This window comes from Eptesicus fuscus, chromosome 1 (assembly GCF_027574615.1).
Source record: "Eptesicus fuscus isolate TK198812 chromosome 1, DD_ASM_mEF_20220401, whole genome shotgun sequence".
Taxonomy (NCBI): domain Eukaryota; kingdom Metazoa; phylum Chordata; class Mammalia; order Chiroptera; family Vespertilionidae; genus Eptesicus; species Eptesicus fuscus.
This window is the reverse complement of record NC_072473.1, coordinates 76,919,819-77,028,965: the sequence shown is the minus strand read 5'-3', so window position 1 is coordinate 77,028,965 and position 109,147 is coordinate 76,919,819. Positions and strand designations below refer to the sequence as shown.

Here is a 109,147-nt window from a genome sequence, read left to right as displayed (position 1 = left end):
AGGGGGTTAACTTGAAATGCAGGCAGATAGGCCAGGGGTCCAGTGGAAAACAAAGGCAGGTGAAACATAGGGAGGGACAGCCATGGCAGTTTGAGCCAGCCTAACCGCAGGAACCAACCAAGCAGAAATAATAAAATGTTTCTGGACTCAAAGTGGGAGGCATAGGAAACCAAGGGAGGGCCTTCGGTAAACAAGATGTACGAACATATAGAAACAAAAAGTTCAGCATAGGAACAGGGAAAGAACACATAGAAACAGGGAAAGTTTAGGTCTGTTGCTGGGCAAAAATAATTGAGCGAGTCAATCAGATGACGACACAGGTAGACACAGAAGCAGGCTTGTAGCAAATATATACCCCTGGACTACAAGGCTTTACGGGGAAGCCCATTATTGGGCGCCCCTCCCTGTGTGGAGAGTCTGAATCTGCTTGTAATAAATTTCCCACACTTTTGCTTAAATCTTCTGGTCCACGGAGCTCATTCTTCAGCATTGCAGGACACGACCCTGGGAAAAAAACCTGGGCTCACCGTTCTGGTCATCACTTTTTTGACTTGTTCTCATTGTTCATATCCTCGCCTTCACTTTTTCAGCCAACAGGAGTTCAGTGCCAAAGTGATGGAAGGTAGTTGTCTCACTTTTGTAAGCATAACAGAGGGTTTTCAAAGGCCACCACAAAGCTCATCACATGTGTGAAGACTGCCGATGTACTGTAGCCCACGCCCAGCTCACCAGTTCTTAGAGGTCATCAATTCCATTGGGCTCTTGACTCCAAAACTTATGTTCTCTATCTTCAGCCATCATGCAAACTCATTGAGGGTAGAGACCATGCATCTCCCATAGCCCCTAGGATAGACCCAGCCTTGGAGTGAATTCATTTTATGCCCCCCCCTCCCCTGCCCCTCTGGAGTGGATTCATTATAAACACTTAAGGATTTGAAGTGGAATCTGGATTAACACTGAATATAAATTAGGAGGTGACTCTTAATGGCTTTTGGGAAGGATTAAATGTAGGATTCCTATGAAAGAGCAAAGGACACATATGCAAGTCATGGTTTATTAACATAACTGTATCTTATGATGAGTTCTGTTCCAGAAGATTTATTTCAGAAAGCAAAGTTTGCTTGTTTTACCTTAGGATTTGGCTAGACCCTTTGTTTTTGTTTTTTTAAAAATATATTTTATTGATTTTTTACAGAGAGGAAGGGAGAGGGATAGAGAGTTAGAAACATCAATCAGCTGCCTCCTGATTGGGGGTGTGCTCGCAACCAAGGTACATGCCCTTGACTGGAATCGAACCTGGGACCCTTCGGTCCGCAGGCCCACACTCTATCCACTGAGCCAAATAGGTCAGGGCTGGCTAGACCCTTTGGATACATTTCATACTCTTATGGTTCCCATGAGTTGGTTTCCTGTGAAGGTAGGCTTTATTGTACAAGGTCAGCATCCCAGAGGTCTAGAATCATCCAGGGATTTAAGAGATGGGAGATTTCAACCCCCAGCCCCCACCCCAGACAGAAGAGGATTAGATGAAAATGGCAGGACTAAGTGGACTTTGTGGTTTGTTCTGGTGTTTACTTTTATGAGCTGGCAAGTTCTCCCAGTTTAATTACAAACTGAAGAATGTTTGGGTGATGCTAGAAGTACTGGTCTCCGTTTAGAAAACCCTTAAATGAAAGAATGTAGAGAAAATGTGCATTTTTCTTAAAGCTAATAGGGCCAGCCCTGGCCAGTGTGGCTCATTTGGTTGGAGCATTATCCCGTACACCAAAAGGTGGAGGGTTGGATTCCCATTCAGGGCACATACCCATGTTTCGGGTTGGATCTCTGGTTGAGGTGAGAGTGCAGGAGGCAACCAATCCATGTTTCTCTTGCACATCAATGTTTCTCCACTCCTCTCCTCTCCTCTCCTCTCCTCTCCTCTCCTCTCCTCTCCTCTCCTCTCCTCTCCTCTCCTCTCTCTCTTTCTCTCTCTCTCTCTATCTCTCCCTTCCTCCCTCCCTCAAAGAACAAATAAATAAATAAATAAATAAATAAATAAATAAATAAAGCTACTAGGCCCTGTAGTTCAACTCACTCATTTTACATAGCAAGAAACTGATACTCAGAGAGGGGAAGTGAGTGCCCAAGGTCACGCAGCTAGTTATTGGAAGAGCTGCAAGTAGAACCAAAGTCTTCTGGCTCCTAGTGTAGGGCACCTGCTTGCAGCTTTGTTACAGAGCCAAACTAGCATGGGCTCAGGGCTACAGAAACTGCAAGTGAAATCAAAATCTCTTTCATTGTTCAGCAGGGGGAAAATTGGTCTGTTTTCTACTTGGTTCTTTGAATTTTTTTTCAGGTCCCTAGAGGCATTGTACCTGATTAGGAAAGGCAGGAATGCTTGTTCTGGTTCTCACTTTCCTATCAATTCCTCAGTCCTTGGTGGCCAAGAGTTCTGCCATTATCATATATCTTTTTTTTTCTATAAATCATACTAAGAAGCAGGAATTGTAGTTACTTCCAAGAAACTGCAAATAGCTTGTCCATGTTGTAAATTTATCCTGATATTTATATGAGGTAGGAAGGGCAGGCTGAGGGATTGAGTAATTAGGGTTCTAGAGAAGGCGAAGAGAACAGATTACCTCAGTGGCTTGGACACTCCCTACCTTCATAATCCCATAATTGAGAGAATGGATTTCCAATTGCCACGTTACCAAGGTCACACAGCATGCATATCAATTAAAATATCAGATTCATTGCATTCTGTATTGGATATGACTATATATAACTGCAGGGAACTGTTAAGCACAGCACAAATTGCTTTATTTATTAATCAGATGACTCAAAACCTAACATATGCCCATATTATGTCAGGCTTTTAAATTTTTTTATTTAGTAATTTAATATTTTTAAGAGAGTGGGGAGAGAGAGAGAGAGAGAGAGAGAAGAGAGAGAGAGAGAGAGAGAGACATTAATGTGAGAAACATCAATTGGTTGCCTCCTGACCAGGGATCGAATACGAAACCTAGGTATGTGCCCTGACCAGAAATCAAACCCGAAACCCTTCAGTGTACAGGACTACGATGCTCCAACCAACTGAGCCACACTGGCCAGGGCTTATTTATTAATTTGAGAGAGAGAGGGACAACAATTTGTTGTTCCACTTATTTATGCATTCATTGGTTTCTTATATGTTCCCTGACTGGAGAACAAACCCAAAACCTTGGTGTATCAGGGCGACGCTCTAACCAACTGAGCTACCTGGCTAGGGCTATCAGTCAGTTTTTGCTTAAAACGAGGAGGAGGAGGAGGGGGTCATTTTGAAGGGAGGGCAGGCCTAAAGGGTTATCACCATGTCGGGCATTGAGAAGCCAGAGGAATATATGAAGATCCAGGATGTCCTGGTGAGAAAGGGGTAGGAAAGGTAACCAGGGGTTGGGAACCAAAGCCAACTTTGCTTTTTAGACCATTCTGCCATGATCCTGGGAGCTGAATTGCCCTTTCCCCTGAGGGTCTTTTGAAATCATTTCTCAAAAAAAAATCATTTCTCCTGCTACCCTGGGCATACTGCCATAATTTGGCAAACTGCTAGGATAGGAGTGGGATGCAAGGGAACTATTGCTGGGCACAGTAAATAGAACTCTGTCACCAGCTGTCACAGGGTCGCTGGTAAGGAGTTGAAAGTCCTTTCCTAAGAGCTAAATCTAAATTTTGAAGAAATAGAAGTTCAAGCTTCCTTCAATTATAGCTGCTTCTAGAAAGAAGGATGAGATGAAGTGAGGAGAGGAGGATGTCAGAGAAACAAGTCAGGGTATTGGCTTAAGGCCAAGAGCCTTGGGCCCGTCTGACTATTGGTGGGGGTTCTTCATTGAGGTTGTGGGCAGGCTGCCCAATTTCAACAGATAGGCTCAAGGGAGAGGGGATCTTGCAGATCCCTTTTGAAGGGAACTGACCAGAAGATGGTTTTGACCAAGAATATATTTAAAGAAAACCAGCCCCCTATTTCTAGTTCCAGACTCTTAGTACAAGCTTAATTAGTTTCTGTGGATCAGCTGCAGCTGAGGCAGTTTGATTTGTACTTGTTAAGCTTGTACAGCTAGGACTCAGAATTTTTATAGCTGCTTTTCCAGCACCACCTCATTAATCCTCAGAGCGGCAGAGGGAGACTGGAGGCTCAGTCATCTTCATTTTAGAGAAGAGGCCCAAAGAGGTGAAATGACTTGTACCCCATCATAAGGCAAGTCAGCCACTGGGATGAAAATAGAACCAACCCTGATTCTGGGGGGAATTGCTCATCTGAGCCCACATGGCCTCCCTTCTTTGCTTGCTCATTGCAGATGCAGAAATCTCCAGCTTGCAAGGAATCTGGCTCCCTCAGTCTGTGCCCAGGACTGACCCTGTGCCAAAGGGTCACCTGGTATGAGATTGGGGAGGAGCATAACTGTCCCATTTCCTCGTGGTATCCCATCACGTCATGTCTCTTATTCCTGAAGAAGTTCCTGACTCCCACCTGTGCTCAGAGCCATGGAAATAGGCCAGTCCTAGATGCCCTCCCCTTGGGGCCCATGCCACCAGTTAGCTCATTCGATAGACCCTTAGTGTGCCTCACATTTCCACCAAAGCATGTCTGGGGGAAGAGGACAGTGAACCTGGATTCCGGGTAGGTGCGTATCAAGTGCAGATGTATCAGATAGGAGTCTCAAGTATCTTTAAAGTGATATGTATTCTTTACAAGGAAGGCGACTTCTGTATTTCTCTTTATATTTTTACATACAAATTTTTAATGTAGCATCTGCATAATATTTTCCTCACAAATCTTGGAGAAAATGCAAATGCATCAGGAATATGGGCCACATCATAACCATGGCTTTTTGTGTCTGCTGGTACACTACCACATTCCCTGGGAGACGTAGACCCCAGTTTTAGGAGGATGGGGTGGCAGGGCATAATCTTGATGGTGGCTTTTAGGATGCAACTCCTCTATCCACAAATTTCCATGTACATATACTACTCCACCCCTAGGTATGAAATATGTGTGGCAGTAGGGCAGTCCAGCGAAGAGAGGTATGTGGGTGGGTTCAGGTGGGCTTGCAGTATCCCACACCTCACACCCCAACATTACCAAAGACCTGTTACTACCCACATGCTGCCTGGACCCCAAGCATCATTATAGACCATCTTTTCATGAGTGTGGCTGCATCCATGCCTGTTTCCAGGAGGAAGTGCTTCAAAGGTGAGGTTGGGCTGAGTACTGTAGGGTAGCAGTTGAAAGTCTGGGCTGGGTTTGAAAACTGACTGGCTTACCACTTACCAGCTGTGAGACCTTCAGCTAGTGACTTAATCTCTCTAGGCTTCAGTTTTCCTCTCTGAGAAGTAGATATGATCATAGTATCTCTCTCAAAGGACTGTTAGGAAGATTAAATGAGATAATGCTTGTAAAGATCTTAACACAGTACCTGACATATGGCAAGTGCTCACGCACAGTTGGTTTTGCATATTTCAGGGCAGGGATCAACTTTTCTGTGTTGCAGAACACTCCTAACATAGTATGAATGCATATTCCTTTTAGCCAAAGCTGTGAAAATATCAATGAGGAATCAACATCCAGAGGGAAACATAGACAGCATAGATAGGAGGGCAGAAAAGCTAAAACTGAGTTCATTCCTAAGTGGTATGTCCAGAACCTGCAGCTGAAAATGTCAGTGTGGGCACTGGAACACATCCGCATGATGCTGGAAGTGTGGCCAGCACCCAAGGACTGGGTATGTGGGTGCATGGGCATGGGCAGGAAGGAGTTGCTATTAACACTAAAGTGAAATAAGCAGTTCTCTTCTTCCTGTGTGAAGGCAGGGTTCCATAATTACCACCTAATAGTGGCTTCCAGGAGGACAAGGCATTGGAACCAAGAGACCCACTTGGAGTCCAGGACATTTTGCCAGGGCCCAGGACTGAACCTTCAGAAATCATTTCCTTCCACTCCATGGAGAACCTCCTTCTTACTCCCAACATACACAGTCTGGCTTTCAGCCTACAGGATGGGGAATGGGATGCAGTTATTATTATTACTCCCATCCCAGTGGTTGCTTGGAGGAATTTAAAACTAAGACATAAATTCATGCCCCTTCCCCATGTTGGCAACTGATCCTCCCCTGCCTATTGGCAGGAAATGTTCTGGGTGAGGCAGATCCTTTCAATTCATTGCTGATGAAATTGCCTATTATCCACAGTGCCTTGACAACGGCTTGAAAAAATGTGACTGTGCCAGCCCCACAGGCATCCTGGGCCCATGCCAATATCATGAACCCATTTCCCTTTATTGGCTGAAATCAGAAAGGCAGGAATCAGGCTCTGGGGACTAATATCTGGTATAGAGTGGCCAGAGAGCATCTGCTTCAGGCTCTGGCTCAGATCAAAGATGGCATGGAAGATGCTGGTGGAAAAATGGCTTTCCCCAGTGTTTCTGACTACTGCAGATAATGACCCTGGGTCCACAGAAAAGGAGACCATTGGTCAGTCACCTCAGATTTTTCTGAAGCTTTTGGAAAGCTGTTGGTGAAATTCAGCTGAGTCAGCAGGATGCTGGATGATGGACCTGACTCCTTATCCTTTGATAGGAGGTGCCAGCCTGCCTGCCCTTGTCCAACTGCACTGCCCTGGATTAACCATTTCCAGAGGAGAGAGGGCCCTTTTCATGAGGTCCAGAGATCTGGACAGTCATTCCATTCATTTATTCAGCAAAAACTTATTGAAGAACTACTATGTGCTAGGTTCTGTGTGGACATGTACCCAGGGTATAGAACCAAATATGCATGCTTTTTGACTGTAAGGAGCTACCAGTGTAGTTCAGGGCCAGAGGGGGCCCAAGTTTCAGCTGGGTCATTTTGAAGGGCAGCAGGACTCACTGTATATTGGCACTGCTTTTCACTTGAGGGGGACAGGATCCCCGGCAGGCAGCTCCCACAGAGCTCTGCTACCAAGGTTAAGCCTCTCACCCCTGGTGGCCTCCTGCATGCAGATCAGAGCTCTGGTATGGTGTTGAGGAACATGCAGAGCAGCCCAGACTGACTACACTGTCTCTTGCTCCTCTGTGCTTTGCCTCCTCACCGCTTTAGCCACGCCTTTGCAAACATGAAAAAAAGTCTGTGCTCAATCTTTGGGAGGAAGTGACTGATCAGAGCCACTATACATAGTTGTGTACTATGTGAACCTGGCCAAAGAGACCAGTGGGGCTGGGTGGAGCTAAAATGACCAAGTCATGTGCCCGTAGAGCTAGCATCACCCAAAGGGTGGGGCTTTTTTTCTAATTCATCTTTTTTTGGGGGGAAGGATAGCAGGGGGATCCTTTTTCTTTCTTTGTATTTATTGACTTTAGAGAGAGAAAGGCAGGGAGATAGATAGATATTAATTTGTTGTTCCACTTATTTGTGCATTCATTGGTTGATTCTTGTATGTGCCCTGAGGGCAATTGAACCTGCACCTTGGCATATCAGGAAGATGCTCTAACCAACTGAGCTACCTGGCCAAGGAGGGAGAAACTTTTCAAGTTGGCATGAAGGTACCTCATAGCCTAGTGGGGACCTGTGATTTCCAGAAGGAAATAAAAGATCAGAGAAACAAGAGCATTTGTCACCATTAGGTAACTCTGAAAAGCTAGAGAGGTCAGCACTGCTTAGAGTCTTGTTGCTTCTATCTTATCAACCCCCATCAAATAAATTGCCAGCAACCTTTGCTAGCCTAAAATATAAGGCAGTTGGGCTACACTCTGAGGTAACTGGGTATCCTTTAAAGGGAGGGGCCCCTTTTCCCAATTCTGACCTGACAGCTGGCCTAAAACCATGTCTCCTGTCTCCCAGGCCATCCAGTGCACTAGACAGAGTCCATTGTGTGTCTGCCCCTACCCTGCCCCCAGCCCCTTCAACTCTGAGGTCATAGCTATGGTGACCAGGTGAGTCAGAGGCCCCATGGGCAAAAGACAGGAACAGGCAATATCCAACTCCTGTGACCCACAGGAGGCTTCAATGAGGAGCAGGCTCCTCAGCTGTCATCACCCACCGGGTCCCAGGTAGGTGGAAGAGAGGCACAGGGAGAGCACCACCAACCAACAATTCAAGGATACAAGAACACTCACAAAGAGGCACTGCCAATGCTTATTGGGATAGTAAGATGAATAGATTTAATCATTCTTGTTTGAAAAACAAGACATAAATTAGTATATATATAATTTATATTTTATGTAGTATATATATTATATACAGACATTAGAAAATGTATCCTCTCCATGAGGCTGAGGGAGAGGTGAAGGATGGCAGTGGAATGACACAGGTGGGGCCTGAGTGGCGAAGGTGCAGGATCAAGAAGTTGGGAAGAGAGGAAGACCACATCAGCACTCATGCTTGCAGTGGTCAAGGGTTCCCCACTGGCTTTATCTCTGGCCTATTAAACAACTTGGTCTTGTGGAAGGAGAGGCAAGGAAGGTGGAGCTGGCTTCTGCAGAAGGAGCTCCCCTAATCTTGCTGGGAGAAACTGCCATTCAGGGGGGCTTAACTGCATAAGGGGATACCAAGGTTGGGTAGGGGTCAAGCACAGTGTACATCTTTATAAAACTCATGTAAGAATGGGAGATTTCACAGGGGTCTCTCATGTAATGATGATGAGAGGCAGACACAGGGTATTGGCGTGTGGAAAGATGGGGAGGTATGGAGAAGTGGATGAAAAGCAATCTATACAGAAGAAACATTGGCTTTCTTTGTTCCCTACAATGGGACAATTAGTAGGGACTCCGTGTCTTCACTCCCATGAAGGTTGTAGGGGGGGCGGTGACCGCAGCAGTAGATGTGTGTCAAGGAGGATGCTAAACAGTGTGAATTCCCTTCCAGATGACTCCGGAGAGAGAGAGAGGTGCAGGACTGCACTTGGTAAGGCGCTCAGCTTCTTTTCTTAGAGAGACAAATCCACAGGGTCAATACACAGCCAAAAGCATATACTCAGGATTAACATATCACGCTAGCTTCCAGAAGTTTAAGATATAGTCATCAACACCCACCCCTATCCCCTAACCCCTTCCCACCCTCCCCCCACCCCCCATCCCCAATCTGTAGCTAAGTGGAACTCCTAAGGACAGCCTGTCTAGTAGAAATGTTGAGAGAGGAGCCGCATGCCTGCAGCTACAGCCACTGTACTATGCTGGGTCAGGCCAGCTCGGAGGCCTGCGCTGGGTCTCCCCAGAGCAAACATTTTCACCAGGTACCTTAACCAGAATGAGTGGGGTGATCCCAGATGCTTGCTCCCTAGTGGACTGAGCTGCCCTGCCCACCAGTGAGGGACAGGGCACTTTGGGGATGGCTGGTGTGGAGCTACTAGGCCTGGGAGTGAGGGCTCCCGAGGCTGCCAGCCTGTAGGGCTGGCTGCAAACAGCCCTGTGTGGCTGTTTTCTGGAGGACTATCACCCGGGCGTGAGCCCTCTGGGGTGGCTTCTGCAAAGTGAGTATGAGCCCATGGTGGGTGGGCTCTTTTCCCTCCACTAGGCCCTGTGGCCTGCTGCTACTGCCATTGCTCCCTGGAGGGGAGCAGATGCCAGAAGGAGCTCAAGGCCATCTGGCCTGCCTCCTTCAGGCCCTGGCTTCCCTGTGCCAAAAAAATGGAGCAGGAAGTGAGCCTGATGTCACCTCTCAGCCCTAGAGAAGAGATAAAACACAGCTCTGCAGTGGGCGTAGTGACGAGGGGCCTTTGCCCTCACAGTGACGCCTAGAGGCCAGGGAAGGAGTGAGGATACCCAGGGCAGCAGCAGCCTGGAGACCTCAGGGACAGCCTCAATGCTAGGAGTTTTGCTCCCTGGAGACTGAAGGCTCTTGGACCCTGACTGGTCCAGCAGACACATACACTCATCACAGGATGCAAGGACCACAAAGCTCAAACCTGGGTCTGAGGTTGGGGAAGGGGGGAGGCTTGGGCAGATGCCCTACTTAATAAGGGTTTTTAAGGGGTGGGTGAATGTGCTCATAACAGTCGCCGAAGTTGGGGATCCTGGTGGGTGCCCCGGGGTTACCCCCATAGCTGCTGCTGCCTGCTGCTGTTGCTGCTGTTGCTGCTGCTGCTGCTGCTGCTGGTTCAGATTCCGGATGGTGGACTCCTCAGCAGCACGCAGCAGGAAGGTGTAGTTCCTTACCACCTCTTCTACCTTGGCCAGCAGCTCTTGGCGCTGTGCCTCGGAGCGCACGATGAACACCAGCCGCACGAAGGTCTCAATGAGGCTGCTCAGCACCTGGAAGCTGCCCGTGATGGCTGCCAGCATGTGAGTTGGACTCTTGTCCACGTTGGCTACGCGGCGGCAGGAAGCCCGGAGCTCCTTGAACTTGAGAAACAGCTCCAGCTTGTACTCAGAGATCTGGGAGCCATAGGGCTTGGGAGCGCGGGCCTCAGGGCTGGCCACACATTGCCGCAGGACTGTCAGCAACTCGTTGGTGTCCAGCCGGGCAGCCAGGAAGCCGTCAGGCAGGCCATAGGCATGGGCCCGCAGGGCATTGATCTTGGCTAGGCTCCCCTCGAAGGTAGATACCCGCAGGTCAATTTCCTGGGTGCGGGAGGCCTCAGGGCTGCTGCTGCTGCAGGTGGCAGCATCCAGCACCTGCAGGGTCCTGCTCACTACGGGCACCACCTTCTCGTCCAGCTTCATACCAGGCAGGATCTTCATGGGGATGGAGTAGGAGAGCTCATCCTTGCCATCACTGGCATCATCCGCTATGTCACACTTGCGGTAGTAGAAGCAGTAGCGGATGGAGCAGCACTTGCTGCTTTCACTGTCTTCGTCCAACTCGGCGGGCTTCCGGTACACCTCTTCTGGCAGTGAGAACACGGCCATCTGTTTGGGGCCTTTGGTCTCAGGAGCAACTTGGACATATGAGGGGTCTCCTAGGGTTGGTGACTCCAGAGGCTTGCTTTTGGGACCCAAGCCTAGGGGGAGGCCTGTCTCTACCTCCTTGGCCTCCCTGGGCAGCATGCCCAGGGGTGGCTGTGGATAGACATCCGAGGTCAGTGAGGCCCTGTCACCCTGGTCCGGGTCACTGATACTATAGCGGCGCATAAGTTTCCTATAGTTGGGAGCTCCCAGACACTCGCCCCCTGAGGCACATGTGCTCAGGCACGAAATACCGCTCTCAGGGTCTGATCGGCACTCTCGGGATTCCACGCTGGTGGAGCGGATGCGCCGGACATTGGTGGGACTGCCAAGGTTCAAGTCTGGGCCAGCCTCTGGCTGCCTCTGGGTAGGCAGGACCTTGTCCTTCTCCCTCCCTTGGAAGCCGGGCACTGGTGTCTGGGGCGCCTGTGGCCGACCCCCCCGGCAGATGCGTTTACAATCACAGCTGCGTCTCTGCTCACGGGACATGCCAGGCCCCTGCTGTATAGGGCTGCTGCGTAGCTGGCAGCTGCAGCGGCCTGGTGCTGGAGGTTGGAGGTATTCAGTGCCCGGCAGCTCCCCCTGGCTTGGTGGCTTTAGAAGTTCCTCAAGGAACTCCAACTCATACTGCTTTACCTTCTGCAGCTGGGCCTGCCGCTCATCGGTTTCCTTCTTCTGGCGGGTTGGGAAGGTGGCAGAGAATAAATTGCGTAGCCTGAAAGGACCTCGAGATGATTTGGGCTTTGTGGGGCCTTCGGAGGTCACTTGGGCTCCATCCAGGGTTGTTTCAAGCTTCCTAGAGGGCATGGTGCTCACCTGACGGCTGGCAGCCTGGGGCCTCAATGGGCTCTGGCCTTGAGGAAGGCAGCTGGGGCTCTGGCCTCGGGACAGGCTGATGGGGCTGTGGCCTCGTGATTGGAAGCTGGGGCTGTGGCCTTGAGATGGGCAGCTGGGACTCTGCAGAGCTATGGGGTAGCTAGCTCGGGAAACCAGGCTGGTCTCCTCAAGCTTGCTGCTTTGGGGTGTGCTCTCCAGCTGCCCCTTCTCCCCTTGGCTGGAGATGGTGCTCTGCTTATACAGGGAAGGCTTAACACCCTCTGGCTTACCCTTGCCTGCCACTTCCCCTGTAGCTTGCTTGCCCACTGGCTCTCGACTCGCTCTCAAATGATAGCTTTTGGGAGGGAAACTTTGAACAGGCAGCCTATCCTTTTGTGGGGAGAGGTGCAGGCTGTCAGCCCGGCTACCTGTGGTTACTCGGGAGCTGGAAGAGATCTCTGGGCTTATTTTGAACTTAAGATTCTTATTGGCACTGTCACTCATCATGCTGACCTCTGGCTTCCCCACGCTGGCCTCCAGCCTCCTTTCCCCACTGCTGGAAGGGTTCCCCAGGGCCCCGCCAGAGGCAGGTAGACTCTTAGTGTGAACCACCTGCTGTAGGGCAGCTGAAATGATAGCTGGGGTCACACTGCCCTTTGGGTCCAGGATAAGCTTGGGGCTCAACCGGACCTCCTTTGGCAGGTTCCCCCTTAGTTCAGAGACCTTCTCTTCACTGAGGGATGGTGTGGCCGCCCTCAGTGACATCTCTAGGCCTGCCTTAGTGTAGCCAGGCCCTTTGTCCTCAGGAACTGGGGACAGCAGGCTCAGATTCTTCTGTTCATTAAGCTGTGGGGACAGTGCTGGGTGCACTGCCAGGGCATATGTTCGCTCTCGCTGTGACTGAGCCTCTGGCTGGGGCAGCTTCCTCCTAGCGCCAGGGGGGCCAGGACTCTGGCCTGTGACAGCTGGCTGGAGGGATGGGTTGGGATCCGGGCGCCCAAGAGAGTAAGGGGCTGTGAGAACAGCCTGGGCCGCACAGCTCTGGATCCGGAAAGGCAGGTCCTTGCGGGTCAGAAGACTGTCTTTGTTGAGGTGCTGGGTCAGGAAGTAGGTGGTGTTCTGGTGCTGCTTCATGGCAGACATCATCTCTGACATATCTGTGAGCTCTGAAGAGTTGGTTTCATGGCCCGAGTCCAGCGATGATTCAGGGGTGATTGTGGCCAGCACAATCAGACCTGGAGGAACAGGGACAGGGCTTGCTGCACTTAACTCAGATCAAGTCCTCTCCCAATCATTTGTAGAGTTTACAAGGGCCAAGGCTAGCCAGCAGTACTGCAAGTTGGGGAAAGCCAGTCAAGCCTGGGGGGACTGCAGAGTTGAGGGTGGGAGGAGTGGAGGGGAGGGGACAACAAGAGGCAACCTGGGGAGGAGTTGTGAAGGGCTAGAATCCAGAAGAGAACAAAAGAGGCACAAAGAAGATCTGGGCACTTTGATGGCAAATTAACATGCAAAACACATGCAAAACCACATGCTAATCATCTCTATTTTTAGATTCCATAGCCAGTAAATTTTTGTTAATTACCCTGAAGAGGGCTGGCAAAGACAGGTCCCTCTCTATTTGGACCCCCTCATCTGGCAAGGCCTGCCAGCTGAGTCCTTGCAGCTGAGGCCATTTAGCTGAGATTGTCCTCCCTCTGGCTACCACATGGGCCCCTAGCTTTGGAGCAGCTAGTGCTTAGAGCTCCATAAATGGGAGCTGCCTGACACCAAGGTTGCCCTCAAATACAGAAAAGGCAGGTGTTGGTACTCTCTCTGGTCAGGCAAGCTCCCTCTGACCCCCAACTTCTTCACCCTCTATGTGAACATTTTTTCCCACCTCATGTGCTTTCTCATGTGCCTTACTTCCCCCTATTCCTTTTCTGTTTCTGTATCACTGACCACTTCTTTTTAAGTTGTATGTTTATGGAAGTATGTATGGGTGCATGTCTGACACATGTGTTTGTCTACAAAGTGGATATGTGTGTATGGAACAGATAATAACATGCATGTTCTATGATATTCCCAACAAATAATAATTAATAATAGCCCTAGCTGGTTTGGCTCAGTGGATAGAGCATCGGCCTGTGGACTGAAGGGTCCCGGAGTTTGATTCCCACCAAGGGCACATATCCAGGTTGCTGGCTCCATCCCCAGTAGGGGGCATGCAGGAGGCAGATAATCAATGATTCTCTCTCATCATTGATGTTTCTATCTTTCTCTCCTTTTCCCTTCTTCTCTGAAATCAATAAAAAGATATTTTAAAAATAATAAATAATAATAATAGCTACCACTTACTGAGTCCTTCCTATGTGCTAGGCACTGCTCAAGTGCTTTGCATGAATGATCTTATTTAAACCTCACAACAACCCTATGTGATATGACTTGTTATCAAACCCATTTAAGATGACAAAAGTGAGGCTCAGAGAGGGTAAGTGCCTTGTCAAGGTCACACTGAAAGTGAGTAAAGAAGACAGGACTTGAGTGCATCTGATTGAGAGCCCAGGTTCTTAGGCAGAATAAAGACCTCTGCCTTGAGCAGTGAAGACTCCTGGCTCTCCTGATCCCAGGCCGCTAGGTGGTTACTGGGTCGTTTGGTTTTTCTTCGTCATGTGCGTGCTGGAAGTCCTTTGGCTGTCTTGTATAGCTCTTACAATTTTGCTTTGATCCTCCATCCTAACCTGGATCCATAGCTTGCATGGCCTCAATCCCTGGGGTCCATCTACAAGACATTTTCAGAGGTAGAATGGCAAGAGCCAGAGCTCTAGCTGGAGCTGAGCAGCAGACCCCTGCCATAACATCATTGCTCCCCAACACTATCTGAACCACCTCTGGCCCATTCACTGTCCTGACACACCACAGTAACTTTGATCTCTGCTTTGGAAAAAGCAATGTCACCTGCTGGCCCTGCCTGGAAGGGGAGGCAAGAGTGAGGAGGAATGGGCCGTTACCTGCAGTCTGTGGGGGTGGAGGGTGTGGTCCATCCTCTGATGCTGCCAAGGCTTCTAGAGCCTGCAGAGTGGACACTAGTGCATCATCCAACTCCTGAGCATGATCTCGGACAGTTCGGGTCTGCATGCTGTCAATCAATGTCACTGGAATCTCATCATACAGGAGCCCACGCAGGTGGCGTCCTTGTTCCTGGCTCTGGGCTGCCCGGCGCTTGGAGTCATCCTCATCAGAACTGTTGTCTCGGAAACCAGGAGGTGGGGCAGCAATGGCAGGCAACAGGGATGTACTCTCATCTTCCTCCTCTTCTTCCTCTTCACTCCCAGGGGGTGGAAGGGACATCAGGTCTACTATATTATCACGAGAGGAACCAGGCCTCCCACCTTTGCGAGGACCCAGCTGCTCCTGGAGTTTGGTTTTGCAAGAGTCACAGTAGAAATTCAGAGCTTCAGTCCCAAGGGAATTGTCCAAGGTATAAGATCTGGCCCTACTGGCACAAGGCTCGTGGTCTAGACTGGCTGCATCAAAGTCATCAGGGACCACATTGTAACCTTGGCCAGAGCTTTTGGAAGTGGGGTCAGATTTGGTCCGGGGCCTGGTCTCCTCAAAGAAGATTAAATTCTCATTGACATCTGTCCGGCTTTCCTGCTCCTTCCTTTGTTCCCGCATGTGGAGGTAGCAAAAGCTGACAAGCTCAGAGTCGGCAGGCGGGGGCGTGCAGCAGCTCGACTTCCTGGGGCTGGTGCCCATGCTGCCCACATAACTACTCTCCTTTTTCCCCAGGTGGCCCCCAGTGACAGGGCGATGGGCACTGTGCATGTAATCTAAACCCAGAAAGAGAATCAACAGGTGAGCCTTGGTAATGAGGACTGTGGCGGAGTTCTCATGGTGTCTCTGGTCTGGGTCTATTGTGCACCGTTGGATGGCAGGTACCAAGAGAGAGCCTCACCTGGCTGCTAGGGATTAGGGGAAAGGGAATCAATTGCCCATGTTGCTGCTGGCCCTAAAAGTAGAGTGAGTAGAATAGAATGGCTTGAGTTGCTAATAGCCCCATCACCTCTGAAATGGGAAAAGGCATGGGGTGAGGTGGGGTTAGGATAAACACCTTGGTATCTAGGCATGGCTGGACTCTTACATGGATAGGTCTGAGAGTCACCTATAAGCATACTTAAATAACTGATGTTTGTTTTATGTCATTCTTGGAACTGTCCCTGCCCCTACCCTTTTCAGAGCCTTTCCAACTTCCAGTGCTCTGTCACTCTTGCATTATGTTGGATGTCTTCTAGCAGAAGGAAATAAATCTGACAAGTTACTAATGGGAAAGTGTAAAACAGGCTACGCTATGTACAATGCCCGAGATTTTGCCCTTCAGAGAGGACTGTCAGTGGACTGACATCTAGAATTCTGGGCATCTGAATGTATAAAGCCTATAAGAGATATGCTGGGATTGTATATGGGGTGGGGGAAAGGCTGGGAAGGACATTGTTACAATTCCTCAAATCTCATTATTGCTCTGTATTCATGTAGGGCCAGCCTATCCACTACACATACATGTGGCAAAATGTTCTGCTAAACAGCTTTTATTTATTTATTTATTTATTTATTTATTTATTTATTATTTATTGTTAATACTCATCCAAGGATATTTTTTCCATTGATTATTTTTAGAGAGAGTGGAAGGGAGGGAGGGGGAGAGAGAGATGTAGAGAATCATTGATGTGAAAAAGACACACTGATTGGTTGCTTCCCACACGTGCCCCAACCAGGGTTGGGGACCAAACCTGTAACCCAAGTATGTGCCCTTAACCGGGAACTGAACCTAAAATCCTTAGGTTCATGTGCTGACACTCTAAGCACTGAACCACACTGGCCAGGGCAACAGTTTTTAATGATGGTAGGTCTGTGCCTCTGAGGATCACCTATATCAAATGCTTCATCAGTCTCCCTCTTAGTCTGTTTTGAGGGCCCCTCCCCATGATATCTGTGAAAATATACTCAGACAATGCCAAATCACTTTGCTATCAGACAGGTATCAAGCAAGGACTAATTTAGGCTAAGGTCATCAGACATTATCCCATTTAATACTCATAACAACCCAATGAGGTAGGTGCTATTACTATCCCAATTTTACAGAGAAAACTAATCCAGTTGGTTATGTAATTTACCCAAGGTCACATGAATCATAAATGGCAGTCTGGATTTGAGCCCAGGTCTGAGGGACCACAAACCCCTTGCTTTTAATTACTACCCCACAGTTCATCATGGTGATCAAGATATTGGAAAACAAAATTTAAAATGCCTTTTAAATTCCAATTTGACAGGGTCAAGGTGTTAGCTTTTTACTAGAGCTTACAGCCACCACAAAAGCACAGTGCTGGCATTTAACAATAGAGCCCCAAAATACATGAAGCAAAAGCTGACTGAATCAAAAGGAGAAATATACAAGCCAAAAACAATAGTTGAAGACTTCGACACCCCACTTTCAATAATGGAAAGAACAAACAAGCAGAAGATCACCAAGGAAATAGAGGACTTGAGCAACACTATATATGTATATAAAAGGCTAACATGCAAAGTGTCCCCTCAGGAGTTTGACCCGGAGACCGGAACTTCGATCTACTTGCTATGATGTGCGCTGACCACCAGGGGGCTGCACGGAACAAAGGAAGGCTTTGTCCAGCAGCTGGAAGGTCCCTTTCGGGCCTGATTGCTCGCAAGGCCTAGAGACCATACCCGTGCATGAATTTCATGCACCGGGCCTCTAGTAAATCTATAAATCTATAGAACATGCCACCTAATAGAAGCAGAATATACATTCTTCTCAGTGCACCTGGAATCTTTTCCAGAATAGACCGTATTTCGGTCATAAAATAAGCCTCAGTAAATTTAAAAGGAATGAAATCATACCAAATACGTTTTTTGAGCACAACAGAATTAAATTAGAAATCAATAACAGAAAAAAATTTGTAACATTCAGATTCATGTAGAAATTAACATTGCTAAATAACCAATGATTCAAGGAAGAGTTCACAAGGGAAGTTAGAAAATATTTTGAAATGAAGGAAAATGAAGATACAACACACTAAAACTTATGGGATCTCTCTAAATTAGTGTTCAGAAACAATTATAAATGTAAGTGCCTACATTAAAAAAAAGAAAGACTGCACATCAATAACTCAACCTTCCACCTTAACAGATTTGAAAAAGGAGAGCAAACTAAACACAAAGGGAGTAGAAGAAAAGAAATAGTAGTGTATAGAGTATAGAAAAATAAGAGATAATCAATGAAACTAAAAGTTGGTTCTTTGAAAAGGTCAATGAAATTGACAACATTAGCTGTATAGACCAAGCCAAAAAAAGAAAAAGAAAAAGAATAAAAAGAGAGAAGTTTCAAATTAGTAAAATCACAAAAAAGACAAGGGCCATCACTACTGACTACAGATACAGAATTGATTATAAGGAAAAATCATGAATACGTTTATGCCAAAAAATTAGGTAACCTAGATGAAATGAACAAATTCCTAGACATATAGAAACTATCAAAACTGACTCAAAAAGATAGGAAATATTAATAGGCCAATAACAGGAAAAGAATTAGTAATTAAAAATTCCTCCTCTCGCCCTAGTTCGTTTTGCTCACTGGATAGAGCGTGGGCCTATGGACTGAAGAGTCCCGGGTTCGATTCCAGTCAAGGGCACATGCCCAGGTTGTGGGCTCAATCTCCAGTAGGGGGCACGCAGGAGGGAACTGATCAGTGATTCTCTCTCATCATTGATGTTTCTATTTCTCTTTCCTCTCTGAAATAAATAAAAAATATATTAGAAAAAAATTCCTCCTCTCTCGACAAAAATATAAATAAATAAATAAATAAATAAATAAAGGTCAGGCCTAGATGGCTTTACTGGTGAATTTTTCCAAATGCTCAAGGAAGCATTTATACTAAACTCTTCCAAAATAGAATAGGAGGGAACACTTCTCAACTCATTCTATGAGGCCAATATTACCTGGATACCAAAACCAGACAAAGACACCACAAGAAAACTACAGAGCAATATTTATTATGAATATAGATACTCCTCAACAAAATAGTAGACATTTGAATCCAACAACATATCAAAAGAATTTTACACCAAAACCAATTGGCATTTATTTCAGAAATGCAAAGTTGGTTTAGCATCCAAAAATCAATTAATGCAATACACCGTGTTAATAGACTAGAGGACAAAACATATGATCATCTCAATGGACACAGAAAAATCATTTGACAAAAGTTACCACCCTCTCATGATAAAATTCAACAAGTTAGAAATGAAAGGGAACTTCCTTAATATGATTAAGGTTATCTATGAAAAACTGAGAGCTAACGTCATACTGGGTGGTCAAAGACTGAAAGCTTTCCCCCCAAGATAAGGAAAAAGTCCAGAATTTTTAGTCTGACCACTTCTATTCAACATGGTACTGAAAGCTCTAACAGGGACTATTACACAGTAAATTGAAATATAAAGTATCCAAATTGGAAAGGAAGGAGGAAAAGTATCTCTATTTCCAAATGTCATTATTTTGTATATTTAAAAAGTAAACAATTCCTAATAATAAACTACTAGAAATAAACAAGCTCAGCAAGTTTGCAGGATAAAAGCTTAACATACAAAAATCAATTGTATTTTTAAACACTAGAAATGAACAATCTGATAATAAAATTAGGAAATGATTCTATTTTCTTTTTTTTTAATTAATCCTCACCTGAGGATATTTTTCCTTTGATTTTTAGGGAGAGTGGAAAAGAGAGGGAAAGATAGAGAGAAACATAGTTGTGAGAGAAACACATCGATTGGTTGCCTCCTGCATGCACCCCATTAGGGACTGGGCTGGGAAGGAACTTGCAACCAAGGTCCGTGCCTTTGACTGGAATTGAACCTGGGACCCTTGGGTCCGCAGGCTGATGCTCTATCTAATGAGCAAAACCATCTAAGGCTGGAAATGATTTTATTTATAATAGCACCAAAAAGAATAAAATACTTAGGCATACATTTAACAAAAGAAGGGCTAGACTTATATACTAGAAACTAAAAACAAATTTGTGAAATAAATTAAATAGTGGTGAAAGCCTGGGAGGGGTGAATATGGGGTGGAGGCGGGTGGTCAATGGGAAAACAAACAAACAAAGGAGATACCTATAATACTTTCAACAACAAAGATACATTTAAAATAAAATTAAATTTAAATAAATGGAAAGACATTCTATGATCATGAATTGGAAAATTTAATAATGTTAAGATGACAATACTTCCCAAATTGATCTACAGATTCAATACACTCCTATCAGTTGGAGAAACCAAGATGGCGGCATAGGTAAACACCTAAACTGCTGCCTCGCACAATAATTTCAAAACTACCATATTTTCCAGCATATAAGACGACTGTGCGTATAGATTTTCCTGGGTTAAAAAGTCGTCCTATACGCCAGAAAATACAGTACAACTAAAAGACAGAATGGACATCATCCAGAACCACAGGAAAGCTGGCTGAGTGGAAATTCTACAACCAGAAGGAAAGAGGAAAGCACACGGAGAATCAGAGCTGCAAAGGACTGAGGTACGGAGATGCGCACGCGGAGAGGAAGGGCAGCTGAGTGCCTGGCTGGTGTTCTCTGGTGGGAGAGGGAAGGAAGCCCCAGACTGCACTGAAACCCAGTTCTGACTGCATTGAACCCCAGTTCTGGGCGAAATGCTGTGGACCCAGGCTCATATGGGGGGAGTCTGGACTGTCAGGTAGAGAGAAAGGCACACGGAGACTCGGAGACTCAGGGAAGCCGCGGCGGGAAGGGGTCTGGAGGCGCGCACGCAAGACTGACTGTTGAGGTTGCCGCTAGCTTTCCCTAGCGGAAGGGAGTTGGAAGCTCCTGACTGCACTGAACCCCAGTTCCGACTGCACTGAACCCCAGTTCCGGGTGAGCCTGGGGGAATCTGGACTGTCGGGCGGAAACTCAGGGGAGCCGCGGAAGGCAGAGGTCTGGAGGTGTGCATGCAAGGGTAGGGCTGAAGGGAAGCCAAGACTGTCTGCTCAGCCCTGAGACTCCGCCCCATCCAAGCTGAGCACAGAGGATTTTGCAATTTTGCAAGTCTTGTCTCATAAGGCTGTCTCCATCACAGAAGCTCTCCCGGCGTAGACAAAGCTGATCCTCACAGACAACTGGCCTGAAGGTCAATTCCTCCCAGTGATACCAACAACAATCAAGACTTAACTACAACAAGGCTGTACACACAGTCCACAAAGGGGTGCACCAAGAGTGTCCACCTCAGGTAACTGGGGAGGCTGACCCACTGGGCCCTATAGGACACCTAGCACACAAAGCTACCCTACCAACTCAGGGAAGCAGCGAAAATGCGGAGACAAAGAAATAGATCACAAATGAAAGAAATGGAGGAAAACAAACGACTGGATATAGAGTTCAAAACCACGGTTATAAGGTTTTTCAAGAATTTCCTAGAAAAAGCCGATAAATTTAGTGAGACCCTCGAGGATATGAAAAAGGACCAACTAGAAATTAAACATATACTGACTGAAATAAAAAAATATTATACAGAGATCCAACAGCAGACTAGAGGAATGCAAGAATCAAGTCAAAGATTTGAAATACAAAGAAACAAAAAACACTCAACCAGGAAAGCAAAAAGAAAAAAGAATCCAAAAAGTTGAAGATAGTGTAAGAAGCCTCTGGGACAACTTCAAACTTACCAACATCCGAATTATGGGGGTGCCAGAAGAAGAGAGAGAGCAAGATACTGAAAACCTATTTGAAGAAATAATGACTGAAAACTTCCCCTACCTGGTGAAAGAAATAGACTTACAAGTCCAGGAAGCACAGAGAACCCCAAACAAAAAGAATCCAAAGAGGACCACACCAAGACACATCATAATTAAAATGCCAAGAGCAAAAGACAAAGAGAGAATCTTAAAAGCAGCAAGAGAAAAACAGTTAATTACCTACAAGGGAGCACCCATACAACTGTCAGCTGATTTCTCAACAGAAACTATGCAGGCCAGACAGGAGTGGCAAGAAATATTCAAAGTGATGAATAGCAAGAACCTACAACCAAGATTACTCTACCCAGCAAAGTTATCATTCAGAATGGAAGGTCAGATAAAGAGCTTCACAGATAAGAAAAAGCTAAAGGAGTTCATCACTACCAAACCAGTATTATATGAAATGCTGAAAGATATTCTTTAAGAAGTGGAAGAAGAAAAAAGTAAAGATAAAAATTATGAACAACAAATACATATCTATCAACAAGTGAACCCCAAAATCAAGTGAATTAAAAATCTGAGGAACAGAATAAACTGGTGAATATAATAGAATCAGGGGCATAGAAAGGGAGTGGACTGATAATTCTCAGGCGGAAAGGGGTATGGGGGGTCCAGGAAGAAACTGGACAAAAATTGTACACCTATAAATGAGGACAGTGAGGGGGGAGTTAAGGGCAGAGGGTGGGGTGGGACCTGGGTGGAGGGGAGCTATGGGGGGGAAAAGGAGAAACTATTATAATAATCTGAACAATAAAGATTTATTAAATTTTAAAAAATACACTCCTATCAGAATCCCCGCTGACTGTAGAAACTGACAAGCTAATTCAAAAATTCATATTGAATAACAAGGGATCCAGAATAACCAAAAAAAACTTTAAAAAGAACAAAGTAGGAGGATTCACTGTTCTTTATTTCAAAGCTTACTACAAAGCAACAGTAATCAAGATAGTGTGGTACTAGCATAAGGATAGACATATGAATTACTGGAATATAATTGAAAGTCCAGAAAGAAATCTTTATGTTGTGTTCAAATAGCCCAATTTAAAAATTGGCAAAGGAAAAAAAATAAAATAAAAATTGGCAAAGGATTAGAATAGATATTTCTTCAAAGAAGATATACAAGTGGCCAATAAGCACATGCAAAGATGTTCAACATTATCAGCCATGATGCAAATCAAAACCAGGAGATACACTTCACACCCACTACAAAGAATGTAATAAAAAAGATAAAGGGAGTGACATCAAAGGAATGGTGGCATGACAGCACACCTTGCCCTCTCCCCCTGAAATTTCAACAAGTTAACCAACGATAATACAACAAAGAAATCCCTGGTTAACACACACATACCTGAGAGACCCACGCATTGAAACATCTAAAAGTGGGCACCCAGGAATTAACAGGGAGATAAAAGGGGAAGTGCAACCGGCCTGCAGACAAAGCCCTGCAGGCAGGAGCTCATGGCTTGGCAGGGAAAGCAGAGAAAACCAGCAGCAGCAGGTGCTTCCTTTGGCCTTGAGGAACAGAAAGATGTGGAGGGGGTGGTAGCAGCTCAGCAGGGAACGCGGCAAGGGTGCAAACAGTGTCTGAGTCAGCAGATGCCTAACAGAGCGCCAGATTCTCTTGAGTGGCTCTCCACTGTTGGCAGGATGGTGATATTTCAAAGAAATAGAATCATAGAACCCTGATGGCATTTGGACTCCCAAAACTCACCTCTTGTTGCCCTTGAAATTGGGTCCAGAAGCATATTATCTGTAAACCAAGAACCGTTGCAGTAGAACTGCTGTTTCCTTCTATCACTGATCCCCAGGAGGGGTGCTTGGGGCAAGACCCTATGGAGGTCAGGGGTCACTATTATGGTGAGGGCAAAACAAACCCCACCCCAAGTAGTGCAGCTGTATTGTCTTACCAAGCTGCAGAGGTTCAAGATTGGGAGATCACAGAGGTAAAAAATCTTGCAATTCAGTGTCATCCACTGAAAAAGAGAAAAACCTCTTCAGACAAAGCTTCTATCAGCCATGCTTATAGGGAGATAAATGAGTAGGCAAAGGAGAACAGCAAATACCATGAATAACCACAGTAACAAGGATGACCATAAAGAAAATGAAAAATCCCAGAAAGCAAGCTGGAACATATGGAAATATGTGATATAAATAACAGAGATTTCAAAGTTGCAGTTATGAAAAATACTCCATGAGATGTGAGAAAATACAGACAGGCAATTCAGTGCACTCAGAAAACAAACAAATGAACAAAACCAAGTACTTTACCAAAAAGACTGAAACTTTAAAAAAGAACCATTCAGAAATCCTGGAAATGAAGCATGCAATTAAGGATATTAAGAGTGAACTACTGATCTCACTCATTTATGGATAATAAAGAACATTATAAACTTGAACAAAAAGATAGATACAGAGACAGTAAAGCATCAAACAGACTGTCAAATTACAGGGGGAAGGTTAGGGAAAGGTGGGGGAGATAAGAGATCAATCAAAGGACTTGTATGCATGCATATAAGCATAACCAATGGATGCAAAACTCTGGGGGGTGAGGGCATATATGGGAGTGGGGTGGGGGTGGCAATGGTAAGATATGTACACATATAATACCTTAATAAAAAAATTGAAAAAAAAATTAAAAAAAAAGAGTGAACTACTGAGCATAGAAAACAGAACCAACCAGATGGAGGAAAGAATTAGTGATATTGAAGATAGGAATCTAGAAATGATGCGGAGGGAAGAAGAGAGAGACCAGACCAAAGCATAAAGAAAAATGAAAGAGCCAAAACCTGTTTGGCTCAGTGGATAGAGTGACAGCCTGCAGACTCAAGGGTCCCGGGTTCGATTCTGGTCAAGGGCATGTACCTTGGTTGCAGGCACGTCCCCAGTGGGGGGTGTGCAGGAGGCAGCTGATCGATGTTTCTCTCTCATCGATGTTTCTAACTCTCTATCCCTCTCTCTTCCTCTCTGTAAAAAATCAATAAAATATATTAAAAAAAGAAAAGAAAAATGAAAGAGCCCTACGAAAACTATCAGAATCAATCAGAAAAAAAGCAACATTAGAATTATAGGTATTCCAGAGGAACAAGAGAGGGAACAGGGAACAGAGAGCCTATTCAAACAAATAGTGGATGAGAACTTCCCAAACCTATGGAAAGAACTAGATCCTCAAATCTAAGAAGCAAACAGAACACCTAGTTACTTCAATACAAAGAGGCCCTCTGCAAGGCACTTGGTATGAAAGCTGTCAAAAATTAATGACAAAGAAAAAATTCTCAAAGCAGCCAGAGAAAAGGAAATGACCTACAAAGAAAAAAATCATCAGAATTTCATCCAACTGCTCAGCAGAAACTCTACAAGCCAGAAGAGAGTGGAACCATATATTCAAATGTCTAAAAGAGAAAAATTAGCAGCCACAAATAATATGTACAGCAAAATTATCCTTTAAATATAAAGGAGAAATAAAGATGCTCCCAGACATACAGAAGCAGAGGGATTTTACCACCAGAAAATCTCTATTGCAGAAAATACTCAAAGGACATATTCTCCTTGAAACAAAGAACATAAATAAGGTCACAACACTATGAGTAAGATCACCAAAAAACTTACAGCATAAACAGGAATAATTTGTGACAACAAGAACATAAACAAGAATAATTTGTGACAACAAGAACATAAAAAGGGAGTGGGTAAAGGACTGAACTGGCAAAGGAGGATGAAGATCAGATGCACTCAAAAGAAAAAAAAATGGTATATATGCAGGTTTACTTTTTTATAAACCTAATGATAACCACACACAAAAATCCCCAAACGAGGACACATAGCTTAAAAAAAAGAGGAAACAGAGAAAAGAATAGTACCAAACCAACACAACAGACAGAAACACAAAGGAAAAGAACCAATAGAGGCATAGAGCTACCAGAAAACAAAGATAAAATGGCTATAGGAAATCCTCATACATCACAATTACCCTAAATGTAAATGGCCTGAATTCTCCAATAAAGAGGCACAGAATAGCAGAGTGGTTCAAAAAACAGAACCCAACCATATGCTCCTTACAAGAGACACATCTGAGCTGCAAAGACAAGGGTAGATTCAAAGTAAAAGGCTGGCAAATGATTCTCAAAGCAAATAACATCCACAGAAAAGCAGGTGTAGCCATACTTATATCTGACAAAATAGATTTCAAGATATTAAAGATAACAAGTGACAAAGATGGAGACTTAATTTTTTTCCTGTTCCTGCCTTTAAAAAAATATTTTTATTGATTTCAGAGAGGAAGGGAGAGGGATAGAGAGATAGAAATATCAATGATGAGAGAGAATCATTGATTGGCTGCCTCCTGCATGCCCCCTACTGGGGAGATCGAGCCTGCAACCCTAGCATGTGCCCTTGGCTGGAATTGAACCTAGGACCCTTTAGTCCACAGGCCGATGCTCTATCCACTGAGCCAAACCAGCTAGGGCCTGTTCCTGCTTTTTAAAAATATCTTTATTGTTGAAAATATTACATATGTCCCTTTTTCTCCCATTGATCCTTATAGCCCACCCCCACCTCATGCCTCAGGCCTCCACCACCCTATTGTCTGTGTCCATGGGTTATACATATATGCATACAAATTCTTTGGTTGATTTCTTCCCACCCACCCACCCATCCACCCCTACCTTCCCTCTGAGATTAGACATTCTGTTCCATGATTCTATGTCTGTGGATAAGATGGACACTTTATAATGATAAAGGGCACACTACATCAAGAAAATATAACATTTCTTTATATATATATATTTATATATACACATATACACATACACACACACACACACACACCCAACCAGGTAGCAATGACATATACAATAATTACTCACAGAACTAAAGGGAGAAACAGATCAAAACACAATCATAGTTAGGGAACTTAACACTCCATTGACAGCTCTAGACAGATCAACCAAACAGAAAATCAATAAAGAAATATTGGCCATAAATGAAACACTAGAACAAATGAATATAATTGACATTTACAGAACATTTCATCCCAGATCATCAGATGATACATTCTTTTCCAGTGCACATGGAACATTTTCAAAATAAACCATATGTTGGGTCACAAAACTAGCATTAACAGATTAAAAATAGGGGTGGAGTAATTGGATGCCACACTGACACGCTCCCAGGATCAAACTGGAATTACAACTAAAATATACACACAAGAGAAATCCTGAGTAATCAACTGAAGACTAGCTGGAGAGAACCCCGATAACCAAGGACAGAAAGTGGAGACTACATAGACTGACAGGAAGGGCAGAAGTGCTAAGGGCTGGCTGGGCTCCCATAGATAGCAGTTGAAGTTCCTGAGAGATATCTCATCTATGGAGGGTTGCCACTGAGAAATCTGGGGTCTAAACCCCAAGCTAGGCCCCCCAGTAGGAAGCAAAAGCACCTACATAACATCTGGCTGTGAAAAGAGCTGGGTTGCTGTCTGTCAAGGAGAGACGGCTGGAAATGCATGCACCCTCTTAAAGGGGCAAAGCACAAAATTTTGTGTGCAGCCACTCACCTTGGTCTCCAAGAGAGGGAGGGCAGAGTGGACTGGAACTGTGTGAACAGAAACCAGGCTTGGGGGCTCTGGGGTTAGAGCTCTGAAGGCAGACAGCCCAGTTTCCTGTGCTGAGTCATTCCCTCATGCTGGGGAGAACATCTTTCTCAGGCAGTCCTTTGCTATCCAGGTGGTTTTTGCCTGGGCGGGGGCGGGGGGGTGGTGGTGAGGGGGAGACAGTTGCCCCACCGTATTGGAAAACACCTTGTCTCACCCTGTGGAGTTTCTGAGGCCCATTAAGAGACAGAGAATAACAGCCTCCAGGCAGAAGCAATTGACCCATCCTCATAGAAAACCTATCGCACCACCTGTGGACAATTGCCTTAGGCTACTCAACACTTAATCCAAGCAGTCTGCAGGCAGAGGCAGGTCTATGGAGGTTTTGAGTCTTTGCCTGATCTAATTAGTCAGAAACAGGGTTTGACACTGTCCTGCACCAGAGATTGGGAGATATAGAAGATCTACCTAATACATAGTCACAAACCCAAACAGGCAGCCAAAATGGGGAGACAAAAAACAACAACCCCCCTAACGAAAAAATAAGAGAATTTTCCAGAAGAAGAGCTAAATAAAATGGAGATAAGAAATTTGTCAGACACAGAATTCAGAATAATGATGGCAAAGATGCTCAATAGCATGAGAAATGGTACAGTAACTATGAAGAATGACCTAGCGCTAATCAAGAACACAGTGAAAGGGATACATAACAGATTAGGGGAAGCTGAGAAAGGGATCAGTGAATTAGAAGACAGGGTAGGAAAAATCACTCAATCAGAGAAATAAAAAGGAAAAACAATTAAAAAACGGGAGGATAACTTAAGGAAGCTGTGGGACAACATGAAACATAACAATACACTGAGTGGCCAGATTATTATGATCTCTGAATGCATAATAATCTGGCCACTCAGTGTATATCCTATATAATAAAAGGCTAATATGCAAATTGTCCCTCGACCAGGAGTTCGACCAGCAGGCAGGCCGGCCAACTGCCCATGTCCCCTCCCCCTGGCCAGGCTGGCTGGACCTCACCCATGTACAAATTCATGCCCCGGGCCTCCAATACACACACACACACACACACACACACACTCAAACTGAGTGGCCAGATTATTATGTGTTCAGAGATCACAATAATCTGGCCACTCAGTGTATTTGCATAATATGTGTACCAGTACGAGAAACAAGCAAGCAAGGGATAAAGGAAGTGTTTTGAAGAAATAATGGCAGAAAATGTCCTTAACCAGGTGAAGGAAAAAGTCACAAAAGCATAGAAGGCACAGATAGTTCGAAGCAAGAAGAACGTAAGCAGGCTTATACCCAGACAGCTACACTAATAAAAGAGAAAGATGCAAATTGACCATACCTCCGCTACGCCCACCAGCCAATCAAGAGCAAGTATGCAAATTAAGCCAACAAAGATGGTGGTGGCCACGGAGCTGGAATGAGAAGGAGGCTTGGGTTGCCCCCAGCGATGGAGGAAGCCAAACTTCTCGCCCGCCCTGGCTTGCTCTGGCCTCCACTCAAGGCTACAAAGTTTCAATTATAGAAGATAAATAAATCCCAGATACCTGCTTCCAGCCAGACCTGGCCTCTGCTCAAGGCTACAAAGTTTCAATTATAGAAGATAAATAAATCCCAGATACCTGCTTCCAGCCAGCCCTGGCCTCTGCTCAAGGAGGCACTGAAAAAACAAAACAAAAAAACGAGGCGCTGGGAGCCTGGGTCGCCGGGGGACGTGGCCAGCCTGCAAACAGCCATTAGCCCTCACCCAGGCTGGCCAGGCACCCCAGTGGGGACCCCCACCCTGAAGGGGGTGTAGCCAGCCTGCAAACAGACCTCAGCCCCTTACCCAGGCTGGCCACACCCCCATGGAGTAAGAGTCCCCACTGGAGGGCATGGCTAGCTTGCAAACAGCCATCAGCCCCTCACCCAGGCTGGCCAGGCACCCCAGCAGGAACCCCCACCCTGAAGGGGGTGTGGCCAGCCTGAAAACGGCCCTCAGCCCCTCACCCAGGCTGGCCAGGCACCCCAGTGGGACCCCCCACCCTGAAGGGGCTGTAGCCAGCCTGAAAATGGCCCTCAGCCCCTTACCCAGGCTGGCCACACCCACATGGAGTAAGAGTCCCCGCTGGAGGGCGTGGCTAGCTTGCAAACAGCCATCAGCCCCTCACCCAGGCTGACCAGGCAACCCAGCAGGGACTCCCACCCTGAAGGGGGTGTGGACAGCTTGAAAACAGTCCTCAGCCCCTCACCCAGGCTGGCCACGCCCCCCAGGGGGGACCCTCACCCCATGGGGGCCTGGCTGGCCTGCAAACCACCACAGGCCCCTCGCCCAGGCCGCCCCACGCCCCAAGGAAACCCCCACCCTGATCTGGAACACCCTTCAAGGCAAACCAGCCAGCCCCCACCCATGCACCAGGCTTCTATCTATACCAGTGATGGGCAACCTTTTGAGCTTGGTGTGTTAAACTTCACCAAAAAACTGAGCATAACTCGGGTAGTGTGTCACTTTGAGGAAAAAACATTATTTCACAAATGTTTCATCCTCAGGAGCAGCAAATGTTTCATCCTCGGCATGCAGCTGCCTCAGCGGCCGTGTGTCATCAGAAATGGCTATGCATGTCAGTGCTGACACGTGTGTCATAGGTTCGCCATCACTGATCTATACTAATAAAAGGGTAATATGCTAATTAGACTGGGATACCTTCCAGGAGACCTTCCAGACGTTCTTCTGGACAAAGCCATGGTGGTGGGGCTGAGGTAGAGGTGGTTAGAGGCCAAGAGGGGAGGGCCGTTGTGGGTGATCAGGCTGGTGGGGGGAAGGGCCGTTGGGGGTAAGGAGACCAGCAGGGGGGCAAGTTGGGGGCGAGCAGGCCATTAGTGGGGGTCAGTTGGAGGTGATCAGGCCAGTGGGGAGGGGAGGTGGGGACAAGTAGGCCATCAGGGGGGCGCAGTTGGGGGTGAGCAGGCTGGCAGGGGGGGCATTTAGGGGCGAGCAGGCCAGTGGCGGGGGGCAGTTGGGGGCAAGCAGGCTGGCAGGCAGAGTTGTTAGAGGCAATCAGGAGGCAGGCAGGCAGGTGAGCAGTTAGGAGCCAGCAGTCCCGGATTGCGAGAGGGATGTCCGACTGCTGGTTTAGGCCCGATCCCTGTAAACCGGCAGTAGGGCATCCTTTGAGGGGTCCGAGATTGGAGAGGGTGTAGGCTGGGCTGAGGGACACCCCCCACTCCGTGCACGAATTTCGTGCACCGGGCCACTAGTATCATAATTAAAATGCCAAAAATTAAAGACAAAAGAGAATCTTAAAGGCAGCAAGAGAAAAGCAATTTGTTACCTACTAAGGAGCTCCCATAAGACAGCTGATTTCTTATCAGAAACTCTACAAGGAATGGCATGAAGTACTCAAGGTAATGAAAAGCAAGAATCTCAAACCAAGGTTACTATATCCAGCAAGGCTACTGTTCAAATTAGATGGTGAAATAAAGAGCTTCCCAGACAACAACAACAAAAAAGGCTAAAGGAATTTATCACCACCAAACTGGCACGAGAAGAATGCTAAAGGGACTGCTGTAATAATAATAAGAAATATATATTGAGAGAAACATAGGCATACAGAATTAAAATGCCAATAAATAAGTACCTATTAATAATAACCTTAAATGTAAATGGCTTAAATCAAGCATGCCAAACTCAAAGGCTAACATGGGCTAAATAAACAAGCTTTAAGTTCATGTGGGTCGCAAAAAGAGAGCTTCAATTTTCATAGAAATGTAGGTTTATTTCGATAGAGACATGCTGAAGACACAGGGCTGAAATAATGAGTAATTGTTAACATAAAATAATAGAACATTATAATAAAAATTATTATTTTTTCTTGAACATTAACTTACCAGACACTGAATAACTGCACAAATGAATAAGCATAACACAAATAAACCTATTTTTCTTGTTCTTCAAAAGCGAAATATTTCCTGTTGCACACACCAAACAAGTCAGTCCAAGACTAATGATGTGGCAATTGGCTGCTAAAATATTCACTGCTAGTATTAGTGGAGAGAATAGGTTCGCCTGCATGTAAGGCATGTAAGGGAAATGAATTCAACGCATTATAGTAATCATTCATTAGCAAATGTTGTAGTTCATTTTTAATAATTATGTATAACAGGATATTGTAAAAATTAAGTTACCAGAATTTTTTATTAAAACGTTTCTTACATACCGTTATATTGGCTGGGCCGCATAAATATTTATTGTGGGGCACATGGGGCCTGCGGGCCGTGAGTTTGACATGCTTGGCCTAAATGCTCCCACCAAAGACATAGGGTTGTTTAATGGATATAAAAATATGACCCAATTCTATGAGGTCTACAAGAGACCCACCTCATAACAAAAGACTCATACAGGATGAGAGTGAAGGGATGGAAAAAAATTTTGCATGCAAATGGAAATGAAAAAAAGCTGGGGTAGTAATACTCATATCTGACAAAACAGACTTCAAAATGAAGGCCATAACAAGAGACACAAAAGGCCACAACATAATACTAAAAGGATCAATTCAAGAAGAGGATATAATCCTGGTAAACATATATGTACCCAATATAGGAACACACACACACACACACACACACACACACATACATACACATATATATATATATATATATATATATATTATTGTTTTTTTACAGAGAGGAATGGAAAGGGATAGAAAGTTAGAAACATCAGTGAGAGAGACACTGATTCAGCTGCCTCCTGCACACTCCCTACTACTGGGGATGTGCCCGCAACCAAGGTACATGCCCTTGACCGGAATCGAACCTGGGACCTTTCAGTCCGCAGGCCGACGCTCTATCCACTGAGCCAAACCGGTTAGGGCCTAAATATATTTAAAAAAAAACTTTTGGGACTTTAAGGGGGAGATCAATAACAATAAGTCATCATAGCAGACTTGAATACCCTACTGACTTCACTGGATAGATCTTCCAGACAAAAAATTAACAAGGAAACAGTGACTCTAAATGACACATTGGATTAGATGGATTTCATTGACATTTAGAGAACATTTCACCCCAAAGCTATAGAATATACATTGTTCTCAAGTGACATATAGGTCATACACAAAGATAGCCCCATGTTAGGACACAAAACAAGGCTCTACAAGTTCAAGAAAATTGAAATCATATCAAGCATTTTCTCAGATCACAAGGGAATGAAATTAGAAATCAACTACAGTAAAAAAAAAAACAACAACCAACATTCAAACACATAGATGCTAAATAGCAAGTTATTAAACAATAAGTGGGTTACCAATGAGATAAAAAATAAATAAATAAATTCCTGGAAACAAATGAAAATGAACATACAACAACCCCAAATCTATGGGACACAGCAAAAGCAGTCCTGAGAGGGAAGTTCATAGCACTATAGGCCTACATCAAAACACAACAAAAATTAATAATAAAAAATTTAACCCTACAACTTAAAGAATTATAAAGAGAACAAAAAGAAAAGCCAAGAGTAAGTAGAAGGAAGGAAATAATAAATATTAGAATATAAATAAATGACATAGAGACTAAAAAAATACAAAAATATCAAACTAAGAGCTTATTCTTTGAAAAGATAAACAAGATTGATGAACTGTTAACCATACTCCTCAAGAAACAAAAAGACAGGATCCAAATAAAATCTGAAAGGAAAGTAGAGAAGTAATCACTGACACCACAGAAATATAAAGGATTGTAAGAAAATACGAACAACGATATGCCAAAAAAGGGGACAATGTGGATGAAATGGACAAATTCCTAGAGAAATACAATCTCCAAAAAGTTAAACAGAAAGAATCAGAAAACCTAAATGGGCCAATAACAACTGATGAAATAAAAACAGTAATAAAAAAAAAGAAGAAAGAAAAAGAAAAGAAAAAAAGCCCTGGTTTGGATGGCTTCACAGGGGAGTTTTACCAAATATTCAAAGAACTATAAACTCAACTCCTCAAAGTATTCCAAAAAAAACAAAAAGAAGGAATACTTCCAAGCTCTTTTTATGAGGCCAGCATTATCTTAATTGCAAATCCAGATAAAGACACTACAAAGAACAAATTATAGATCAATATCCCTGATGAACATAGATGCTAAAATCCTCAACAAAATATTAGCAAATCAGACCCAGCAATATATTAAGGAGATCATAAACCTTGACAAAGTGGGATTCATTCCAGGGATGCAAGGCTGGTATAATATTCACAAATCAATAAATGTGATACATTAAATAAACAAACTGAAATACAAAAATCACATGATCATATCAATAGATGCAGAAAAAGCATTAGACAAAATCCAACACTGATTTTTGATAAAAACTCTCGCAAAGTGAAAATAGAGGGATCATATCTCAACATAATAAAGGCCACATATGATAAGCTATATATACAGTGAACATTATACTCAAGGGGAAAACTACAACCATTTCCCCTAAGAACAGGAACAAGACAGAGATGGCCGACTTTACCACTCTTATTCAACATAGTACTGGAAGTCCTATCCACAAGAAGAAGAAATAAAAGGCATCCAAATTGGAAAGGAGGAAGTAAAACTCTCATTATTCTCAGATGACATCATATTGTACAAAGAAAATCCTAAAGACTCCACCAAAAAAACTAGTAGAGTTAATAAAGGAATTCGATAATATAGCAAGATTCAAAATCAACACTCCAAAATCCTTGGCTTTTTTATATACCAATAATGAACTCTCAGAAAGAGAAACTAAACAAACAATCCCATTTATCATTGCAACAAAAAAAATTAACATGCTTAGGAATAAACTTAACCATGGAGGTAAAAAACTTGTACTGGGAAAACTATAGGACATTGAAAAAAGAGATAGTGAAATATATAAACAAGTGGGAGACTATACCGTGTTCATGGATTGGTAGAATTAATATCATTAAAATGTCCATACTACCAAAAGCAATCTACAGATTTAATGCAATCCCTATTAAAATACCAACAGCATATTTCACAGATCTAGAACAATTGCTTAAAACATTTATATGGAAGCAAAAAATGCCAAATGGCAACAGAAATCTTGAGAAAGAAGAACAAAGTTGGAGGAATCACAATACAAGATATCAAGTTATACTACAAAGCCACTGTAATCAAAACAGCCTGGGACTAGCACTAGAACAGGCATATAGATCAAAAGAACAGAACAGAGACCCCAGAAATGGACCCAAGCCATTACACTAAATTAATATTTGACAAAGGATGCAAGAACATACAATGAAGTCAAGACAGTCTCTTCAATAAATGTTGCTGGGAAAATTACAGATACACACAAAAATATGAAACTAGATTACCAACTTACACCTTACATAAGAATAAACTCAAAATGGATAAAAGACTAAAATACTAGTATGAGATGGAAAACCATAAAAATCTTAGATGAAACCATAGGCAGCAAAATCTCAGACATCTCTCATAGCAATATACTAGTATTTACAGATACATCTCCTAGGGCAAAGGAAACTAAGGTGAAAATAAACAAGTGGGACTACATTAAAATAAACGGCTTCTGCAAAGCAAAAGAAACCATCAACAAAATGAAAAGAGAGCCCACTATATGTGAGAACATATTTGGCAATGATACATCTGATAAAGGGTTAATATACAAAGTATATAAGGAACTCATACAACTTAACAAAAGAAAGACAATCTAATAAAAAAAAAATGGACAAAGGACCTAAATAGATACTTCTCCAAAGCGACACACAGATGGCCAAAAGACATATGAAAAAATGCTCAAAGTCACTGATCATCAGAGAGATGAAAATTAAAATGACACTGAGGTATCAACTCACACCTGTCAGAACGGGTACCATCAACAAATGACAAGGACTGGCGAGGAGGTGGAGAAAAGGGAACTCTTGTACACTGCTGGTGGGAATGCAGACTGGTGTAGTCATTATGGAAAACAGTATGGAGTTTCCTCAAAAAAGTAAAAAATGGAACTCCCACTTGACTTAGTGATCCCACCACTTCTAGGAGTATATCCTAAGAAACCCAAAACACCAATCAGAAGGGACATATGCACCCCTATGTTCATAGCAGTACAATTTTCAATAGCTAAGATCTGAAAACAGCCCAAGTACCCATAAGTAGATGAGTGGATAAAAAAGCTGTGGTAAATTTATACCATGGAATACTATGCAGCAGTAAAAAAGAATCGTCTCTTACCCTTTGAGACAGCATGGAGGGACTTGGAGAGTATTATGCTAAGTGAAATAAGCCAGTCAGAGAAAGGTAAGTATTACATGATCTCACTCATATATGGAATCTAATGAACAAAATAAACTGATGAACAAAATAGATCCAGAGACATAGAAGCATAGAACAAACTGCAGAATTTCAGAAAGGAGGGGGAGAGTGGGTGGGTGGGAAGAAATTAACCAAAGAACTTGTATGCATATATGTATAATCCATGGACAGGGACTATAGGGTGTTGAAAGCCTGGGGCAAGGGGCAGGGTGGGCTAGAAGAGGTGAATGGGGGAAAAGGGGATCAAATGTAATGCCATCAACAATAAAGATTTAATTTTAAAAAGTAGCATCAACAAATTCAAGAAAGTTGAAATTATACCAAGTATATTTTCTGACCATGATGCCTTGAAATTAGAAATCAACTGCAGAAAGGAAGTAAAGAAACCCACAAATAAACAACCCAATCAAAAAATGGGCAACTGATCTAAATAGACACTTTTCGAAAGAAGACAGAAGGAAGGCCAAGAGACATATGAAAACCTGTTCTAAATCACTAATCATTAGAGAGATACAAATCAAAACAACAATGCGGTACCATCTCACACCTGTCAGAATGGCCATTATCAACAAGTCAACAAATGACAAGTGCTGGAGAGGATGTGGAGAAAAAGGAACCCTCGTGCACTGCTGGTGGGAATGCAGACTGGTGCAGCCACTGTGGAGAACAGTATGGAGTTTCCTTAAAAAACTAAAAATAGAACTCCCATTTGACCCAGTGATCCCACTTCTAGGAATATATCCCAAGAAACTGGAAACATCAATCAGAAAGGATATATGCACCTCTATGTTCATAGCAGCACAATTCACCATAGCTAAGATTTGGAAACAGCCTAAGTGCCCATCAGCAGATGAGTGGATTAAAAAACTGTGGTACATCTACACAATGGAATACTATGCTGTGGTAAAAAAGAAGGAGCTCTTACCATTTGCAACAATATGGATGGAGATGGAGAACATTATGCTTAGTGAAATAAGCCAGGCAGAGAAAGATAAATATCACATGATCTCACTCATTTGTGGAATATAATGAACAACATAAACTGATGGGGAGAAAAATAGATCCAGAAACAGAGAAACATCAATCAGAACGTCAAACCTCAGGGAAGAAATTGTGAGGTAACCAGAAACCCAAGAATGCCTGAGAACGCCTTTCTAGCCACGCTAGCAATCATCAGATGTACAGTAATTTTACCTGGGACAAGAGGGTAAGTATTTTGATCTTATGCTCCTGACCCTTCATGGGTAAGACCCCTTACGTGGGCTGATCCCCTGACTAATGTAGTTACCAATAATACCAAACACCCTGGACATCTAGGAGGTCCATGGGTGGGGCAAGAAAGTATAAATACACAAGGGTCTCCACCCAGCTTCCCTTTTGTATGACACGAAATCAAAACAATGCCCCTTTGTGTGTACAATTAAAGAGAGGTTTCTGGCTTGTGTGGACACCAAAGAAAGGGTGTCACTACTATCACTACATGCCCCCGGTAGAGGTGCAGAAAATGTAACTAAGACCTTGTCTATATAAAAAGAAATGAACAGGCAGTTTGAAAGGGAATTGCCATGGACTAGAACAAAGAATATCCTTACATGATATTATTCTACACTATCATTAAAATTTATTCCCAGATTTGGATCACCCCCAGTACTTATAATAGTTCCTCGCACCCTTGGGGATAAAAAAAAAAAAAGTCATCTGTTTGGTGCTTGGAGACAAACTTAACAAATCTCTTGATACTTTAGAATTACTGCAGCATAATATACAATTATCCCAAGCAAACGTACAAACTAATTCTTTGAATGTCTGGCAGCAGTTTAAAAAGGACATGTAAGGATTTAACCCTTTTCATTGTGTAGAGGGCCTCCTGGGAGGGCACCTGAGAATTCTATATTGGTCCCTCTTACCCTTTAGGCCAAGAGAGACCCTCTTCTCACAATGCAATTGCTCACAGCTGTTGCATGAGCTCTCTGTTCATGTCGAGGTTGAAGTCTCGTGATGACTGGTGCCATGGATCTGTCTCTCACCCAGTGGGGTGAACTGAGCCCTCCCTGGAGAAGAAACCCGGGTTCCAAAAGATATGCGATCAGTGCTGGGGCCCCGCCAGCAGGCGAGGGGATCCCAAGGCAGGTGCTGGGCATGGAGTCCACGGGGGCATAGGCTACCAAGGAGACAAAACTGAACCTCACGTCACCCTGCTTGGCCCCGGAGGATGGCTGGTTAGCCAGAGACGGGTAAGATTCCTCAAGGAAGGAACAACCTAAGACAGGCACAGTCGCAGAGGGGCCATCAGGAGAGAATTTGGGGATCAACAGAGGTGGGGCACAGGCCCTCACCCCCCGAACATTGCAGGGGCCTGAATCCTAGCCCCTTCTGAGGGAGGTTTCCTGCCCCCATGGCTGCTTCGTGCTTCCCATGCCCAGCTCAGATCAGGACCCAGGTGACCGACAGAGACTTGGCCGACAGCAGCTGCCCTCTCACTCCAACAAGAATTGTTTGAGAAATGGGCAACAGACCTAAACAGAATATTTTCAAAAGAAGACAGAAGGAAGGCCAAGAGACACATGAAAACATGTTCAAAGTCACTTATTATCCGAGAGATGCAAATCAAAACAACAATGAGGTACCATCTCACACCTGTCAGAATGGCTATCATCAACAAATCAACAAACAACAAGTGTTGGCGAGGATGCGGAGAAAAAGGAACCCTCGTGCACTGCTGGTGGGAATGCAGACTGGTGCAGCCACTGTGGAGAACAGTATGGAGTTTCCTCAAAAAACTGAAAATGGAACTCCCATTTGACCCAGTAATCCCACTCCTGGGAATATATCCGAAGAAACTAGAAACACCAATCAGAAAGGATATATGCACCACTATGTTCATAGCAGCACAATTTACAATAGCTAAGATTTGGAAACAGCCTAGGTGCCCATCAGCAGATGACTGGATCGGAAAACTGTGGTACATCTACACAATGGAATACTATGCTGCCATAAAAAAGAAGGAATTCTCATCATTTGCAGCAACCTGGATGGAATTGGAGAACATTATGCTAAGTGAAATAAGCCAGTCAATGAAAGAAAAATACCACATGATCTCACTCATTTAGGGATAGTAAAGAACATTATAAAGTGGTGAACAAAAAGATAGATACAGAGACAGTAAAGCATCAAACAGACTTTCAAAGTACAGGGGGAAAGTTTGGGAAAGGTGGGGGAGTTATGAAATCAAACGAAGGACTTGTATGCATGCATATAAGCATAAACAATGGACGCAAAACTCTGGGGGGGGGAGGGCATGTGTGGGTGTGGGGTGGGGGGGTAATAGTAAGATATGTACACATATAATACCTCAATAAAAATATTAAAAAAAAAAAAAGAATTGTTTGAGTTGTCTTGTACCCATGGTGTGGGGAAGTGGGTTTACGATATCTAAATCCAGCCTACCACCAGGAATGCTCAGGACCTACTCAAGAAGGCAAATAATCCCTTCCACCAATATTTACAGGGTAAAACAAGATTATTGTTAGAGCAATAAATTTGACAGTAAAATATTAGTCAAGTTTTCAGGCAAATTTAAATTGGCTAGTTGAAACAAGCGAATATTCTAGAAAAAATAATTGTACTGGACAAAAAGGTGTTCCTAAAGTGTCAACTAAAATTTTTATTGGTACTTCATCTCATGATAAAATTGTGCACCATATAATGAACCTAAAACAGTAATATTATAGTGCAAAAAATTAAAATTTAAAAGCCATCAAGACTACATTATAAAATTTTCAAAAGCCTCCTAACATTTAAATCAAAAAAGGAGGGGATAGAAGAAGATCATGTAAGGAAAAATATCCTGTAAGTAAATTATATCTAGAAAATTAATACTTTAGAAAATTAATTGTAAGGCTAAAAGCAAGACACCCATGAAAAACACACAAGGTGACAAAACAAGCCAGAGGAAAATCATTTGGGCAAAAATTGAAAAAGGATCCCCAGTCAAATTTATAGAAAATATTCCTTTATTAACTTTTGGTCGAGAATATGTTTGTATATTTTCAGAAAACAACTCCGAGACCATGTGGATTCCAGCAAGAGTGGAATCGACAGGACTACTCCAGCCATGAAGACAGAAGAGAAGCAGTCCAGAGATGGAAGACGCTGATGTGGCCTTCCCATACTAGCAGTTAGCAGCTGTGCATCACTGCAGATTGCCCAGGACCAAACCAGACAGAGTCGGACCTGCATTACCACCATTTGTCCACCATCCAGAACTGAAATGTCAGTGCTGACATGTACACATAAGGAACTGTTGAACATTGAAATTGGGTCTCAAAAGAACTGTTGGCCCAGAAAGAAACTCACTACAGACTGATTCATTTGCCTGTCACCATAACCATTATTGCTTGTCTCATTTTCGGTTCTTATAAGTGTATTTCTAATAGCACATGATCTCACTCATCTAGGGGAAATAATGAACAACATAGACTGATGAACAAGAACAGACCCAGAAACAAGGAGGCATGGATCAGACTGTCGGGCCTCGGGGGGAGGGTAGGGAAGGGTGGGGGTAAAGGGGGAGATCAACCAAAGGACTTGTGTGCAGGCATATGAGCCTAACCGGCGGTTAAGGACAACAGGGGGGTGGGGGCATGTGCGGGGAGGGGGGTGGGATGGGAATGGGGGGACGAGGACAAATATGTGATACCTTAATCAATAAAGAAATTAAAAAAACATAAAGTTGTATATAAAAAAAAAGAAACCCACAAATACCTGGAGATGAAACAACATACTATTTAAAAAAATGACTGGGTCAAAGAACAAATAAAATATGAGATCAAAATTTATACAGAGACAAATAAGAATGACAATATAACATCAAAACTTCTGGGATGCAGCAAAAACAATAATAAGGGGGAAGTTATTACAGGCCTATCTCAAGAAACAAGAGAAATCCCAAGTAAACAACCTAATATCACATGTTAAAGAACTAGAAAAGGAAGAACAAAAGCAACCCAAAGACAGCAGAAGAAAGAAAAAATAAAAATTAGAGCAGAATTGAATGAAATATAGAACAAAAAGATTATACAAAAAATAAAACAAAGAGTTGGTACTTTGAAAAGATTAATAAAACTGAAAACCTCTTGAATAGACTCACTATGGGAAAAAGAGAAAAGACCCATATAAACAAAATCAGAAATGAGAGAGGAGTCACAGATATTCAAAGGATCATACTAGAATATTATGAAAGACTAAATGCCACCAAATTCAATAACCTAGAAGAAATGGATAAGTTCCTAGAAATGTATAACCTTTCTAGACTAAATCATGAAGAATGGGAAAATCTAAATAGACCAATCAGCAATGAGGAAATAGAAACAACCATCAAAAACCTCCCAAAAAACAGGAATTCTACCAAACATTCAAAGAAGATTTAAAACCTATCCTTCTCAAATTAAAAAAAAAAAATTGAAGAAGAGGCAATACTTCCTAACACATTCTATGAGGCCAACATAACCTAATGAAATTGGATTACAGTTTGATACCAAAACCTGGCAAAAATAAAACAAAAAAGAAAACTACAGACCAACATACCTGATGAATACAGAACAAAAATCCTAACCAAAATACTAGCTAATCAAATACAACAGTACATCCAAAAAATAATATATCACCATCAAGTGGGATTCATTCCAGGGGCACAAGGATGGTTCAGCATTCATAAATTAATCAAGGTAATACAGCACATTAACCAAAGAAAGGATAAAAATCATATGATCTTGTCAATAGATGTAGAAAAAGCATTTGATAAGATACAACATCCATTTATGATTAAAACACTCAATAAAATAGGAAAAGAAGTAAAGTACCTCAACATAATAAAGGCCATATATGATTAACCCTTAGCCAATATACAGTAATACTCAATGGTGAAAAACTGAAAGCTTTTCCTCAAAGATCAGGAACAAGACAAGGATGTCCACTCTCACCACTCTTACTCAACATAGTGCTGTAAGTCCTAGCCAGAGTAACAAGGCAAGAAAAAGAAATAAAAGGCACCCAAATTGGGAAGAAAGAAGTAAAACAATCACTTTTTGTGGATGACAAGATTCTGTGTATAGAAAACCCTAAAGACTCCACCAAAAAACTATTAGAAACAATAAACAAGCTAATCAAATACAACAGTACATCCAAAGCTAATCAAATACAACAGTACATCCAAGCTAATCAAATACAACAGTACAGTGAAGTTGCAGGATACAAAATCAATGTGCAAAAATCCATTGCCTTCCTGTATGCTAACAACAAAACTACCAAAAAAGAAATGAAAAAACAATTATTTTTGCAATCGCAACCGAAAAAATAAAATACCTAGGAATAAACTTAAAGAACATGAAAGACCTATGTACTGAAAATTACAAAACATTGAAAGAGACTGAAAAAGATACAACAAAAGGGAACAATATTCCATGTTCATGAATTGGAAGAATCAACATAGTTAAAATGGCCATATTACCCAAAGCAATATACAGATTTAATGTAATCCCCATAAAAATCCCAATGTTATTTTTTAAATATATTTTTTATTGATTTCAGAGAGGAAGAGAGAGAGAAAGAGAGATAGAAACATCAATGATGAGAATCATTGATTGGCTGCCTCCTGCATGCCCTTCCTGGGGATTGAGTAGGCAATCCAGACATATGCCCTTGACCGGAATTGAACCTGGGACCCTTCAGCCCATAGGCCGATGCTCTATCCACTGAGCCAAACTGGCGAGGGCCCAATGTCATTTTTGAAAGAAATAGAAAAAGAAATCATCAGATTTGTATGGACCCACAAAAGACCCCAAATAGCCAAAGAAATCCTGAGAAAAAAGAATGAAGCTAGGGTATCACCCTACCTGACTTCAAATTATACTCCAGAGCTATGATAATCAAAACAGCATGCTATTGTCAGAGAAGCAGACACACAAAATAGAGAGCCCAGCTATAAAACCACATACATATGGACAGATAATTTTTTATAAAGGATCCAGAAACACACAATGGAGTAAGGATAGTCTCTTCAATAAATGGTGCTAAGAAAACTAGAAAGCCACATGCAAATGAACGAAATTGGATTATAGTTTGTCCCCATGTAAAAAACTTAATTCAAAATGGATCAAAGACCTAAATATAAGACCCAAAAGAGTAAGTTACATAGGAGAAAACATAGGAATCAAACTTATGGACCTTGGTCGCAGAGAACATTTTATGAACTTGATCTCAAAGGCAAGGGAGGTAAAGGCAAAAATAAATGAATGGGACTATATCAAACTGAAGAGCTTCTGCACAGCAAAAGAAACTGACAACAAAACAAAGAGGCAGCCAACCAGATGGGAGATGATATTTGCAAACAATAGCTCAGACAAAGGTTTAATTTCCAAAATATATAAAGAACTCATAAAACTCAACACCAAACAAACAAATAACCCAATCAAAAAGTGGGCAAAGGACCTGAAAATGCACCTCTCCCAAGGAGACATTTGAATAGCGACTAGTTCTATGAAAAGATGTTCAACCTCCCTGGCAATTAGGGAAACGCCAATCAAAACTACAATGAGATACCACCTCACACCTGTAAGAGTGACCATTATAGATAAGACAAGCAATAATAAGTGTTGGAGAGGTTGTGGAAAAAAGGGAACCCTCATCTACTGCTTGTGGGAATGTAGACTGCTACAACCACTATGGAAAGAAGTCTGGCAATTTCTCAAATACCGTATTTTCCAGCGTATAAGATGACTTTTTAACCCAGGAAAATCTTCTATACACCCAGTTGTCTTATACGCCGGAAAATATGGTAATTAAGAATAGAGCCACCATATGGCCCATCAATCGCTCTCTTGGGTATATACCCGAAAAACTCAAAATCATGTATTCACAAAGATATATGATCCCCTATTCACAGTGGCCAAGACATGGAAACAACCAAAGTATCCCACGATAGAGGACTGGATAAAGAATATGTGGTATGCATACACAATGGAATAGTACTCAGCCATAAGAAAGGATGAAATAATGCCATTTGCAACAACATGGATGAACCTTGAGAACATTATGAAAAGTGAAATAAGTCAAACAGAAAAAGTAAAGAACTATATGATTTCACTCATATGTGGGATATAAAACTGAAACTTGTGAACACAAACCGCAGTGTGGTGGCTGCCATAGGGAAAGGGTAGGGAGGAAAAGGGTCCTAATATATGGTGACAGGAGAAGATTTGCCTTCGGGTGGTGGGCACATGGTGCAATATACAGATCTTGTAACACAGAAGCCCACACCTGAAACCTATATGTTCATATTGTACAATGTCACCCCAATAAGTTTAATTTTAAAAAAAAGAAAGATAATAACATGGTTTGGAGAGGACTTGGTGAAATTATACCCTCCAACACTGCCGATGGGAATGTAAACTGGTGCAGTCATTTTGGAAAATAGTCTGGCAGCTTCTGACAATCAATACCAATCCAATCCTAGGTATACACCAGAAAAATGAAAACATATGTCCCCACATAAACTTGTACATGAATGCTTATTACATTATTATTCAAAATAGCCAAAAGGTAGAAACAACCCAAATGTTCATCAACTGAAGAATGGATAAACAAAATGTGGTTTATTCATACAATAGAATATTATTTGGCCATAAAAAGAAACAAAGGGCTAATATATGCTAAAACATGAATGACCCTTGAAAACATTATGCTTAAGTGCAAAAAGCAAGCCACAAAAAGACCATATGTTATATGATTCCATTTATGTGAAATATCCAGAAAAGGCAAATCTATGGAGAAAGAAAGTGGATTTGTGGTTGCTTAGGACTTGGATGTGATAGGCTTATAATAAAAGCCTAACATGGAGGGGAACAGGGAATGAATATTAATGGGCACAGAGTTTGTTTTAGGAGGGGCAAAAATATCCTAAGATTAAACTGTGGCAATGATTGCACAGCCCAGTGAATATCTATACTAATAAAAGGGTAATATGCTAATTAGACCAGGAGACCTTCCGGACAAAGCCATGGTGGCGGGGTAGAGGCAGAGGTGGTTAGGGGCGATCAGGCTGGCATGGGAGGGCAGTTGGGGGTGATCAGGCTGGCAGGGGAGGGCAGTTGGGGGTGAGCAGGCCAGCAGGGTAGGGCAGTTGGGGGTGAGCAGGCCAGCAGGGTGGGGCAGTTGGGGGTGAGCAGGGCAGCAGGGGGCGCAGTTGGGGGCAATCAGGCTGGCAGGAGGGGCAGTTGGGGGTGAGTAGGCCAGCAGGAGGGGGCAGTTGGGGGTGATCAGGCTGGCAGGGGGTGGCAGTTGTGGGTGAGCAGGCCAGTGGGGGGGCCAGTTGGGGGTGAGCAGGCCGGCGGGGGGGGGTGCAGTTGTGGGCAAGCAGGCCAGCAGAGGGGGCAGTTAGGGGTGATCAGACCTGAAGAGTGGGCAGATGGGGGTGGTCAGGCCTGAAGGGGGGGCAGGCAGGCAGGTGAGTGGTTAGGAGCCAGCGGTCCCGGATTGCGAGAGGGATGTCCAACTATCAGACATCCCCCGAGGGGTCCCAGATTGGAGAGGGTGCAGGCTGGGCTGAGGGACACCCCCCCCATGCATGAATTTCGTTCACTGGGCCACTAGTCCTATATAATAAAAGCCTAACATGCTAAGTGTCCGGTCATCTAGTTGGCCATTCAACCAATCAAAGCATAATATGCGAATTATATGCTAAGGCCGCTCAACTGCTTGCTATGGCATGCACTGACCACCAGGGGGCAGATGCTCTGATCAGTAGGTTAGCTTGCTGCTGGGGTCTGGCCAATCAGGACTGAGCGAGACAGGCCAGACATGCCCTGGAGCCTTCCTGCGGTCCCTCCCAGTCTGGCCAACCTCCCATGTCCCTCCCTGGCCTGATTGTGCACCGGTGGGGTCCCTTGGCCTGGCCTGTGCCCTCTCGCAATCTGGGACTCCTCGGGGGATGTTGGAGAGCAGGTTTCAGCCTGACAGCAGAAGGACTGGTTGCTATGATGTGCACTGACCACCAGGGGGCAGATGCTCAACACAGATGCTCAGCCAGAAGCCGGGCTCATGGCTGGCGAGCCCAGCAGGGGTGGCGGGAGCCTCTCCAGCCTTCGCAGCAGTGCTAAGGATGTCCGACTGCTGGCTTAGTTGGAAATCCCCCGAAGGCTCTGGGACTGCGAGAGGGTGCAGGCCAGGCTGAGGGACCCCCCCACCCCTGAGTGCCTGAATTTTGGGCACCGGGCCTCTAGTATTAAATATACTTAAAAACATTGAGTTGTGCCCTAGTTGGCTTGGCTCGGTGGATAGAGCATGGGCCTGTGGACTGAAGGGTCCCAGGTTCCATTCCAGTCAAACGCACATGCCCTGGTTGCGGGGCTCAATCCCCAGTATGTGGCATGCATAGAGGCAGCTGATCAATGCTTCTCTCATCATTGATGCTTCTATCTCCCTCTCCTCTCCTCTCAAATCAATAAACATATATTTAAAGAACACTCTTGAAAAACAAACAAACAAAAACCACAAAAAAAGATCATTGAGTTGTGATCTTTAAGTGGGTGAATTTTATGGCTTGGAAATTACATCTAAATAAAGCTGTTTGTTAAAAAGAGGCACATCACTGGACATATGATGAACTTTCAATCATTATAAAAAGAGCAAAAATATGTTCTGCTCTTAAAAGGACTTTATCCCACATGGTCCTGTCAATCCCTCATAAGGTAGGTTCTATTATTATCCTTTAAGTGTATAGATGGGGAAACTGAGACTCAGTTTATGTACCTTGCTCATGATCACACAACTAAGATACAGCAGAGCTGGGACTGGAACCAATGTCTCTCTGACTTTGGATCCCAAGCCCTTTCTGTTTTCAATAGACCATAGTGCCCCTCTAAATATAGTCAATGTAACCACATAGAGTGATTTCAATTTAGGCCTTAGTGGTTGTATCTAGGGAACTCAGGATCAGCTGGGGGATCACTTCTTGGCCTTTGGATAAGATCAGGTATGGATGAGCTGGGGGAATAGTATGTAATGACTCTCTGAAACTTAGAGAAGTGTTCTAGAGGAACACTGAGCCAGGAGCTTGAACTATCAGTTCAGGAAGTCTCTACCCTCAGGCATTGCTCATAGGTCCTGGCAATGCACCTAGTGCTAATTACCTATGAGATAGCTAAACAATCTCAGTCTGCTGTTATTAGAGGTGGCTCCCAGGAGCATGTCCAATAAAGAGGTTGTGACTCCTCTCAGACAAGGGCTAGAGGTCTAAGAGTGGCTTTCCTCCCTGCAAAATGGAAACATCTCTCAATACTAGGCTGTCAAGGCCAGGTGATGTATAGCTCACCACTTGGTACTGTGATTTCCAGATCTGAGCAGCAGCATGAGCGGGGGGGGGGGGGGGGGGGGCGCGGGCGGCTGTGCAGAGAAGAAAATGTTCTTGGAGAAGCATAAATCTCCTCCAGACAGAAGGTTAAAATGGCAGTAAAGCCAGGTGCGGTTGGCTGATATCTGAGAAAGCATGCCTCCCAGATTGCAAATCTGCTGTAAATTGCTCATCAGTTTTCCCCATAGGAATCTCCTAGTCTATCCCTCTGTATTCACCCACTCAGAAGACTGACTTAAAAAATACTTTCAAAGAACAGGATGGTGATTCAATTGGAGCTATATTTAAAAACTATATTATTCACACACACACACACACACACACACACACACACATACACTCAACACAATATTGATAAAACTGACTTTCTTTTACTTGGTCTTGCTGTGTTCTACAGTCTGATAATCATTGGTCACAAGGACAAATGGCCAAAAGGCCTTGCAAGAACCTCATGTCCTTTTTGAATCATAAAAAAAGTCTGCTATGTTCACTCTAGCTTTAGTACTCTATGCATGTTGCTGAGTTTTAACTACATGAAAATCTGTAAGCTATGCATGGTGTATATAGTAGCAATTAACCAGAATATCTTATTCACCAGATCAAACTGTTTTCTAAACATGGGAGAAAATTTAGAGTGGAATCCTCTTCCAACTGTGACCCCAGTTAGGACCCTGAAAGCCTTAATTTCCTGGATCCCCCAGGATACAGGGCAGGAGAGAGATGGCAGCTGCCTCTGGATTTCCAACCATCCCCAGGTAGGTGGAGAGTTGGCATTTGTCTGAGACTTTCTCGAAGTTGTGTCTTCAAGACCAGGTGCTGTTATGTTGTGTCAGTGGAAATTTCCTCTATATAAATGCAAAGGCACTTACTGTATTGGCATTATTCCTTTAATCATATTTCTGTATTCTCCCACTAGGTTGTAAGCTTTGTGAGGGCAAGGACCATGTCTGTTATTTACAGCTCTATCTGTAGTGTCTGACACACATAATGAATACTTGAGAAACAGTATTGAATGAATAAGTGAAATGCCTACTTCAGGAAAACTGCTGATAAAGCCCAACAGGTAATCTCTTTCCTTCCACTTTCCCATTTTCCTTTTTTTTTCTGTGTTTGAGAGAAGAGGTGATGCTTTTTCTTTCCCAGTTGGTGGTTTACCAGCATCCTTTAAGCCCAGTTGGCTGAGCATTGAGTTGGGTTCGCTGGCAGCCAGTAGCTGCTATGGGACAAGACTATAGACCCTGCTAGAGAAACGAGGCTCTGAGTAGACTGGTGTTCTATTGTCTGAGGTTGGCAGGATGACTGTTCCCTATAGGTCTTTACTAAACCACACTGGGGCTTCTGTGCTGGGTTGAAAGAGGGGTCTGATGGAGGAAGCCAAGCTTAACTTTGTATCAGGAACTGATGGCCCCTCACTGTAACCTGGGTGGAGGTCTCCTCAGTGGTGCTGCTTGCTGTTGCCCTTTTCTGTCCTTGGAACCATGGGATAAGATGTGCATACTAGCACCTGACAGGCTGACCCATGAGACTCATTCTGTCACACTCACCTTGAACCCTGGGTAGCTACTGTCAACCCAGCAACTAACAACCCAAAGGCCAAGTACTGGGCCTAAGCATTGGCCCAAGCCCCTGGAGAAGTCAAGTGCTACAAACAGTGGGGACACCACAGTGGTCCATCTGGCTCCTGCATGGTCAGAGAAGCCCTGTGCTAGAGGCAGCCTGAGCCCCCTTAACTCTGTAGGCCCAATGCTGAGGGTTGTCAGGAATCAGGGAAGGGCTCTAAAGTCATGTATAGCATTTAGATAAGCCTCCTTCTGGGCTAGAGGAGAATCCAATGAAATTTATTTGCCTTTGGAAAAGCAACATGATTCAACATGGTGCCACTATTCCCATAGCAAGGGGAATACTTAATGAAGGAATTGGCTAGGGTGCTAATGGGCTGACCGAAACCCTTTGGAAGGCAGGGTGGGACTACAGAACCACCCCAGGAGCCTTCTTAAAATGAACCCACAAACAACCCTCACTTGCACATCTGGTCCTCAGCTGAGCTCCAGGCTCTTCCTTCTGTCTTGCCTTTTCCCTTTCTCCCTCTCTATCCTGCTCAGTAAGGAGTATAATTTACTTAGGTGTGATGATAGAGAGGAAGATCATAGGTGACACTAATAATGCTAATACTGGCTTTGCCATAATTTGGCCATCAGAGGTTTCATAGTATATATGGCCACCCACTTTGAGCAATCCGCCTTGAGACATATGGCAACGTGGATCCCCAGGTTCTTAATATTCCAAGTCAGTTCTTTTGCTTCTTTATGTGGCCTACATCATATGCCTTGGGCCCTCCCTATCTTTCCCCAAATCTGTGTTTGGTGGATTGCCTTCTAATTCCTATGGGCAATGTTATGAGGTATAAACATGTGTTTGCTGTGATGTTCATTTTGAAGAAAATGAGGTGAGAGGGTTTATGTGGATACACAGCCCACTGGGTGCTGGGTCATCCATCAGGTATGTGCTTCTATTCTCAAACTCCTCAATACAGATCAGATGTGACCATGCTGCAAGGCAAGATAGCCTTGAAGATAAAAGAAATAGTTTAGCAGCAAGACAAGTTGGGTGAAGAGTCTTCAGCATGTGAGGAGGGCAACTACTGGGTACTAAGTCTCAGCTTCTACTTGTGATGTTTGGGTGCTGGGGTGGGGAGAGCACTCATTGCATGTATGTGAGTCTTGGGTCTAATATGTGGAGTGACTGTTCTTTGGTCTCCTCCCATTTTGGTTTGGGGTGGCAGTATCTGGATTGGGCTGATTTTCCCCCAAATGCCCTGATTATGCCATCATCAGGACAGCTCTGAGGAGTGACTTCACTTCGCTGTTTGAGAGTTGCACTTGATTTTGTGTTCTTAGTGGTCAACCCCTCCAATCTCTAATATTCCTGCTGGCTATATATACACGGTGTTTGCACACTCTTTCCTACCCCAACCTTCTGTGGCCTCTTACTCCAGGCAGCTATCAACCGCCTTATGAACAAAAGAAAATTTTATCTTCATTTTCAGCTTCCACTTTTAAAAAGTTAGAACACCCATGCATCTCTCCTAGATCAATGTACCTCTAAAGTTTTGCCTTAGATTCAATGAGATTTCTTAATTGGTTCTCTATTTATTGCCTGTTTGCTATTTTTATCTTACAATCATTCAGACTCAATCACAATGTGTTGTTATAGGCATCCTTTGTGGGACAAGCCCATCAGAAAGCCAGCTGTCTTTCCAACTGGCTTGTGCCAAGTGGGATACAGTGGTACAGCATCAGCTCCTGGCAAATCAGGTGCTGGCAGAATGGGGTGAACACTAAGGCAGTGGAGCTCCTCCCCACCCCCCCATGTTTCCAGGGTCCAAAAGACTTCCACTACACCAAAAATCGAGGCTGAGCCCTACCTGCCTTGATCATTGGAGGTGGAAGAGGCTGGTTGGTGGGCCTGGAGAAAACCATCTTCCTGGAATCCATCAGGAGGCGGCAGTACCCTGCAATCAGGCAGGCAAAATTGGTGGCTTCAGGCCACTCCATCAACAGCACCAGAGGCTGGGGGAGAGAAAGGAAGAAACATGAGGACATGGGAAGGAAGAAAACAGGTTCAATTCCTGGAGAATGATAGTATAGAAAATATAATTTGCATGGTTATGGGAACCATAGTTTCTGAACCCAAAATTGAGGCATATGTCCTGACAAATTATTTCTTCTGATTTGAGAGTTAATTTATAGTAAACTCTTACCCAAGTATCAAAACTAAATAAACCTTAATTACAAATTTAATGAACCACCTTTACTGAAGAAGACTGAAATTATTAAACATCATGTGACTGTCATGTGGCTTTTATTGGGGTTGTCAGGGCTCAGCAGATGTTAAGGCCAGCTGGGAAAGCTGGGGTGAACCTAGGAGTTGAGGGGAACATCCTTTATGAGAAGTTCCTTGAATGCACAGCTCATCTCTATAACCATCTGTGGACATTCCATGCAATCAAGTCTTCACTGTGCCTTCCAGGTCAGGGTCTTTCTGGTCTGCAGCCCTGCTCAGACCTTCATGTTCTTCCCTTTTCCCTTGGTTTCCCAAAGTGTTCTCAAGATGTTAATTGGTGCTCATTAAAATAATTCCTTGATCAAATACAGGAGTGAAACTCTGGGTTAAACAACACTATATAGATAATGGTACTTATGGAAATTATCAGATCCTTTAATATATTAATGTGCAATACCAACTTCAAGAGTGAGACTTCAGTATTACAACTTTTCTAAAATGTTTTATTAAATCTATTTCTGCCCTGGCCAGTATTTCTCAATGGTTAGAACATTGGCTCGCACACTGAAGGGTCTCAGGTTTGATTCTGGGTCAAGGGCATGTACCTGGGTTGCAGGTTTGATACCCCGCCCTATTGGTCCTGGCAAGTGTGGAAAGTAACCAATCAATGTGTCTCTCTCACATGGATGCTTCTCTTTCTCTATCCCTTCCTTCAATTCTCTCTAAAATATAAGTGGAAAAACTACCCTGGGGATTAACAACAGCAACAACAACAAAAATAAAGGAAGCAGCTTCTCTTTAAAAATATCTATTTTCATAAACCATCTTAAGGTGTTCTCAGGGTTTGTTTGTTTTTAACCCACTTTGGGAAATACTAGCATACTCTGTTGCCTTCTGTTCCTGACCTTAAATCAGTCATATTAATCCTGGGATTAGCTAGTTGACTACGTCAGAGACCTGGCAATGATACACCAAAAAAAAATGATATAATGAAAATAAATCAGCACCTTTTCAATAAACCTTTCCAATATCTGTATTGTAATTAAAAAAAGGAAGTGTGGCTTGAAAATAAGTTTGGGTGAGATGGATATCAGCCATGAGAACATTGTACCTAGGACAGGGTAGTGGCTTCCAAATTAAGACCACTGAAAACTGCACTGGCTGAAGAGGGGCCATTGGGTTGTGGGTTGCCTTGACTTTTGAGCATCCCCAGACTAGGCATTAGGAGCTGAAAGGATTAAGAGAATTAAATTAAGTTATATGAGAAGCCAATATTTTTATAAGTAATTTAATCCTAATAAAGTCTAAGACAGTTACTGAGACATCCCATAATCCCTCTGTATATGCAAATAAGCCAAAGGGGATACTCTTTAAAAATATAATTCTAAGCTTAATAAAAAGGAGAAATTTTAAACTTTTGAAATCTCTTCTACTAATATTTACAGGGTAAACTAAAGATTGTTGTTAAAATACTAAATCTGATCACTAATATTGTCAACATAATGTAAAGAGAGTCATTGTAATATAGCTATTCGGCCACGTGACTCAATATCCAAGCCTCAGACTTGTAGGTGGCTTGGTATAAAAAAGAAAGATTAAAACTTTGTTGGTTTTTTTTTTTTTTTTTTTGGGTTTTTTTTTTTTTGGCAATGGGTATGAGACATTTCATTACTCTCATTTGGTTCTTAATTTTTTTTAAAAAATTATTGTTTAAAGTATTACACATAGTAGTACATATATCTCCTTTTTTTTCCCCCATTGACCTTCCTCCAGCCTCCTCTACCCCATCACATGCCCTCATCCCACCCCCCAGTGTCTTGTGTCCTTTGGTTGTGCTTATATGCATGCATGGAAGTCCTTCAGTTGACCTCTTCCCCCTACCCCTTCCCAACACTCCCCAGCCTTCCCGCTGTAATCTGACAGTCTGTTTGATGGTTTACTGCCTCTTTATCTATCTTTTTGTTCATCAGGTTATAATGTTCTTTATTTTCCATAAATGAGTGAGATCATGTGGTATTTTTCTTTCATTGCCTGGCTTATTGCACTTAGCATAATTCTCTCCAGTTCCACCAATGCTGCTGCAAATGGTAAGAATTCCTTCTTTTTTTTTATAGCAGCATAGTATTCCATTGTGTAGATGTACCATAGTTTTCTAATCCACTCATCTGCTGATGGGCATTTAGGCTGTTTCCAAATCTTAGCTATGATGAATTGTGCTGCTATGAACTTAGAGATGCATATATCCTTTCTGATTGGTGTTTCTAGTGTCTTTGGATATATTCCTAGAAGTGGTATTACTGGGTCAAATGGGAGTTCCATTTTTAGTTTTTTGAGGAAACTCCATACTGTTATCCACAGTGGCTGCACCAGTCTGCATTCCCACCAGCAGTGCATGAGGGTTCCTTTTTCTCTGCATCCTCGCCAGCACTTGTCCTTCGTTGATTTGTTGATGACAGCCATTCTGACAGGTGTGAGATGGTACCACACTGTCGTTTTGATTTGCATCTCTCGGATAATTAGTGACTTTGAGCATGTTTTTCTATGTCTCTTGGCCTTCCTTCTGTCTTCTTTTGAAAAGTATCTATTTAGGTCTGTTGCCCACTTTTTTATTGGATCATTTATCTTTCTTTTATTTAGTTGTATGAGTTCCCTGTAAATGTTGGAGATTAAACCTTTATCAGTGATAACATTGGCATATATGTTCTCCCATACAGTGGGCTTTCTTGTTGTTTTTGTTGATGGTTTCTTTTGCTGTGCAGAAGCTTTTTATTTTGATGTAGTCCCATTTGTTTATTTTCTCTTTAGTTTCCATTTCCCTAGGAGCATTATTGGTGAAGAAATTGCTTCAGCATATGTCTCAGATTTCACTGCCTGTGGATTCCTCTAGTATTTTTAATGGTTTCCTGTCTTATGTTTAAAGTCTTTTATCCACTTTGAGTTTATTTTTGTGTATGGTGTAAGTTGATGGTCTAGTTTCATTTTTTTGCATGTATCTGTCCAATTTTCCCAACACCATTTATTGAAGAGACTGTCTTGACTCCATTGTATGTTCATGCCTCCTTTGTCAAATATTAATTGAGCATAGTGGTTTGGGTCGATATCTGGGGTCTCTATTCTGTTCCATTGATCAATATGTCTGTTCTTGTGCCAGTACCAGGCTGTTTTGAGAACAGTGGCTTTGTAATACAGCTTGAAATCTGGTATTGAGATCCCACCTACTTTGTTCTTCTTTCTCAGGATTGCTGCAGCTATTCGGGGCCTTTTTTTATTCCAAATGAATTCTTGGAGCGTTCTTTCTAGGTCTGTGAAACATGCCGTTGGTATTTTAATGGGGAGTGCATTGAATCTATAGATTGCTTTGGGTAATATGAACATTTTAATGATGTTGATTCTACCAAACCATGAACATGGTATGTTCTTCCATCTGTTTATGTCTTCCTCTTTCTCTTTTATCAGTGTCCTGTAGTTTTCCGCATATAGGTCTTTTACCTCCTTAGTTAAGTTTATTCCTGGTATCTTAATTTTTTTGGTGCGATGGTAAATGGGATTGCTTTTTAGTCTCTCTTTCTGTAAGTTCACTATTGGTGTATAGAACTGCCATAGATTTCTTGGCGTTAACTTTGTATCCTGCTACATTGCCGATTTCATTTATTAAGTCTAAGTTTTTTGATGGAGTCTTTAGGTTTTTTATGTACAATATCATGTCATCTGCAAATAAGGACAGTTTTCCTTCTTCTTTTCCAATTTGGATGCCTTTTATTTCTTCTTGTCTAATCACACTGGCTAATACATCCAGTACTATGTCGAACAGGAGTGGTGAGAGTGGGCATCCCTGTCTTGTTCCTGTTTTTAGGGGAAATGGTTTTGGTTTTTGCCCATTGAGTATGATGTTGGCTGTGGGTTTGTCACATATGGATTTTATTATGTTGAGGTATGATCATTCTATTCCCACCTTGCTGAGAGTTTTTATAAAAAATGGATGTTGGATTTTGTCAAATGCTTTTTCTGCATCAATTGATATGACTATGTGGTTTTTATCTCTTAATTTGTTTATGTGATGTATCACGTTTATTGATTTGCAGATATTGTACCATCCTTGCATCCCTGGGATAAATCCTACTTGGTCATGGTGTATGATCTTTCTGATGTACTGCGGGATCCGATTTGCTAGAATTTTGTTGAGGATTTTGGCATCTATGTTCATGAGGGATGTTGGCCTGTAATTCTCTTTCATTGTGTTGTCTTTATCTGGTTTTGGTATTAGGGTGATGCTGGCTTCATAGAATGAGCTTGGAAGTGTTCTTTCCTCTTGAATTTTTTGGAATAGTCTGAGGAGAATAGGTTTTACTTCTTCCTTGAATGTTTGGTATAACTCCCCTGTGAAGCCATCTGGCCCCGGGCTTTTGTTTGCGGGAAGCTTTTTGATGACTGCTTCAATTACTTCAATTGGACTATTGAGATGTTCAGATTCTTCCTGAGTTTTGGAAGGTTGTATTTTTCTAGGAATATATCCATTTCCTCCAGGTTGTCCAGCTTGTTGGAATAGAGTTGTTCATAGTATTTTTTAACAATCCTTTATATTTCTGTGGGGTCTGTTGTTATTTCTCCTCTTTCATTTCTGATTTTATTTAGGTCCTCTCTCTTTGCTTCTTGGTGAGCCTGGCTAGAGGTCCATCAATCTTGTTTATCCTTTCAAAGAACCAGCTTTTGGTTTTGTTGATCTTTTGTATTGTTTCTTTGGTCTCTATGTCATTTATCTCCACACTGATCTTTTTTTTTTTTTAATATATTTTATTGATTTTTTACAGAGAGAAAGGGAGAGGGATAGAGAGTTAGAAACATCGATGAGAGAGATACATCGACCAGCTGCCTCCTGCACATCCCCCACTGGGGACGTGCCCGCAACCAATGTACATGCCCTTGACCGGAATCGAACCTGGAACCTTTCAGTCCGCAGGCCGACGCTCTATCCACTGAGCCAAACCGGTTTCGGCTCCACTCTGATCTTTATTATTCCCTTTCTTCTGCTTACACTGGGCTTTTCTTGTTGCTCTCTTTCTAACTCTTTGAGTTGTAGGGTTAGGTAATTTATTATCATTGTTTCTTGTTTTTTTGCAGTAGGCTTGTGGAGCTATGAACTTCCCTCTCAAGAATGCTTTCACTGTGTCCCATAGATTTTGGATTGTTGTGTTTTCATTGAAGTTTGTTGCCATGATGTTTTTTTCATTTCTTCTTTGATATCTCTGGTAACCCAGTCATTGTTTAATAGCATGTTACTTAGTCTCCAGGTGTTTGATTTTTTTGGATTGTTTTTATTGTAGTTGATTTCCAGTTTGATGCCATTGTGATCTGAGAAGATGCTTGATATGATTTCTATCTTCTTGAATTTGAAGAGACTTTGCCTGTGACCCAATATATGGTCTATCTTTGAAAATGACCCATGTGCACTTGAGAAGAATGTATATTCTGTGGCTTTGGGGTGAAGTGTTCTGAAGATGTCAGTTAATTCCATCTGATCTAGTGAGTCATTTAGGATTGATATTTCTTTGCTGATTTTTTGTTTAGAGGACTTGTCCAATGGTGATAGTGGGGCATTAAAGTCCCCTAAAAATGATTGTATTGCTATCAATCTCTCCCTTGATATCCTCCAGAATTTTTTTTAATGTATTTGGGTGCTCCTGTATTGGGTGCGTATATGTTTACCAGAGTTATTTCTTCTTGTTGGATTGCTCCCTTTAGTATTATGAAGTGGCCTTCCTTATCTCTTTTTATGTCCTTCACTGTGAGATCTAATTTGTCAGGTATAAGTATTGCTACCCCAGCTTTTTTTTTTTATTATTTCCATTCGCCTGAAAAACCTTTTTCCATCCCTTCCCCTCAGTCTCTGTGTGTCTTTTTTTCTGAGGTGGGTTCCCTGTAGACAGCAGATATATGGGTCATGTTTTCTCATCCACTCAGTTACCCTATGTCTTTTGATTGGGGCATTTAATCAATTTACATTTAAAGTTATTATTGATAGGTACTTGTTTGTCGCCATTTTTATTCTTTACCCCTGTGTTCCTTCTTCGCTTCCTATTTCTTCTTTTTACAGTAGACCCTTTAGCATTTCTTGCATTGCTCGTTTGGTGGTAATAAACTCCCTTAGTCCTTTTTTCTCTGTGAAGCTCCTGATTTCACCCTCAATTTTGATTGATAGCCTTGCTGGGTACAGTAGTCTTGGATTCAGACCCTTCCTTTGCATGACTTTGTATATTTCATTCCATTCCCTTCTGGCCTGATGTGTTTCTGTTGAGAAATAAGTCACTAGTCTGATGGGGGGGTCCTTTGTAGGTAACTTTCTGTCTCTCTCTGGACGCTTTTAAGATTCTTACATTGTCATTGGTGTTTGCCAATTTAATTTTAATGTGCCGTGGTGTTGGTCTTTTGGGGTTCATTTTATTTGGGACTCTATGAGCTTCTTGGATTTGTGTGGGTTTTTTCTTCCCTATATCAGGGAAGTTTTCTGTCATTATTTCTTCAAACAGGTTTTCTATTCCTTGCTCAGTTTCCTCTCCTTTTGGCACCCCTATTATGTGGATGTTGTTTCGTTTCCTGTTGTCCAAAAGTTCTCTCAGGCTCTCCTCCTGCTTTTTATTTATTTTTTCTAGAAGCTGCTCTGCTTGTGTATTTTTTCCTACCTTGTCTTCCAGCTCACTGATGTGGTCCTCTGCTTCTTCTACTCTACTTTTGATGCTTTCTATTGAGTTCTTTATAGCAACAATGTCATTTTTCATTTCTTCTTGGTTCTTCTTCATTTCCTCTTGGTTCTTACACATATTATTAAATTTGTCTTCCATTCTTTTCATCCACCTTATGACCATTTCTCTGAATTCTTTCTGTGATAGGTTGCTTGCCTCCATTTCGATTACTTCCTTTTCTGGTGATGCTTGCATTTCTTTCATATGTGGGCTGTTTCTTTGTCTCCCCATGATCTCTCTTCTCTGGGTGTCTGGTTATGTAGTTCTCTCTCTCCTGCATTGATTTAAAGGCACAAAATACAACACAACAAGGCACAACACACAAGGCACTGAACACAAATGTATTCATGATATTAATAACCCCAAATAAAGGTGGCCACCAGAGAAAAGAGAACTAGGGGATAAGAAAGAAAGAAGAAGAGAAAAAAGAAAAAAAAATGAGTGCAAAATTGAAATTGGGAAAAGGAAACAAAGTAAGAGAGAAAGAAAGAGAATAAAAAAAGAAGAGGGGAAGGAACTATTTATATGGGGAGAAAACTCCAATAGAACAGCCACTAATCCCAACAAATGCCAGAAACAAATACCTAGAGATGAATGCAAACTACAAACAAGAACTAATATCAAGTGAGGGGAGGGAAAACAGAAGCAAAAAACAAACAAAAACAAAACAAACAAAAAAAAGAAAAAGCAAAACAATCTCACAAACAAGCATAAAAAACAATATAATCAACAATCAAGCAAACAACAAAAGGACAGAGAGAAAAAAATTTGGATAGTGAAGAAAGAGAAGAGAGAGGTATCTATGGACTTAGATCAGGGGATTGGAAATTAGATATATAAGTAGGGTGAAATTTTAACAGGGGGTAAAAAGAAGGAATAGGGAAAATCTAAAGCAGGAATAGGGTAAGAGAAACAGGACAACAAAAGGGGGAAAGTGAGGAAGAGAGTGTTGGCATAAAGGTAAAGTTGAGATAGAGTAAAATCATGCTAAAGGAAAGATGAAAATAGAATGTAGAATACTTATCCCAAAATAAAATAAAGAGAAAATAAAATGACACTTAAAAAAAAAGGTAAAATAGTAGTAATAATAATACTGATTAAAAATACAAATTTAATAATTAAAAAGGTAAATTCAAGTGAGGAAAAAAATTAGTTTCTTAAGTAAAAGATGAAAAAATAAATAAAAATATTCAGTAGTGAAGGTCATTCACTTCCTCTACTCTTCTGTTTGGCTCGCCTGTTTCCTAGTCAGGACAGTATTGAAGTTCCCTGCGTTCCACTGCTCCTCAGTGTTGTAGGCCAGTCCTGATTTTCAAGCAGGCAGTACTTCTTTGTTTCTTATACTCCTTTATTTTTGTTTATACAAGAGTCAATTTGTGATTCAACCCCTGGATGGCAGTGTTTCTGGGTTGACCTCCGGGTCTATAGGCTCTCTCTAGCTAGTGTTTAGATTTTGTTTTCCCTGTCACACTTAATACCGGTTTGGGGGAATGGGCTGCCCCAGAGCTGGTTCTCTGATCATTATTCCCTGCTCTGATGCCCAGGTTCCACAAAAACAACTTTCCCCTGCAGTCTCTTAGAGTGTCCCCAACTGGGTGATCCTATGTATTGGGCTTAGTAATCAAAAGCAAGGATTTAAAGGGGAAGAGAAAAAGAGAAAAAAGAGCCAGAGTATGTGCGCGAACTCTGGTGCTGCGGCGCAAGTCTGTGTAGTCTTTTTTCCCCTTGGGTCTAAGCAGCCGGCACACTGTTAAAATTTTTAGGCTGCCCTTTTGCGCCCAGTTCAGTTATGGGTTGCTTTTTAGAGTTCCCTTCTGTTAGCGGCCCTGCGGATCCCCTTTTACATTCACGGCTCACGCCAGCCCCAACAGCAGCGGACTTTTCTGGGCTCAGACTTCCCAGGATCCTCCAGCTCCCACCGTGCTCATTTCTCTCTCCTGCCTGGACCACAGACCTCACCTTATCCCAGGCGAAATCTGACCTTTCTGTGAGGAGGCGCAGAGCTCCTCTGAATCCGTGTGCTCGCGCCACTTGGGGACCAGTGCTTCTGGGTTCGCAGCTGTTCGCTGGGTGCCATTGTTGTATATTCCCAGGATTTTCAGGCTTCTGACAACATCCACTCTCCCCTTCAAGATGGTGTGGTCTCCGCGTCAGAGCCAGTCGCTCCGGGAGGGATCCCAGCAGCAGTGGAGGCTTCCCTGTCAGCAGACCCCGTCTGGCAGTCCCCCACAGTCCCTTGGAGTATAGCTGTCCCTCAACTCACCAACAAACACTCCCCGTGTGACCACACACTCTCCCTTCATTCTCTCACTCACGCACTATCTTGCAGTCTGCCTTCCTGTTGGCAGCCATCTTCCTTCTGCTTCCAATAGTCTTCTGATTGAACTCCCTGCCTTCAGTCTCTACTCACTTCACTCAACTTCACCTCCAAATTGCTACTGACGTCATGTTCTAAAATATGACTCTCCTTGTCACTTAAGATTTTAAATAGCTCATCACATAAAACTCATTGCCTTCCATTGTCACATGCAGCCTTTCAGGATCTAGATCCAACTTACAGCTTCAAGCGTATCTCCCACTAACTCTGCTGTGCCCTCCTCCTATTACAGCCCCTTGTCTTATTCTCCAGCAATGACACATCATTTACAATTTGCCAGAGTTGTCATGTTTTTGCAGGCCTTCATAATTTAACCTATGCTGGCCCCTCTGGCTGAGATGCTCCTGCACCCTACTCTGTCCACACAGCAAGCTGCTGCACACTGGTTAAATGGCTCATAGAGAGCAGGGCCTACTGCAAGATGCAGCCACTCATCCCAGAACAGGGCCAACACAGTTCCTGACCTCATGGCACTTACAATCTAGCAGAAAATAAGACATAAACCAAATAATCACAGAAATGAATATGATTGCAAGGTATGGTAAGCACTATAAAGGGAAAGTACAGAGAGCCATCAGAACATAGAATGTCCTGGATCCATGTGTGGGTACAAATGTGCACACATGTGACTAATTTGGTGGCAGAAGCTGGAGAGAGTTTCTTTGAGGAAATGGCATTGGCTGAAAAATAGTATAAGGGACCATTTGGCCAAAATACCAGCTGATAGACTGGCTGGCTGACTGATAGAAAAACTGATGGACTAGCTGGCTTCAGAGCAGTCTGACCTACTGATGCCCTGTCTGACAAGCGTGGCTGCACGACAAGAAGAATGCCTAAAACCCTAATATCCTGACATCCTGACTAGTTAAACTGCCTGGCTGGCTGGTCAGCTAACTAATGGACAGATGGGAGGCTAAGTGACTAACTGGCTGATTGACTTAACTGTCTGACTTCAGTTCCCCCTCTTATTTCTAAACCAAATGTAGCCCAATGTCAGTAATAAAGCAGCACACAAGCAAAATCCTGTGCACAGAGAGAACCAAGCACATCAGGAACCTCTCCTCTGCATCCTTGCATAGCCAACTGGACCCCAGCACGAGCCAAATGCAGCTTGTAAAAGGAACACAGATGCACTTTTGCCATCAGAGTTAAAAATCAAATCAAAGGCAAACAAACAGGTTGGATAGGTTTTCTTAGAAACCTTCAAAATCAAGTGTGTTTTTAAAAAAATAGGATTTGAATGATCATGATGTTTAATATAATGCTTGTTCCTACAGAAAGCACTAGAGCAAGAAAGCTCCAACACAAGAATAGGAGACACATTGGGTCACAAGAGATCCCTTGGGACATCCCTTTAATGGTTTCTTTTCTCCCCTTTAATGTGTTTCTGTGGTAATGGGGCATGAGAATGGCCCAGTGCTATCTCAATCGCAGACTGCTGTCTCTTGGAGAAAGACATTTGCATACTACCTCAAATGTACTTCACTAAGAGCAAGTAAGCTGAGTGAAAACTGTAACTAAAATTATGCCCAGGCCATCTTCACATGTAGAAGGAGAAAGGGAGAATGGAGTTGGAGGCATGACCAAATAAGAGAAGGTACAGTGGGGATTAGTTTTACATGCTCCAGCCCTATCTCTTTCCCAGCATTTTGGATTGCCAACTAGGGAGGGGACTGGTCCTGGGGTAGCCTCAGAATATCCTAGCATCCCTGAAAACAGGAAAAGGGTGGGAATTTAGGGGCCTAGAAGGGCAAGGGTACAAGATGATGGTCCTTGAGTCCCAGGGGACCAGTATGTTTGGGTTCTTGCCTCCACAACACTGGGAAATGTGAATTGGGCATAGCCAGCCAATCTGGGGACAAGTAAGAATAGCGCTTTAAGGCAGTGGTTCTTAGGCCAGATGCAGATCAGAATTACCTGGGAAGCTTTAAAAAATATATATTCCTTTGGGGAGTTAAAAGAAGGTAAAGAGGGATAAATAAATGGTGATGGAAGTTCATACTACTAGTAAATGATTGTCAAATGGAAATCTGAATCTTTTTTTCTCCCTCAATCTTCCCTTTTTCCTTCCTCCACTATATCATGGATCTTACCTCTGCCAATTTACCTGATATATACCATCCTGTCCATTTCATAGGGCACTGACTTGTAATTAGTGATGCACACAGCAGACATCTCTGATTACATATGCATCTCGTTTTATGTAACAAAAATTGGTTGTGAGCATAACATTTATCAATCAAATTATATCTTTTTTTTTTAGAGAGAGAGAAGCATTGAGTTGTTGTTCCACTTATTTATGCATTCATTGGTTGATTCTTGTATGTGCCCTGACAGGGGATGGAACCCCAACCTTGGCTCATTGTGATGACACTAACTGAGCTACCCAGCCAAGGCATCAAATCATATCTTTAGTGCAGTGTATGACAGCTTCTTACTTGAAGGAATCTCACAATATATTCATTTCCTGTTGTCTCTGTACAAACTTCTTACTTGAAGGAATCTCACAATATATTCATTTCCTGTTGTCTCTGTACAAATTTAGTGGTTTAAAGGCTACACATATATTTTCATACCGTTCTGGAGATCATGAGTCTTACTGGGCTAAAATAAAGGGTAGGCAGGGCCGCATCACTTCTGCCTTCTGGAGGCTCTAGGGGAGAATGGGTTTTCTTTCCTTTTCTAGATTCTAGAGGCTACCCCACTCCTTGGCTCATGGCCCCTTCTTCCATCTTCAAGGCCAGCAAGATTGAACTGAGCCCTTCTCACATCACATCACTCTGACTTTCTATTCTGCCTCCCTCTTTCACTTATAAGGACCTTTGTGATTACATTGGGCCCATCTGGGTAATTCAAGCTAATATCCCTCTTTTAAGGACAGCTGATTATCAATCTTACTTCCATCAGCAATATTAATTACTCCCTGCCATATAACATAACATATTCACAGGATCTAGGGATTAGGGCATGGACATCTTTGGATGGCCATTATTCTGCCTACTGCACATGATAAATCTTTTTACAAAGTAGAAACATTTTAATGTAAAGTGCATAAACCTCCTCTGGTTTTTCATATACATTTTATCTGTTGCTTAAAGTAGGACATACCTGAACTATCTGCCACCTGTTGGTCTCATCATCTACCCATCCATTCATTGTTTCCCACTCAGCAAAGTGCAACCTTCTCCTAGCCCCTTCCATTCACCAAGACCTTCCATTTATCTCCTAATGTAGTCCTTCACCTCTCCACCCACCCATGATGTGGACACTCTGTGTGCATGCATAGCGCCATTCTTCAGTGCAATTGGGCTACATGCAGTAGGTGATAAATGTTAGGGATAATAAAATGTGTGTTTTGTGTGTGCAAGACAGGAATGTGTGTGGGGATATGCATGCACACTCTTAACGATTCTACACATTTCACATTCACTCTTCCTTTTTCATTACCACTGCTATCCCTCCAGCTCAGGCCCTGCATTTATCACTTCAATCCTGCGCTAGCATCACAATCCCTTTCTTGCCTCCCTGGTTTCACATTAGCCTTGCTCCCATCCATCAGAAAAACTAGTCCAAATCAGCTTTCATTCTATCACTCCTCTGCTCCAGGCCTACAGTGGATTCCCACTATTCTATCACATTGAATCTAAACTTCCCAGACTGGCCTTCAAAGCTTATACCGGCTTATTCTGCCCATCCCCAATCTCTTCAATCTCTTTTCTCTTTAGTCTCCTCTCCAGCCAAATAACTATGCTTATTGACCTGCACATATGTCTTACTTATTTCCGTGCTTGCTCTCTGCCTGTGAATACATCCCACTTCTCTCTGCTAATCCATGCCTATCACTTCAAGATCCAGCTTAAAACACTATCTTGTGGAAAGCCAGTTCTGTTAACCACTTCCTGTTCTTTTGTTCCACGCTATTCTTGTCTACAAAATTACTTGATTTTAACTTTTATTTAGCGATATTTTGCTTTTAAAAAAATACCAGGTCTCACTTGTTGAGGACTTATAATGTGTCAGGCTGTGTTCTAAGACATTTTACATACATTTTCTCATTTAATCTTGAATGACAATCTTTTGAGTTAGGCACTCCATTTTGCAGTTGAGGAAATCAGTGCTCAGAGAGTTCAAGATACTTCTTCAAGTCTACAGAGCTAGGAAGTGGTGCACCTGAGATCTGAACCTGGTCTGTCTGATTCCAAAGCTTTATGGAGGCTCTGATGTTGCTTTATTAAAGTAGGGTATGTGTCTTTGTAAGTTTAGGTCTCCCCTATAAAAGTGTAGCCCCTCCAAAGCAGCCTTCATGCACACAATTGTGGCTAGATCACTCCTATAAATTAGACTAGTGCTTTACACCCAGGCAATACCCCACCGACCCTGCTTGGCCTGGTTCCTCCAGAGCTCTGGACCCAGAGGTGAGTGTTTCTCAAACCTGGCTATATTACAGAATCACCCAGGGAACTGAAAAATAAATAAATCCTGATGCCCAGGCTCTACCTCAATCAATTAAACCACAATCTCTGGTAGTAGGACCCAGGCATCGGTATTTTTATCAAGCTCTCAAGAAAATTACATTGTGCAGCCAATATTGAGAATCACTTGGAAAGCAAAGAAGATTCCTTTGGAAAGCTGTTTCTCTGTTTTAAACCCTTTTTATTTCTCAGGAAGTCACATCTCCCTTGCATTGTCTTGTCTCTCCTTCCCCTTCCCTACCTGCTCATTTGGCTTTTTACTCAACAACATCTGAGGGGAACAGCAATCATTGCTTGAGGAAGTGGCCACAAGCCAATTAAATATTAGCTTCAGGCAGGTTCCTAAATCAATGGCGTTCCTGTGAATTGCAGGTGAAAAACATTAACATATTAAAGCTTTCTGGGTTTCACAAAGACAAAAAAAGAATAATAATTTGCTGTTTTTGAAACAGCGAACATTCCACCTCTTAATCTGCTAACAAAATCTCCTGGGAAATCCTTAAAGAAAGAAAAGTTGCCTCTTTCTTAATACTTTCACCAGCTGACAGGCAGGGAGAGCCATGGAAGATTTGACTGACCAAGGCTGCCTGACTTTGCACAGGCAACAGCTGCTTGGTAGTCTGAATGAACTCATCTAGGGGAAAATTTCTAAGGTTCTGGAAGAGGTGGACTCAGGGAGGTGAAATGGGGACCAGGCTCTACCTGCTCATTGTCTCCCCAGGGCCCCTTAGTTCTGTCTACATACCCAGACAACCCCTCCTTCATGATTCCAAGTGTGTGTGTGCCTATGGCAGGGCTCCCCACCTGGTGTACACATATCCTTTCAGCCTTTGGGACAACTAGACAGAGCCCAGGATGGCCAGAGTCTCTGGGCTCCATTTACCCTAATATTCCACATGAATGTAATTTCCTATGTGTGCTATGACACAAGAGTGGGAAGTGATGGCCTGGGGGTAGCTCCAAATTTTCCAGTTCCCCTGCCCTCTGCAAAAGACCTCTTATGGGTTGATTGGACACTCCCTAGCTTTCTCTAGCACTGGCTAACCTTAATATGTGGTCACAATATCATGTTCCAGTGGCTCTCTCTATGGAATACACCGGCACCTTTCCCCACCCCCTTCCCCCAGGCACGTTGTCCTTGCCTCTATCTTTCTCCTAAGCTCCAAGGGCCCTTTTTATTTGCCTCTATAACTTGTTTCCTGAGCCCATTTCTTCTACAGCTCACTTCTACCTCTGTGACTTTTTCTTTTTACTTTCTAAATAAGCTTTCTCTTATAAGAAAAAATAGTATGTCCCACAGGGTTGAGAAGGGCAAAGAAGATAGCCCAAATGGGCTCAGGTTCTGAGCCACTTCTCAATAACTGAACTTCACCTGACAGGCTTAAATTCTCTTTGTCAAGGTTACTTCTTCCTGTATTCCCAAGGCCTGTTCCTGGGGAGAAGAAGCCCCCAAAGTCAGACTTACCTTGGCATCCATGATGCTGGTCTCCACTCGGGCCACACCTTGGTTCTCCCGGAACAGCTGGATCTTGCTGATCTTGCTGAACTCGGACAGCACAGTGGTAAGGTTGGTTTTGAGGTCAATAACATGGCTGATACCATGCCGGGGTCCCACCAGAAGAGTGGTGGCTGATTGCTTCTCGTCCTGGTGCCCAAATGTCGTGGGCAGCATTCACAGAAAGAAAGGAAGAGGCAGTGGGGAGAGGAGACAGGAGGAGGAAATAGAAAACAAGCATTGGGCCGGTTCTGCTGGGAAGTCTGGAAACATTTGGGGCTCAGTGCCAAGGCGGGAGGACAACCTTGAGGGGAAAATGGTCTAGGATGCTCCTGTTTTCAGGGCAGGGCCTAGATCATCAGTCCAAATGGGCACCTTAGGCTCAGCAATAGGTTGGGCAGCAGCAGGGTGGCTCTAGCAAAATCATGAAGTAGGTGAAGTTTTTTCTGGTGCCTTTATAGCACCCTCTGTCTATCAAGCCCCACAGACTTTCCATTTGTCCCTGTAGGCCACTTAAGGTATCCATCTGGTACTCTGCCCGAATAGGTAGCATCCTGTGTTTGGTCTTTAACCTACCCTAACCCACCCCCACCCCCACCTCCAACTCCAACCAACAGCAACTCAAACTCACTTCTCATTGGTTGCCAAAACCTGAAAAGACAAAGAAATAACTCTGGTCTAAGGTGTTAAGGGTTGATTGGGCGCTTAATGGGGGGTGTCTCTCTCCCTAAGAAAATATTTTATCTTTAATAGGCACTATAGCAGTCTTAACCCAAAAGGATGGCCTATAAGAATTTTAGCAGTGGCAGGAGTGTAGGGGTTGAGGTGGAGGGAAGGGGCAGTGGGCTTTCAGTGATTCTCAAATCGCAGTATGTAAATGGCTATTTCTGTGCCTGATGGACTGAATTCACATAAATGTTCCTGACAGGCTCTTTGGCACCATCAAGCCTGAGCCCTCTACAGGTCCATTCCATGGTATTAGCATCACCCCGATGAACCTCTTCCTTCTGCCGTAGATACTTTGATAAGCGGCTTTCCATTGGTGTGCCCCGTAAGCATGACAGTGTGTTCCCCAGAGCAGGACAAGCACATGGAGATAGCAAGATGGTTTGAATTTCCTTTCCATAGCTTCCTAGGGTAAACTAGCCTGGGGCACATTCTTTGGTGACCAGCAGTCTCTCCCCCTCCAGAGAAGGGTGTTGCTGCAGTGGAGGCCTTGGGTAGGCAGGGGAAAGCATACTGATTCAGGAAGCCTTGAGTGGGGGACTTTAGGTATATAAGGAAGAGTAATGAAACAGAGCATGGGTCAGAAAACTCTGGCTCATGGGGCAAATCTGGCCCACCACCAGTTTTTCTATGGCCCATGAACTAAGAATGGTTTTTAAATTTTTAAATGGTTGGAAAAATTCAAAAGAACCACATTTTGTGACATGTGAAAATTACATACAATTCAAATTTCAGTGTCCATAAATAAAGATACTGGAACACAGCTACGCTCATTTGTTTGTACATTGTCTATGGCTGCTTTCATGCTACAATGGCAGAGCTGAGTATCTGTGACATGTGCATAGCCTGACTGCAAAGCCTGAAATATTTACTAGGGAAATAGTTTGCCAACTTCTGAAATTGAGGAAAGGGGACACAAAAGGGTCAATGAGGGACACTGAAAACAAATATCACCTCTCACTTTACCATTTTATCAGAGGAGGAACCAGAGCACCATGGAAGAGGAGAGGGAGAAGGAGGAAGAGGAGGGGAAATATCTTATAAAGAGGGAATATGCTAATTGATCCTCATGCTGTCTCAAAGATGGTGGCGCTCACAGCCAATAAGGAGGGATTATGCTAATTGACTGCCCCGCCCTCAAATATGGCGGCGCCCACAGTCACAAGATGGTGGCACCCAGTCCCCTCAGCTCCACCGGGGCAGCAGGTGCACAGCAGCCCCTGGGCTGCTGGGGGGCTGAGGGGACTGGGGGCCAGCCAGGCTCTGCGTGCCTGCCTCCAGAATCCCCCAGTCCCCTCAGCCCCCCAGCTGCCCAGGGCTGGCCCGAGGCGCAGGCAAACCTTGGATGGCGGCTGCCCAGCTGCCCAGGGCCGCCTGAGGCTTGTGCTGCTGGCAGTGGCAGCAGCAGAGGTGTGATGGGGCATTGCCTTCTCCCGATCGCCAGGTCGCCTCCCACCTCTGAGGGCTCCTGGACTGTGAGAGGGGGCAGGCCGGGCTGAGGGACGCCCCCCCCCTCCAGTGCATGAATTTTCATGCACCGGGCCTCTAGTTTAGAAATATTTGCTGAGACAGAATGACATTCTAAAGCTTTAATGAAGTTTCTACTGCCCTCCACCCAAGGACAGTGCCCACCGAGGGCTCCCTCCCAGCCAGTGCCGCTACCCTCACTGACCAGGCCCACAGTGTTGAACAAAACACCAGTGAAGGTTGGAAGTTCATTCAGAATTCGAAGATATTGGAGCTTTGCCTGAATTGTGGAGCCCTGTAAAAACAAAACACCCAGAAACATGAGAAACTTGAGACACACAAAAGCAAACCTGTATTCTCAGGAAGGAATGTCAATATCTTACACAGGAACATCAGCAAGACACTCTATGGGAGTGTAAGGAGATCCTCAGAGAAACTGCAGAAAGGTTTCCATTCAGATGGGGTCTTAACTCTAGCATCCCCTCTCCCTTCCTAAACACTCTTTTTCCTCCTGGTCCTTATTCCTTAAGAATCCAGCTTACTCATTTTGTTCTTGGGTTAATTCCAACACCTTTCCCCAACTGTGAGACCCCACCTCATCTATACCTCTCTCATTAGATCTCCTATAACCATTAGATACTGGCCATCCCAACTGGGGGTCCCCCTAATACCTTTGATTCTGAGTACACCTAAGTCCCAAGTCTGCTCTTCTTCTGGCATTTCCTCATATAAAAGTATCTAATAGTGATGGCAGCATTCCCTGGGAGTCATACTGGACTCCTCCCTCACCCTCTTACCTGAGAAGGCCACCAGTCACGAAATCATCTTCATTCTACCTCCTGTCTACCCACCCTCTTCTGTAGCCCCATGGTCATTGCTTAATGTCCCCCACCTATGTCAGGGTGGCAGCCAGGCTACCTTCAGTATTGACACTCCATTCCCTCAACCCCTCCACATTGCTTATAGGGATCATCCTAAAACATAAGATTAATTACATCAGTTGCCTTCTTAAAGCTCTCAATGGCTCTCTACTGCCTACAGGGTAAAGTTTAACCCCTTTCCACAGCATGCAAGACCCTCCATGAATTGGCTCCTGCCAATCTCTCTAACTTCCTCTCTTGCCCTCACTTCCCCACCCCCCAGGCATGTTCCTTAACTCTCTGTACTGGCTTATGCTGAATCATTTGCATTCCTTTCCATGTACCACACTCTCTCATGTCCCAAGGGCTTTGTATAGACAGATCTCCCTGCCTTGGAAAGTCTTTCTCCCCAACTCATTTAGACAAACTATTATCTGTCCATCAAGACCCAGCTCTGGCATCAAATGCACCAATTCCTGGCCTTTTCTACCTTCCTCAGGTTGGGCTGGGTGTTTCTTCTGCATATTTCCAGAGTACCCACGCTTGTCACACTGTGCTGTGACTGACTGTGATGTTTCTTCACTAGCCTGTGCCTGACTTGGGGGTGGAAACCAGGCCCTTTTCAACTTTGTATCTCCAGCCCAAGCACTGGTGAGCCTCAAAAATGTTTGCTGAGGAGATGGCTGAGAGCACTGATGGTCTCCACTGGGAAGAAAACAGTTTGATTAAATATGCACAGCAAGGTAGGGATGGCTTAACTCTCTGGGGAAATTTGCATCTTAAAAGAGAAGCTAGTTGGTAATGCAAGGAATCTGGAATGGGTGGACTATATGGGGGTGATTATGTCCTATGTCTACATCTGCATTTCAGTGCCTGTCACCACAACTCCTGCCTCCTAGGCACAAGTAGACTGAGCTTCAGAAGCTTGAGAAGGGCCTACAGAAGAAGAAAAAGAGAAGGGCCCACAAGGCTGAGGGAGCAGGGAGTAGGAGATCCTCAGAGGGCACCCAAGAAAGTTCAGGAATGCTGAGCAGTGACCTGAGCCCTCAACATGCTGCCCAGTGACCCATTATCCAGGTTATGCCTTATCTCATCAGGCGTGGCTTTTATCTCCCAAAATTCCCTGTCCCAGGACTGATGAGTTAGAAATTGAATAAGGGAAAGAGCAGTCACTTTCATGGAAAACATATGCTACTCAGGGTCCAGTGCTGTCCACATGGCAGATGCTCAACCAGCACTGACTAAATGGGTGAAAAAACCTGAGAATTTTCTCCTCCTGCAACTTGGTCTCTTTGCTCTGAGGACACTGGGCTTTCTCAGTGACTGACCACTGAGCTGTCCCTGGGGGAAGCTTAGGCTTGGGGAAAGCCCACCTCTGCAATTGTCCCCCATATCTAGCCAAACAGTATAGTACCCAAGTTGAAAAGAGTGGAGAGGATCCCCAGAAGACCAGACCTTCTGGGAAACCACACAGGAGCCCCCATGGCCACTAATGCCTGAAAAGGGTGCCCAATGGCCTACTCTGGGTACCTTGGTGCCACTGGAAGGATGTGTTTGGTGAGCCTTCAGTTGCTGAGAAAGGGATTTCCGGAAGTTCTTCTCTTTGATGCCCTGTAGGAGGGAGGGGGGAAGAAAGGGTTCCAGGCCCCACTCCTTCCTAAAATCAAAAGAAAAGTAAGAAATTAATGAGAGAGCCTGGCCAGTGTGGCTCAGTTGGTTGGGCATTGTCACATGCACCAGGAGGTTGCTAGTTCAATTCCTGGTCAAGGATACATGTCCATGTTGTAGGCTTGATCCCTGGTAGGGGGCGTGTAGGAGGCAGCCAATTGATGTTGCCCTCTGACATCGATGTCTCTCTCCCTCTCCTTTCCTCTCTCTCTAAAAATCAATAAACTATTCTTTAAAAAGAAATTAACGAGAGAGACAAAGTGAGACAGAGAAAGGAAGCAGGTAAGACAAACTGACTGAATCTGAGAGGCAGAGATGAAGGAATGAACCCTGGGAAAAAGAGAAAAATGATGGGGGCAGGAGAAAAACATTGGCCATAGTTCTCTAGTAGAAGCTGTAGCTCAAGTACATCATGATCTAGGTGTGAGGAACTCCAATTCTCACTCATACTGCAGACTTCCATTCCTGAAAATCAAAGCACAGCTCAAACTTTGCACCTTTTCCCTACATAGCTTTAGAAGGGCCCCATCCCAAAGGGCCCCAGCACAACTCACTCCACATTCTTGAGAGAAATCTTCTGACTAGGTCGAGTGGCTGAGACAGTGATATAGATGTGGAGGGCAGCAAGGCCCAAAAGCATCTCTGGCTTGGGGTCCATTCCAAAGCGTTCTCGGATAACATCGTTCCGACTCTGTGAGAGAGGGCAATTCAAACCTATTAGTTGAAGGAGATGTTCCCTCCCCACCCACCCTTCCATCCCAGAATAAATATCCTAGTGTAAGGAAGACTTCCTAGATCAAGGAGAAGAGGAAAATTCTGCCTTTGGGGAAGCGGTAACAGAGGAAGCTTGGCTCTCATAGACACTATTCACTTCATTCAGCAGATTTGAACAATTTTATTCTCAGTGATGTGTGCACACACTGGTATAAGTGAGCAGAACGTCTAGGTCGCTGCAAAAGTGAGACTCCCTTTCTTTCCTCCTGCTACAAAATACTCCCTGCCTTTTCTCAGGGGCCTATACGCACCCCCCAGCTCAGGTGGGAACAAAGGAAGAGAGATAGCCCAGGGTGAGAGATGGATTGCAGAGTTGGGGCAGATATTCTGTTCTTTGGGGTCTGAAGGTCAAAAGCACTGACGAAGAATCAGCCTTCCCTATGCTATCCTAAAAGGGCTACCCTAGAACTACTGGGCAAAGGTATGACAATTCCCAAACCCTGAGGGTCAGAGTCCCAGCTATAAATGATTCAGCCTTGGTTAGACCAGTTGCTCATTGTGGTGAGGTGGAACCAGGATGAGCTAAGGGACTAGGGAGCCATGGTACAGCATAGGAGAAAGAGGAAAAAGAATGCTTCATCAATGATCATCTATGTAGAAAATCCAATGGAATCTAAAAAAAAAAACCAACCAACTACTAGAACTAATAAGTTAGCAGGGTTGCAGGATATAATATTAATATACAAAAATGAATTACATTTCTACATGCTTGTGACAATCAGAATTCAAATTAAAATTCAAAACCATTTACCAAAGCATCAAAAATATGAAAAAACTAGGGATATATCTGTTAAAATATGTGAAAAAAAACTGTACATTGAAAACATTGCTGAGAAAAATTAAAGAAGATATAAATAAATGTAAAAATATCCTGTATTCATGGGTTTGAAGACTCAATATTATTAAGATGGCAATTCTCCCTCAAATCTATCTATAGATTCAGCACAATCAAAATCATGGCATGTTTTTGGTAGAAATTGACAAGCAAATTGTAAAATTCACATGGAAATGCAAAGGGCCTAGAATGGTCAAAACAACTTTGAAAAAGAGGAAAGTTGGAGGACAAACACTACCTGATTTTAAGACTTATTATAAAGCTACAGTAACCAAAAGAGTGTGATATTGGCATAAAGATAAGTAGATAGATCAATGAAATAGAAAAGAGGGTTCTGAAATAGACCCACGGACATAAAGACAACTGATTTTTGACAAAAGTGCAAAGGCAATTCAGTGGAGAAAGGATAGTCTTTTCAACAAACAGAGCTGAAAGAACTAAATATCCATATGCAAAAAACCCCAACTTTGATTAGTACCTTGTATCACATACAAAAGTTAACTCAAAATGAATCACAGACCTAAATGTAAAATCTAAAATGATAAAACATCTAGAAAGAAATAGGAAAAAAATCTTTGTGACCTTGGGTTAGGCCAAGATTTTTTACATAGGACACCACAAGCACAATTCATAAAATAATAAATTGATAAATTGGACTTCATCAAAATTCAAACTTGTGCTCTGTGAAAGACATTGTTTAGAGACTGAAAAGACAAGCCATAGACCGGGAGAAAATAACTGTAAATAACATATCCAACAAAGGACTTGTATTCAGAATGCATAAATAACTCTCAAAATTTGATAACAAGAAAACAAACAATTCCAATAAAAAAAGTAGGAAAAAGATTTGAACAGATACTCCACTAAAAGATGCAGGATGGCAAACAGACACAAGAAAATATGTTTAAAATCATTAGTCCTTATGAAAATGCAAATGAAAACCTCAATGAAATACCACTGCACACTATTAGAATGACTAAAATAAAATAAAAATACTGACAAGATCAAGTGCTGATGAGGATGTGGAGAAACTTAGAGTCTCATACATGGCTGGTGGGAATCTGAAATGGTACTTTGGAAAATAGTATTGGAATTTTTCAAAGAAGTTAAAGAAAGGTAGATCTACCATATGATCAAATAATTCCATCCCAAGGGAAAAGAAAGTATATGTCATACAAAGACTTGTACATGAATATACATAGAATCTTTTTTTCAGTCATAGCCAAAACCTTAAAATAACTCAAATATCCATCAGCAGGTGAACTGATTAACAAATTCTGGTACATCTAGCCCTGGCCGGGTAGCTCAATTGGTTAGAGCATCATCCCCATACACAAAGGTTGCAGGTTCGATCCCTGGTCAGGGCACATACAAGAATCAACTAATGGGCCCACCCGGCGTGGCTCAGTGGTTGAGTGTTGACCTATGAACCAGGAGGTCATGGTTCGATTCCTGGTCAGGGCATATGCCCAGGATGCAGGCTCAATCCCCAGTGTGGGGCATGCAGGAGGCATCCAATCAATGATTCTCTCATCACTGATGTTTCTATCTCTCTCTCCCTCTCCCTTCCTTTCTGAAATCAATAAAAATATATTTAAAAAAAGAATCAACCAATGAGTGCGTAAATAAGTGAAACAACAAGTCGATACTTTTCTCCTCTACTCACTCTCTAAAAAAAAAAATCAATAAATAAAAACAATTTCAAATTTTGGTACATCCATACTATGGAATACTACTCAACAATAAAAAGGAATGAAGTACTGATACACACAATGACATGGGTGGATCGCAAAATCACTATGCTAAGTAAAAGAAGCCAGACCAAAATAAGTGTAAATACTGTACCATTTCATTTATATAAAACTCTAGAAAATGCAAACTAATCTATATTGACAGAAAGCAGTTCAGTTGTTGCCTAGAGATTGGGGTGGGGCGGGGGATGAATTACAAAGGAGCCCAAGGAAACCTTTGGGGGTGATGGATATATTCAGTATCTTGACTGTGGTGATGGTTTCATGAATATAAACATATGTCAAAACTTATCAAATTGTACATTTTAAATATATGCAGTTTATTATGTGTCAATTAGACCTCAATAAAGCTGTTCAATATATAAAAATAATTAATATAGTCAATAATACTATTGTAATAACTATGTATGGTGCCAGATGAGTACTAGACTTATCAGGGTAATCACTTTGAAAGGTATATAAATGTCTATTCACTATGTTGTACACCTGAAACTAATATAATATCGTATGTCAACTATAACTAAAAAATAAAATTTAAAAATAATCTTAAAAAGATTTTTTTAAAAGGAAGAATATAGCTGAAGTCCCTATCATCACAAAGGGGAGAGAGAGGGTGGACATGTTTTGTCACCAAATTCCAAAATATTTGAACAAAGATGATTGCCCAGAAGCTTGAAGAAATGAGAACGAAACTTATAAAACTCACAGAGGAACCACAACTTATTGTCCCCTAAAGTGCTAGTGAAGGAACCCAAGGCTGTTTGAGAAACGTTTCTAACATTATAGGTTGTCAGAAGGGGCAGCAAGGACAACCACAATGTCGTATAGCATATCTCCAACAGAGATGTGTTTGAGGGATTCACCCCCTCCACCCCATCAAGCATTCCATATGTCCTATGGGTATCCCAAAACGACCTTATCTTTTCCATTCCACTACCTATATTCTCTAACTTGGGGAATGATACTACCTCATTGAGTCAAAACCGATTAATTCTACCCTTTTAATATCTCTTGCATCCCACCCCACCCCCTCCATCACTGCCCTGATTCCAGCCCCCATCATTTCTCCTCTGGACCACTGTGATAAGTCCCTAGCTGGTGTATATCCTCATCTGACCATGCTATTCTCCTTTTAATACTTCTGTGCCCCCACCTTACAAAGGATTTCTTTAGATGCATATTAGAATCACATGAGGAATTTAGAAAGCATAAATGTTTAGACCCATTCTCATAGATTTTGATGTATTAGGTCTTGGGTGGGGCAGAACATTTCCCCCACCAAAAACAAAACAAAACAAAACAAAAAAACACCTTCCCAGTTAATTCTAATGTGCAACTAGAGTTAAGACCCACTGCTCTGAAGCAGTGGTTCTCAAACTCCATTGAGCATCAGAATCCCCTAAAAGTCTTGTTAAAACAGGTTGCTTGGCCAGGCTGGTGTGGCTCAGTGGTTGAGCGTTGACCTATGAATAAGGCTGTCACCATTTGATTCCCTGTCAGGGCACATGCCCAGGTTGTGGGCTCGATCCCCAATGGGGAGCATGCAAGAGGCAGCCGATCAATGATTCTCTCTCAGCATTGATGTTTCTATCTCTCTTTCCCTCTCCCTTCCTCTCTGAAATCAATAAAAATATATTTTAAACAACAACAACAACACAGGTTTCTGGGCCTAAACGCCAGATTTCTGATTCATTAGGAATAGAGTAGGGCTCAAGAATTTGCATTTCTAACAAGTTCCTGGTTAATGCTGCTGTTGCTGGTCCAGGGGCCACACTTTGAGAACCATTGCCCTAAATAATTTTAAAGCCTGTGCTTGACATGACCTATCAATCCCTTCACCATCTGCTTCCCGTCTCTCCCATTTCATTTCTTATCACTCCTGACCTCACATTCTGTAACGTAGCCATAATAAATTACTCTCAGCTTTCACATCATGCTCTGCTGTTTCATGCCACCAAGCCTTGGCAGATGCAAGTCCCTTTGCATAGAATGTGCCCCCTCCACTCAATCTCTGCACACAGCAAACATCCATTAATCCTTCAAGGCTAAGAGCATGCATACATCACTTCTTTTGTGAAGCCTTCACTATCCCCTTCCCATGGAGAGTTGGCAAGTTGCTTCCTGGATGTTGCTACCGACAATGCACTGTCTTACTAGTATATTTATTTGTGCACAAATCTATGAGGTCTAGAGAGTCAGACATTTCTTTGTTCACCTGGATTAGCAGCATTCAGCACAGGGCCTGGCCTAGAGTAAGTGCTTAGCAAATGTCTCTGGATGAACTGAATTGGGAATCATCTCCTTACTGGAGCTAGGTACTATACTAGGGTTTGGGAATCCTGTTACCCAAATAGGCTGGTTAAACCTTGAGATTCTTTGATGGTGCCAGAGTTATTGGTGTTGCTTGCTCCTGAAAATTGATGAGACCTGTCTAAACAGACAGGAATTTGAACCACAGACAGTTCAGGTTACCAGGCTAATCAACTTGGCCATGGCCTATGATGGTAGCAGAAGAGGAAAGGGCCTTCAGAGCTACCTGGAGGTTGGAAAAACTTACATAGCGACTTCATTGTGATGGCAGAACATCCTGCCTGCTTTTTTGTCCATTGTTCTGTCTGTCTGTGTATCCCCAATCAGACTCTACCTGGATGTACAGGTACTCAAAAGCAGCAGGATCCCGATGCAGTAGCTCCACAGGGTCTTTGGGAAAGAAGCTTATTCGGAAGAGGCATTTCATTCCATGATAGTGTGTCCGCTGTACCACCTGAATCCAAGGGATGAGAAGTGGGGGGGCAAAGAGATCTGGGAATCAATAGCTATGCTGGTAGGAGCCAGCTTGGTGGCTCCTCAAGGTGGGGCTTGGGGAAGAGCAAGGGTGCTGTCTCCCAGCTGACCAATTCCAATTACCCTTAGAGAAAAGTGATGGGGAGCTAGATCTTTTCTGCCCTTCTGACCCAAGTGACTAGAATTTTTGAATCACTTAGCCAGAACGTGGCTTTTATCAACAATCGGGTCTAAGGCCCCAGATACTGGGTAGAAAGAGAGGGCTCCTAGGAATTTCTCTCTTTTCTTGCTGTGGGGCTAATGCAGAAGGGCCTGGCTTCAAACAGAGTAAGTTGCTAATTAGAAGCTAAATCAAAGATTTAAAATCCAATTTGGAGGTATAGATGAAACAAGTGGGAAATATATATCAGTAATTGCTGACACTGGCATTGGGTAATGAGGGGGTCCCTATATAATCCTTTTTAATATTGTATATTTGAGAGGTTTTTTTTGTTGTTGTTGTTTTCAATAAAAAGGTTAAAATCCCACTTGAAACAAGAGATCAATTGGATTCAAAAGACCTCTGGAGGGGTAGGGAGGCGTTTAGGCCTCCCTCCAAGCAGGACACTCACGACCTTCCCTTCATAGATGGGAACTTGTGAATCCCTGGATTGCATTTGGCTGAGAACTAAACTTGGAGAATTTTCCTTTCCAAAATCTTTCCATTTTTTTGTGTCTGATTTTGGCTTTTGTTTCATTTCCATTTAGCCATTTCTTCCCAATTGTTCCTCTCCAACTCCTTCCCTCCCTCTCTGGGAATATTGATTGGCCCTGGTTGCCTCTTTGGCTCTTCCCGGTGTTTTACTGTTGGTGAAATACTATGCAGCCATCCTGGATTTCCCCAGCCTTTTTCATATAGTAAAGGTTAAGATGATAAGATGCTTTCTCCTACTCTGCTTTGGAAGTTGACATGGGTGACATACTACCCATTCTTGGCCTCATTCAGCTCATTCCCATCCCACACTTGTCCTGGCCTCACTGGCCTCACTAGACTCCATTGGCTGATCCCTTCATTACAGTCTTCATGTGAAGGCCAAGTTTCCTCTTGGAGGCAGAAAAGTCTAGCAGGCACTGCTTCCAGGAGACAGGACAGTTGACAATGTTCTTCAACTCAGCATTCCAGGAGCCATGCAACAAATTACTACCCCACACTTTTTACATAAAGACCAGGATTAACAATCTTCATGCCCTTTTTAGGTTACAAGGGACATTGCCAAAAGTCTTCTGGAGGTAGGTAATATAGACTTTGATTGAGAACTGTGACTTCTGGGAAATGGCTGAACATATCATTATACATTTTCCAAAATAAGAGCACCTGGGGTCCTCTTCTCTAGTAGAGGCCACATGCAAAGCTATCAAGCCAGGATAAAAGAGTTACTTACATAAGCCAGGGGCTGCTTGTCCTGGAGAAGCAGGAACTTGTGGTTCTGTTCTGGCCCAGCATACTCAAGGACAAGAGCAAAGTGCTCAATGTACCTGAGCGAAAGACGGTCCTGCAATGTCACCATCACATCCTATGGAAAAGAAAAGAGCCTTAAGAGGGAGATCCTTTCCAATTCTAATCTACTCTAAGCACCAAACATGGGTAAGGGGGACTGAATACTAAGGAAGTAAGTCATGGGGGGAAGGCTGAGACTGGGGAAGTGGACCAGGCAGAGATACCAGCCTTTACAGTGGTCTAGGCAATGTGCTTCAGATGAGGAGAGTGATGCATGAGTGCTATTTAGAGGCCTTGGCCCTGGGAAACAGAAATGGTGCAGGGGGTAGAGAGAAGTATTTCTGAATTTGGCCTGGCCAGGCATATAGCAAAAGAAGATCATGGCTGGCCATACTTTTTTCCCTCTCTTCTTCTTTTCAACAAATTATTTTCTGAGTGCTTACTAAGTGCCAGGCACTCTAGTAGTTCTTCCCTCACCTTCATCATCATCATCTTCTTCTTTTTTTTTTTTTTGTTAATCCTCACCTGAGGATATTTTTTCCATTGAATTTTAGAGAGAGTGGAAGGGAGAGAGGGAGGTAGGGAAAGAGAGAGAGAGAAACATTGATGTGAGAGAGAGATATCAATTGGTTACCTCCCTGCACGCACCCCGACTGGGGCAGGGGACTGAACCTGCAACCTAGGTAGGTGCCCTTGACTGGAATCGAATCCACAGCCCTTCATTATAACAATTGAGCAACACCAGCCAGGACTTTGCTGACCTTCTCATGTAAGAATGTTCACTCTGGTTTGTCCCTCAACTCTTTATTTAGGAATTTAAAAAAGCAAAACTGATAATTTTATTATTAAAAAGTCAACTTTCTAGATTTAAAAACCTAAATTGAATGACTTGAGTTACTGGAAAAATATTCATTTTTCATGACAGCTGGATTTTAAAGACAATCAACTTAGCAACTTGAAAAATGTGTTCATGCAGAGGAACTACGTCACATGTCTTGTGTACAGTCATAAATCTGACTACTTCTGGGTTCCATCTGCTCTGCTGCCCTACTTTTATTACTAGGGTGTCTGGAAACATATCTGTGGGGGCTGGTCAAATGTCAGTTTGAGACTTCTGCCATCTATTTGCCTACAATGGTCTCCAATGTGTGTGCTCGTGGAGTCAGCATCACTCAGCCTCCAAAGGCCGGAAAGAAGCAGGCTTGGGAATGGGAAGCTCCCTTACAGCCAGGGCTTTAAAAAAAAAACCCTCAGTGAACATGAAAAAGACATTGAACCATTCAGATATTCAGCTGGAAATGGGTGTGCAGTTGAGAGTACCCTTTTGTATTATCCAAATAGTCACAGATGCACCAGTGTTTCTGGAGCTCTGGCAGGAACAAATGAGGTTTTCTTTGCAGTTCGGCTGCATTGGGATTGTGGACAGCCAAGTCTTGGTGATTGCCAACTGGTGTTACAAGTGTAACAGCCCCCATGCCAGACTGCCAATACACTCTGGTACCTCTCTGGGACAAGTGAATAGCCAGTACACCCTCCCTAAAGTTAGGGTAAGATCACAAGCTAGGGGACACTGTTGTCCTAGAAGGCTGGGGCTACCTGAAAGCCAGAATGGTGATGTAAGGTGGGAGAACACTTGGAGAAGGCTCCAAGGGGATATAGAGGAGTAAAGGCTCCAGTGTAGGGAAAGGTCTAGAGTGGACATACCAACCCATGAAACAATACCAAGGAGGATTCTGACACAAAGAAATATCCACATCTGGAGGTGGGGCATTTGGATACTCCTGGTGATCTAGTTCTGGTTCAATGCTCCTCCCACAGACTAAGACATTCAATAGTCAAGAGAGAATCTCAGGGCACCCTAAGGAGTATGTTTCAGTCCTAAGACCCATGACGGATCCACCCAGGCCTTAGCCTTCGGAAGAAACTCTTGGTTCAATCAACAGGGGGTAGGCTCAGTGTTTTGCAACTCAGGTGCTACTGGCACTTTGGGCAGGACAATTCTTTATAATTCAGGGACTGTCCCACTCCCTACAGGACACTTAGCATCTCTGACTTTGAGAGACTAAATACCAGTATCATTCATGGGGATAATCCCCAATTGCTTCAGACATCCCCAAAAGCTGTTTGGGAAAGGAAAGTGCCAACCGTGGCTGTGAACCACTGGCAATGCCAGTTCTGAACACCTAATAATTCCTTTTTATTTTTAAAGTATATTTTTTTATTGTTGACAGTAAAAAAGAGCCTATAGCACCCAGTATTCCCAGGTGGTCTCCCATCCAAGTATTAACCAGGCCCACTTGATAACTCCTCTTAGGGAAAGTTTCCTAGCCCAGGGGTTTCTTCATTTATAGATTTGTCTTAGCCTCGGTATGGGTACCTAAGAACATCTTTGAGCCAAGGTGGGTTTTCTGGGCAGGCACTGTAGCCGCCCATTAGTCTGGGTAGCATTGTTTAAGTGGAAATATTCATTCTGAAAATGGTGTTCTCTTTGAGGATAGGGTCCAGAAGAAGCAGAAACAGATATTTCTGTCCCAGAACAGAGTTGAACCTGGGGTTAATTGTATCATCACCTCTCTTCTTCAGGACTAAGGGAATTGCTACAACTTTTAAACAGCTGGCTGAGCCATTAAGAATCACAGCTCAGTAACTGCTCTTTCTGTGAAAAGAATAGTCAAAGGGACTGTTGCTGGACTTTTCAAATCTTGGTTCAGTGCTTAAGATCTGCTTGCTATTTAAAAAGCAAAGCATGTCTAAGCTACTCTCCTGAGAGATTGTGTTTGCTGATTTCTTTGTGTAAACTTACGTAGGTGTTATTGTATAAATATAAAACACATTTTGCTTTATAAGTGGTTTAATGATCTTCACACTCCTTAGCTCCTGAGTCTTGAAAGGCCCAGCATAACACCGACACAAATCAGTTCACCAGTAGATGTGTGTGGACATTTGTGCTCACACATGCACACATTTGTTCAAGCACATATACATGTGTGGCATACACACACATTTACAATCATTAGCACAGAATTGGGCATACAAATACCACCCCACTTTCACCTGAGGACTGTGTGTTTTTGCATCCTGGTGGGTTCACAGCAGCAGGAGCTCAAAGGCCACCTTGCTCTGGCAGCAAGCAGCTCTGTGCAGAATCAAAGGAACCCAAGGACCAGTAGCTGTGTGTGCTCTGGAGAGGGCAATGCTGACCCAAGGGAGGAGACTCTGTATGTACCTTAACAGTGGTCCGGCCATCAAATGTGAAAGACTTGATCTGTCCATTTTCTAAGAAGACCTTCAGGACATTGGGGATGAGGAGAAGAGCTTCCTTCTTCATCATTTTCTGTGAATAGGAAGGGAAAGGACAAGAGGGTCTCATTTAGGATGAAAGAAACCAGAAGAGTGTAGAAAGGAAGAGAAAAGAGTGAGTGAAGGAGACAGGGAGCCAAATGTATGATAGGACAAAGAGACAGAGGAAAGAGCAGATCAATAATAATGTTACATGGACACCAAAACTAAATTCTCTAAGACACTGGGCCATATCAAAAGTTCCCCATTTGATGGCACAACACACCCACATTCTACTATGGCTCATAGCTCCACAGCTTCAGAGACCACCACACACTGAAGGGCTGATGGGAGGTCTCTGTAGGAGCCCATATCATTCATCTGCTCCTATCTCCTGACACCTCCCTTTCCACTAGGCCCTTCAAATATCGAGTTCACTTCCATATCCATGCATTTGCCCTACTATTCCCCTTACCCTGTAACATCCTAAGTCCTTCCTGAACTGGCACCTGCCTACTTCCCAGATTCATGTCTTGTCATACCCATGCTGCTCTTTCATGTCTCCATACCTGTGACAAGTCATCATTCAGGGACTGTCTTACGCCCTACTGGACACTTAGCATCCCTGACCTGAGACACTAAGTGCCAATAGTATGCCAAACCATGGGAATAACACACACAAAAAAAACCGCTCAGACATTTCCAAAATTTCTCTGAAAATGAACATTACTGGCCATGATTGAGAAATACTGATAAGACCCATGTTTGAATACCTGATTATTCCTTAGCAAAAATTGTCCTGGCCTATGCATTTATTTATTTATAGAGCAGTGCATGTTTAAATTCTCAATAAATATTTGTAAAATAAAGACTGTTCCCTCTACCTTCCTCAGCAAACTCCTACTCATCCTTTTTTTAAAACATTTATTTTTATAAATATATTTTTAGTGATTTTAAAGAGAGAGGAAGAGGGAAGAAGAGAAGAACATCCATCGACCGGTTGCCACCTGTGGGGGATCGAACCTACAACTCAGATAAGTGCCTTGACCGGGAATGGAACCAGCGACTTTTTGGAGCATGGGATGATGCCCAACCAATTGAGCCACACTGGCCAGGGCTCTACTCATCCTTTAAAATTCAGCTTACAGATAAATTCTGGAAAGCCTTGTCCAGTATTGCCAGGACCTTGAACCTGGTGTTCCCATGTGTACCAAAAGCAACATATACACACCTCTCTCAGTGCTCTTCTCATATTTAAAAAAATGTTTGTCCTTCACAATCAAACACTGAGCTCAGAGCACAATAACCATGTCGTAGTCAATCTTTGTAGTTTCATTGACAAGAGTCCTTGGTACACAGTTAGTTCTCAATAAATTGCTGCTGAATATACTAGTATGAGCAGTAGGTGCTTATATGTGCTTACTTGAATTATTCATCAGGAGAATCCAACCATTTCCCAGGGCCAACATCATTACTTTTTTAGGAACTGATGGACAGATTCCTTAATTCAGTGGGTTTTCATTGGGCCTGTACTATATTCCCTGCACTGTGCTAAGCCCTGTGGGGGTTATGGCAAAAACAGAAGACCCGGGCTTAGTCTTATACTCTTGTTGAAGTGACTTGGCATATGCACATATCCATTAGAGAACGATTATAAAACCAAAACAAACTAAGAGGTGTTAAGTTTTCCCAGTTGAGGTAAATTGGATTTTTATTTTTATTTTTTTAAATATATTTTATTGCCGAAGCTGGTTTGGCTCAGTGGATAGAGCGTCGGCCTGCGGACTGAAAGGTCCCAGGTTCGATTCCGGTCAAGGGCATGTACCTTGGTTGCGGGCACATCCCCGGTAGGGGGTGTGCAGGAGGCAGCTGATTGATGCCTATATTTTTTAAAATATATTTTATTGATTTTTTTACAGAGAGGAAGGGAGAGGGAATAGAGAGGTAGAAACATCGATGAGAGAGAAACATCGACCAGCTGCCTCCTGCACACCCCCTACTGGGGATGTGCCCGCAACCAATGTACATGCCCTTGACCAGAATCGAACCTGGGACCTTTCAGTCCGCAGGCCGACGCTCTATCCACTGAGCCAAACCGGTTAGGGCTGAATTTTTATTTTGAAGATAATGGGTGTGGACTATTGGAGAGGCCATAAGAGAACAGTCCAAATCTAGGAACTTCCATGAACAAAGTATGAAAACATGAACAAGTAAGTCTTCCTGGATCAGGGTTTGGTTGGCAGTGGTGGAGAGCCAGGAATCAAGCCATAGTGGGAAGTGATGGGTTATAGAGCTGGAGAAGTGTGATTCCCTGGTCCTCTCCCTGATCCTGAGATACTTTGCTCCTGCCAAGCCCAGAGCCCTGTATCCCCAGGCTGATGACACTCAATGGTGGCAGGTTTTATTTAGCACACTGGGTTGGACTCAGATAATTACTTAATTGATTTTGTTTAAAAATAGAGTTGGCAAGGAACACCCACAGGATTTATTTTTGCTCCAGCTGCTTAATAAAGCCCTGGAACATGAAGGGCAGGGGATGATAGGACAACCCGGTATCACCGGAGCATGGACTTCCCCAGGTCCCAACTAATGGTGAAGCTGCTATGGTCTACACTAGTGGTGGTGGTGGAATGCTGTTGCAATTTCCTAAGCACAACTACAATGAAAACATTTATGTCTGTCTCTTTTGCAGACAAGAGCCTTGTACCACACCTAGTTGCCTGTCCTGAAGCAACAGAAATAATCTGGGTGGGTCCCGAATACTCTAGGGCAGTGGTCGGCAAACTCATTAGTCAACAGAGCCAAATATCAACAGTACAACGATTGAAATTTCTTTTGAGCCAAATTTTTCAAACTTAAATTTCTTCTAACGCCGCTTCTTCAAAATAGACTCGCCCAGGCCGTGGTATTTTGTGGAAGAGCCACATTCAAGGGGCCAAAGAGCCACATGTGGCTCGAAAGCTGCAGTTTGCCGACCACGGCTCTAGGGCATTCCCATTCAGACTGGTCTGGAGTAGGGGCTTGATTCTGCCTGTAGCTAGCTGAGACATATGGAGAGGGAAGTCATGGTGGAGAAAGAGGAGGATGGGGAAGGAAGAGTGGAAGGGAGAAGAAAAGAAGGGAGAATAAAGGAGGGGAAGAAGGTAAGGGAGAAGAAGGGAAGGAGTTCTTCATTGAGTGGCCTGGCCTTGGTTCGTTACTATGTAATGCTGAGATGTGATAGGTAGTTCCTGTCTGTACTTTCCAAAATCAAGTCACATTTCCTCTGGATTTTGAAGGGCTCATGACATAAACATCATCTTAGTAACTTGGATCACAGGGTCTGTTTCACCCTGATCTACAGGGACTCCATACTGCTCCCTTTTCTCTCTCTTCACCAACCCCTGCTTCTCTTCAACTTCTGCTAGGACTGATGTAAAGCCCAATCATTACTTATTAAGACAGCTTACCAATGGGGTGCTATACTTAGTTCCTTGGGCTTTGCAGCCTTCCTCCAACAGGAATGGAGGAAGACCTGGGATGAGTTTGGGAATGAGAGTCAGGGAAATGGAGATGAAAGACATCTATGTCCTCTATCCCTTCTTCTTAGTGGCTCTGTGTCAAATAACTATAGAAGTGCCTGGCATCCTACTGATTTCCCCATTCAGTCTGGGCCTACTAGCTTCTCTAAACTGCAGCTGTGCCTCAGTACATAAATGTCATGGGTCTCCTGAGACCCCATCCCATGACAGCCAGCAAAAGCACACAGAAGGCTGGCAACTCTGGCTATCCCTTCCCCCATCCCCAACCCCCACCTTACCTGCACTCCACACCCCACCCTCACCAGATATCACCATCATCTGCAGATTCCTGAGGGACTCTGACAAGCAATAATCCATGATTGCTTACCACACATCTTTCTGCTTTAAATCCACCTCTTCTCATTTGCTTATCTGGAGCAGAGAGCTCAGCTCATGTAAATCCCACAAAGAAGTGAGAAAGATTGAGGGAGGACCATAACCTCCCAAATTGGTCAGTACATGGCATGGGCTGCCAAGTGTCACCTGCTTCTCAAAAAGACTCAGTGGGGTATCCTATGCTGTCTCAATCTGAACACCCAACATCACCGAGATATATCCCATGGCAGGGAACAGGTATTTATTTTGCATCCTTTGTGGTGCTGGGAACACAGCAGATGCCTAATAAAAGCTTTGTGACTTAGAGTCTGTATCACCATTCACTGCACAGTCTTCTTCAGTCAAGATGTGGAGCTGCAGGACCACTTAAATGTGAAGAGAGCTCAATTTCACCAGCCGCTGTCTCTCTGTATCTTTGGAAAACCACTACTTAGTTCCTGCTTCTGCTTCTATCAAGTAGCCAAGAGACGTTTATGGAGCATTTGTTCTCAGTGTATGCTGCTGTGCTAGACATGAAATTTCTCTAAGCACCATGAGGATCTTGAGTGGATTGATAACATATTATTTCACAATGCCTATGGCCTCTTTGGATGACATATACCCCTCATTTGCTATCCACCCAGAGCCCCAAGGTCTCCCCCTCCAACCCTTTGGTTATGCTGTCCACTCTGAGGAGCAGCAGATGAGCAACTGCCTCAGAGCAAGACCTCGATGGCTGGGCCAATTCTGGACTTACTGCATCTGTTTCTCCAACTGCCACCTGCTCGGAAAATCGGACCTTCACAGGATTGGATTTCAGCTTGGCCTTCTTTGCAGCACTGATGAAGGCAGATTTGGGGGACTGGAAAAAGAACAGAGGGCTGGTGAGTTCTCCATCCCTGAGAAAAACCTGACCTTTGCCACACCAGAGTTAAGATGTCTCAGGATGGGTACACTTTCCCTTACTAATCAATAAGTCAATAAGTATTGATCCCCCATTAGGTGCATTGCAATGTGCTAAGTGCTTTCTTATATAGTGTGGGGCAAAAGTAGGTTTACAGTTGTGAGTATCTGAAACACATGATTTATTATTATTAATTATTTCATTATTTTCCATACAAACAACTATAACCCTACTTTTGCTCCACCCTGAGATTGGTGTTCTCTGAAAAAGCTGGGCATGAATCAAATTTGGGTGCACTGAATCCCATTATTAATGCCCTAGGCCTAAGGAAGTTTGCAAAAATTCTTTAATAATAACACAGTGAATTTTTATATATTTGGTTTTCTTAATGTGAGATATATTTAAATGGTGGTTTTTATTACATCTCAATACAAGCATCTGAAAGGATTTACAGAAATTATCTTATTCATCTCACAGCTATGCCCTGCTCCTAGGAAAGCAGCTCATAGAAAATATTATTTTAGATGTGGGAGAAAAGATTCCTAGCACTCCAAAATGATTTACCCATAATTTCTACACTACTCGGAAACAGAGACATTGGGAATTTACCAAGATGTCCTGGCTTTCTAGTTCTGGGCTCTCTACAACTTGTTTCTTTAATTCTACATGAAATGCTCAAAAAATCAACTAGACTCTCTAGTTCTTCAAAATTGTCCCACAGTATTTCACCTGGCTGGCATGGCTCAGTGATTGAGCGTCAACCTATGAACCAGTAGGTCACAGTTCGATTCTCAGTCAGGGCATAATCCTCGGTTGCGGGCTCGATCTCCAGTGTGGTGCATGCAGAAGGCAGCCGATCAATGCTTCTCTCATCATGGATATTTCTATCACCCTCTCCCTCTCCCTCTCTGAAATCAATAAAAATATACTTTTTAGAAAATTTTCCCACAAATTCAGCAGGACACATGGTTATCAAACAAATGGTTATCAAACACTGAAACTAAGTCTTTCCTGGGTGCTCCTTGGATTGGATGAAATGCAGGAGTCATGTCTTCAGAGGCATTTATTCATTCATGTGACAAATTTAGGGAGGACCTTCTATGTGCCAGGCACTGTTCTAGGTGATGAGGGAGTCATCAGTAAACAAGACAGACAAAACTCTCTGACCTCAAGGAACATCCATTCTAGCAGGAACAGACTTACAATAATCAAATAGCTTTTAGATAGCAAATAAGGATTATAAGGACAAACTGAGCAGAGTAAGGGATGCCACAAAAGAATGAGCAAGTGATGACAGAAATGATGGAAGTGTTAGTTTAGACAGGATGGTCAGGAAAGAGGTGCTATTTAAACAGAAAACTGAAGGAAGTGAGGGAGAGAAGCCATGAGACTATCTGAAGAAAGAGCCTTCCAGGTAGAAAGAACAATAAAAGCTCTGAGGTCGGAGTAGAAGTAGGGTGCATGAGGAACAGCAAGGGAGCCTAGTGAGGCCAAAGCAGAATGATTGAGGGGGAGTCAGAGGAGTCATGCTTGCAGAGGCAGTGAGGGGCAGGATCATGTAGGGCCTTGTAAACCATGGCAAGAATTTTAGATTTTCCTCCACTGGATGGTTTTGAGCAGACAGGGTCTGACTTGCATTTTAAAAGGACTCCTCTGGCTGCTGTGTGGAAAATAGTGTAGGAGTGTGATTCCAAAGTAGGGAGACCAATTAGGAGTCTACTGCAATAATAAGTTAAAATATGATGGCAGCTTGGGCTAGAGTAGGAATAATGGAGATGATAAAAAGTGAGTGAATTCTGGATATATTCTGAAGGTAGAACCAAGACATTATGTTGACAAATTGGATATAGGAGTAAAAAAAGAGAGGACTCAACAGGAAGAATAGGGTTGTCATTTTCTGAGATGAGAGAGACTGGGGGAAATCAGGTTGGGGCTTCTTCAAACCACCTCCCCTACCAGCCTTGCCATGGAGTCTTTGAATCCTACAATCCAGACTTTTATTTTTATTTTTTAAAAATTGTTGACACTATTACAGATGTCCACATCCCCCCATTTCCCCACCTCCACCCAGGCCCTAATCCCCAGAATTTCTTTATATTAAGTCCTTGAAAGTCTCTGGCATCTAGGAAGGCCATACATAAAGCTATTTTCTGCCATTAATGCTGTGGTTGAGATTAATTTACCACATCAGCCACATGAGAGCAGGGCCCTAAGAAAGGCACACCAGAAACAAATGTCCCCATCAGACCTAAGGCCCTGGTCCCAGCTGTGTTCTCTTCCATAGCCAGTAATCTCATTACCCACCTAGGGCAGATTGCAGAAAGCCACCTGTTCAACCTGAGTCCAGCAGGAACCTCAGTGGGTCTCAGTCCAGGCTGCATGGCACAGACACTGAAGGAGCTTTTAAAACTATGCCAAAGCCCCACCCCAAGCCAATTACATCGAATCCCTGGGGATGGGGCCCAGGTATTTCTATTTTTTAAAGCTTCTGATGATATAAAAATGCAGCTATGGTTGGGAACACTGAGCTAAAGGAACCTTGGACATCTCATCCTGAGCCACAGGGATAATTTGTTGGCTGGAGATGATATAGCACAATGAAATCCAGGGCTGGATATTGTTCCAGAGTGATTACAATATTGATTGTTCATGGGAGTTGAGACATGCCTTTGTGTGTTGCACACCTTGGTGCTCAAATCCTGGGTGGGGAGCTGTAGGCTGTGGCAGGAGCACAAGAAAGGGGTAAGAGAGAAAGATCTATAGCTATGTTCAGGCAGTTCTCCTTGACTCCATCAGTAGTCCAAATTTCCACTTGAAATGCTACAGACATGAGGAGGTGAAATCATTCTAACTCACAGACACCCTTTCCTTTTTCTGTGATCATCTGTTATGGGATGCCCTCCTGCACAGTGTGGAACAAGGCTCTAGACACCTGAATGGGCCATGCTGTCCGCTCTTCATTTTTACACATGAAACAGAGGCCTGGGAAGAGGATATGATTTATTCAGTTATCAAAATAATTTGGTAGTGGAACTGAAACTAGAAACCAGATTTCCTGAGTCTCGTATTAGTGATTGTTCCTCACAGCAAGCTAAAGTGGAAAGTGTATTCCTGATCTTTCATCCACTGGTTCTAGTTCTACCTTGGTTCCTATTGAATATGAAGAATCCAAACTAGTATTCTTTTATGTATTCACCTATAGGGAGGGGACAGCCTCCTTGCTATCCCTATCAAAAGTCCAAAATTAGATCCTGTCCTAGAGATACCACTACAAACAAAATATTCAGATATATAGGAGCAAAAACATGAAGGAGTAAGTGGAATAGCCATTATTTTCAGGGATTATAATCATTTTAGGTGTCTATTATAGAGCTATTTTCAGCTTGTTTATGCCTTATTCATCATTGGCCCTTGCCCTGTTGGTCTCTAAGACTCCATCCTATTCTCAGTCTTTAGCCTCGATCGCTGATGGTGACTCACTCATTGCCAGTGTTCTTTGCTATGTCACAGAGTCACATTTAGCTTTGTGCTTCGACACAGTGATACCTGCCTTGCTGTGTGGATACCAGGGGCTCTCAAAGGTTACCCTGTCCCAAAACATATTCAAAGCTTAGCTATGCGACCTGAAGTTCTAAATACTGAGGTCACTCATTTGAATTAAGATATTGAGAATTGGGAAGGCCCTGGTCAAACTGCGAATGTGGTATGAGGGAGGAGTATTGAACACAATTCAGGGGCCAGCAGACTATGGCTTGCATGGGCTGAAAGAAACATCAATTGGTTGCCTCCCTATGTGTCTGACCTGGAATTGAACCTGAGACCTTTTGGTGCATGGGACACTGTCCAGCACAGCACACCACCAGCTTTTATAAATAAAACTTTATTGGAACACAGTCATGCTCTTCATTTATATATTGCTGATGGCTGCTCTGTACTATCATGTATGGCCTACAAAGCTTAAAATAATATGGCCCTTTACAGAAAATGTTGGCCAACCTCTTCACTAACTCATTAGCATAGAGCCACCCACTGCTTCTAAAGCATTCCTGATGACAAGAATCACTGGGGAATGCTTGTTAAAATACAGATTCCTAAGCCTACAACAGACTTAAAAAGTCAAAATCTCTGAGGGGGTAAGGCCCAGGAATTTATGTTGTTGAAAATGTCCTAACCCATTAAGCATAGATTCATTGAGTACCTTAAAGCTGAGACATCTGAGCTCTTCACTGACCCATTTTTCCTTCAAGCAGCTAGGAGTATCATTTTGAAATAAGCACCCTTTCTGGATAAAATGAATTTTGGCTTGAAACATGGGATTAGAATTGCTAAGTACCCACAGGGTCACTGCAAACCCCTTGAAGCAAATATTAAGCCAGCAGCTCAGTGGAATGAGCAATAGAGAAGAGAGCCTGCCTCTCCCTCAGGACTGAATTCAGCAGCTGGTGATTCTTTGGCCATTCTTTGGTGGTTCTATTAGCACAGATTTTAGAGTTGTGTTCTCTCATATCTTAGCCAAACTAGGGTGTATGGCCAAACATTTTAGTGCGTAATAGAGCCCACTTTGATAACTATGAAAGAATTTTCAGAGGATGAAGCTCAGGTTCCTGAAGCTTTGACAGCCTCCGGATTCTCCTTTCTGCTGGCTCACTGTCTTTCAAAACTGATCCTACTTATAAGCAATTCCCATAGCAAGCACTGTGGGAGCCTGAGACAATCAAGAGCCATCATGATGTCATGGGCCCACTAATAAGGGACCCAGGCAGCCTTCCTTCACGTGGGACTGTCTAGAGGTGAACATGTCATCTCCCCAGCTTCCAAGGCCTCCCACAAGCCACACATGACCCTCACTCTCCATCTATTGCCTAATCAGGTGGTTCTGCCTGCAGCTCCCTGGACACACTTGGCTCCTCTGTGTCTCTTCACCACCTTTTGTGGCCTCCAGTTTCCCTTTTGCTCAGCTCAAATACATCCCTAAAGCCCAGCTCAAATTCTACTTTGGTCCTGAATCCTTCCCCAACTCCTCCATCCCCCACCCTGTATTTCTTATAGCACTCCTTGTTAATCCACATGGCAATCACTCATGTCTCCAATAGGCTGTAAAAGAGATGGCTTATTATATTACTACTAGAGGCCTGGTGGATGAAAATTCATGCACTGGATGGGGGTCCCTCAGCCCGGCCTGCCTCCTCTCACAGTCCAGGAGCCCTCAGGGGCGGGAGGTGACCCGAAGATCAGGGGAAGGCGACACCCCCATCACACCTCTGCTGCTGCCACTGCCGGCAGTGCAAGCCTCGGCCAGCCCTGGTTACCTGAGCCTCATGCGGCCCTGGGCAGCTGGGCAGCGCCTGCCGCCCCGGCAGGGCTGAGGGGACTGGGCACCACCATCTTGTGGCTATGGGCACCGCCATCTTTGAGGGCTTGGCAGTCAATTAGCATATTCCCTCCTTATTGGCTGTGGGCACCGCCATCTTTGAGGGCGTGGCAATCAAGTAACATATTCCCTCCCTATTGGCTGTGGGCGCCACCATCTTTGTGATGGCATGAGGGTCAATTAGCATATTCCCTCTTTATTAGATAGGATGTCTCCCCCTAGCACCAAGCACAGAGTAGCACAGACAAAAAAGATAGCTGATAGCTAAGGTTAATAATGAATTAATCAATTCAGCAAATATTATTTGAGTATCTAATATATGGTAAGCACTATACTTTAAGAGGCTCTGTGAAAAAGCAATTCTTCTGCAGTGGTTCCAATTATGTTGGCTTTTTTTCTGGCCAGGTGGCTCTAAGCTGAGGGTGACTCTTTGGATATAGGCTAAGTTTTCAGAACCAGAAAATTAGGGTTTCATTGCTGCAATGGCTGAAACTTGGGTTCCCTTCATTCCTTCAACAAATATTTATTAAGTGCCTACTCTATGCGAGGTGCTATTCCAGGCATTGGGGAATACAGCAGTGAACAAAATACAGTCCCTACCCTTGTGGAGTTGACATTCAAAAGAGGGATATAGACAACAAATACATATAAATATAATATTTCACAGGAATGTAAAATGTTACAGCCACTCTGGAAAATGGTCTGTTAGTTTCTTTAATAAACTAAACATACATTTAATATATGACTGAGCAGTACCACTTTGGAGCATTTCCCCCAGAAAAATGAAAACTTATGTTCACAAAAAAAAACCTGTACATGAATGTTTATAGCAGTTCTATTCACACCAGCCCAAAACTGAAAATAACCCAGATGTCCTTCAATAGGTGGATAACTAAACAAACTGTGGTATATCCACATCATGGAATACTACTCAGCAGCAAAAGGGGATAGACTATTGATGTATGCAACAACTTGGATGAATCACAAGGGCATAATGCTGAATGAAAAAAACCAATCCCAAAAGGTTACATATTATATTATTCCATTTATATAATACTAGAGGCCCAGTGCATGAAATTCATGCGGTGTGTGGGGGGGTGTCCCTCAGCCCAGCCTGCACCCTCTCCAATCTGGGACCCCTCTCACAATCCAGGATTGCTGGCTCCCAACCGCTCGCCTGCCTGCCTGCCTGATTGCCTCTAACCGCTTCTGCCTGTCAGCCTGATCATCCCCTAACCAACCCCCTGCCAGCCTGATCGATGCCTAATTGCTCCCCTGCTGGCCCGATTGCCCCTAACTGCCCTCCCCTGCCAGCCTGGTCACCCCCAACTGCCCTCCCCTGCTGGCCTGGTCACCCCTACCTGCCCTCCCTTGCCAGGCTGGTTGCCCCTAACTGCCCTTCCCTGCTGGCCTGGTCACCCCTAACTGCCTTCCCTTGCCAACCTGGTCCCCCCACAACTGCCCTCCCCTGTAGGCCTGTTCCCCGCAACTGCCCTCCCCTGTAGTCCTGGTTGCCCCCAACTGCCCTCCCCTGAAGGCCTGGTCCCCCACAACTGCCCTCCCCTGCTGGCCTGATCGCCCACAACTGCCTTCCCCTGCTGGCCATCTTGTGGTGGCCATCTTTGACCACATGGGGGTGGCCATCTTGTGTGTTGTAGTGATGGTCAATTTGCATATTACCCCTTTATTTTATAGGATTCTTGAAATGATGACATTACAGAAACTATAGAACAGATTAGTAGCTGACAAGTGTTGAGGCATGAGGATGACATAGCTATAGATATAAAAGGGCAACATAATGGGTCCTTTTAGTGACAGAACTGACCAGTATCTTGACTGTGTTGGTGGATACATAAACCACACATGTGATAGACTGACATTGAACCATATACACACATTGTATTGATGTTCTGACTTTGGCTTGCTATTGATATAGTACTATAGATATGAAAGATGTAAACATTGGGAGAAACAGGGATAAGGGCACACAGGGATGTCTCTATTAGACTTGCAAATTCCTGTAAGTTTAGAATTATTTATTATTTATTTTTATTGAATTTATTGGGGTGATATTGGTTAATGAAGTTATATAGATTTCAGGTGTACAATTCTATAATACACCTGCATAGTTTCTTGTGTGTTCACTGCCCAAATCAAGTCTCCTTCTATCACTATTTATCCCCCTTATACCCTCTCTACAATTATTTCAAAATAAAAAATTTAAAAACTAAGATTTTAATTCTGATGAAAAAATTATGCAGTATCAGGAGATAGTGACAGGTAGATGCTAGGGAAGTCGAGGAAGACGTCTATAAAGCTGGTGACATCTGAAGAGACCTAACAAATTAACTCACAGTGAATCTCTGATCAGATCAGTACTTCTAATGACACAACAAGCATGTGTTTAGGAGAGAACTGGTAGCTATTTTCATGACAGAAGATTGAGGAATGGGGACTGACTGTCCACTGCCCAATAGGCAACTACACATTCACAGTAAGGTGGGGAAGGAGGGGCCTATTGGTAACACTCTCCAAGGGAGGGCAAGGCTTCCTTGCTTAGAGACAGAGGAGAATTGTGATTGACAAAGGCCTAGCTGCCAGGGAGCAAGCATGTCAGAGCGGGCAGAGGGAGGAGAGAGAAGGAAGGAGGGAGAGAATATGTGTGCATGAATGTACTGTGTGAGGTTCACATTGACACAGAAGAGTTCTGGGGGCCAAGGGGAAAGGCGGTTAGTGTCAGAGTTTGAGTTGAACCCTATCCTTCTGACTCACATCTGTGCACTGTCCTGGCTTTGCACAGAAATGTCATCTCTCTCTGGAAAATCTTTTCTCCATCTTTCCCTAGGAAACAAATTTTTGTGTCCTTAAAAATCTAGCTCAGGTGAATCCTCCTTTGTGAAGCCTCATCTGATTTCATGCTCCCCACCCCCAACAGATGTGACCTCTCTGATGGCTACAGCATGGGTGTGGGAATCTCAGTGCTGGTGTATAGGGGAGTGTTGAGGACACTTGGAAGGGACAACCAGACTGAAGGTGTAAGAAGGGCTCTGAGTTTTTCACACAAAAGTTTTACACTTGGATTTGTGCATTTGGATGAAAATTACTATAAGGATGTAACCTAGTAATGGACACTAAGTCTTCTGAATCCAATTCTTAAGGAGTGGAGCCTGGGAATTTTCACTTTTAATAAGTAGTCCTGCTGACTATATAATCAGGCAAGTTTGGGAAACATTGCTCTAGTTTAAACCCTCAATGTATGGATGAGGAAAGAGGTTCAGAAAAGGGAACTGACCTTTTAACTGGTCACATAGCCAATTTGTGACTGAACTAGGACACAGCTCAACCTGTTTGTCAAACTGTCCCTCATCAGCAACTAGAGGCCTGGTGCACAAAACCAGTGCACTTGAGGCGGGGAGTAGGCATCCCTCAGCCCGGCCTGCACCCTCTCACAGTCTGGGAGCCCTAAATTCCCCACACACAGTGTTGGGTCTCATACATTGTAGGCCATTTAGTAAATATCTGTATGAATGAGTGAATAATACTAGCACCCACTGTCTACAAAGACTTTATGGGAGTTAAACCCTGGACAGGTATATTTTCATGGGGCACAGCAAAAAAAAGAGGTATAAAATATGTCTGGAACTGTGGTAATGGGCAGCTTTAGTGGGGTAAAGCAGAGGGCACAGGGCAGAACATAGTGAGTATAGCCCTTCAAAATCCTCAAGCCTTGGATGTGAGAGCAGACAAGATGTTCAGAAGATATGTTTTAAGTTCACTCCTAAATCCTTGGCTCACAAAATGTTGGTCCCAGTTTCTTCTCACATACTGTCCCCCATCACTATCACTTTCCAATATGGAGTCCTCACATCTCAGGAGGAAGGGTGGATGGCAAAGAGGCTCACTCACCTGATGAGTGTGCAGAACTGTAAGAACGATGAATTCCTTAGCGCTCCTACAGAGAGAAGAGGGAATAGGAGAGTAGTGTATCATGCACTAGGTATTCATCTAGCACAAGAAGCAACACCAGAATTTCCCCCTGGGCTGCATTCAGGTATATGGATTAGGACAGGGGGCTGCCTCGCCTCCCATCATTTGTGGCAGCTGACATAAATCATCCATATAGGTTCACACAGGCATTTTAAATGGTATTACTGTTATCCCTGAATTTGTCATTTTTTCAGATCTACTTTTTTATAGTCCTTCTCACATTCTCTCTGTAGAAATCCCCAAACCTTAGGAGCAAATTTATCTGTAGACTAGAAAATTCTCAAGGAAAACTAAAGGTCTGAATTGTGGAACTCAAAGGGCACACAATCAGTCTCAGGAGCCATGTACTATGATTAGTGGCAATTTGGTATTTAAGCAAGAGGGGAAATTCAAAGGAAGAACCCAAAGGAGGTCATTTGGTCATCATGACTCATACTCAGCAGATTTGTTTTAATTGAATGACCAAAAAACAAGAACCAGGGGGCCATAGATGGAAGCCAAGACTCTCCAGATAGCAAATATTAAAAAAGATGAAGAATTTGAAACTCTTCCAACAAGAATTATGCCAATGATCAAACAGGCTGTGAGATATGAACATCTTCTCCCAGGGATATATAATCCTTTAAAAGAACTAAAAGTACTGGAAAGAATTTGCCTTGAAGGAGCGTCCTGTCCCTTCTTCTTGCTGTCCTTTTAAAAATGTTTCTGGAAACAAAGGTATTCAAGAAGCAGAGTCAAAATGCTCTTGGTTCTGGTATTCAAGAAAGGCCAAGGCCCCCGGCTTAAGGACTTGGAACATTACCCATATTCAGTGAGGCAAAGTTCCGGGATGAATCAGTGCCAGAGTCTGGGAAGCTCCCAAGAGAAGGAAGAAGTTGTGTTCCAAGGAAAACACAATGAAAAAATCTCTCTTGAAGAGGGCAGGGACATAGTGTAAGTAGTATTATGTGACTTGTCTGCTCCAGCCCCTGCCACGTCTTCCCATTTCATGTAGAACAAAGCACAAGTCCTTATAGTGGCTACAATTCTCTCCCTTCCATATCCCACTCCACACACTGGCTTCTCTCCTGTTCCGCAAACATGCCAGACACATTCTTGTCTTAGGGCCTCTGCCCTGGCTCTTCTCTTTCCCCAGCAACCTCACCTCTTTTATGTCTTCCTTCAAATGTCACCTTCTCAATGAGGTGGACACTGGCCATGCTATTTAAAGTTGCATCCTGTACTCCTGTGCCAAGCACTACTGATCCTCTTTATCCTGATCCACTTTCTAGTCTTCAATAACACTTATCAACTTCTAGTATATTGTACAATTACTTATCATGTTTATTGTTTATAGTGTATTTCATTCCACTAGAATGCAAACTCTAATGTGCATAGATTTTGTCTGTCTCATTCACTGTTGTATGTTCAGTGCCATAGAACAGTGTCTGGTGCACAGTAGACACTCAATAATAAATATTTATTGAATGAATGAATGATCCACTAGCCCCTGAGGTTATTAAATGAGCAAGCTCTGTTTTGACCTGAAGGAGCTCTAACTCCTTCACAAAATTGGGCTAACTCATTCTAGGGTGCAAGGATATCCACTGGAAGCAAAGCAAAGGCTTCTGAGGGGTCGGGCTGGAAGAACCCCAATGTGTCCTGATGGGGTTGAAAGAACTCATTTCATACTGGTGTGGTAATAGAGGGAGAAGGGTGGAGGGTGGGGAATACAATGCAAAACTGAACTTATAGAAGAGACAAACTAAAGCTCCTTAGAGACCAGACACATTTCAAGTCATTGAGCTGGACGGGGAGCATGTCAAGGAGGGCCTGCTATAGACTTCAACAGGAAGCATTCCAGCCCTAACTGATTTGGCTCAGTGGATGGAGCATTGGCCCGCAGACTCAAGGGTCCCGGGTTCAATTCCGGTCAAAGGCATGTACCTTGGTTGCAGGACGGATCCCCAGCCCTGGTCAGGGCCCTTGCAGGAGGCAACCAATTGATGTGTCTCTCTCACATTGATCTCTCTCTCTCTCTCCCTTCTACTCGCTAAAATTCAATGGAAGAATATCCTCAGGTGAGGATTAACATAAAAAAAAAAAAATACATTTTTAAAAAAAGAGGCAGCAGCTGCCGAAACTGGTTTGGCTCAGTGGATAGAGCGTCGGCCTGCGGACTGAAAGGTCCCAGGTTCGATTCCAGTCAAGGGCATGTACCTTGGTTGCGGGCACATCCCGAGTAGGGAGTGTGCAGGAGGCAGCTGGTCGATGTTTCTCTCATCGATGTTTCTAGCTCTCTATCTCTCTCCCTTCCTCTCTGTAAAAAATCAATAAAATATATTTTTTAAAAATTTTAAAAAATAAAAATAAAATAAAAAAGAGGCAGCATTTCAAACCCCTCCAGAGCTAGTAGGAGGGTGTTGTTCAATACACAGGGCACTAAGTCTGCCTTTGAATGGGAGGCAGGGGCTTGGGGACAGGTGGGCTTTGGGAGAACAAGAAAGATGAGTGGGATAAAAACACTCTGAACCAAGAGGGTATGAAGGAGATGGAGGCAGAGATGGAACAGACTACATAAGGCAGAGAAAGAGAGAGCGCCAGCACATGGTTCCATTTGGGGAGATACTGGTATAGCCAAGATACCCTAAACAGAGGTTAGCCCATAGAATTTAAATTCTTCACCTCTGTACTCTCATTTCTTATCAACAAATCTATGCAAGGGGGTATGTGGTTGGTATGTATGTGTGCATGTCATGAGAGTTTGAGATAGGGGAGTGTGTATGGTGTACGCATGTATGCATGTAAGCATGTGACATGGGTATGTGTGTAGTGCATCGTTTGCATGGTAATGTGGTGGCATGTTATGAGTATGTGTGTAGGGTGTGTGTGGTGTGTATTGTGCATGGTGTGTGTATAATTTGTGGTGGCATAGTGTGAATCTGTGGTGTGTGTGCGCTATATGAGGACAAGGTGTGTGTGTGTGCACTATGTGGTTTGCATGGTGTGTGTTATGTGTGTATTAGCTGGTGGCATGTTCTATGTGAGTTGTTTGTGTGGTATATGGTGGAATGGTTTGTGGTGTGGGGGTATATAGTCTGCATGTTGTGTGTGTGTATAACTGTACATGTGCTGTATATGTGGTATGTGGTGTGTGAGTGCTATGTGATGGTATGGTATGTGAGGTGTGTGTGTGGTATGTGGGGTGAATGGTATGTGCATGTGATGTGTATGTGGTGTGTGGTGGCATGGTGTGTGTGTGGTGTGTGTGAGCTGTGGTGGCATGATGTGTGTGGTATGTGGTGTGTATGGTGTAAAGAAAAGAAGTCAATATGATTACCCTCATGTACAGATGATGGTGGCCACCTGATACTCCTTTCTCTCTCTCACCTGCCCCCATCTATAGAGGGCATGAAGGGGTCACACATACCATGAGTAAAATCCACAATGGTAGGTTCCCTTCCTCAACCCACTGGCCCGGGATTTGGATTTTCTCCTTGGCTTTTTTTTTTTGGATGGGGTGGAGAAGTGAAAAACAATGTCTTGCTCACACTGTGCTTATCTCAGAGTGTTCTTTTAATGGCATGTTTGGTTCTCATTGGTCACTTGGTCTGTCCCACTGCAAAGTAAATAAAAATCAAGGGGTTTCAGTGAGATGAGTAGTGAGGTGGAAGGTGAGAGGTGAGCTCTGGCAGGAGGCTATTCTTTGTGTCTGCTCACATCAATGCAGAAGGCTAAGCCAGAATGTGTGATGATGGCCCCTGGGGTTCCAGAAGGGCTGGACTTTGAAGTCCTGGGTAGCCAGAAGCCCTGGCTAGGGCCATTGTTCCTGGAAGGGATCATTTCTCAGTGCCAGGGAGGACCATGGTAGCCCTATGCCAATGACGGGGAATGGGAAGGAGTAGTGCTCAGCTCCTGCCAAGGCGCAGAAGGCCTCTGTTACCTGATGAGTTCTATGAACCTCTCCCTTGGGGCTTCACTCACGTCCTCCTCATTAATAGCCACAATCTGGTCACCAGCCAGGAGCTTGTCCTCAGAGGGGCCTCCTGCAGAGGAGAGGAGAGAGGCATGAGGGCCTGGAGCCACTGGTGGGAAAGTGCAGGTCTAAAAGAGTCACCAGAGTCTGAGGAAGCTGAAGTGGGTGCTGAGGCCTATAGGAGATAGCTAGACTGAATGGTTCTGGGGGTGGGAATGCTCTTTGAGTTATGTGGCAGATGGAGGGCAGAGGACTGAAGTAAAAGAATGAAGTGGACCTCCTTTGGCTGAGAGTGGTGTGATAGCAAAGGCCTCAGACTAGGTTAATGACTACTCTCCTCGCTTGGTTCTAAAGAGGAACACAAGCTTCCACTTCACCAGGAGGCTTTTGCTCAGGCACAAGGAATGACTTCGAGACTACTGGAGGTGGTACAGGTGACAGGAGGAATCTTCTTATTTGAACATATTCATACTCACTGCTCTGTAATGATTTAGGCATTCACTTGCCTGGAGACAAGGGGATCGACTAAAAAACCCAAAGGGTTTTATTTTCTTTCTCTGAGGGAAGCTCCTCTCCAATATATGAGGGGGGAAAGGCACAGACCTTACATCACGGGCAGTTGGAAATTGTTTTTTCTCATTCCCATTTCTATTGTTGAGGTTAAGAAAGCTAATCTGTTTGAGGGATGTACTTTCTTGGTTGAGGTAAAGGGTGGGGGTAGAGGGATACAGGCTATTGTTTATCAAAAATCTTCTTGAAGAAAAGCTTTTCAGAGATTGAAGGAGAATGAGAAGTCAGACACAGGCTCACTCAAACCTAAAATAACTGTTTAATGACATATGCTAATATCAAAACAGCCTGGACTTTTGTTTGTGTACACTTGAAAGGACTAGATACCAACTGCTCCCTCTCTCTACAAAATAGTGTGCTGTGCAAATTCCAAAAAGGTGAACAAAAAAATAAGCAACTATGTCACTTGAGCACAGAGCTCATTGGCTCTGTAGCATGGGGCTTGTGTTCTGAGGGTGGCTATGCAGGCTCAGCCAGCAGGGTTCACCACTCCAACTACAATGGCACTCAAAGACTTCAGGAGCAGAGAGTGTGGTGGTGAAGAGTCCACTCTTTGCGGCCAGTCAGACCTGGACTCTAATCCCAACTGCCATTCACTGGTTGTATGACCTTGGACTAGACATTTAATCTCTCTCTGAATCTCTTTCCTCATCTGTAAAATGGGAAAATATCTGGACCATAAGAATGTTGGGAAGATAAATGAGATGATGAATATATAGTATTTAAAACAGTTGATTGATGTTGGTAAGAATTTGATAAATGTTCATTATTATATCCTCCCAGGGACAGTTTCTTCAACTTATTTTGTTCATTTTATCTACCTCTACCACAAATGCCAATCTTTTAGGTGGAGGCCACTCCATCTATTCCCTCACTTCCCTTGTCCCTTCCTTCCTTTTAGTGGAAATGGTTCTTAAGAAACTCAGCTCTCTGATGGCAGTGGTAGGTAGCATCAATCTTCTACTGCGTTCACAGAATGGTTTGTTGGTATGCTCAACCATAATCATTTCTCTGTAGGATGCTTCTTGTCTTTTCTAAATACCAAATAAGTCATCTGCATTTGGGAGCCACATAGTCCAGAAACAGCTCTGTGGATCAGCCCAAGTTTTTATTGGGCTGGGCCTGCCACACCCATGGCTTTCTGTGGCTCTTGCCTGTGGCTTTCCTTCTTTCCACTCCTCCAACCCTTCCTCTTTGTTATACCATTTGAAGCTGGGGGCTTCCTTCAGCCCTGTGAATTCTGTCTCCTTTTGAAGAGAAGGAAGGGGCTCAGGCTCCTGGTCGTCTGTTACTAAGTCTTATGTGGTTCCTTTTACCCAGGACAAATGTGATTTCTGATCAGAGACTCATAAATCTCTTGTCAAACTCTATGACTGACTCAGGAACCTTAGGTCAGCCATGAACTCCTGTACTGAATTGTTTTTTTCTCTATGCCCTCTAGTTGAAGAGAGAGCTTACAAAAATCTTTTTTTGTTTTCCTTTGAGGATTGAAAAATTCATCAAATTTCTGCTAGACCAGTTTGTACTCTGGCTGCTCCTCTTGACTGAGCGAGAAACTGTTGTAAACATCTAAAGCCTCAGGCCCAGCAAGTCAGGAACAAAGCTGCTTTCTGTCTGTCTCTTCTGTTAATACTTAGCAGGTTTGGAACAAAACAATGCTTAGGCCTTTTCCCATTTCATTCATGATGGTATGTTTCACAGTTCAGGTGGAGCTTTCCCTTGTTTCATCCCACATGGCCCCATTCAAGCCCTGCTTCCCCTGAGTGGTATCAGCTAGGCTCAGGTGCAAATCCTGACTCTGCTGTTTTTTTAGCCAAGTGACCCTGGACAAGTCATTTCTCTTCCTTTCTGCCTCAGTTTCTTCATTTATAAAATGAGAATGTTAGTACTTACCTTGCAGGCTTGGTTGTGAAGATTAAACAAGATTATGTAAAGCACACAGTAGGTGCTTAATCAATGGTAGCTATTGTTATTGCTACTATGGCACTCAGAGATTTCATTCTCCTCTCCTCTCCCTCCCCTCCTCACCCATCTCCACCTCTCCCTCCATCCCCTCCCCTCCCCACCTCCTTTCCTTTCCTCTCTTCTCCTCTCCTCTCCCTCAATTCCTCTCCTCTCCTCTCCCACCTATGATCTGTATCCTGATTCCAGTCTTCCATGACTGACCTAGTTCATGAGTGTGTACCAGTCTACACAGCCAGATGGTTAGATTCTTGGGGACAGGAACTGTGTCATGTACTTCCCTATAACCTTGCTGGACTTGGTGTAGGCAATCTATAAATACTTGTTGAACTGAAATTAAAATTTTCATCCAAGGCATGGCTCTTCTGAGAAGGTTCTATACAAATAGAAAGCTTTATTAAGACCCAGACCGTACTCAACCATCAACTGCAGCCTCTTCCTAGGGCCCCAAGCAGGCTGAAAGGCTTGTGTCAATCAGTCTTAAAAGACTAGCTCCCTTACACACTGATTGGCTGGCAAGTCTTCACCCACTCTTCATTGATTCATTGGCAACACATTGTACTAAGGAGCTCTGCTCTTTGGGAAGACGTATGGGTGCTGGGGGATAGGAGCCAGGGCCAGGGGAGCACCCTGAGGGACACCTACCTGGCCTCACAGATCGCACCACCACAGGCCTCTCACTGCCGGCCACGAAGCCAAAGCCATATATAGGGTCTCGGTGAATGGTCACTTGTCGCAGTGTCTCTGCTGGCAGCTGCTCACATTCCATATCATTTGCGCTCTCTTCCTGCATCACATGACTAAGGGAAGGGGAACATGGGAGCAAAACAAGATGCAAAGGCAACTAAAGCTCAGAAGCAGCTGGGAAGGTCACTGATTAGGGTGCTGGCTACGGTACCTGGGAGTTCACACACTTAGCTTCCTGCATCCTCTGGAACCAGCAGAGGCAATGAATGCCTCCTCTTTCAGACTGGAAAAAAGAGGACTCTAGAAAGGAGAAGCCACTTGTCTACATACAGGGCCAGAGCCAACAGAGGACACTGGTGCCACAGAGTCTGACATTAGAGTCAGTCCCTTCCTCAAGATATTGGGACTCTAGAAGGAGCCTAAATGGAAGTGTGTTGTTCTGAAGGTTAATTGGTACCACTCATTGAATTGGCTGTTAGCTCCCTAAGAGAAACTGAAACTTTGAGAGAAGGGACTACAAAACAGGCAAGTAGGAAAGGACAGTGAAGTCATTTCAGAATGTGGAGTACCTGCATGAAGTCTTTGAGTGATTTTAAACTTTAATATCCCTTAGGTCATATATAACAATAAACTATTTAGATGGCTTATATAAAGAAATGGGCTAACGTTCAAGACCACTGCCTTATGCAATTGTACATAATACCAACTAATTTCAGTTAATGAAACAACTGGAAAATGGCTCCTGTGGGCAAGAAGGGGAAATGTGCCCTGTGGCTGCCAGCAGACCTGAACCTCATATGGGCTGGGAGAAGAAATATTGCTGCCTCAGTACCTGGGAGGGATTACAGATAGCTCTTTGATGCCCACAACTTAAGTTACCAAAGCTTAGGAATTGTTTCTCCTTAAGGAGCCAGAAGGGGCTGCTGGGATGAGGTCAAGCCTCCTGAAGGTAAATTCAGAAACTGGCTCCTTTCCTCCCAATCTGGTAAGATAAATCGTCACTTTTTAAGGGAAAGTCACTCAGAAGCTAGAACATGGCTGGCTGGTGTCCTGGATAGGCAACCTCCCAGGAGAGGGGTTCAGATAAGGTGGCTTCAGGATGGTGCCTCTCTCATTTCTGCTCCTGGTGGCAGGCAGGAGCTTGGCCTTGAAGGGAGCCAGAGAACATCTTCCTGCAGCTGCCGTTTTGCCTCACCCCCAGGGCTGCTTCTGAAATGAGCCCTTTGCCTCCTGTCATCCGACCTTATTGGCATAAAAAGGGCCTCTTCTTGGGATGACACTAGCTCATTTCTGACACAGGCACCAGCCAGGGCAGGCTGGAGGATGAGAGCCTCCCAGGCTGTGCAGCCTGTGGCATGGGGAGCAGGGACACCAGCAAGGAGGATCCAGACACACGTGGGAGTGCTCAATGCTGTCCTGAGCTCAGAGCCCTGGCCACTGCAGACTCAGTTTGTCTTTGTCTTTTTCAGAAACTGGGGGCACTTCAGTCTTCATTGGGCCTTTAGGTACCACCGATATTGATGAAAATAGACACTCCTGGAGCCCGAGGAACCAGCTAAGAGCCTTTTGTGACACAGTGTCCTGCTTTACTGTTTTGACTCATGTTAATGCATCAACAAGTATTTATTGAATGCCTACTCAGACAGTCAGAGAACCAGAGGACACAAGAGAAGTTACAGAGCTCATCCCACAAAGAGTTTCCAGTCTAGTGGGGGGAAGGAGACAAGTGTACACTGAATAAGAGAATTAGAGTGGTTACTGAGAATAGTATATGAGGTCCAGCACTGAGATCCAAGTTGTATATTCAGAGAAGGCGGTGGAGTAACTAGAGAGGGCTCCATGAAACAGGCAGGTGCTGTGCTAAAATGGACAGGAAAGGGAAGTGTCAGAAAGAGAGATAGGAAGCCAAGCTCTATGCATGGGCAGCCCCTATCTTCCCACAGTGGACGCAGCTATTTTTCCCACAGCCACAGCAGACTTGTCTCCAGATGTGACTGGAGCACATTTGTCCCTGGGCTGGACAAACTCCCTAACTAGGTCCTCCCCAAATTCTGCAAGCAGCCTTCTCCTCAGATAGCCTGGGCCTTCCAAGGCAACTTAGGCAGAGAAGAAACAACCCCATTGGCAGACCAGAAGGCCATTTTACAATGCAAATGGAAATTGTCCCTTCCCTCCTGGGGTTTGCATTTTTCTGTGTCTGCAGCTCAGTCCCTCTGAAATTTGCTAAGCGCCTAGAGACTTGGGAGTGACACTGAAGGCAAGCAATGATGGATGACAGGAGCTCAGCTGTCCACAGGTCACGTGGCTTACCTCCTGGGGGAAATAGACAATGTGAATTTGAAAGATGTTTGGCTTCTGGTCCCTTCAAATAGGGCAACTCTGAACAAAATTATGAAGCAGCCAAAACTTATGGTCCCCCCACCCCACTCAGCATTTTTTCTGGGATCTGCTAGTTTCTTCTGCTGTTTGTCTTAAAGCATACAATGCCTTCATTCTGTTCCACTTACTATCCAAGATCCCCAAAAGTATCCCCTCACCCTGTGCTAGGCTTGCCCTCTCTAGTCAGTGACCCTGGTAAAGGCCTAGCATTTTTCTTCTGCTTAATGATAACACTTTATAGCCATGTGGTTGTTTTCATTTTTACACCTATTACCTCATCTGAGAAAAGGTGCTTTCACATCCATTATCTCCTCACAATCTCTAACTGTCCTACCAAATAGGCTACGTGACTGTTTCTCCTCCATCTCAGCCCCCAAGGTAGGTGAGGAAGAAGTAACCCCTGGAGGTGAAGCACATTAGCAGCCCAGCTGGAGCCAAATCTCTCAGACAAGGCCCACAATCTCAGCACTCCCACTTACACCCAAGTCAGGGGCATGGACTCTCTGGCTATTGAGTCTCCATTACAGGGCTGCCACAAATCTGTGGCCAGTAGCACTCTGAATCCTGGCCAGGTCTGGAAGGCCAGCCCACACCCTAATTAATCTGTCTCTGATACCGTTCACTCAGAATTGTTGGGGGAATAAAATGAGATCATGGCTACAGTAGAACTTTGGAAGGTTAAACATATACAGATGCAGACATGGTGATATTACTGGTAGCATTATTCAGGGTGGCCAGAGGAGCAGAGAAAGAGAGCTGAAGATAAACTTCACCCATTTCATACAACCTCGGCCCTTCCCCCATCAACTCTGCCTCTAAGACAGCTCCACAATACACTCTGTCCCCTTGCTTTCTAGACAGCTCTTTTCCTGACCCAGCCTGGCTCCCCGTGGATGCCCTGCCTCCAGTTCCTCTGTGGGCTAAACTGATCCCTTCTCTAAACTGTCCAAATAGGGACTGGTTGCTGGAGCTCATGGTGACAACTGTTGCTAGGCAGAACTTGGCTAAAGGACAAGTGAACTGAGGAGAAGATGGATTGGTTCTGAGCTGATGCTTTCTCCCTTGCTTGCACTTTTGGGCAAAAAAATAGAAATGTAACAGCTTAGACTCCCAGGCATCAGAATCAGTCTTTGGCTCCTTTTTCTTTACATTTGGTTGGCTCCTTGGGGAGTCTTGTCACTCGCCTCACAACTGGCAAGATTTGGAGCCATGTGGGACCAATTAGCCCTCTGATTCCAATCACAGGAGCCTGACTCTCCCAGAAGCTCCAGGGATCCAGCATGGCAGCTGGAACCCCAGGAGATACAATTTCCTCCTGGTGGCAGGGATGGGAGCCCCATCTCCTGGACTCTGAAGTAGTTGATCTGGGAGCCCTCTTGTAAGGAGCTTAAACACAAACTCTTTTTTTCTGTAAATCAGCCCTCACTTTGGCTAGGTAGCTGCTCCTTACTGCAGCAGTGCTGCTCAAACTTTAATGTGCATATGAATCACCTGTGGGTATTGCTAGACTGATTCTGATGCAGTAGGTCTGGAATAAGGTTTGAGATTTTAACAAATTCCAGGGTGTTGCTCATTCTGCTAGTCCACAGACCACACTTTGAGAAGCAAGGATATAAAAGAAAGCTATTCTCAGATGAGAGAGTCATGATCAGGTGGTAAAACAGGTGCTTTTATTAAGGTTGGGTTTTGGCATTGGAGGCCTCATTAAAACACAAATGTTAGCCTTAGCTGGGTAGCTCAGTTGGTTGGAGCATCATCTCATACCCCAAAAGATTGCGGGTTCAATTCCCAGTCAGGGCACATACCTATGTTGTGGCTTGATCCCTGGTTGGGGCGCGTACAGGAGGTAACCAATCATTGTTTCTCTCTCTCATAGACCTCTCTTTCTCTCTCTCTCTCTTCCTCTCTCAAATCAATTAAAACATATTCTCAGGTGAGGATAGAAGCAAACAAAAAAACACAAATGCTATCTTGGAGAAAGGACACATAAATTCATGCAGAGGACTCACTGGCTGTATCAGATTTACCCTAGAAGAGAATACAGAGGGCCCTATATGGGTATGAAATAAGACAGGTAAGGTTGTATTAGGGGAAAGAATAGAAATATCTGGATGATGGCACTATTTAGCCCTACTGAAAAGTTTGGTCAGCAGAAGAACAGCCTGAGGATTCCTAACATCTGGGAGTAAGACAAGGAAGATGCTGAAAGAGAGGGAAGACAGTGCAGAAAACAATAGCTGCCATTTCTTGAAGACTCACTGTACACTAGGTACTGTCCACATGTTGCCTCACTCCAGCCTCACAACAACCCATGAGTAGATGGTATTATTGTAATTTTATAGATAAGGAAACAGATTTTGGGAGAGTATTAAGTAACTTGCTCCAGGATACACACCTATATACACTGTGGTGGAACCACCATGTTAACCTGGGTCTGAACAACTCCAGAACCAAATTTCCTACACAATTTTTGCCAAGCTCCTGTGGACTGAGCAGTTGCCCAGCAGGGGATGAGTAGTCCCATTGGGAGGATTCAGCAGACTGTTCCTTCACAAGTGAACTGAGGGCTATCCCAGTGTTGTCTGTCAGAGCAGCCTCCCTTGAGTCACCACACCAGAGGGTACATATCAGAGATCTTAGTCCCAGAACAGACTTCCTACATGCCTTTAAGTTGACTCTCCATATGGAAGACTCATCCCATAAGGTATGGAATGCCTGTTAACTTCAGTTACCATCACAAATAAGTCTACTCACCTCTGGTCATCCCTCAGAGCCCAGACTCTGATCTCCACAGTAATGTGTTCATACCCTAATGCCACCCTTCTCTTCCCTTCAAACCCTTCCACTGCACCGTGGAACTCTCAGTCAACAGCAAACTCCCCCATATCCTTAATTTGTCCTCTGAAAGTGCTCTTCACCTTCCTTCCTAATGTAGGCCTGGTTTATTCTTTGAGGACATCACTTCTCCACCAGCCCTTTCAAATGGAAACTTTTGTTTTCGTCCTCTCAAATCTCAAATCTCAGGACCTGTAGGTGGGGTAGGTGTCCTCCTTGCTTGCCATGCCTCCTCCTCCAGACCATTACTCTTTCCTTCTGCAAAAAATTCTGCTCCATTGAGGAACATCCCTGCTACCCACATCTATGATTCTGGGTCCCCCCCTCCTTGTTATTACATACAACTTCCTGGGTAGTCCCCACATTGACTAAGAACTTTAATTCCTAGTCACATGTTATCTTCCCCACTACTCCAACTCTTTATTTTATTGTGATAAAATATTCATAACATAAAGTTTAATATTTTAGACATTTTTAACTATACAGTTCAGGGGCATTAAGTATATTTACATTGTTCTGCAACCAACAGAACTATTTCATCATCCCCAACTGAAACTCCCCACCCCCATCTCCACCCAGTCCCTAGCGACCACCATTATATTCTTTGTCACTATAAATTTGACTATTCTAAGAACCTTGTATAAATAAACCATACAATATCTGTCCTTTTCTGATGGGCTTATTTTACTTAGCATAATGTTATCAAGGTTCATCTATGTTGTAGCATGTGTTAGAATTCCTTTTAAACTTGAATAATATTCCATTGTATATATGTATCACATTTTATTCATCTGTCAATGGATGCTTGGGTTGTTTCCACCTTTTGGCTCTTGTAAATAATGCTGCTGTGAACATGGGTGTACAAATACCTGTTTGAGACCCTACCTTCACTTATTTTGGTTTATATACCCAGAAGTGGAATTGCTGGATCATATGGTATTCCTATATTTATTTTTTTGAGGAATCACTATACCGTTTTTTATAGTAGCTTGCACCATTTTATATTCTTAACCACATACACAAGTGTTCAGATTTCTCTACATCCTTGCCAACATTTGTTATTGTTTTCTATTTTTTCCTATTTTTTTTGTAGTAGCCATTCAAATGGGTATGCCATCTTCAACTTTTATTGTAAATTTCTTTATTGATTAAGGTATTACATATGTGTCCTTATCCCCCATTACCCCCTAAATCCTCCCCACTTCTGTCCTCACCCCCCCCCCCAATTGTCTGTGTCCACTTGTTAGGCTTATATGCATGCATACAAGTCCTTTGGTTGATCTCTCCCCCTTACTCCCACCCTCCCCTACCTTCCCTCTGAGGTTTGACGGTCTGATCGATGCTTCTCTGT

The 109,147-nt window shown here is 43.6% G+C and overlaps 1 protein-coding gene across 1 annotated transcript; it reads right to left on the bottom strand.

The window, feature by feature from the left end:
* Positions 1-9,934: 9,934 nt before the first annotated feature.
* On the bottom strand, positions 9,935-102,695 carry FRMPD3 (FERM and PDZ domain containing 3). The gene is made up of 14 exons (XM_008156318.3): positions 102,541-102,695; positions 99,331-99,433; positions 95,328-95,373; positions 85,904-86,008; positions 81,219-81,326; positions 77,937-78,068; positions 76,376-76,495; positions 70,926-71,062; positions 70,234-70,360; positions 68,049-68,138; positions 65,621-65,800; positions 50,211-50,355; positions 14,674-15,495; positions 9,935-12,921 (listed from the first exon to the last, which is right to left on the bottom strand). Exons 1-14 carry the CDS (start codon positions 102,686-102,688, stop codon positions 9,935-9,937), a joined length of 5,250 nt encoding a protein of 1,749 aa, XP_008154540.2. The 5' UTR covers positions 102,689-102,695.
* Between the last annotated feature and the right edge of the window lie 6,452 nt (positions 102,696-109,147).

What these genes read in the sequence shown, in the direction of transcription:
- FRMPD3 (XM_008156318.3), bottom strand. Translation starts at nt 102,688, where the DNA reads ATGCAGGAAGAGAGCGCAAATGATATGGAATGTGAGCAGCTGCCAGCA. An exon ending in CAGTTGGAGAAACAGATGCA is followed by an intron (nt 81,327 to 85,903) that starts GTAAGTCCAGAA and finishes TCCTATTCACAG; the next exon opens with AAAATGATGAAGAAGGAAGC. An exon ending in TTGAGTACCTGTACATCCAG is followed by an intron (nt 71,063 to 76,375) that starts GTAGAGTCTGAT and finishes CCTCTCTCACAG; the next exon opens with AGTCGGAACGATGTTATCCG.